At 42.5% G+C, this 109,220-nt stretch overlaps 3 protein-coding genes and 2 long non-coding RNA genes across 7 annotated transcripts; 3 read left to right on the forward strand and 2 right to left on the reverse strand.

Moving 5' to 3' along the window:
• The first annotated feature begins 5,979 nt into the window (after positions 1 to 5,979).
• On the forward strand, positions 5,980 to 24,457 carry LOC130601579 (uncharacterized). Its single transcript, XR_008972706.1, has 2 exons — positions 5,980 to 6,353; positions 23,321 to 24,457. It is a non-coding gene; the product is annotated as an uncharacterized LOC130601579 (long non-coding RNA).
• On the forward strand, positions 12,202 to 13,365 carry LOC130601580 (uncharacterized). The gene is made up of 2 exons (XR_008972707.1): positions 12,202 to 12,284; positions 13,157 to 13,365. It is a non-coding gene; the product is annotated as an uncharacterized LOC130601580 (long non-coding RNA).
• Positions 24,458 to 43,298: 18,841 nt separating the features above from the next.
• On the reverse strand, positions 43,299 to 47,677 carry KCNRG (potassium channel regulator). The gene is made up of 2 exons (XM_057413739.1): positions 45,641 to 47,677; positions 43,299 to 43,772 (listed from the first exon to the last, which is right to left on the reverse strand). The coding sequence occupies exons 1-2, from the start codon at positions 46,216 to 46,218 to the stop codon at positions 43,520 to 43,522; spliced, it is 831 nt and encodes a 276-aa protein (XP_057269722.1). The 5' UTR covers positions 46,219 to 47,677; the 3' UTR covers positions 43,299 to 43,519.
• Positions 47,678 to 47,763: 86 nt separating this feature from the next.
• On the reverse strand, positions 47,764 to 53,893 carry TRIM13 (tripartite motif containing 13). 3 transcript variants are annotated; one of them, XM_057413737.1, is made up of 2 exons: positions 53,761 to 53,893; positions 47,764 to 49,095 (listed from the first exon to the last, which is right to left on the reverse strand). In XM_057413737.1, exon 2 carries the CDS (start codon positions 49,090 to 49,092, stop codon positions 47,863 to 47,865), a length of 1,230 nt encoding a protein of 409 aa, XP_057269720.1. In that variant the 5' UTR covers positions 49,093 to 49,095; positions 53,761 to 53,893; the 3' UTR covers positions 47,764 to 47,862. The 3 variants fall into 3 exon arrangements, with proteins under 3 accessions (XP_057269720.1, XP_057269719.1, XP_057269718.1); XM_057413736.1 differs by having other exon boundaries at positions 53,572 to 53,846; XM_057413735.1 differs by lacking the exon at positions 53,761 to 53,893 and adding an exon at positions 53,394 to 53,512.
• Positions 53,894 to 62,153: 8,260 nt separating this feature from the next.
• SPRYD7 (SPRY domain containing 7) lies at positions 62,154 to 70,794 on the forward strand. Its single transcript, XM_057413740.1, has 5 exons — positions 62,154 to 62,274; positions 63,581 to 63,697; positions 66,757 to 66,923; positions 67,956 to 68,058; positions 70,611 to 70,794. Exons 1-5 carry the CDS (start codon positions 62,154 to 62,156, stop codon positions 70,706 to 70,708), a joined length of 606 nt encoding a protein of 201 aa, XP_057269723.1. The 3' UTR covers positions 70,709 to 70,794.
• Positions 70,795 to 109,220: the final 38,426 nt, after the last annotated feature.

Below are 109,220 nucleotides of genomic sequence, written 5' to 3' on the forward strand. Positions count from 1 at the left end.
TCGCACGCCTCCTCCTCCCCCCGCCCCCCCCCCCCCCGCCTCCTCCTTTCTCTCTCCCCGTGTTTTCGTAATCCGGATTAATGCTCCTTCTCTCTTTCCCTTCGGTTCCCCCCTTCCCCCCAAAATAAGAAGACAACCTTCGCTTTTTTCCTCCGTTTGTTTCCTATCCATGTTAGCAGATTAACTTCTCCGTTTAAGCGCTTTCTCCACCTCCCACTCAAGCGCTTAATTTCCCGTGTCACGATATCGGAGCCGCCTTTAGCAGAAACCTGGGTGACGGTTATGCTGCCACATGCTATCACATTTATCATCTCTGTCCCTTTGGGTATTAACGAAGGACCAAAGTGCTGTTCATCGAGGATTGCATAGGGCTATTTTTCCCCACTCTTAACGTGAAAACGCGAGTTTCCTTCCTGAACTAGAGGGGGGGAAACATAATCCGAGGCCATTTGAATCGTGCCAGCTATTTGTAGGTGTTTTTCCTATCCTCCTACACACCCCAAAAACGAGTAAATACCCTCCCCATAGATAGCCCAGCCTAATACTGTGATCAGAGCTGGCCATTCACCTCCTCTTCTCCGCCTACAAAATTCTCTGTCTCTGTCACCCGGGTCGCTATTTGTCATTGGCTTAGCTATTTTTTGGTGGCTGTTTCTATGTCATTTCTCGGTGGCCAGCAGCTCTCGGGTTTTCATTGCTGGATAAGCGCGATCGTTCTTATTGTGATAGGCGCCGAATCCACTCCCTCTTCCCCTCTCGCAGTCGATCTGGGGAGCTATTCCTTCGCCACACACACATAATATGTGACACGGTGCCTTTTCCTCCACGATGCCGTTTAACCCTCTCGGGGCCGGGGTTGACGTGGGCACTCGCGTTTCGGACTTGCATACACATACACGCGGAGAGACACATAACAAGACATATTTTTGTTGCTGCAGCTCCTCGGTGTGAGCGCGGGCAGGGATAACGCCGTGCAGCGGGGTAGGGAGCTCCGCAGCCGCTCGGGCGCTGGCAGGCCAACGTGCTCCTTCCCAGCTACAATTTCTAGCGTTACTTTTTATTCCTCTTCCTACTTCTCTCTTCGCTTTCGGCCGCCGTACCGTTTTGGGTTTTTTTTGGGGTTTTTTTTTTTTTTCGTGGTTGGTTGGTTTGGTTTTTTTTGATTGTTATTTATTTTATCCGGAGGCAGGAAGGCGTATGGATATATTTCCCGATGCCGTGCGATCGGCGGGCGCTCTAGGCTGCCGTCGAGCTGGTGGGCGCGCAGGATGCGCAGCGAACGCAGCATCGGGCCCCTTTGAAGGCGCTCTTTGAGCGGAGCCCGGACCGGTTGCTGCCCCCCCTGGTTGTCTGCGGGGTCGCGGGGCTGGGGCTAGGAGGTTGGACGGGGTCACAGCCTTTCCCCTCTCCTCTCCCCGTTCCTCCTTCACCACCACCCCCCCACCCTCCAGCCCCCATCCCTCCGCGGCGTTCAAAGCCAAAACCGGCCGCCTCAGGCTTAGCACCGTCGCCACCGAAAATAACGAGTTAAACGAAGAACGTAGGAGGGACGTAGAGAAGACTTGGGGTGCAGAAGTGCTGTACAAAAGATTTCTGTGTACATGGCTGAGAGCGTGTAGTCTTAAAGTGAAATGCAAAACTTAACGTTTCCAGCATGACAACTGGATTGTGATTCAAGGTATTTTCTGTGTGATGCAGAAATACACTAATTCAAAGAGGTTTTTCTGTCTCAAATCCTTAGTTTCCTTGGATTCTTTTAATCCAGTACACAAATTACATTTTTCAGTCCTTTTTTCCCTGGGAATAGCTGCTTCGTTTGTCTCTGCGATTTATACCTTTATGCCCTGAAAGCTAGAAAATTCAGTTTAATCTTGAAATAGTGATACTAGTGAGATCCTATTGAAATTTAGCACTTATTTCTTTAGATTTGCATCGGCACTTTCCAAGTGGTTTGAGAAACATTTTTAACAGTTAGTATGGGAATGTGCACAGAGCTGTTTCATTGTAGCTGTGTATACTTCCAAATATCAGGATTTGAAGAGATTTACACTATTCAGCCTGGAAGTGCACTCCCAGGCACGGACTTTCACTTTCAAAGAAATAACTGTCCTGACTCATAGCTAGTTTATGAAAAAACATCTGTAATTCAGTGTTGTACAGGTGCGTGTACATTTTTCCCTACTATTTGACAGTTGTGTTCAATAGCATGAATTTTATAACCTTTTTTATTTTAATTAAAATCTGTGCTTAGCACATATTTGACTATATAAACCAACTGTTCTTTTCAGGTTTTTTATTTCTCAGCTCCTCCATTCCCATATTTTACAATTACATAAAGGTGGGTGTGGCTAAAATGAAAGCAGTAAGCAATCTAATATCAATATGCGTGTCTGTTAAGTAGGTTTTCCTTTCTTATACTTGATGTACGCCTTATTTTGAGATATTTTTGGGGAAAAGAGTCATGTAGCTTAAATAGACCCTCGTAGAACTGCTTGCATTTTTCACCTTAGTTAAAATGTCAAACATTAACTGGATTACTTGGCCCTGGAAAAGTTATATTCAGAGGAAATACCAAATGAACTTAAAGATCTAAACATATATATTTATAAGCAAAAGTTCAAGTTTTATGCTTAATAGAATATTGCTTAGGTATGCTGTGTAGCATACATGGTGTGTGTATTCCCCCCCCGCCAGTCTAATCCTTTATCTTGATTTTTAGGAAAACCATCCAAATAAGCTTCAGGGTTTTTTTGGGGGGGGGGGGAGTTTTGTTTATTTATTTTTCCTTTCTTTTTTTAGCCCATAAGTTGTACCGAAAGTTTCAAAGAGATACCCTTTAATTTTCCAGATATGTATCTATTAAAGCTTGAAGTAACTGAGATTGTTATTTTTTTTTTTAATTTATTTTCAGCAATAACAGTAATTTGAAAGTGTGACTCTACAGCTATGCAACTTTTTCATGTGTTAGGGTGGTTTTACATAGCAAGCTTATTGTAGTAACGTTTTAAAGGTAGACTGTATATACAATAACAAGGTGTCATGGGGGGGTTCTGTTTTTTTGGTTGATTTTTTTTTTTTTTTAATTTTTTTTTTCTTAGCTCCTGGAATTCTGAACTTCTTACGGTTCCATCCAAAATCTAATGTCATGGAAGGAATTTTGCTGCTAAATGGTAGTCTTTATTTCCTTAATTATCCTGATGACTAATAAGTCAGATTCTGTAGTGAAGTACAAGTGGAACTGCATACACACTACCTGCCTGTGTACACCCTGCCTTTGAACTCTAGGAAAGGTGCACATCTCATCCATCTTGAATGTCAGAAGCTATCCTAACAGGTGTATCAAAGCTTTTCTGTAACACTTCTATGTATGTACAAGCACATGACCTTTCTTCACATAAAAAGTAGCCTCGTAACAGTTATCATTTCTTTTATAGGACATTACACGGTTTTGATATTTGTATTGGGAAGCAATTAACTACTGAATATATAAGGGAGGACCGAGAGGCTTGTCACTATATTCTACAAATATGCTGCAGGCATTCATTCTGTTTTGTAAATGCAGTTATCCACCCACACCCAAAGGCCCATTGCAAGTCATTTCAGTAATTTACATTCATTACTAACTGTGGAAGGTAGTGCACATCTTGGGCTAGTTCTGACTGTGGAAGAAATAGGGAATGAAACTGTAGACTTCTGTATATAAACAGAAAAATATCTTTATGATGAAGTTTTTAAAACTAAAAATAACTTTATGTAACCCAATAAGTTTTCTCCACAGATAATTTTATATCTATATATATTATTACAAATTCTAAGCATCTTAACACTGGAACCTGATTTCAAAAATTAGGATCTTTCCTACTATCAGTAGTACTTGGGCTGCCTCTTCAAACAACATTTTCCAAATTACTCTGGTACATAGTCCCCTGTGACTCTTCTCACAGCTATTTTTATTATTTTTTTTTAATAGAGCTAGTAATGAATTTTAAAGGTAAAAAAAAATGATTATATGCCCCACCAATACAAGGGGGCCATCAGACAGAGTGCAGATGTGCATTCGCAGATTTCTATTAACTTTTTTGTTACTCAGAGAAAATGTTCCTTTGCAATTTTATTTTTGTTTTGTACACTATTGGCAGGAGTTATATAGAATTTTTAGGTAAGTGATGTGTTAATACATAACAGGCTAGATAAGTTAGGTTTCAAAAGCAATAATTTTATTGAAAAATATATTCATTTTGGATAGTGGAAAATTTCAGAAAAGGTTAGAATCAGCTAGGTATAAAGTTTTTGCTCATGTTTAATAGGGTGTAAGGCAGTGTCTGTACTGATTTCTTTTTTGTTTTTAACCCTTTATTGTAAGTTTTTAAAATATTCCAATTCTAATAAAAAAACTTTGGGCTGTGTCTATTCACTAAGCTGCTCATAGTGCCACAATGGAGGAATAGTTTTGATCTTAGCTTCATATGTTATTTTGTGAGAACTCCAGCAGGCTTGCATGAATATTAGAGAAGGGTAGCAGATCTTGAGCTCTGGTGCAGCTAACACTTAAAGTTTGGCAATTTTTTACTCCAATATTTGCATCTAGTATTTTAGTGTATCATTAAAAATAGGTTCTTTTTAAAGAGAATATGAAGTTTTATCACTCTGAACACTTTTCCGTATCTCAGTAACGAAGAGTTGCTGGTGTGTAAGGATGACCTCAGACTCACAATTTATCACCAGATACAACAGTAGAAGATGTAAAATATATACATTTAGGTTTTATTAACAGTTTCCTGTGATGTCTTCTAAAACTGTAGATGATAGTGTTATATTGCTCAGAACTGAAAAATAGCAGTGACTTTTGGTGATCGTTACTAATGTCTAAAGGAAACCACTGTTAGAAATAGGACCCCCCCACCCCATGACTGTTTAGTTTGTTTTCAGACACTGTAATGAATGTATCCACAGTAAATAAATTATTAATAAAGTTTTCAACATTGAATCTAGTTGCAACGAATTATTCTATTTAGCATGAACTAAAATTCACTTGAAGATTAGGTCTGAGAAAAAGATAACTACACATCGAACAGGGCTTAAGCTTGTATTTTGAGTTTAAGTGGTTTTATGTAAGACCAAGTTTCAATATTATCTTTAAGTATGTTAAATATCAATATAAGCATGATGGGGAAGGGGTTTTCAGGAAAACTTTTGTGTTTCTGTTTAAGAACAGAAACTTTTTTAAAAGATGAAGTAGAAGATGTGTGGAATACATGAAAATAAAGACAAATTCCTTTTTCTTGTTAAAGCAGGGTGCTTGTTATAGTTCTATACCTGTGAAGGGGGGGGTTAGTATTTTCTGGAATATGCTTAAAGAGTAAAGAACAAATTTATGTAAATATTTGTAAACAGGTGACCTGATCTAGGCATCAATTACTCACTTATCCAGGCATAGGGTGTGTTTTGTCATGGTATCTAAAGTGAAAAAGTCAAAATAAAGTCAAAAGAAATTTAAGAATTTGGCTGTGTGAATACATTGTTTCCTCCAGTAGATACTGGACTATAGTTACTACCTCTATCAAGTTATACTTGTTTCTTGCCTGATCATGGCTAATTACTCTCATGGCTGCTTTCTTTTTCTTTTTACTTTTTTTCTTTTTACTTTTTTTGTTTATTTAAAAATAGTATTTTCATAGTCTTATGTGACTGTAATATTTTCATTTATGATTTATAGAAGCTAACATTTGTAGGCTGTATTTTAATAAAGGCAATAATGGTACTGCCTGGATGAGCAAAGTAAATTAAAACTCCTTGAAAACATTAGTAGTTAAATACTTAACAGTCAATAGCATGTGTTAGGAAATATGACAGTAGTAATCACACAACCCTTAAGTAGTTTAGTCTTACCTTACTTCTTTGAGAGTGGGGGGAGAGAGTGAGGGGAGGGGAAGGGAGAACAACACCCTCCCCTCCCCCCAGCTCCTGGGATTTTTTTTTTTTTTTCCTTTGCCTTACTTTCATCTAAAAATGCTGTGGGAAGAATGAAAGCAGAAACGTGCTGATTTGTTTCAGGGGGCTTCTGATAATAAAGAGGCATATCACAGGTGTTCCTAATCAAGTCAGTTTGGCTTAAAAAAAAAATAAGTATTTTTAAAATTAGGATTTCCTGTAACATAGACAATGTGAGGGTCAAGCCGATGACCTACATCTATGTTTGGGGATCAACCATGAAACTGTGGGTGTTGGAAATACGTTATAATACATGACATTTTTATTGCAGGTTTTGACCTTTCAATAGAGAGCTGATTTTGGAGAACGGCTTGCTCCTGTGATTGAAAAACTCTCTGGAAGGTTGATGGAGCATGAGAATGGTATATATTATATTAACATTTCTCTTTATCGCACATGTTCTGTATTAAAAACAAGTATACAGTAGTATAGCTTATTGAGATTATTCAAAATAGGTCAGTTCTGCTGGGTTTGTTCAAGTTTTTTATTAAAATAATTCTTCTTTACACTCCTTCTGTAAAATAATAAAAGATTAAGTAAAAGTCCTAGCACAGGCTGTGCTCAAAAGGAAATGAAGTGGCCAAAAGTATGTATAAAAAGCTGAGTTTGCAACAGCCTTGATCATTAGACTTGCATAAATTCTCCATATAGTATTGTTCTTATGTTCTTGTTTTGGGAGTTACTCCAACTGAAATGTTGCTAATCCGAACCCAAAGTATGGATGATATAGTGTTTATTTTTAAATAGCTAGTTTGTGTTTTTTTTTTGTTGGGGTGGTGTATTAAAGATTAGAATAGAGAGCTAGCTGAGTGCATTTCAATGTACTATGCAAAATTTGTTTTTAAAGGCATTAGTAAACTAGCTACCTGACAAGCAAAGAAGTAGAAAACGGGAAGAAAATGGTCTTCAGAGCCCTCTGTCTGTACCATAATAGTCAAAATTTTTATTTATTTTCTTTCTTTGCTGGGAAATGCATATTATATAGTAAACCAGTGAGCATTTAAGAATATTTTATATGGACTATACTACACTCATATTGCAAGTCCTGCTTTGCACTAGAAGTGCTAATTTGGCTGAAACTGAGAAATCCATTCAGAGTAATCATAACCTATCTACATGTATATGAATAATCTTAACTAACCATTTACATAGATGATTGAAATTAAAATAGCTAACTGCTCTTGGATTGAGTAAATTTGTTTAAATAATAAATGGAGTAGTAAAAACTGTAATATTTTATCTTCGGCAAAATATATTACAGTACAACAAATTTTATGAACATGTTGTGACTTTAGCAATTCCAGCTTTCAGCTGGAATCCAGTTTTTATCCATAATCAGATCTGTCTGTCTTCAAGAGCATTTTTTCTTATTTTTTTCTTTTTTTTGTAGGAAGTAATTGTACCATAAAATGAGAGAATTTTTAAACCCTAAAATTTTAGATTATCCCAGTAACTCTAATTTACACCAAGCAAATCCAGCGAGGTGTAAATTTCATATTTCCTTATTGTTGTAACTAATGGCTAGTTAGCTGAAGAACTGCTGGCTTTTACCAGTAATACACCTCCTGTTACAGAAGTATCCAAAGTAGATATGTTCTGAATATATTTTTCACATAATACTATGATTTCAGGATAGTTAAGACCTCCTATGGAAAATTATCAGTTGACAAACAAAGCTCTGAATACAGAAAGTATAGGAAGTGAAACATAACTTTACAAAAGATTTTCAGCTTGTGAGTAGTGCATAGGTAATTCTTAATTTTTAACCTTTCCTTCTTTCTGTGATTAAACACAGTGAAAGTATCTTGATTAATGCTCTAACAGTGTTTGGGTAACATGCTTAATATGCTTCCAAATAAATAAATATTTCACAGTGTGTCCAGAAACTGCTCTGAATGTACTGCAGTGCTGGTTTGAGGGATTTTTTTATTTTTTTTAACTTTTTTCCTTTTTTTTTTTCTTGTTATCTGAGGAATATAAGGGTTTCGCAGCACACTTATTTGAATTTCATTTTTTTTTCTGTACAAAAGCAATTACATTCATGTTAATGAAAATCAGGATTATATTGCAAGGCAAAGGTATCTAAGGCTCCCTTGTGAGATATTTAAAAGGTGAAAGCTTGATGGACTGTTCCTTGGTCTGACACAAGTTCAGAGTATTTCTCATAGATTCTTATTCAGCAGGTTTCTGGTTCACAACTGTAAATCAAAGGGGTTTTAAATTTATGGCCTAATTCTGCAAAATTTTAAATACACAGGTAGTCCTAATGACTCACAACCATGAATAAGGATTTGCAGAATTATGTTCTCATTAGAAGCAAACTTTATTTCCTTGAATGAATAAAAGATATTGGAGTATTTTGAACTTTGAGACAAGTTTAAATAATTTTTATAAAGTCAGAAGAATTTTGCAGTAATGGAGTAATTGAGTCTTACTCATTTACAGGCTCAAGTATCTTTCAAGAGTGCTGCAGTTGTTACTATCATTAGAATCCACTTTCTAGGTGTTGATTTGCTCTAGAACATTTTTATGCTGAAATTTGGTTTTGGTTTTTTTTTTTTTTAATTGAATTATTTTGTATTTGGTAGTTAGCATGGCTCTTTCATTACCCAGAGAGTAGGTGGAACTTTAAAGAGACACGTGGGGTGTATTTGCTTTATTTTCTTACTCTTAGCCTCTGCTATTGTAGTTCTTTTTTTAGCAAAATTCCCATTATTTTGTTGTAAACTGATCCTGAAATAAGGGCTGCAGTACTTGCTCCTTAAAAATAGTTGGTGGGGCTATTGCAAATTATATGCTTGACTTCATGAACTGTTTTGCAATACCTAATTGTAAGAAAGCTGAAAAGATAAAATGTACAGACTTCTTTGCTGAAGTGCTTCTCGTGTCACCTTTCATGGCCACTTTTACTATTCGTACTTTAGGTACACACTTGAGGCTCTACAGGACCTTGTTGACTGAATCATGATTTGAAAACTGAAATGCATGCTTATTGCTCATCCAAAAACTGTTGCAGATTTTGTCCACTCTTATACTTTCTTTAAGGACTTTTCTTGCTTTTCAAAGGCAACTTAAATAGTTTTCCTGAAAGAGATATGTAGCTATAAATGCAACCCATGCCTGCTTATTACAACACATGTAAAATCAGCCATTGTTTGAAACCCTATGACATCTTAGGCATGGCTGTTTAAAGTTTTGAAATCTGAAACAACTGAATTTTCTGAATTTTGTTAATTTAAACTAGATCCAGCCCTAACATTATTTTTAAATGTAGTTTTGTATACTATTAGACTTAAATAGACATTAACTTTTATTATTAGATTAGGCATTTAATGAAACATGTATATAGGAAGGATTTAAGACTGGTATATTTACGCCTCATTTTTCCTTGTCTGTTGATAAAATGGTCTTGCAAGGCAATAGGAAAAGAAAAACAAATGACATACAAATTCTTTAGGAAAAATAGTTACAACATGCTAATTGGAATATTTAAATGCTTATCCTTCTCACTCAAATGCAAATATATGAAAGTAAGGCATTGCCCCTTTCTTTACTACTCTGAATTTTATATATTTATTTATTTCAACCAAAACCTAAGTAGAAATTTATGTAAACCCGTAAATTTAAGCTGTGGGTGGGCAAGTGAGAAATGTAATTCAAGTTCTTAAATGGTAAGCTACTGTATTGATGGATTGTTAATCCACCTTGTTTTAGACTGCTGTTCACACACTAACATGAAAAAGGGCATGTATGAAGGTGCAGTTGCTGATTAAGTAGTGTGTTTGAATAAACCCCTGTTTCTAGCTTTGCTAATTTTAAATTTATTTTAAATATATGGATATTCACAGTAATTTTTTTTTTATTCTGACTATTTGGGGGCAGGTTTATTTTTTTACAGAGAACAAGCTTTTTCTGTTACATTGTTAAGAATTTTTACACCAGTATTTTGAGGAAATGGGTGCTTTGTAGCAAAATACACTACTAACATAATCTGTTCAAAGCAAGAAATCAGCAATAGGTATTTTTTTTAAAATTTGTGCAGCACTTGGAAATCTCATCAATGTGTAAATATCTCTAAAAGGTTTACACCTTTCCATTAACCCACTATATGCATAGAGCTTGCTTTTTACTTTATCTGGGTGTCCTATGGGTTTTCTTGTTCTGGGGGTTTTGTTGGTTTTTTTCAGCCTTCAGATCAAAGATTGTAATGATTTGATCCATCCGCCTCTTAGTTCATATGAAGAGTGATTTTTTTTTTTTTAATTGTTGTTTTTTGTTTTTTTTCTTTTAATTTCCCCTCTCCTCACAGAAAGAAATGGATTTAAATATTACTATGAAAGTGGACATAAACATTTTGAAAGTATTGTAATTATTAACATGATTATGGTCTTCCCAACTTTAACTGTTAATTTCTTACTTCAGAATAGATACAGCATAACATAAGTCACTTTCAGATTTAGACAGGAATTCAAGTGGTTCTGCTGAAGCAAAAGTTTGGCTTTGGAATTTCTATATTCCTATGGAGCAAAATTTTTCTCTTGGTAGAATGGGTGTATACTGTGGCCTTAAGTGTGTTATCACCTCAGTAATTCTGAAAACACTTTGCTTCTTCTTCTTACAAGTTAGTCCATATTTTAGTCAAGATCGGGAATTGGAAAAGGAAGATGCTTCATCTTCTGTGAAACCTTCTCATGGGTCTTATGAGAAGGTGTATCTCTAAATCAAAATACATTTTCAAAAGTCTGTTGCAGAACAGAGTTTTCTGTTGAAATTATCACACTTACATCAGTGTCTTGCACAGGCAAAAAAACTCCCTGTCAAAAAGAATGTATATGTACTGGTTACCCTGTCCTCAGGCTCCCCACACCAAAGGATTGTTTTTCCAGGTTCACAGGAGAAGGGAGAATGATGCTTTTAATGCCAAGCACGGGGGTTACACAAGCAGCAGTCCAGTGTGTTGGGGTTTTTTTCCATTTGTTTTATCATCTCACTAACAGTATGTTTGAGTTCTCAGGCAGACTGAGTATTAGTTAGGGATTGTAGTTCTGTATAACCAAACTGATTTTTTTAAATAGAGGGTCATATGCTCATCTAAATGGTATTTAAGATACTGGTATCTGGTAATGATATTTAAGATAATGGTATCCATAGGCTGTTTGATATGCAAGTGTTATGACTATGTTCTCTAGACTTCTTTAAGTCCTAGGTTCATGGCCTTTCTAATCAAATTCAAGAGTAGGTAAAATATGGTTTGATATAAACTCACAGGAAAACGCTTGCACTCTTCTTTTTGGAATTACCAGGTTGAAAATCTGGATCTTCATTTGCATGGTGCCTGTTTTGCATCTAGTTTTTAGAGTGTAACTAGGAGACTCTTGAATTAGCAGTGGGAGAATAATTCCTTCCAGGGTATTAGTACTGCTAGACTGTGTTCTGTTTTTACACCAGTAACTCTTCAATTTTCATTAAGGTTTTGATCCCAGCTATGTCACTGTAATTACAGTGAATTTGGCTGTGAAGACTGTTTGCTTCAGAAATAGTTTTGTGAAGTTCCATAAGAAACTAACTGAAATGTAAAATACAAGAATGTTGGTAAGTTATCTCTTAGATTTAGTCTTGATATTTTATTTTTTTTTCTGTTTAGAGATATAGATTTCTTCTTGTGTTTTCAGTGTGTAATCCTTAATTTGTCAACCTCATGGTCTTCTGACCTGAAAATGATCATTCAAATTGCTGTTCAATTTTTTTGTTTGTTTTATTTTTAGATGAATATAACTTATGTTGCTGACCCACTTTCCATTATGTAAAAACCTGAACAGAATTTGTCATTGAGGTAGGAATTCACGAAGGCTGACACTAGAGGGCAATTCAAAGCAGCAGCTTACCCCTGAACAGTTGCAAGTTGGTGTGGCCCTGTGTTGAAAAAGGCAGAGCTCACGGAGGCTTTCCAAGGGTCTTCTCCAGGCAAATCTGGTCTTTCTGATTACCCTCCTAAACAATTTATTTAAGTCGCTTTTCATGGCCTTGAGTGCTCTACTGAGTGAGGAGGAAGCTAAGCCAGTTCTTATGCATTGGTGAATTAGAAGTTAAGGAACATCTTCCACGTTGTCTTACCTCACTCACTCTTGCCACTGTCAAAAAGGTAAAACTTAGTTGGTGGGTTTTGTTTTTAATTTGCTGCCCTGTGCTACATTGACCCTTTGTCTGAAAGATACTGGGGTTTGGGAAGGAAGGTAATATTGTACTGAAATTTAAGCGCCTTTTGTTAAATATCAAGGAAAACAGAATATATGGTGAGTAAAATATATTCTTATGCATTTTTTGCAAAATACTGCAAAGTTATGCAATTAATAAGACTTATAAATAATTCATTTCATGTAAAATTAAAAAAAAAAGCAAAACCAACCAAAGGGGAGAAAAAAAACCACACACACCACAAACAGAATCACCAGAGAGATACTCTGTCCATAATTTTATCAAGGAAAATATATTACACCAAACATAAAAAAAAAAATTAGTTGAAGATGAGTAATCAGGTGCTGTATTTAATATTTTGGCTGAGAGAGATCATCTGTGTTTATTGTGCACAATTTAAACAATTTATATAACAGTGCATTACATAATAAATGACAGTTTTCACAGTTGCAATGTTCGTTATAGATTTACAGAACATCTTGAATGCTTGTAAATAATAACCTGTAATGCAAGTGGTGATGTCATGGTTCTTGAAAAGCACTCAAGAATTCTTATTTTAGGAATGCAAATTCTCTCATTATATTGAGAGCCATATAAATGCTTTTGCCACAGTACAAATTTCAACAAGCAATTCTATAAATGTGTGTGTTTAAACCTGTCTCTCTGGTTTTATATACATAGATATCATATATTACTGTACATTTTATTTTTATATAAACCCCTAAGATTAAAATGGCATGATCATTCTGAACTCTGTACCATTTTTTCAAGTAGTATTATCTTTGCATTCTCTCATGTAAGTTAGTATAAATGTCTAAAACTTGTTCTTGGTTTAACTGTTCTCAAGGATTTTTATAAGGAATACAATCAATTTTATAAGGAATACTTGCAATCACTATGGCAGTGCCACAAATCAATAGAAATACTACAATACATTGTTACAGTAAACATTTGCACCTGTTTTCTGCAGGTCTGATCAGCAACTCCATTGCAATTTGAAAATATGTAATCAGCTGGAGGCGATGTGCCCAACCTTAATCGGTGCTGGAGCCTTTGGAAGAGAGAGATTGTGTCATCACACAGTATATAGTCCAACAATGACTGACCTTGGTGAATCTGTGAAAGAAGAAAATAGTTTTCTCACTTCTTAAATTGCAAAATGCACAAAAGAAAAAGAAATAGTAGAACATGTGGAATTTAACCCATTCAAGTTTTTAGATTCTCTGGGGCTTAGGGGAGGTTTTGGGGCAGGGGCACTGTTGAAGAATAATTTGATGATCATGTGCAGTGATAAAGAGGTCTTAATCACACACATGAACTCTTGATTTTGGGAATGTGAATATTTATACCAAATCTGGCTGAATACTTAAACCGAGCATGCACGTAAGCTTTTAAGGAACTGAATACTAAGTCTTGCAGGTAAGACACTGCCGAATTAAGAATAAGCATTTTTGTGCCAACATGAGTCTTGTGTCTTTTTTTTTTCCTTTTACCAGCTTGATTTTTGGCTGTAAATCAAAGAGACCAGTTCTGTTGTTAAGCTAACATTCAGGCTGTCTTCAGAATTTTCTTTATTTCAAAAAAGCAAGAACAAATGTGTAAGTACCAGCAATGCACAGACCAGTATTGCAATATTGGTCTGTTCTATCTTTAAGCAGGTGGTTTCATGTGGCAGGCTGGAAGAGAGACTCTTTTTCTTCCCAGCTTTTGACAAAAAGATGACGCATATGACTCAGAATTAGAAGGGGAAATCTGCCAGTTTGCATCAGTTCCTTAACTTGTGGGCTGCTATTCACCACAAGGAGAATCAGTATACTCGCACCAGTGCTTCTTGAGAGATGAGGAGTAATCATTCCCTTCAGAAAGTGTAGGATGATTGGAGTAGGCCTTTCATATGTTACACTAGGCTTTTCCTGTAAGATTTCTTTGATTGTATTAGATTTTTAGAAAAAAAAAACCCATGATGATACATTTAATGTTTAAAATAAGAATCGGACATCTTATAGCTTAATGCAGTGTAAAAGCAATCTGCTTCCTTTTGAAAATATAAAATTTTTGTTTTGCTGGCACTGAGACTCAAAAACCACTGTAGATCTCCAGTCAAAAGGTAAGTTTTTAGTATTTTTTTTCACCTAATTCCATATATCTAAATCTCCATTTCCAGCTTTCAAGTAAGTTAGTAGGACTGAAAAAAAAATTAAATATAGTAACTTTGAAGGCAGAAGCCATCTGTTTTGAAGGGGAAAATAATTATTTGAAGTAAGGAAGATCTGATTTTCAAAATGTCGTCCTCTAGACCTGCTAAAAAAGATAATGTACAACTTAATGATAGTTCCAATTCCTTCATATAGGTTTGGTTTATGAAGTAGAGAGACTTCTTGCAAGACTGTTACTTGCTCAAAGAATGTACTGTCAACTAGCCTTTAAAAAAAAAACCAGGAAAAAAGTCAAATGCTGATTGTTCAGAGATTAATGTCTTCTTTTTAGTTAGTGGATATTTACTCAGTTTGACAGGACTGAGAGTACAGTTTTATTTATTCTTTTTACTATTTGTGCTCTTTAGGTATTGTAATTCTTTTTCTTAATATATTAACTTCTAGTTAATTCAGAATGGTTTTACTTTAAGCTTGCTAGTGAAATATTGAAAATCTGGCTTAATATAAAGCCATAAAAGACACACAGCATCCTTATCTTTTTCCTCCCCCCCCCCCCTTTTTTTTCTCCTCTTCCTCTCCAGTGGATAAAGTTCCTTTCATTTGGCAAAACTTATTGTTGTTGTTTTGAAAAAGCATATCCTAAGTGAAGTTCATTTTCTAGTTGGAAAAATGAACTTCACTGCTTAGCAATCGGTGTCAGCCTTAGAAAGCACCATTTTATTTGCAGTGCATACAGTTCTGTGAGTAGTGGATTTCACTGATAGGGAGCTGGGGAACCAACCCCTAAATATTTTGGAAAGGGACTATACTAATGTCTGTGTTAGATGGTATCTCTTCTATTAATATTTCACAGAGGGGTAGGGGGAAGATTGAAACAGCCTTCTGAGTTGCTGCTGCTGTATGTTTCCTCACCTACCCTTAAATTAACAAAAATCTCAGATATAATAGCTGGGAAGCTGTACTCCAAAGGTTTAAGGACACCTGAAACTTCTGCTGAAGTGACTGATTAAATAATAAAGCTGTAGAAATACAGCTAAGGATCATGAAAGTTCTAGCAATTACTAGGAGGTGTTCCTCTGCTGTTAACTAGTGGATTCCTGTAACAATTGAGTTGATTTCTTTCTAAGAGTTCAGTCTCACGTTTTGTAAGTCATACGGTTGTCTGGCATTTTATGGAAGCCATGTAGGGATGATGTCAAGAAAAAGACAAATTTACTGTCTGAGCCAGAAGGCAGGCTTACAAAAAGCAACTTCTTTTAGGACACGAAAAGCTCTTTGTTCTGTGGCCTTGGTCTTTTTGTGCTTTGACCCTTGTATTGTAGCATTGTCACTCTGACCCTAAATCTTTGGAAGCAGACATGCAGCAAATTTAGCCCTTTACAAGTGGGGTTGAATTCTGAGCTATGCGCCTGGTTTTTGTCTTTAAGCGTTATAGTCCCATGCTATACTGAGATGTACCAAAACAAAAATTTAAGATTTGTGGTTTTGTGTAGTGCAGGCAGTGTTATTTGCATATCAGTCCCTTTTCTGTATATATATTGCTATATTACTGTTGTATGATTTATTATTATTTACCAATTTCAGATAAGATAGCAACTAGGAGGTCAGTCTGGTTAACACTGACTAATGTATTTTTCCACTTTCCCAGCAGTACTTTGAAAACTGATCCTGTGCATAGACCAGGGTTTCTGCAAAATATTACTTAAGCATTAAGTATTCTGTTGAGGACAAGAAATGCTTTGCTGTACATTGTAGAGAAAGAAGATTTAAACAGCAATACTTATGTGGCTTGCTTTCATAAAAGACTGGTGCCAGCTTAGGAGAGCACACAATCTTACGCTAGGATTGTGACTGCTTCCTGGGCTAACGTGAAAGTCCTCTGAGATATTTTTTATTGTTATTATTATTAATTCTTTAAGAAAGCTAGAAATGAATGAAAAGGTCAGAAAACTACTAGCTGTTAGGTTTTGATTTTTTTTTTTTTTTAAAGAATCTGATATATTCAAGAGGAGAACCTCTTTCCCTATCTTAATAACTCTCCATTATATAGTTGGTTTGTATTGTATGGGTATTGTTATTTGGAGAGGATTGTTCCATTTTCTCTTTTGCCAGCAATGATTCTATATAGTTCAGGTTTTGTATGTACTATAATCTAGGATAATATTTTCTGAAGGTAATAGTGTAATAATCTAGGGATATGTTTCTTGGAGAGCTTGAAAAAATATATATGGATTTTTATTTTAATCTGAAAAGGTGTTATGAATTTTGCTTAAAATACTGATATAGAAACTGAACTTGTATTTTAAGACAGAGCTGGCTTTATTTTTGCCACTCGAGTATTAATATTTTTTGTGATAAAATCATGAGGGAAAGGAACATTTTCATGACCACTAAATGAAATGTAAAAGTTCACAGAACACAGAAAATGTTTCTTCAGTTTTCTTAATTTCCTATATGTCCTTTCAAGCAGAAAGAATGCTGATACAGATTGAAAGTGTTCACACAGTTTTCTTCCTGTGTGCCTGCCAAAGGTGCAGGGAAGACAGATTTTTAAAAGTTGCGTGCAATCAAGAGGGATCTGGAAAGCTTTTCTGAAATAAAACTTTTACCAACTCTGTTAGAACCCAGAGCTTGTTACACTTTACAAGTTCCCTGTAAAGTATTTCATATAGCAGTTTAGTTAATGCATCTACATCTGACAAAACACTCTTTAGAAGCTGGGAAAAGAGGTGGGAGTAGTTAGTCTTATTTGATTTTATTTTTAATCTAGAGTTGATACTGAAATATACAGATAATATTCTAAAATATACATTGATAATATTTGTGTGCTGTATCAGCTTCCCTTAGTTCTGGTTGGTTTGTTTTTTTTTTTTGTTGGGTTGGGGGGGTGGTTGATTTTTTTTTTTTTTTTAAGCTAGCAAGTTATAAAAACTGCTTGACATCCTGTACTTGTTCAAGTCAGAACTGAACACCTTTAGTTTCTTGCCTTCCAGATAAATCCTCTGTATTTTTGTTGCTATTCACTGCTCCAATGGAAGCATCAGTACTGCAGCACCAAATTACTGTCTTCACTTTGGTTTGTTTTTGTGACTGCAAGGGCAGGGGCGACTACTGCACCTCATAAAAATGAATATGAGATAAACTAGCTTAAGCAGAGGTTGGAATACTGGGATGAAGTAAAAAAGATGTAAAACTGAATTTGATGCTGATAGATAATAACTGCACTTACAAATTTCCAGGTATTTATATACTTCTGAGTTTCTTGATGGTTTTACTTCCTGGTTTTTATTTTTAGCTGGCTTTGGGTTTGTTTTTTTATGTTTATCTTATGCAGTAGTTCTCCAGCTAGTCTAAATATGTTTGTTCATGATCCTTGGAGAGATGGCTGGACACATGATATAGATGCTTCAAATTTAGTAGTAGTAGATTACAATAATCAGCATTTATCTGCTTAACTTTCATTATTAATACTTTACATTGCAAACAGTTTCTGCAGTTCCCCCAGCCATGGTCCTATGGCAAAAAGAGTTGACATGATCAGAAAATAGTTAACAGTCAGTCTTTGTCAAAATTTTTATGCTCGACCTTACCCATAATTTACAAGCAAAACTACAGATTGGTGCTAGATATCTCTGTTAAAATCTTTGTGTTCAGGAAATTATCCAAAGCATTAATTGTAATTTTTTAAGTTTGATAATAGTCTTGGAAATATTTAATTGCTTGGTTGAATGTATGGAGAGATCTATTATACATGGAGAGTGTGTATAAGCTCAGTCCTTAATGACTGCTCCTTTTTGACGTAAAGTGGGGCTAATTTATTGATGGATTACAGTCATTTAATAAAAAAAAAATTATTAAAAAACCCAACCCTATCACAGAGTTGCTAGGTTGGAGACAGATTGTATTTTAGAATTGCAGCCTTAAACATGAGTTCAAAATCTTACTATTACTTCAGGAGAATAGCAATTAAGGTGTATAGTTTATTCTCTTAATTCTTCTTCCTCTATGATCATAAAGCAGCCTAAATCAAGTTGAGCGAATTAACCAAATATCATAGGTTATACCTAAACCAAATAATAGTGTGATAGTAGCCAAAAGTACACTGATAGCTTTAAAGTAATACTTTGAAATATTTCAGTTGAATCTTTTCTCCTTTTTAAAATATGCATATCACTTTAAAGGCTGCTGACATTAAGAATTAGGGGGAAAGGAGCTTCCTTAACAAAAGCAACCAGAAGGCAGAAGTAAAAGAATATACTTCTAAATATAAGTTTTAAGAATGAGCAAGAATTATAAATTTCAGTGTGTTTGCAGTATAAATATTACAGTGTTGAGTAAGTATATGACAAAAATAAAGTGAAACTACTATTGTTTAAACGGGGGGGGGGGGGGAGAAGTAAACAGCATATTATCAAGATACAGCTACATACATTTTTAGGTCTTACAGTTTTGATGTTTGGGAATAAAAGTGTTTAGATTTCTTAATAGTGAAGTGAGATTATTTTTAATTGTCTTTTTCAGAGATGAATTTAGTATTAAAAACAATACATATTTGCAGCAAGAGTTGAACTGTCAGTGTATTTATTCATATTTAATGATGTATTCGTGGCACTGAACTGTGAGCTCTGAGAGGAGAGCTTTGCAAATTCACCAGCAGTTGTCCAAAAAGTGTATCACTGCAAAACGTCCTGTCTACCATATGAGTAAGTTATCATGGAATGCACAGAACAGGACACACTTGTCAGAGCTGCCTAACTTCATACTGTGCCATTTGAGTGCAAAGCCTGTCTCATTTCTAGTTCAAACTAAGAACCTAACCTGGGAAAGCTGAGCTATAGAGATGTACTCTGATGTCTGTGCAGTGGGAGAGAGTAGCACTGGTGGACAAATAATGTACTGTTTTAGACAGTGGGACACCAAGAGCCTTTGGGTGTCTTTCACCTTCATATTTCTAATTTTAAACTGTAATAAGGTTGGGAAAGGGTCACAATAAACAGTGAAGCAAGACTTGTTTTTATAGTGGAACTGTATTGCTTTGCATTAGTAAGTAGCAAAAGCAATGGAATATGGTTGTGTGCAAATTATGTGTACCTATCGATGAGGAAGGTGTTTTGGCCAAGAAATATCAGAAGAGTGTTTTTGTTGTATGAGCAAAAGGCACAAGGGAAGTGTTTTATCTTATGTTCTGGGGCAACTGAGACAATATACAGTACTTAATAGAAAGGCCTTGATATGTTTTACTCCAGATCACTAAATGTCAGATTGGTGGCTAGTGGTACGTTTTTTGATACAATATGTTACATAGCACTTAAAGAGCTTATTAGTAGTTACAGTAGCATTTTAGGAGCTTATTAGTAGTTATAGTAGCCAGAAATTCTGATGTAGCTGGTTTTCATGGGGTCAGAAAGGGATTGGATTGGGCTTCATGTTGTAATAAACTCCTAAACATAAACCAATAAAACTGAACGTGATATTTTTTATTAGGCCTGGTCTTTGAGAAATCAACTAATAGTGAAATCAAGGAAAGGCCCCATATTGGGAACACCCCAATATAAAAATAACACACCCTTTTTTTTTTCTTTTTTTTTTTTTTTTAACTGTACCAGCTTTTTTTTCTAATGGTATTCCTGGCTTCTGTGTATGTGTGGAGAACCTGCTTCTGTTGAATTTCAGTTCTGTGTCTTCAGTATCCTTCCTTCCACCTTCCTTATCAGACCTTTTGCTTCCAGGGACTTGGGGGGAATCTAATGGAAATGCTTGCATACATGATTTTCTGCATCGATAGAGGTCTTCTGTCTCTCACCCACAAACTCCATCTTAAGATACAATAGAGGTAGGAGAAGCACTCTTTATAGTATGACTATACTAGCTCTGTGAACAAAACATAGAGGTACAAAGCTTTGTGCAGACACTCATGGATTTCAGACTTCTGGCTTAGCTGTCAGTGCTTTTTATCTTAGTCTTCTTCCTTTCATCCTTCCTGTTCTTCAACCCCCTTCCACTCCTTCTCTCACATATAGTGTCTTAATTTTTACGTGAAAACTTGCTTATTCTCCTTACAGATAAAATATCGTTTTAATAGCAACTTAGAAAATAGATACAGTTGTGTTTGATTTTGTTTGTTTGTTGGTTTGTTTTGGAGCATTTTTGGTAGTAAAGTTTAAAGAAAAAAAAAAAGATCCAAAGCCATAAACTACTTCCACTCCACCCTCAATCCTGTAACGCATGTGAAGTTTTGTGTTCATGTTTTGGGTGGGTGGGGAGAATTACCTGTAAGTTCTCTTATCAGTGTACTTACTGTAGAAAATAGCATAATAGTCTTGCCAAGTCTTCATTTCATGATATGTCTAGTTTAATTTTAGAGGGATTTACTTATGCAACTGGAAAAAAAACCTCCATGGTGAAGCTAAAAGCTAAAAACAAATAGGCAAATGAAACAACAATATCTAGTTAAACACACATGTAGTTTACAAATGAGGAATTTGGCCTGAACATACAAATAAGAAACGTACTTCTAAAGGTATTAAGTGTTGCAGCTATTTTATTTGAGTAATTTCCTTTCAATCTTTTAAGGTAAATCTACAAGTAAGAGTGTTTTCTCTTGCTGGAGAGCATCTTTTGTATTCTATTTCCACATTTCTTACTGCTGTCTAGCATTTTTACCTGCATCTATGTTCATCTTTGACTTCCATGTTACAGATACGTATGGTGGAAATTTTTCTCAACCTCTTTCTCCATTGGATTTTCCTTAGCACAGTTTCTTCAAGGGGGGGGGGAGGCCAGCTGTCACAGCATTCCTTTACAGTTAAGTTTATTTTGACTCTGCATTCAGGTTTACTTCACCAAGGTACTTTGTAAGTTGTGCCTATAGAATCTAGTTTGCCTATTTTATAGTTGTCCAGTTTAAGATAAATGAGTAAATATAGGTAGTAAGAGGGAGGGAATGTGTAAATATAGTTGTGCATGTTTAAAATATACTGGAAATGTCTCTTATACAGTTCCTAAATGAGCATTTTTAGCCTGATAGCTGTGTAAAAACCTCATTGTTGCTGCAGCTACCTGTAAACTCTTACACTGGCAAATCTCACTTTAATGGCACATTTGTAGCAACAAACCCTTCTTGCAGAGATCAGCCTGCTGTGTAACTCTAGGAGCAAAAATAGGAAGGGAGAAAATGAAAACTAACTGAACTTTACTTCCCCTTGTGGCCTGCTGAACATTTTTGTGCTTACAGATAGTCCTGATAATTTACAGAAGCTGTTTTATCATGAACTGAGTAAAGGCTCATTACAATGGAATGGAGTGCTTAGGTCCATGCTGTGTATGTATTTTTTGTCTTAATAATTTGGTTATCTAGGGAACCAGTGAAAGGACTGTACACACTTGAAATGCTGCATAATTTAGTGTAACAAAAGGATATCTGGCTGGGATGTGAACTCCCTGTCTACCTCTACACGTAAAGTAGCATGGTCATTCTAGAAGATGAACTCCTAATCCTAATAACAGATAAGTTACTGTTCTTGCTAACAATCTTGGGGGTGGGGGGGGAGTTATTATATTTTTTTTTTTTCATCTGAAATGGTTTAAGAAGCACTTGTAAATCTGTCTGCCCCAAAATTGTGGGAAAGAGTAGCCTGCAGATGTAACAAACTGCTTGGAGACTGACACAGTACTTGACAGAAGCTTATTTTGAAATTAACTCTTATTTTCTTACACATGAAAGTTGACAGGTTTTCTTGAGTTTTGGTTTGTTTTTTGGTTGGGTTGTTTGTTTAGTTTTTGGTGGTTTGTGTTTTTTTTTTGCGTTTTTGGTTTTTTTTTTCCCCACATCAGGCTTCCAGATGACCAAAAGTTAGATTGGAAAATAACCCAAACATTTTGTTTTGTTTTGAAGTAAACATCTGCATATCCTTTAGTTCCCCTAATCAGGCACACAATTGTTCAGTTCCTGGTTTGTGTCCCATGAAGGTATTGTGCACAGTTGACAATGAAGTCTAGATCTAGAGCTTCAATATGAATAAACAGCTTGGCAATGGAAAAATGCCTAATACACATTTTATAGTTTATTAATACAGCTGATGTCGCTACATGGAAATTAATGTTCAATAAGAAAATTCTGCATTCAGCTTTCAGTATGTGTTTCTATTTCCTTGAAGTATGGTAGACACCTTGGCATAACGTAGCAGCACATAATGGTTTGTGGGTTTTGAAAAGGTGCAGGCCATATTGTGCTGCCTCAAAAAAACAAGGATTTCATCATCCTGAAGAGAAATACCACTTACGAATTAGTCAATCTTGTGATGCTGATGTCTGTCATACCTTAGCAGCACGTAAATATTGGTGTTAAGACTGTAAATATCTCCAGTATTAACTGTGCTGCTGAAGTAAGGCTAGCCACTTCTGCATGTGAGTCATGAAAAAGGGTATTTCATGTATTTCCGGATGCCTTTTTGTTGTTATAATTTGTGCTGATTGTTTACATTCTTGGCTTTTGTTTGTATTTACATCTGTTCAGGAATAATATTTAGGACTTTATAGTATCTGATGGCAAATATAAAACAGGCACATACAACTTTGAATGCTTTGGTTTACACTGAAGCTGGGTTTGTTAAAGGAGCCATCTCAAGCTATACCTGTCTAACAATGCTTTGGTAAGTGTGTTTGTATGAAAAAAATACTAAAATGGTTTTACTTTAAATATCAGTATTTCTTTATTAAAACTCTTAAAATTGTGTGTTCATCTTTACAGCATTTTCTCAATGAGTGGAACTGGGAAATGTTTTGTCATGCTTTTAGCCAAGTGAGCAAACATAGCAAATATATCTTAAGTTTTTAATGTAACTTTTTAAACATTTAATTTCTTAAATCACAAAGCCTATAGACAGGCAACAGTTTTATGGTTAGAAGTTTAAACTGTGTATCTGACTGAATTTACTAATTTTTTTTCCTCATCTTTCACTAAGATTTTTCACTTGCAGGGGAATCTCATTGAGATGATTGAAATTGCTGCAGTGAGAATGGAAATTACTTGGGCTCCTTTCCTTTTAAAAGCTGTATGCAAGAACTGTGTGGTGAGTCAAATGTAGACTAATGGTTATGTAAATGTCACTAATTTTAGATACAGTCAAGATCTTCAAGTGTGTTTCCTTTTAAGATTTTATTTTCTTCACTATCATGACTCAGTATCACTTTCTAATCTCATTTTATTAGCCTTGTTGTATTTTACCATTAAAATACATATGCCTTTTTCAAATAAGTGCTCACAACTTCAACTTTATATATTGTATAGATGTTTTAAAATGAGGAAAAAAAGCTTGTCTCCACTGGAGTTTTGTTGTGACTTAAGGCTTCACAAGCATGCTACTGGTGCAGTTGCACAGGTACAAGCATGATGTAGATGAATCTTCATTCAAGTTGTTGTGATTCATATATCTGTATTATATGACTGTATAGAATTTCAGCCTGGTGTATGTGCTGGTAAAGTTCACACCTTTCTCTGCTGCCCCTGCTATGGATTTCAACTGGTGAAAGTACTGCTGGCTAAAATTTCCGGTTCCGTTCAGACCTCAATTGTAAAACTATGCAGTATTAGATAGCCTACAGCTTTTCATAAAGTAAACATTTCTGTGTTTACATTTACCTGCTACAGGTCTCTTAAGATATGCAGCCAAAATGAGGTTGACTACTGAGGAAAAAAAAAAAAACGCTCTTTGGCTCAGACTGTAACTGTTTAACACTAAAGATCTGCACTTGCTTTTCAGCCATTTGAAAATTTAGAAATCCTTGGAAAGACCGACCTCAGTGAGTTATAAAAGAAAAAGACCTTATTCTCCCACTGTTCCTCTCACTTTAAAGGTCACTGATTATTGTTAGCACATTGCAAACTGTGATGCTTGCAGAGGACCTTCCCAGGACTCTTGTAGAATCCAGTACTTTAATGTATTTAGGCTTTTTCTCTGACTTCTAGGACTGGATGGGATTCTAAAGAGCTGTTCAGAAAGATCTGAGACCATGCAACAAGTAAGTCTATTTGCATGGCTGTGTCAAGATCCAGTAACCAGACCATTTGTTCCTGACTACTTCATTGTGCCAGTGCAGGCCTTCGTGTGAATAGTTGATGGAGAGTCTTCAACCTGTCCTGTTCAGATAGTTTTTCCTGCATCTCATCTTCAACTGGCACAAGGCTGGGGATGGCAGGCAGTGGGAAGAAGCAGAAGTGGAAAGGTTGAACTGCCTTGTTTGGTGGCCCTAGCAGCTTGTAACAATTCAGTGATATGATGAAAATACAATTTGAGCATTGTGAGAACCAGAGCTCAGCTGAGGAACCAAAGCTCCCGTCTAGATTAAGAAAATTACTTCAAGTGCTTATGAAGGCCTACTCAATTTATTTATATCCTAAACCTTTGAAAAGATCATCTTATTTTGCACAGTCCACAGTTGCCTTAAATAATATTAGCAGTTGTATTTTCCAGTTGTTTACCTGCATGGACAGAGCCATAGCCCATGGCTGAATGGAACTCCCTCCGCTTTGCAGCTCTTGAGATCCTAAGAGTTGTCTCATTTAACAAAGGAAGGCTTGCTGTTTTCAGGTCAGAGGGTTGTTTCTGCTAGGCTTAGGAACTGTATGGGAACAAAGATGCTTTCTTCATATAAAACAAAAAGAGAAGGTAGGCCTGCTTGAAAATAAACTGAGACTAGCAGCTGTATAGGAATGAAGACAACTAGTGAGAGAAGCATTAGTCTAACAATCTAATGTTGAAAGGTTGGAGCTGAGAACTGATAGTGGAAGGACAGATCTGATGAAATGGAAAATTCAACGGATTAGGACAGGTTGGGCAAAACTGGGGGGTTTTGTTTGTTGAAATTTGAACAAGCAGCAGCCTGACAAAAGGGATCTGGCCTGAGGCAAAGAAAATGAGTCAGGCTTGGGGAAAGGGGCTTTCGCATCTGGGATCATTCCTAACATTCACAGGAGCACACTGTGCTTCAGCTCCAGAAGGGAATGCAGACTGTTAAGTAGTAGGTTTTGCTGTCATCTGTGAAATCACGCAATTGCATCCCCCTCATCATATTCAACACAGAGAGGGCAACCTTTAGCGTTCTCAGCTACTTCATTAATTTTGGTCCTGAAAAGAAATTCCAAAGTAACATAGATGAGGTTGGAAAGGACCTCTGGAGATCATCTAGTCCAAGCAGGGACAGGTAGAGCAGGTTTTTTTAGGGCTTTGTCCAGTCAGGTTTGCAATATCTTCAAGGATGGAGAGTCTTCAACCTGTCCTGTTCAGATAGTTTTTCCTGCATCTCATTTTGTGCCTTTTGCCTTCTGTCCTGTCACTGGACTCAGCTGAGAGAAGCCTGGCTGTGTCTTTGCTACTCTCCCTTGTCCCCTGCATCAGGAATTGATAAATTCTGGTAAGATAACACACACACACACGCCTTTTCTTCTCCAGGTCGGAGTCCCAACTCTCTTGGCCTTCCTTCATGTCAAAGGTGCTTCAGTTCTCTCATTGTCATTATGGAAGTAAATAAAGTGTTTCAACTAATATGGGAATTGGAACTCAAAGAAGGAAATGCTTTTTCTGGGGGGAGGTGCTGGAAACAAAACACAACCTAGTAACTGTGAAAAGAACATGACGATTACAAAATGGAACACTAAGAAGTTGGGTAACTCCTGCTTTGAGATTCTGCAATCTTCATTTGCCCCCTTGTGTTAGCATGCTATGAAGCAATCTGCATGATCATACAGAATATTTAATCTAATGATAGGACTAGCCTGGTGTGGTACTGAGCTAGGGAAGATGTTTGTGGGCTGAGCATACAAGAAGCCTGATGCTGCTATAGGTAGAAAATTTCTGTAGGCAACAGAACAAAAGACTGCAAGTAGAGGAAACCATGTCCTTGTGGTTATGTCAAATGAGAATTCCTGAGAAGTGAATGTGATGTTTTTCTGCTTTTATCCTTATATGTTGCTAAACAGCTTACCAGGCTGTTGTTTTCATAGTACTTGTATTCCTCCTTTCAGAGGTGTCTGACTTAAGAGCCTAACAGGAAACACTGGCTGTTCACATTTGCAGCTGAGCTTCTTAGGAGATGTTGTTTGAATTAAAATATCATGTGATATGATGTCTGTTGAGTCTCTTCTTGAACAAGTTACCTCACATTCTTGCATGCTACTATAGTTTCAACATCTCCATGTCACACTTAAAATAGGGTACTTACCTTGAAGGGCTTTTGGTTCTTGATTTTAAAAACACAACACTTTTATTTAGCAGCTGTACTACAGTAATCCTCAAGGAATTTTCTGTGGCCTTTATTCTGATCTGAGAGGAAGAGGTGAGTATTGTGCATCTTTTAAAAACCAGGTTTGTAATCAATTTTCCTTGTTGTCAGCTGAAGATGAGAAACTGAGTTTCCACATTGTTGATTCATGGTCTATTCATCCAGTCCTGTGAACTCCAAAAAGTTGTGATTTGTGTCCAGTCTTGTCAGGGATTCATTTTGCATATATAGCTATTAATATTAAACACTTGTTTGTCCCATTTTTGTAATGTGGTTTCATGAGTAATATCTTTAATATTCTGCAGAATCTTTTACACACTAAAAGTAATGTTCATGTTTGAGCTTCAGCATATTTTACAATAAATTTACCAATAAGGATCTATGTTGCAAAAAGAATGAACTAAAATATGAACACAGTTTTTTTTCTGTACAGTGGGAAACAGTGCATCTTTAGAAATGTTGAGTGACTTACACCTATGTATTTAGGACTTTTGCAGGCCATTGTTCTTCGAATTTCAAAAGCAGTTTTCTTGGTACTGCATATAGCACACTTTATTGAGTGAAAGTTGTTCTGATCTTGATATTTGGATATAGAGACCTGAAAATGTTTCAGCTCTTCTCCTAATCATGGTATCTTGTTAAATATTGGGGGAAGTCTCTCTCAGTCCGTGATGATCAAAATTTGAAATGTTTATAGACTGCTTTTGTGTTCTTCCTCACCATGTCCTGTCATAGAAGTTTCAAGAAATGATAGAAATATATCCAAAGTGGTTAGCTGCTGGTTTACCACAGTTTAAATTGAAGCAGAGCAGCAATTCTTCATTTAAAAGAATTTGAAGGAAAACTTATATCTGTGATATATGTGAATCTCCTTTCTAAGGTGGCAGTTGCAAGTATGTATCAGAAAATATTTAACTGTAAGCAGAAATAAGAAAAAATGGTGGAGAAAAAACAATGGCATAAGTGACGTTCATCTTTCTGTGAGGGAGCTAATATTGGGATATTACCTTAGCAGCCTAAATGAAACAGTTCATTTCTGTTGTAAGTTATTTAATGACTTTGAGGAGCAAAAACTCAGGTTTTTTTTTTTCCCAGATTTGATTTGCTTATAGCTCTGCGTTTGTAAATAAAATTTATCTAATATTGCTTCCATCTCTCAGTGTAAAATTTGAATCCTGTGTTTAAAAGTTCTGAAATTAACAAATTAGTTATATCAGCATTTATCCAGTTCAAATCTCCAATCTGAAGTCTACAGTGCTAAGTAGCTAGAAACTGATTTACATAGCTTCTGTTGAGAGATGGGAATAATATATTCATAATGCTTTCTTCTGCTGTTTATAGCCATAGGAGACAGCCATGGATAGAAAGTTTCACATTTCCCTATGGTTTCTGCAGGGCAAGCATGTGGCTTTATTACCTATAAAACAACTTTCTGTCAGCAGCTTTTACACTTTTAAGTGGTTTTAAAAGTAAAACATTTTAGAATCTCTCATAAAATACTCCAAAAATCTTTAAGTATTATAAAATTTGAAATATACAAGGTATAAATTATAGAATATAAAGTCAAATGTATACATTTTTAATATTTTACTGATCTAAAGGCAAAGGAAAAGCTTCAGGGATTATATTATTGGCCCAGCTAGAACAGTCAACAATAATATATGAACATGGTTCAAGAGTCCTGCGATTCTCAAGCCAGACAAGTTTGGGACTGACAGAGTCTTCCTTTTTCCTTCAATATTAACCTGGCTCTGATACTTCCATGGTGGTTTCACTGAATGACTTTGGGTTCATTTTTTGTAAGCCCAGCCAGCTGAATGTGCTTTCTGTGTGAGCAACAGTGCTGGCACCAAGGAAAAGTTCCCTCTGCTCCCAAGGATGGCAGTCCAGTGTTAAAGTTACTTTCAATTGCTTAAGGCAATGTAAGGAATATTCAGGACCTTATTCTTCCTTTCTTGGTACTCCTGTAGACAGCCTTTGCATATTTGCCCTTTAAATAAGTATCAAAGGGGCTAACAACATCTTGGTCTGCTTCTTCTACAAAAGATTGATATCTACATATGACACTAACACAAAAATATTCACATAGATACTGCTTCTTAGCATATGGCAACAGCTGTGACTCGCCTTTCCTGTCAAGACAATGTGAAAATCTCCCTCTTCCAATAAGCAGTATCTGTTATTTTCAGACATAGCAGTAACTATATAAACTATATTATCCATAATGAAGCTTCAGACAACAAAAGACATTTCCAGTAGTATCAGACAAAGATGGAGAGCTCTGCTGTGTTGGAGGTAAGAAATCTATGAAATTACCTGTGCAACAGCCAGTTTTAGGAAGTGTGCAGGGATGGTAGGTTTTACACATAGGAAAAGGATTTCGCTGCAGATTCAATACCATCATGTAGCCAGACAGCCCCCTGTTGGTTGTATTATTACAGAGGTTCCAGAAGTGAATTGCACTTGAATTCAGCAACTTACTGCACACAGCAAGCTATTTTTTCATTCCCATATTGCAAATGGGGGGGGGGGGGGGGGGAATGTGTGTGCTTGTAAAAATTACACTTGAATCCAATTTCATCCCCATTGTGTATAAGATAAATGTTAAAACTTGGTCAAATAAGAGTGTCTGCACTCTCTTTATGTGTTTATAGAAGCTTATTTTTAAAGAGCTGCAGTGAAAATGTAGAACAGTACCTTGTCCTTGTGATCAAACCCTAAGACTAACATGCTTTAATATCATATTTAGAAGCTGGCTAATGGAAAGTGTTTAGATAAACTTATGTTGAGAATGCAGGTAATAGATTTTGAAACATAAAAGTTTGTAAGCCAGCAGTGAACTAGCCAGAGACAGGCTCCAGCATTAATTAGTGAGTTGGACTCTCTTGCAGGCATAGCTAAGAGCCTCTGCTATTTAACAAGGTACAGTTTTACCAAGAGGCTTGTTTTATTTTGGTTTTATTCAAGTTTGCTTTGCTTTAATCTGTTCTTTTCTATGTGGCTTACATTGCTACCCATGCAGCTAGCTGCTTACTTCCAGTTTGTGTTTTCTCATCTGTTAAGAAACCCAATATGTTATTCTTCAAAAGAATTAAGTGTCTAAAATACTGGAAATTGAATCATAGAATCATAGAATAGTTAGGATTGGAAAGGACCTTAAGATCATCAAGTTCCAATCCCCCTGCGGTAGGGACACCTTACCCTAAACTGTGTCAGCCAAGGCCCTCTCCAACCTGGCCTTGAACACTGCCAGGGATGGAGCACTCACAATTTCCTTGGGCAACCCATTGCAGTGCCTCACCACCCTCACAGTAAAGAACTTTTTCCTTATATCCAATCTAAACTTTCCCTGTGTAAGCTTAAGCCCACTACCCTTTGTCCTGTCACTACAGTCCATGATGAAAAGTCTCTCTGAAGCACCCTTGTAGGCCCCCTTCAGATACTGGAAGGCTGCTATGAGGTCTCCACACAGCCTTCTCTTCTCCAGGCTGAACAGCCCCAACTTTCTCAGCCCATCTTCATACGGGAGGTGCTCCAGCCCACTGATCATCCTCACGGCTTTCCCTGGGACTTGTTCCAACAGTTCCATGTCTTTTTTATGTTGAGGACACCAGAACTGCACACAGTACTCCAGGTGAGGTCTTGCGAGAGCAAAGTAGAGGGGAAGGATCACCTTTGACCTGCTGGACCTGCTTTAACCCACTGAAGGATAGGTATAAATTATTTTGGGTTTTTCAGTGCTTGTAAAGGGAAACTAAAATCTGCCTTGTGGTGGTCACTGCATATCCATGTGGTGATGGAATGCTGTAGGTACTATATAAATGTATACAAGCAGTTATTATCTAAAGTCTGGTGATGTATACATGCTTAAAAGACACTTTTGTGGTGAAATAGGTGGCTTAAGAAAGGTTTCCAGGAAGAACTTTGTCTTAGAGTCTTAAAGGCGCAGGATCTTCTGCTCCAAGATAAACAGAAAGAGGTGATCTCTTTCTGCATTCAGTATGGCCTAAGTTACAAAAGCTCAACTTTATTTGAAGAATTTAATTTGTGGCTGAAGATTCATAGCTCTAACAGTAGTAGAGAAATAGATGTGAGAATTATCTTCTACATCACAGAAGACCAACATCAGGCACCACTCCTATCAAGACAGGCTCAGATAGTTGGGCTTGGTCAGCCTGAAGAAGAGAAGGCTATGGGGAGACCTTATAGCAGCTTCCAGTGTCTAAAGGGGACCTACAAGGGGAGAGGTGCCTGAGGACTGGAGGAAAGTAAATGTCACTCCAGTCTTCAAAAAGGGCAAGAAGGAGGACCCGGGTAACTACAGACCGGTCAGCCTCACCTCCATCCCTGGGAAAGTGATGGAACACCTTATCCTTGGTGCCATCTTAAGGCATATCAAGGATAAGAAGGTTATGAGGGGCAGTCAACATGGCTTCACCAGGGGGAAATCATGTTTGACCAATCTCTTAGCCTTTTATGAGGAAATAACACGGTGGATGGATGATGGCAGAGCGGTGGATGTGGTCTACCTTGACCTCAGCAAAGCATTTGACACAGTCTCCCACAGCATCCTCGTGGCTAAAATGAGGAAGTGTGGACTGGATGATCAGGTAGTGAGGTGGACTGCGAACTGGCTGAAGGAGAGAAGCCAGAGAGTTGTAGTCTATGGGGCTGAGTCTAGTTGGAGGCCTGTAACTAGTGGAGTGCCTCAAGGGTCAGTACTGGGACCGGTATTATTTAATATATTCATCAATGATTTAGATGAGGGAATTGAGTGTACTATCAGCAAGTTTGCTGATGACACTAAGCTGGGAGGAGTGGCTGACACGCCAGAAGGCTGTGCTGCCATCCAGCGAGACCTGGACAGGCTGGAGAGTTGGGCAGGGAATAACTTGATGAAATATAACAAGGGAAAGTGTAGAGTCCTGCATCTGGGCAGGAACAACCCCAGGTTCCAGTATAGGTTGGGGAACGACCTGTTAGAGAGCAGTGTAGGGGAGAGGGACCTGGGGGTCCTAGTGGACGACAGGATGACCATGAGCCAACACTGTGCCCTTGTGGCTAAGAAGGCCAATGGCATCCTGGGGTGTATTAGAAGGGGGGTAGTTAGTAGGTCGAGAGAGGTCCTCCTTCCCCTCTACTCTGCTCTGGTGAGACCGCATCTGGAATATTGTGTCCAGTTCTGGGCCCCTCAGTTCAAGAAGGACAGGGAGCTGCTGGAGAGAGTCCAGCGCAGGGCAACAAAGATGATTAAGGGAGTGGAACATCTCCCTTATGAGGAAAGACTGAGGGAGCTGTGTCTCTATAGTTTGGAGAAGAGGAGACTGAGGGGTGACCTTATCAGTGTCTATAAATATCTAAAGGGGGAGTGTCACGAGGATGGAGCCAGGCTCTACTCAGTGGCAAACAATGATAGGACAAGGGGTAATGGGTACAAACTGGAACACAAGAGGTTCCACTTAAACTTGAGAAGAAACTTCTTCTCGGTGAGGGTGACGGAACACTGGAACAGGCTGCCCAGGGAGGTTGTGGAGTCTCCTTCCCTGGAGACATTCAAAACCCACCTGGACACATTCCTGTGTAACATTATCTAGGTGTTCCTGCTCCGGCAGGGGGATTGGACTAGATGATCTTTCGAGGTCCCTTCCAATCTCTAACATACTGTGATACTGTGATACAAGAAATCTGGCGAGGTACCTTTTACAAGGGCATGTAGTGGACATGTAGGACAAGGGGGAATAGCTTTAAATTGAAAGAGGGTAGATTTAGATTAGATACAAGGAAGAAACTCTTCACTGAGGGTGGTGAGGCCCTGGTACAGGTTGCCCGGAGAAGCTGTGTCTGCTCCATCCCTGGTGGTGCTTGAGGGCAGGTTGGGCAGGGCTTGAAGCAACCTGATCTAGTGGAAGGTGTCCCTGCCCGTGGCAGGAGGTTAGAACTGGATGAGCTTTCAGGTCCCTTCCAACCCAAGCCATTCTATAGTTCTATGAAAACTGAAGTGCCCAAGGATTCTTTTTCTTTCTCCCCTTCCCCTTCAGTACACATTAAAATACTGATTTTAATCAGATATTTTGGAACAGTTGTCAGAAATTACACAGTGTAAGGATACATGCTGTCATTGAGGAGGAGAGCTGGAAAAACAGGGACAGACCAAAGAGCTGCTTAAAAATTGTCATGACTTGCCAAAGTCCATCAGAAGACTTTAAGAAACTGGCTGAAACAGTCTCAAGGCAAGGGGATAGAAAAGCTTGGTTTCAAAAGCCTGAAGGAATACAAGTTATTCTTCCAGGAAAGTGCCCAGTGGATGTTATCCACAGATGTTCCCCATCTTTCTTGTTAAATCAAGGATATGTGCAAAAAAAAGAAGTCACAAAATGGCCTTGTTCAAAGGTTGTTGGCAGTGATAACTATTACCATTAGCAGATGAAAGCAAGCTGCAGGTAGGATTTCAAAGGGTAGCAGAATTTGCTTTTATTGGACTAACTGTGCAGTTCCTTGCAAGTTCAATATTGCTTTCCTAAGATGTTTCCTGAAGTAACAGTAAAATGAGCATACAATAAATGCAAGTACCCATTAAAGCTCACTAAAGGAACACCTTATGTTTCCAATAGATGAACACTGAGATAACTAAATATTTGTGAATTGCATCACAGACCTCTGTTATGCCAAAGTTCTGGGGTTTATTGCTAAGAGAGCACCAGTAAAGGTGGCTTTAAATTGCTTTATGTTCCTACTTTCTCTAATGCTGCTGAAGAGGGAAAGCAAGGAGCAGCAAGCAGTGTTAAAAGACTTCATGGCTGTTCACCTCTTCCCTCCTTCAGTCTACCCACAAGCTGGTTTTTTTTTTCTGTGAAAATGCTTTCTGAGGGTTTAGACTGGTGGGGGTTTTTTGACAGGAGGGTTTACAATCCCCTCAAATTAGTGGCATTGGTAAAAAGCTATTCTGGGTTGAAGAAGATTCAAATATCTTACTTTGATAAGAAAAGTGACAACATTTTTCCTCTTCTGAGGAGTGGTTACTTAGTCCATTTCCAAATCGGGATTAAACTGTTGGACTTCCTCCTGGTTCTTGGGGTGTCTTAACTTTTATTTAGTTCAAGCAATTCTAGTAGCATAGAACATATGGGTTACTTTCAGAGCTGTGATATTGTGATCCCATTATTTTATGCTTATGCAGGCATAAATTAAGTAGCCTGAGAAAGGCACTACCTTATGCTGTGAAGGTGTCTCAGTTTCCTCTGCAACTGCATCTTTTTCTCTTTAGCTATGAGCAGTTGTCCAGGCACTGGATATATTTAATGGTAATTGACCAATTATTTAAGTCTATCTTTATTTTTTCACATTTATTTTAGCGTTCTTGTAAAAGTAGCTCTTCTGAGACCTCTGGGCCTGGGGAAACTACTCTCTGTTCCCATAAAGCATGTCCTTGGGATAGGAGTTTCTTTGTCACCCTCTATATCAAAACCAAATAATTTATACTGAGCTTCTTTACCTTTGCCAGTTTCTTTCATCCTCTTCTTGGTACTATATAGACAAAACCAAAAAACATCCTGGATTTTAGTATCTTTGAGAATACTTGGAATTTTTCTCCACATCTCTGTTTGTGTGTTGGTACAGGGGTACTGCATGCAGCCGTTGGGACCTATGCATCTGACACTCATCATGGGAGAAAGCTGTTCAGCAGCAGCTGAGAAAGCAGTAACTGTGTCTGTGCAAGAGCAGTGTCAGTTCCGCCATCCCCATGTTCTTCAGACAGCTGGTGCCTACAGATAGACCTTTTCATTAGCCAGTGATATACCAGGTAGTTTTAATTATTCACTAATTTATACTTATACTTACATTAACACTTAAATAGCTGTTAAGATCAGGTTTAGTTTTAGAAATGGTATAATTTCTGTTATTTGTTCCTTGGATAAGCTACTATAACCTCAGACAAATTAATTCTCTATTAATACATACCCCATGAATGAGCATGACCTCCCCAGCATTCAGATACTTACTGTGTCATGTAGTGGTGTCATTAAAGACCATCTGCATAAGATATGTTTTATTTGGCTTGATAAGCCAAATCTTGATAAGCCAAATCTTACAAGAATGCTGAGCAAGAAAATGTCTTGCTTCAAGGTGTCCCAAGTGATACTGGCACTTGGCCTCTGGTTCTAGTTTGCCCGAGCAGAAACACTGAGAAAGACCAGAACACTTTTGCTGTTCCCACTTCTTGCCCTAGGCTGTCAGCAAGTCTCCTAACATGGCTAGACCTTGATTAGAGGGTGACAAGGAACAGAACATTTGCAAAACAGATTCTGACTTTCCCGTACATAAATTCTTCTGAAGTTAAGCATAGCTCAAACCTGGAAACACCAGGCTGTCTGATGATGCAGAATTTGAATTACTGTGGTTATTTCATGGTCTGCAGTTCTTGGATCCCTCAGCAACCATGATGCCCTCATGGGCAGTTCTTGGAGCCCTCAGCAGAAATTATCAGTAACACCAAAATTAATTGTGACAAGGTCAAATCATCTTTGGACCCTTCAGCTGCAAGCAGACAGAGCAATCCAGTACCCCACTGTCAAATCATCCTTGGAGTCACCCCTGGTAGGTCTCTATGGATGCCCAGCTTTTGGTATTGATTAAACTCTGCTGGCACTGAGAGGTCATTTTCTGTAAGTTTCTGGCATCCTGTAGGACAACTTACATGGAAAATATCCCTCTGTTCAGTCAGAACCAGAAGAGGACTGACATTTCTTCTGTAAAGCCTCTCTTTAGCTAGGTAGAGAGCTCAGGTGTGGCTCACACTAGGGTAGTTCTTGCATTTTCCAGCATCTCTAGATTCTCATTAACATTTCTTAAATGCCAAGTGTTTTCAAGGTGCCAATCTAAACCTTCAGCTTCAGCCTTCAGGGTAAAGTCATTACCTATACAACATAGTTGTTATGTCTCCAGCTATCATAGTAGCATCCATGTCCACATTTCATTCTGTTTCTTACTACAAGGCAATTCCTGACTTGCATCCAGGGAGTATAAAGCCTTCAAAGATCTATCTGGCAGGACAGTTTTACCAAATAACAAACCATTACTGAATACTGTTGGACTAGAACATTGTCTCAGGGCTGCCTTCTCTGGAAGGAAGGCTGCCTCCAATAACAGCAAAAATTGACACCTAATGCAAAAAGATGTTTTATCACTACTGCAGAAAGAGCTACACTCTTGAAATGAGGGTCCCAAATAGGATTTTAATCAATATTGCAAACACTGATTTTGAATGGCAAGATTTGCCACAGGCATCTAGGAAGAAATTTAGACGTGGTGCAGTAGGGACCATTTATGGCAACAGCAACATTTCCAGAGCCATCTTTTTGAGAACAACTTCTTTATGGGTTTTTGAATTAGAAGCAGCTTTGCAGTTTGTTTGTATAGACAAGTTTGTGCACGCTGTTCTGAGGCCCCCAGGAGAGTAAACACCAGTTCCCAAGCACTGGTATCACAGAGCACACAAGCTTGCTAGCCACGCTGACCTACATGCCCTCCAGGAAAGCAGCACAAGATTTGGAAGAGATAAAAACCCGATTTCTTTGAGTGTACCAGTTCACCTGCTTCTTTCATCAACAGGGCAGAGTGTCTTGCTGTTTGAGCTGGAACATTCAGAATGTTTAAGTTCTGCCTTTTCCTCCCAACCACTGAAGTGATTTTGTAACAGGTTAGTGCCCACAGAGATGTAAACCAGCCTGAAGGAGCTGTGTGGTCTTTGTAGCAGGAGTCATTGCCTTCAGAAGACCTGTGTCCTTGTCACCACTTATTTTAGAAGAACAGAAATCCACATATTCATATCCTGAACACTCCGGGTGCTATCTCCTAAGAACTGTTACATCCTCCATTCATGGCTGTATCTTGGTGCTGGGTGTAGACAAGAAATAAGTTTAGATCCATCCACAGAATATAGAAGATCAAAACTGTAGCAGACTAATGTTCTGCTAGCCTTGTGGGACTTCATGTGAAGTTCAGCTTTTCCATTCAAAACCTACCTCAAAAGTTCAGTGAGAGCATGGGTCAGGCTTTCAAAAGGGAAGCACAAGAGATTGCTACAGTGCAACTCTTATAAAGGGCAACCCACAGAAAACAGAGCAGTCACACAAGTGTCCCTGTGCCTGTTTTTCCAGTCATGTTCTGCAGAGAACCCCTGAAATAAAAGATGAGCCTAGAAAAAAGATAACCTTTTGCCCATCCTTTTCCTTACATATTCGTAGAGATTTCAGGACTGTGTATGAACACTAGTGAACAGTTTTCCATTTACATTCTTGGCATGGCCATAGTAATTGTTAAGCCATTAATGTGTTCCAGGGATGTACAGTTTACTGAACCATCTTCAGAAGACAATCTTTTGAACAATTGTAGGTAGCAAAGAAAAATTACATGGCTTAAGGATTGATTTCCAAATAGGGGAAAAACTGTAAACCAGTCTGCTCCAGGTAGTTTACCAGTTCATGGAAAATTAGGAACTTACAAATAGGGTTACTGCTCACCCTATTGCACCTGAAATTGAAACAAAGGCCACCAATAGGATGTACCCAGGAGGCTTATGACCCCAGTGCTATGCTTTTGTTCTGCCCTGCAGAGTTTGTCTGTCTGGCCACCAAAAGCTCAGCCTCTGTTCCTAGATGTGAGGTACCAACACGATTAACCCATCTTATGTCCAGATACTGCAATGTTTCATTTCACAGCACAGATGCAGAAATTACATCCAAGACAGAAATTCTGTTCTTCAGGTATGTAAACTATTGGCATAGGATGTTCTGCAGATCCACTTACTGATCACATTAGGGAAAAAATAACACATCCCTGTAGTCTCACGAATGTTTAAGTCTCCCATCTAGTCATTCTGTGCCTTTTCCATGTTCCTTTAGCAGCTATCTCCCACCCATTCATTCACACTCATAAGATCTGCTTTTCCTTGTCTGGTGGCGCTGAAATTTCTGACAGCTCTGTTAACTGCTCTCCCTTCAATACAATAAGTTGTGTCTCTTTGGTCCCACAAAGGCAGTGATTCTATCCAGCCACATTTTATTCCTTAACCCAATCTCTGTGATGGGCAAGAAGGGAATTTGCTGCCTTCCATGGATCTCTGCCTGCCCTTATCACATAGCCTCTTCCTCTATCCTACTAGTGACCTGGCTAAGGAGCAAGGTGAAGGCACAGTATAAAGACACAAAGATTAAAGGATAGAAGGATCAGCGTGCCTTCCATTTGTTGTTGAATACAACACTGTAAATAAAATGGTATGACAGCAATTATTTTATTACTCAGTTTAGTTATCACTGGGGAACAAAAACCATAGGCTTTTCAGAGGGCTCTCAATGAAAGCTACAAACTGCCTTTGGAATTCAGAGAAAACTGAGTTCCCATCTCCAAAGTGCTAGTAAAACACCAGACTGGATGTTTCCAATCTATCCCTTTTTTTTCCAATGGAGAATCAGGATGGAACAATGTTGCAATGTTTTATTCTTCATAGTTTCAGCCAGCGCTCAGCTGACTGGTGTAGCAGAAACTTGCTTAGAGAGCAAAGCTCCAACTACATTCTCTACAGCAGACTTGCACGCATTAGTGTTTCCAGCCTTTAGGGCTACATTCATCATTCTTCTGACCAGAAAGAAGCCACCAATTATTGAACTGTTGTGTTAGAATGGGAGTAGAACTGGAGGAAGGACTCTTGGAAAAATTTACACATCAGATCATATTTCAGGGGTTATTTCAGCAGAAGCTACATGATGGTCTAGAAAATGGACATGCCCTTTTATTTAATAGAAGTCAGATTTATTTGTATTTTATATGATGGCTAGTGATTTACATCCCACCCACCCATTTGAGAGTATTCAGGGCTCCAGGCATATCTCCAGCCAGTTCCAGACTATTCAAATCATTGTTGGTCCATCCATTTACTAGTCACAACAAGGCCTTCTGTGACTAATTATGGCCTGACTGCAGCAGGAGAGGCAGCTTCAAAGAACGGGTCTCTTCAGACGCACTAGCAGTTCTCTTGATTCCCAAATTCTTTGTTTATGTGGATTACACTGAGTTGACAGATTTAACTGGGCTGTTGAAGATATGGTCAGAGAAGCAGAGTCACTCCCTTTTATTGTTTTCCTAAGACATAACAGTCATATGCATCTGTCACTAGAGAGAGGAAGTTCTCCATCACTGGACTTCATTTTAGGATTTCATATGCTTTTTCAGAAGCATCTGGGAGTATATCAATATAATATTTGGTAAGGAGTTGTATTTCCTCATGATGCACTGTAAATCTTTTATTGTAGATCCTCCCACTGTTTATTGTTGAAAATCGATAAAAATAAACCTTGTAAAGCTAAAGCCTGGCAATGGTTCAGCACAAATCAGAGGGAAGGAGTAAGAGGCAATGAGTTTCCCTCTCCATCTTGGATAGCTCCCAGCTTGTTTCCCAATGAATATTCAATAACACTTTCCAGCAATCTAAGAACAAATTAAATAAAAAAATAAAAAAAAAAAATCAAAGCTCTGAACACTTTGTTGTAATGTCCAACAGAAATTCTGTTCCACTTTGGTGGCTTCCTGGTAGTGAATTCAGCTGCGAATCAAAACAGCCTCACCCAGATTGTGTGTTGATATACCTTCAGCTCGCCCCCTCCAAAGACAGACACAAGCACATCAGCCTTGCTCAGTTCAGACTAAAGGAGTTATTTTTGTGCACTGGAGAACTGGAAACCAACCTAAACAGGTAAAAAGTGGGAACAGCCCAATGTGGAGAAAAGTTTCTTTGAAGTCAGAACCCTTGTTTGCCAGTCTGTCCAAGCAGGACAGGATGCAGTTACTCCAGCATCATTCTTTTGCCCTGTGGCTATTAGTTCCTCATATACTGCACCTTAGGGTGGAGTCTTGTACTATTTCCATGAGGTTCAACTATGCAGGGATGTGAAAAATTGTTTGGAATTATTTAGTAAAAGGGAAACTTCCCAGTACTACGGTCAGCACTGAGATCAGTCGTTTTTAGTCTAAATGTAGTGTCAATTGCAATAGCTTTATTTAAGCATCAATTCTGAATCAATTACACAATCTTATGAGCACAGAGTGCAGACTGTATAAAGAATGCAGAGACTGCACTTCCAAGAAGAATAAAACTCCTCATGAATCAACATGGAAATCAATCCTCAAAGAACATAGAGGTATTTCATGTCAGACTCTCTCCTTCCTGGCATCAGCAGATTACTGAATAATTCAGGTGGAGAATAAATGATATGGCCCCCAAAGAGATAAGAAGAACATGGGAGAACTTCCTGGGATGTGAAGAAGCAGTCATAAAGTTACTTAAAAGCACAAAAATGTAACCAATCACTACGAAAGGAAGCAAACGGGGCAAGAACAGGGGGATGGAAAAAGTGACGTGTCTTTACCTTGTTGGGATATCCAATAGGCACCATGAGACTATTGATAAAGCCTTTGGCAGCCTTGAATATAGAAATATAGGATGAAACCCAACTATAAATGAGGGAAAAGTGATTAAAATAAAAAATATAAGACAAATGAAGTGTTGTTTTTCTGAATCACCTTCCTTTGCAAATCCAGCAAACTGTCACCTCTTTTCTGATGATGTATTTCTGCCACATAAACCTGCAGTCCACGTAGAACAGAGGGGCAGTGTTATCTTACTGTTGAGTTTGCTTTCCTCCTAGTGATCTCACTGTGCTGGCAGTCCCCTTGTGTGTTAAAAAGCAGAAGAGGGCTCACTGCTTGCTGTAAGTGAGCGGCAGGACTGACCTCCAGCACTACAGCATCTCAGGGAGCAGAACAGTTTACACATCTTTGCTGGATCCAAGGAAGAATAAAAAGGCAAACACAGCAGTAAGTCTACTGAAATGAGCAAATCTTGCACCTTCCAGGAAAAAGGAATTCTCTTGATAAAGTTGGCAATGGCTTGAATCATGTCAGAGATCCCAAATTCCAACTTCATTGGAAAAAGATGTATAAATGTTTCAAAATCCCATTGCTATTGAATATAGACCAAGATGTGAGCAATCAGAGCTCCTTGTTCTGTCACATGTAAAAGCATGGCTAAGCCACCTACAATAAACTTCCCACACTGCAGAGATCCCATTTTGAGTTACTAGAGCTATTAGTTACTCTTTCTTCTAAATAACTTCCCCAGTGCCTGCAGAATATGCTGTATAACACTCCAAAGAGGGCACAGAAAAAATTGCCATCCTGGTTCAGCAACACTCTACAGTCTTACAAGGTGGAGGGCAGCAGCTACCCAGGCCAGCTGAGGATCCTCATAGTAAATTGGTGCTATTTTCACGTTCATTTGTCTGCAAATGAACATACTTTCACCCCTTCCCTGTGATTACTGCCATTTAGTTGTAGCTTGAAGCTATGCCACCTGTAGGTCTATCAGTGCTGCTCCCACTTTCTATAAAGAAACTCAGGAATGTGCATTTTCCAGAGCCAAAATATTACATTCATAGGATGATGTTTGTGCTGAATAAAAATTAACCCATGAGGGGAACCAGGGAGTATTCAGTACTAGCCCATCACAAGCTGTTCCTGAAATGGTTATTCCAACTAATCACTTTGCTAAAGCCATGGAGCATCAGTAACGGCATAGTTTAAAACTCCAGGGCTTTTTAAAATTGAAATATTTCCTATTTTCTTTCAATTTATTTAGAAAAAGGTAATCCAAACTTTAGTCTTCAAAGTGGCTGCTGCAGTAGAAAAATAAACCCACTATTTCTGTGGTTGGTGAAGTAGCCAATTTTGTTACTACCAGGTGTTCTGATACTATTCTCAGTTAACACTGCTGCTATCAGCAATCACTGAAGGTGTGGTGTTTAAACACAGCTTCAAATCCCTTTTTTTGCCTTTCCCTCTTGAAAACTGTCATTTTTGTCTTGTGCTTCTTGCTGTTGTTGGTAAGCCTCTTCACCAGCAATATTCACAGTCGCTCACCCTTTCAATGCCTGTCATTAATGGTTTCAGTTTTATCTCAAGTTGAGGAATGGGAACTTTCCTGGAAAGTCAGTACATGGACCTCAAAATGAACTTGGAAAACTAGTGCTGTCTTTGTAGCACAGCAACCTGTCACAACAGTCACCCCATACAGCTTGTCTGCTGTGTCACCCAAATGCTGCCCTCAGCAAACTGACCTTTCGAAGGCCACCACAATAGGCTTTCTGACACAGACCTTCACAGGTCTTCACAGAACAGGCTGGGCTGGGAGGGACCTGAAATGATCATCTGTCCAGACTTTGGTGGGAAAGGGAGCCCAGGGGAGATCATTTCACATCCTCTCCAACCACATCTTGAAAATCTTCTGCAATGGGGACTCCATCACATCCCTGGGGAGGTTGTTCCAGTGAATGATGGTTCTCACAGTAAAACATGTATCAAGATGAACATATCGACATTATTGACAAAAAAAAATCCCATTTGAACTGAAAGCATCCACTCTAATGTTCCTGAACATTTATTACATTATAAAACTTGTAAGCAGTTTAAGAGCTGTAGTCCCATAATCACATTAATCTCAACCCAGAAGGCTCTGGAGAAAGAGGACCTCATTGTTGCCATTGAACTTCTGAACTTGTGTTAAGCTAAAATGCACTGCAAAAGAAAACAGCTGCCTGATAGTGGCACCACCAGCCTGGGAAAATCCCATTCATGGAAACTCCTAAGGGCAAGAAACAGACGGGTAATTTCCACTACCCACCCCATTTTTAAGTGCTGCAAATAAAGTTATAAATTCACACTTTAAAGCTAATGAAAAGGCAGGTCTCGGCTGTAACTTTGGGAAGATGGTGGTTTATCAACATCAAAATTCAGATTCAAATAATGAACCCTTGAAGTTATTGCTGTCTTTCCCTGTCTTGAAGGAAGGACAAAAGATTTTTATTTCTAAGGCCTCATTAACTTACCTCTCCTGGTACTTGAGCTAATTTTGGCATCTTTACAAAGCATTGTACAGGGCTGATATTCGCAAGGCTTTTAAAGCCACTTCTGCCAAGCCTTCCTCCTAAATATGTTTTGCACTTGACAAGTTTCTTAATCCTTTGTACTATGCTTAAAATTGTACTAATTCTCCCATCTGAGGGACTGTTTATCACATTTTCATTCTGTTCATAGTTCTAAAAATCTTGTATAGCTCTAGAAATCAGCTGACCCTTTGTTCACAAAGAACTTTATCATTTCATTCTCAGCACTACAGAGCAGTTTAATGCCTTTGGAGTGGGAGGAGAGGACAGAGGAGTATTCTGCAAGAGACAGTAGTAACATGTTATTTCATGACTCACTATTTGTGGCTTTACAGAGCCACTTTCTCATGCCTGTAGCCATCCAGCAATACAACCTGGGGTGTTTCCCTTCCGTTGCTTTCTGCTAACTGCAAGAGAGTTAAGTGTATGTGCATCTCTTGAAAGCAGAAGCAATATTCAGTCGTTGAGGTTTGCATTCCTCCTCCAGCCACTTCTCCAAACTGCTGAGATGACAGTTGTGTCGATCTGTTATTTTCTCATGTAGTATCATGTATTTAAAATCCACTTGCAGATTAGCACAGGACATAGAAATGATTTTCTAGCAGAAACAGCTGATTTTTTGTGAATCCTAATATGAATTTTAGCCAGAGAGAAAAAAAAAAACCAACCTCTGAAAATGGTGGAATCTGGTCCACAAAACCCGTATTGAATCTGTGGTTCTTTTATTTAGAGTTGAAGAGGGTGGAGTAGTAAAAAGCAGGAAAGCAATTTTTTCCTTCTGAATACTAGAAAAAAAACAACTTGTTTGTTCCTTCCCTCAATAGTTGCAGTTTGAAACAAGTCAGAAAAAGGCCACTAGCACTGACACACCCCTCTTCCACCTTCAGCAGATGAAAATAAAAGCTTTTATTTCCCTTTCTGCACTTGGCTTCTCTTTGCCTGTGCCACCCTGGAGCTCCCTGCGGTGTTCTTCAGTGTGAGGGCAAGGCCTGCTGGCCTCTTCACCCTTTCAAAACTGAAGCATTCCACTTTGTCTTCACCAGAGACTGTCCTGGTGCTTATGAGGCGAAATCCATCTCTGAGTAAAGTGTCAAGTAGCAGGCCTAGCACGTTTGTACCATTAATCAGCTTTCTATTATCTGGCTTTATGGAAACATACCTAAAATAAGGAAAAAATAATCAGTTACAACACACTTCAGTGACTTCCTGAAGAATGGAATAGATCTTTCTATAAAAACAAGCCAGCCCTCAGACAAGGCAGGTCAGCACAGTTGCACGGGTTTATGGCCACCAAGGTTCCACGTTTTTTTTTACCTCCTTTAAGGACAATTTAACTCTTCCCCTCATTATTAGAACAGTAATTCCCAGCTCATCCAGTTACATGTAGGGAAAGAAGCACTTTTCTTTCACCTCCACCCCAAAACTTACTTACTTAAGAAATAGCTGTGATTGACCTCCACCTCTTTTCACTTATGTAACACTCTACGTCATGCCACAACAGTTCTTCAGGTAAGGGTAGATGATGGAAAGGACAGTGAAGTCACATTCACCCCAAGAGCACCACTTTTCATTACACAGGATCTCTCTACAAACAGTGCCATTTATTGCAAAATTACCTTGTACAGCAGGTCTCGTGGTAAGAAGTATGAAAATCATTTTCACATTGCTCAAATTATTCTACTTGATATAAAGTAAGTTTAAGAATCTATCCAGACACTGTGAGGAACAGAAGTCAGGTAAAAATACTATTAGAAAATACATAAGTTGACAAGGGTGAAACTGTTCCATGGTTCAGAGGAAAGTACAACAAATTATCACAGAAAGCACAAAAAAGGTGAAAGAGTATGTGCCATCACAAAGGATAAGTCAATAGAAATTCAGCAGGCAACATAATCAAACTCAACTTGTTTCATTACTCAAGATTCTGCAGAGGAATACTTTTACTAAGTGTAAAGAAATAAAGTAAAGGATCAAGAATATTTTCCCCTATTTAAGTTGCCATAACCTACTCAACCAGTTGTTGGTCCATTAAAATGAGTAATGCATTATAAAGTTAAGGTCTAGCCCACAAATGTATGTTGCTTTGCAAATGCAAAGTAGTTTTTCTTCTACTTGCTTAGCTAAAGGAAGCTAGAATATAAACTTTATTATAAATCAAAAGACTGCTGTGTTGATTCACATACTCAGAATAACCCTTTTGGAAATATTTCAATAAAATCCCAGATGTTCTAGTAGCCACAGAGAACAAATTAGGTTACATTTTGTTATACAGTAAAAACGTGTCTCCATACAGTAGAGGCATCCAGCAAAAGCTTGTTTAAAAAATTTAAGTTGTCATTAGAATACAATACTGCCACCACAAAAATCACTGATATACAGTAATCTTAATAAAAACAAAACCTGGCACTTGAATTGAAAGAAAAGCCACTGTGTAGCATAGAATTAATAATCTGCCCCTTCTCCCTCCCCCTAGGAAAAGGTTCTACAAAAGCTTTCAGCCCCCAAATTGGTATCCTACTTCCACTGGTGTCTTTAGCCCTGTTCAGCTGTTCTCTTTTGCCTCTTTTCCATATGAAAGTCTTTTGGATCATGAGCTAGTAGAGATTTTAGGCTTCCCCAGTACTTCATTCCTTATTTATTTTGTTTGCTTTGCTTGATTTTACTCTTGTGCTTTTCAAGTCCTCTAGAAGGTCACTGATGCTGTGGAATTCTAAAGCCTGAGAGAGCGAATGAGGAGGAAAGGGCAGAGGGAGAGAAAGACCCAAGAGAACTCAAACCCAAACATCAAGATCAGCATTTTAGAAAGCTGAAGAACAGGCAAATCCGTGTAACAAATTAAACTTGAGTATTTCAGAACTAGAAAAAGATAAAACTAAACTAGCAGAAAGAAGGAAACTTACTTCTTTTCTCTCAGACAGCTGTCCGATAGCTACCTTAAAATGATCTTTGCTAGCATGTAGCATGTACTTTATGAGCTAGAAGTCATTAAGACATCTCCATAATGAGAAGCCACACAAGGGAGAGTACCTGGCCACAAACCGGTCACCAGCGGAGTAGTCAGTACCGCACCGAAAAACCATGTCATGGTGAGAAGGTCTTTCCAAAGGAAGTGGAACAAGTGGTTTCTGAGAAGGAAAACAGCTGTTCCAGCTCTGTCCTGACTGCTGCCCCATGAACACTGTGATCTGTTCAGCTAGTGTCTCAACAGTGGCACTGCAGGAACTAAAGATCCGGAAAAAGGCCTGCATCTCTTGGAGAGAAAAACGCACTTCCAAGATCTCCAGCCTTGGCTTCAGCAAGTGTTCCTGGCTCAGGAGGTCAGCCAGAGTGTAGAGCCCATAGAATTCTGCTTCCCTCTGCAGCCTCTGATAGTCCGAGAAATCAGCTGGTAAGGAGACCTGGAGAGTCCTCAAGAAGTCCATGATGTAAGTAAACAAAGTTCCATCTCTGTCCACAAAAAACTCTCCATTCACCAGATTAAATTCCTGGTCATCGTCATTCAACATCCGTGCCAGCCTGGACTCTGGGAACTGCTGCAAGGTAGAAGTCCTGGTTACAAATCTCACCCCTCCCACACTCAGAACCACCACCTCTCGATTACTCATTGCTATCTCAGCCACTCACAAATCGTAAGTCTCTGATCTATATGTCTGTGACTTGGTCTTTCCTGAACTGCAACGCATCTGCAGCTGCAAGAACCATTCAGTGATTTTACCAAGTGTTTGGAGCGAGGTGTGGAGCAGCGACAGTATTCCCAGGCAACAAAGCTGTAAATATCACGTACAATAGCTTTGTTTGCAGGGTTTGGTTGCTTGGAAACTTTGATTCTTGGAATTTAATGTTTCATTTTTGAAATGAACAGCATGCAAAGACTACTGGAAGACAGTGAATTGACCGTCACAACTTATTAAACCTTGAGAGAGGCTAATGAATATCCCCAAAGTATGGCACACTTCATGTTTGTTTCCCAGAAAAGTCAACTATGTGTTTTCATTCTATATATTGGTGCTCACAGGATGACTGCAAAAAGAGGTTAGATGCTCTTCAAGCAATACATCTTAGTATTGTATGCTCTTAATGAAGGGCACTTCAAAGAAGTCAAGCTTACAGTTCACTCTAGACCACTGTTAACCACGGCCAAGACAATACACTCAGAAAATTCAACTAACTCCTGAAACAAGGTACCCAAAAATACAGTAACACTAGAAGAACCTATGTATGTTCCAATGCTAAAGCATTAACAACATCCATACTCCTGTCACTTTATGCACTCTGTTCCAAGGAATCATCCCATCATTTTTCCTGGCTTTTGGAATGACGATCTGGAGTCAGAGACAAGTGGGAAACTGCTCTACCTGCCACCTTCACAGGGCTACAGTGCAAGCTGCCTTCCTGCAGCTGACCCAGGCATGCCTTTCCCTGCACTAAACACATTAAGGCCACTTTCAATAAAGTGTGGCTTCAGAGAAACATGAATTTAGTAAGACAGCTCAGTTATCCCTGCAATTTGATGCTGGAAAAGTAGACTGCAGAGTATGTACTACCTGTAGAGCACATACTACCTTGTAGCTTGCTCTTCTCTTACCAACCTCAACTGATTTCTCTTTACCCTAGAATTTATGCTTGTCCTGAAGATACATTTTTTGATAGAACATGTAAACAGCAACCTACAGTAATCTGAATGCACAGGATATTCACAACATCTGGTTATACAAAAAAATACATATGTCTGTTCTAGGAAGAAGTAACATCCTCAGACAGAAAGTGGTTCCGGAACGTGAAGGATGCACACTATATTCTGCAGTGGCAGGGCTGTCCTCAGCCAGCCTCAATACAGTGCTCTTCTCAGTCACAACTCATCTTCCTCTTTGCCAACCACCTCCCATTTAGTAAAAACCAGTGTTTTTAACTATGACCTCTGAGGAAGTGACACTTTTTATCTTATTCTACAATTAACATTAAACATACATACACAGTTTCGCCCTATATTTTGGTAAGAAGAATGATTTACAGCGAATAATATTCCCGTAATCGCCACTAAAAGGAGAATCCAAAACAATGTGTTTTTCAAAACTTCATTTCATCTTCCAGTTAATCAGCACTCAAACTATGTGAACTGTATGAATGTTTTGGAAACATTTTGAATCTCGGAATGTTTTCACTGGAAGACTTAAAAACCCAATCAATTTTAAGAAGTTCTATGTTTTGCTCACCAGATCTCTCTTACTTCTCCTATTCCTGCATGGGCTTCACAACAGTTTATACTTGCACACAAACTGTGCAACATTATCTAGTACAACCAATGTATAGTTTTTACACTTTTCTCTTAGAAGTGAAGCTCCATCTGTCATCTGTTCCCAGTAAAAGACTGCGTGATCTGCTATCTCCACCGTATCTGCCAAATAGGACAAGTTAATTGCAAAGAAGTGAGATCTCCAGCACTGGAGATTGTCAACAACTGACTCCACAAAGGACATCCTGGTGACAGCAAGAATAAGCAAGCAAATAAGAGAATTCACTATAAATCTGCGCGAAAAGACTGAGAAAATCTTGAATTTAAGAGTGTTGTTTTCCTGAGGCAAGGAAAGTTTGTCCACATCAACTAGCTTTATGCCATTCCACTGGCTGGTATCAAAGCTCTTCATTGTAGGGCTGATGTCCACACTGGAACAAGGTAAAGGAGTTTCTTTAAGCACCTTGATTTTTTCCCTGAACTCCTGCATCTGCTGCAGAAATATAATGGGTTCAGACACGTCTTTGAAGGCCTCTGCAATGTTAAAAGCCATCCGCTGCTCCTGCAGAATGGTGTTCAGTTTATTGATTTCCGGGTCATAGGCCTGCATCACTGCAAGCTTCATGGTCTCAAAGTCAGAGAGGATCTCATTGCGCTTCTGCTCCAGCGTGTGCTGCAGCTTCTCGAAGAACTCCTTCACTTTGTCCGAATCTTTGGTCAGCATCTGCAGAGCTTTCCTCTTACTGGTTTCTAAGGTATCCAGCCGTGAGAGGGCATCTCCACAACGCCACGTTTCAAAGCCCTGAAAAAGGGTTTCAAAGGCCCGCTTCTCCTGGGAGTAAGCTTCTTCAATAGAACAGAAAACATGCTTTGTATGGTCACCACGGGTGGCACAAACCCCACAGATCAGCTGCATGTCTGTCCGGCAGAAAATGTTAAGGGGTTGCCCGCTGTGCACTTTGCACACGGGCATTTTTGGAGTTACTTTGATTTTGTTGTACTTCTCCACGATACCTTTCAGGGAGTAGTTGACTTGCAAACTGTTGACGCCAGTAACAGGAGTTTCCTTCCTGCACGTGGGGCACTTGAAAGGGGACGGCCTCCAAAGAACATTCCGCACGTTTCCATCAAGAATTCCTTCCAGACACTTTCTGCAGAAATTGTGGGAACAGGGCAGGACACGAGGATCATCAAACAGGCTACAGCAAATGGGACAGGTGAGATCTTCCTCTAGGAGCTCCATCATATCCTAGGAAAGAGAAGAAAGGTAGTAACAGGAACTTAGGAAATTTATTTCTCTTCTAGGGAAACCATGAAAAAACAATCTGCATCTGAGACACAGCTCAGTGAGAAAAGAATCTGCCTTTTTCTCCAGTACCTCTAAGACAGATATACCCCTAAGACAGCTGGGGTCCGCAGCTAGCCCAGTTAGCAGTGGTATCTGGCCACCAGATGGTAGGCACAAGAACAGCTCAGTGCCCAAGCAGAACCATTTCTGGACTCCCAACTAAAATTCTGGGAAAAAAAGGCTTGCCAGACCCAGCAAGGACTCTGAATGAAAACAACTCAGGTACTCATAACAACAGTTCAAGACTTATATCTTTCCTCACTGACACAATACACAGAAACTGGATTTTCACAGAAGATACTCAGCCAACATGCCCTGCTAAGATTTGATTACACTTCACTTGCTCAACTCCTCCAGGCCTTACAGTTTCAAAGCCCATCTTCAAAATTTCTTCAGCTAAAGAGTATGTTATGTGGTTCTGTGCTCTACCTGCAAAGCCAAAGGTGAGTCACCACACACTTAAAAAGTCAGCTTTCCTCTTGCTCCTGCAATATACTTAAATAACCAAGTGAACATGGTATTGTGCAGCTATTCAGCACAAAGTTAAAATACTTCCAAGATCAGCTGATAATTCAACAGGAAACAAAGCTGTTCACCAGTTTTCCTCATCTGCAATCTCTATTTCCAATTCCACTCTTAAGGCATTCACACCTCAGTAATTTCTTTCTGTGGACAGGACCTACACGAAGAGGATTTATCATGTAATTCTTTCAACTGGAAAGTCTCTGTGAAGGGACCCAGTGCTACCCTCACAGTGCCTCTAACCAAAGCCAAGTTCTCATTTGCAGACACCTTGTAACTTCCAGCAAACTCTAAGAAAACACACAGCTAATAAAGACCAAAATGGGTGACAATTTGTATTAGCCAAAACTCTCACTTAGTTTCAAGCTATAATTACAAAGATGCTTCCCTTGCATAAATTATTTCCATATTATACAATATGCAGTCATATATAAGTAATACAGATATGTAATAAAATTCCATTTATAAATGAAAAGATGTATCACAAAGAAGGAACATCAAAGTACTGCTGTGACAGCAAGGCGCATGAATGAGCTCTTTTAAATTAGTTTTGAAGTTATTACTAAGGTTTCTGTCCCCTCAAAGAAATATGAAGTTGAAAACATGGGAGCCAAGAGGACAGCTGCAAGGGAAGATCCATGCATGTTCATGCACAGCACTTGGGAGTATTGTGTACAGTTCTGGCGTCCTCAACATAAGAAGGACATGGAACTGTTGGAACATGTCCAGAGAAGGGCCACGAGGATGATCAGGGGACTGGAGCACCTCCCGTATGAAGACAGGTTGAGAAAGTTGGGGCTGTTCAGCCTGGAGAAGAGAAGGCTGCGTGGAGACCTCATAGCAGCCTTCCAGTATCTGAAGGGGGCCTATAGGGATACTGGGGAGGGACTTTTCATGATGGACTGTAGTGACAGGACAAGGGGTAATGGGCTTAAACTTACACAGGGGAAGTTTAGATTGGCTATAGGGAAGAAGTTCTTTACTGTGAGGGTGCTAAGGCACTGGAATGGGTTGCCCAAGGAAGTTGTGAGTGCTCCATCCCTGGCAGTGTTCAAGGCCAGGTTGGAGAGAGCCTTGGGTGACATAGTCTAGGCTGAGGTGTCCTTGCCCACGGCAGAAGGGTTGGAACTTGATCATCTTAAGGTCCTTTCCAACCCTAACCATTTTATGCTGCACAGAAGAATGAAAGCAATACCATTGATCCAAGGAAAGCAAAGACCACTACAGGTAAGAAAAGCAAGGTCAGTTCTGAGTTTCTTTCACAAGAGGACCCATACAGTCACAGTGAGACTTCTCAGTAAAAGCCATTCTCGAGAAATGTGGTTCTGGGTTGCCAGCTGGGCTTAAACCATGACAGGTGTAAGCAAACCTCACATGCTTTTCCAGTGACAAGGAGAGATATTCCCTTGTTTGAACAGGGAGAGTTCGAAAAAGTTGCCAGCTTTTCTACTCAACCTCAGGACTAAGGTCATTGGGCAGAAGAAACCCAAAGAACCATTACAGCTAGGGACAAAGCCTCAGAGAAAAGCTCTAAGGACTCCACTACTACCTAAGGTTTCCTGCAAGACCACAGATCCCATCCAGTAAGTTCAGTTTCTGTGAGCGTGATTTTGAAGCACTTCTCAACACCAGAATAAGCAATGCTTCTCTTCCATCCTCTTACTACAGCTAAATAGAATGGGATGATGAGAAGATCATGATTTTGCCCTATACTCTTGAATCTTCCTCTTTATAACTAAGCCTCAGCAATAGCACAGAGATCGGTTTGGCTTGTGTGTTAAGGGAGTAATAACTACAAATGTCAGTTATTAAAAGGTCAGCTCTCCATCTCTTAGTAAACGTAAATTCACATTGCAGAAAACATTTGCTGTGCTCCACCTCCTTTAGCAGGAAGGATTTCACTTCTCAGGGAGCTGGAAAAGCAGCTCTGCATGCCTGAGAGTGAGGACTGCAAATCACTGCAGAAAATGCTTACTACAACATGTTCCATTAAAATTGCAAGACAAACACAGAAGACTTTCATGCTCCTAAAAATACAAAAAAGATACACAAAAAGGTTTCAGGATCCAAAGAAAACTGTTCTGTTTCATTCCAACCCCACTTATCCAATTAAATAATTACGCTTTATAAATATAACTGAACTTTCAAACCATTATATGACATCATTAAAACCCTTGGATTTTTAGAAAAGGAAATGGGCAAGTCTACAAGGGTTTTTTTTTTCCCCTTCTTACAACACCACTAACACCAAACCAACAATACTGAAAACCCGTATGACTGGCTGGAGCAGCTGAACTTCCGTCTTGGTTAGGACATTAATTGCAGCGAGTAAGTCATCCGTGGATTGAAATATCCCTTTGTATTAGCAACCTGGTCCTTGTGTGAGAAACTGCAGCAACATTTCAACTTCTCCACTGGGAGTTTCTCTGTGTAACTTCTGATGCAGGTTTGGATGGCCCTGGAATTCTCCACACGTAGCACGTGACCCAAAAGGCACAGTGTTTTTTTTTCTGTCATCTGAGCTACATAAGCTTTCTGGGTACAAATCCAGCAGATGTCACCCACTTCAGAAAGAGCCACTTGCACAATTTATCATTAGGAAGATGAACAGCCAAAGAAATCAAAACATAAATGCAAAAATAACCACAGTAGCTTTTCCCCACACTCCAGAGACACTCATTTAGCGTGCTTCTCAGCACAGACACTGGCTAATGCCAGAAGCAGGCTGAAAGCAAAACCCAAACTTCACCAGCCGTCAAGCGAAACAAGAAGGTAGCTCTTGAATTACAAGCTTCCTGCAATAGCGTGTAGGGGTTCCAAATAAAACCTAATCGAGTCATGTTGCATTTCCACAAGCAACTGAGCTAGTCAGAATTCTTGTCTCCCTTCCTTTGCAAGGACCCCCGTCCTTGTCAGGCCTCTTACAAGCAATTTCCTCCGCTTTCTGTCAGGCTGGTGTGTTGAATCGGCCCAGAAAGGGGTCTCGCACAAACAAGGTAGGAGGAACGGTGATGGGAGCTCCTCCCTCCAGCAGCAACGATCTTAACCACCATCAAGAGGACCCACAACCTAATGGAGGGTCAATGTAGACGCTTGAAACATGGGACTATCGAAACCTGGGTGCAGCGGGTATTCAGGCGGCCAAAAAGAGCTGAGGAAAGTGGCCATGCTTTAAACCATGGCCAAACTTTTTCCAGAAGAACCAGGTGGATCAAACACGTTCAGCCTTCAGAACGCCTGAGAGGCCCGGAGGAACAAGCAACCCTGGTTCGGCGCAGTCGCAGGCCCAGGCAAACGGTGTCCTCCCCAGAGCCCGACATGCCGACCGCGCAGCGCCAACGTCCGCTCCTGCGCTCGCTGCCCCGTCCCCAGGCAGGCTTTCTCTGCCTGCTCCGGGCTACAGCCCCGCTCCTCCGGGGCCCCCGACACGCGCCTGGAGGGCCATGTCGCGCCCGGCCCCGCTCCCGGCTTCACAGCTGCCCCACCGGCCACCGCTGCTCGGGAGGGGCCCTCTCCGCAAGGCCCAGAACGACGGAGGCGGGAGCAGCGCTGCCACCCGAACCAACGGCCGCGCCGGCCCCCCGCCGACCGCACCATGCCGGGGCCTTCACCCGCCCGGCGGGGCCTGCCTCTCCCGCCGCCCGGGCGCGGGCCGCATCGCCGCTCCCGCTACTCACCATGCCGGCCCGCGGGGAGCGGAGAGGCCGGGGCGGGCGCAGGGAGCGGGCAGCCGCGGAACCCGCACCACGCCGCGTCCAGACCGGCCCCCTCGCCGGGCCCCAGCCTGTCGGCTTCCGCTCCCGCCGACCCGCCTGGCCCGGCCCAGCGCGGCCGGGCCCGGTGCCCCCCTCTCACCCCGGCGAGCGCGGTCAGTGGCGGCGGGCGATGCCGAGGGCCGCCACCCGCTGTCCGCCCGGCCGCACGCCCCTCCTCGCCGCCGCTCGGCACAGAACGAGTGGGCAGGCCGCGGCCCCGGCCTCTGCTGAAGCTGTCGGTGGCTCAGGAGCTGCTGCCCGCAGCCCCGGCCCGGGTGCGCCCACCCACCTTGGCCAGCGGCCGCCGATCCGACCCCGGGGCAGGCGCTGCTGCAGCGGCTCTTCCTCCTCCACTCGCTGGCGGGAGGCAAAGGAAGCCCCCGAGGCTGCCCAGAGGGAGGAAGGGAAGGAAGAACGGGCGGCCTCGCTATCAGGCGGTGGATGCCTCTTTCCTCAGCCCCTGCGAGTGTCTCCGGCGAGATGCTGACGGGGTTCTGTTGTTTATTAACCCTGCCAAATTAAGCTTGAGGCTACAGCTCACCAACGAGCGCTGCGCAGCCTAAGGAGGAGCACTGCTGGGTGGCGATCCGGACGAGCATCTTCCACATCCTGAAAGCACTCATTAAACAATTAACATCATTTTAGCCAGGTATCCTTATGTGCTTCATAAAAGGATAGAGATGTATTCCTATTTGCTTTAACGCGCTAGCTGTACTATTTCCTACCAATGAATCTGTTAGAGAGTACCATGGCCTCTTATAACTATGCAGGTCTCCTGCCCTAACATAGGCTAGTCCCAGGGAGATGGAGCACGATGGATCCCACATCTGCCTGGGAGGACCCTCAGCTTACAGGTCTGTGAAACCGCAGCTGGAAGTGCTGAGACCACAGAGGATCTTTGTGCTTTATATCTTCCTTGCAGTCCTTCTGTTAGATCTCAAGTCAACAAGTCTCACATCAAAGCCAAACTGAACTTCCGAGTTAGACTTTGTGAAACACTACATCAAAAGCTGTTCCCAAACACATGTACTCTGCCTCCTGCACCCCTGTCACTCCCGTGCTCTTCACTCACCCACTGCAGTCACGTCACTCATCTGCACGGTGGAGTCTATTCACATTCAGGAGTACCCACACAAGTACTGTCACAGGCTATACCGTATTTCTCTCAGACGGAGTTCCCTCATGCAGCTGACATCTTTCTGCCAATTGTTTAGGAACCTGGAATTTTAAACCCATTCAATAACATGCCAAAGCTGTGGTTCCCCAGTTCACTGCAGCCAGAAGAGGAAGCAGTCTCCTCTTCCTCACCTTCCCTCCTGATGCCTGGCCTGGCCTCTCAGCTGGACTTAACAGGAACAGTTGGATCAAGGACAAGTGTTTTTGGAAACCCCTTCAGAGTGTTCATACACTGCCGTATTTCATCCACTGTCAACCAGAAAGCAGCCCTGGAAGGCAGAGCTGCTGCACAAAAGCAACCAAGACCTTCAGGTGCTCTTAACATCCTGCTTGTTTCTTCCTAATTGTCCATCATCTCCTTTGTCCATCTGTCCATCATCAGATCATCCCAGTTTCTGAAAAGCGATAGCTTAATCCACTCTTCCACTACCCAGACTGTGTTCAAGTGATATCCCAGTGCTTGTACTTCATGTTTTCAAAGTACCCCTGGTCTACACTTTCCCAACAGCCATTTTTATATCAAGAACTTCCTGATTCTTCTAATCTTCTCTGTGATTTTATGGTTAAAAACATCATCAACAATAGGGCATTTTAGATTCCTCACTCATTATTAAGTTCATACATTTCTCATACAGCTTTTTTCCTGAGATATTTTTAGAGTACATTTTATTCATCACTAATTCTTTGCACTGGTCCTACTCTGTCCCCTTATAAAAGAAGAGGAGCTGTATCAGCATGAGTGGACACAGAATCCCACAGAATCCAAAGAGTTGGAAGGGACTTCAAAAGATCATCCAGTCCAACCCCCCTCCAAGAGCAGGGTAACCTAGAGTACATCACACAGGAACTTGTCCAGGCGGGCCTTGAATATCTCCAATGTAGGAGACTCCACACCCCCCTGGGCAACCTGTTCCAGTGCTCTGTCACTCACCTGCCCATCTGTGATATCTCCTCTTCATTTGAAGATGTTCTTGTCCCTCTTTGCCTGGACTTCTTTCTTTCAAAAGATGAAAGCCTAAACTTGGGCAAACACAGCATGGAATTTCTGTTCTTGGTGCATGGAGACAGCGCCCAGCCAGTGCCATGCTTAAGTGTACCATGACTGTCCCGAGCACATCAAATATAATTTGGGCATTTTACTACTATCTGATCACTAGAGTTGCACACAACCACCTGTTTTGCACACACATGAGTTCATCTTTCTATACTCTTTTTAACCAGTTGTTGTTTATAGAGGTCTTTTGATAGCAGCTTGCTTATGAGCTTGCATTCCCACATCTGAGAGCACATTGTGTTCCTGAAGCAACATCAGGGACCATTTGTTGAAGCTTCTGAGAAAAGTTCTGGCTGATGCAAAAGAGCGTTAGTAGATCTGTGGCAATATTTCCCTATCTAATAAGGAAACAAACCCAAGGGAAATCTAGGCTCAAAGGAGAGGCCCACTTGGAGGGAAGCGTTAGGACAGATGTCACCCACAGGAGGGTTGAAAACAGGGAGGAGTGTGGAAGGAATTATAAACCAATGGCAACTTCAGCTTTATGAGACAAACACCATGTTTGTTGTAAGACAAAGGGATAGTGCCTAATGTCATCTGTAAACTGCATAGAGAACCCAGATTGTGACTCTTCTGCTTAAGCATTACAACAGGGATTTCTGAGCCTGAAGCTGTGTGCTGTGTTCAGTCAGAGGCCTCAGAGCCAGCTGCTGCTGCCCTCTCTGCCTGTACCAGCTCTGCAGCCTTGGCACATGTGTTACTGAGCTGATTCACCCACTAGGCCAGCAGAACGCTGCTCCTTTTTCTTTGCCAGAGTGAGCTTCCTGCTGATTCAGTGGGTTACACCAGTTCAATCAGCAGGTCTAACGTGAGAGGAGTGAGGAAAACAGGAACAAGATTCTTCCCTTTCTGTCGAAGCAAGCCGTTAAAGTGACTCAAGCTGTAACAGGTAATTTTACCCTGCGAGGTAGATTCACGGGGGTTAAGGCAAGCTGAGATGTGCTATTGGCAAAAGACATTATTCCATCCTTTTCCCTTCCCTTAGTCATGCTTTCCTGATGCCTCCTCTCTGCTGGCTCCAACATTCATGCAGCCACATGTTAAGCTAGATCAGCTAGCCAACAGAGCTGAAAGCTAATCTAGTTTAAAAACAAAGGAAAAGTTTTTAGTGGGATCAGTTTTGGCATCCAGCTGATCCCGCAGCCGAGCAACCACCAGTGCCAGGACGAGCCAGTGAGAGGGCCTGTTTTGGTGGCAGCCGGCACACACGTCAGCATAAAACACAAGTGCCCCCACAGGCCATACTTTTCACAACTCCTTCCAGCCAGCTATTGCCGGCGCTGCTGCCAAAAGTAACACAGCCTTGCCCTTAGGCCACACCAGCTGCTCATTCCGGGCCCCAGGCACCCCCTGTGCTGCGCTGGAGATGTCTAAAACAAAACTTATTGATAAATGTAGCTGAAGTTAAAAGCAGCTTTTTTGTGTTTGTTTTTTGTCCTCCTGGGTTTGTATTTCCCATCAGTAAGGCTTCTCTGAAGCCATGCTATCAAAAACCTACCTGTCAGACTGTAACTGTCTTCTAGAGTGAAAAACCAAAGAAAAGAGGTAGTTGGGGTCATTTTCCAGTCTCACCCTTGGCTGCCCTGAAGGAAGTTAAGGCTTCACCTCCTATTGCAGAATTGTCAGAGTACACTCCTGGACAGTGACTTCATAAAATCAGACTCACAGAATAGTTTGGGTTAGAAGGAACCTTTAAAAGTCATTGGCTCCAACCCCCCTGCAATGAGCAGGTACATTTTCAAGTTGATCACACTTGAATCATGCTGCTTTATTCAGCTATGCTGGTGTGAGCCTACCCTCAAATGGAGAGGGACAATCGGACATGTATGATGCAGTTGCTGTGAGGAGCTAAATACAGACATAAACCTGCAAGAGCTTTGATGCAGATAGCAGCTTGGTAAGACACTGTAAGCTAACACGAATAAACTATTCAAAACAGCTCTGTGTATCAAACACCTTACTCATGTACATGTTTCACAATTATATCATATCTGACCACATTTCTTTTCAACAGATACATCTAGACTATATTAGACACTCCAAAAGAGGAATCAGAGAATACATATTCTTGTTATTATTCCATAAAAGCTACTTTTAATATGCATTGTAGAAATACTAGGCATTAAAAATCCATGAAAGGTCATCAGCAGTGGAAATGATCAACTGCTGTTTTGAGGTCTGAATTTCAGAGACTGTTTTGATACTTGCAGGGTCCCCAGTGACCATTTTAGCAGTACTGGCAAGCCCTGTAGTTCCAGGTACAGAACTTTGACCCACACAGTTAACTAATATTCAGCACTTTGCCATGTTTTATTTGGAGGAGTGGGAGGGGGGATCAATGATGAATTCAGTTAGCTCTTTAGCGTAATCCTATTTATTTACAAAGAATGTACAGCCATGTCCCATTTCCTTGCATGCAGAGGAAGCAAATGGGAGGGAGTGCTGCGCGGCAGTCCAAGTTTGCTGCTCTAGCAAGGATTCTTGCCCAGAAGAAGCTGTCCCTTGGCTTTTTCTCAGGGCCATACACCACTGCTTCTCCCACTGTCTGCTGGCTCTCGTGTGGTGTTTCCGGCCCCGGACATGCACACAGGCAAACACAGCTGCAACCAATCTGTGCTCTTGCTGCTGCATCTGCGAGCAGTCCCTCGAGAAATGGCTCTGACTTTCCCCAAATTAGTGCTTGCTCATACGAGCCCGCTGGTCCCAGTGCTTGGCCACACACCCCTGTGCCATCGGCAGTGGTTTCCAGTCTTCAGCAGTCTTATGCCATAAAAGAATTGAATTGCTCCTTCCTGAACAAAGCACGGCCAGCGTGCCTGTCAGGTTTAATGAGGTTTGTGATTGCCTGGAGATCAAAGCTCTGCTCTGGTGGGTTTTGCTTAGATTGCATAAAGAGGAAAGGAGCAGTGACCTCCAAAGTAAATAGAACAACGAGGAACAAAATTAATTTTCATATACAATTTCTTCTATGATTTGGCAAGCATCAGATTAGCTGTATAAACCAGAAGACTTTCTACAGAACATTAATCCTCACAAGAACACATTATAATGAAGATTTCAAAAGTACAAGCACAACCTGTTTTTCATCTGAGACCTTGTCTGTATCATCTTCCAAACCACAGGCCTGACCCTAGGAGTGGGACTGCTTTCAATAAACAAACCTTGATTTTCCAGTCCTGCACCATCATTTTCTTCTGTGCAAGCTGCATGGAGATGTTCCTAAAGCCATTCCAGCATATTTAACCACTATTTTTTTTGCTGGTTTGCACAGGTGTAAGTGCCTCTGCAAAGCCTGTGGCAGCAGAGAAGCAAGTCCCAGAGGATTTTACTCACAGGACGAAGAGGAATTATTTTTCTGAGAACTGGTTCATTGTGTTGCATTACATACTGAAACAATGGGTGAGAGAGTTCCCCTCTTGCACACAAATTTGGTGGTATCAGGGAACCTCTCTGAAACATACTCGTCTGCAGGCAGTGTAGATCTACTTTGCGGGGCTAATGAGAGATGGTTGTATTTTCTGAATGAAGCTGTGAGCTAGAAAACAAAACAAGTCAATGACCACCATTTTCTTTTGGCAGGACCTCCAAATACGCCTGCATTTGTGAAATGGACAGGACCAGTCATTTTCCTGTTCTTCTAACGTGGTTCCCAGACAAAATGTCTCTGCTGCTACTGTTCAAGGAAATAAAGTTAAAACCCTGTGAGCAACAAACATGTTTAGACATGCTGAGCATAATTTTGCTTCCGGTGTGGGAGGGTTCTAAACACTTGGCCTCCCCAGTGAAAGAAATGCACATTCAAGAAAGGCAGAAGCTGAATTAACCCTTCATTACCAAGCACAGTTATACTTCTAAATACTGGAGCCCAGATCTTCATTTCCTTGGGGAAATGTGCCCTGTAAAAATGTCAGTGTTCAAATATGCTCTGAACAGGCTGACAAGCACATTTACAGATAAAATACTATCCTGCTAGAATTGCTCACCTCATCCTCCAAGACAGGCATATGGATAAGCAATGTTTCTTATCAGCTGACTTTTGCCTTACTTTCACTGGACCTATTATCTGCTTGATTTTGTCTAGCACTGGAGCCTTCACAAACATCTTTGCTGCTGTTCCTGCACAATTCATTGTATCACCAGCTGCTGACAGGGTGCTCAGCAGCCAGGCTCCAATCCTGCAGGGAGAGAGGATGGGCGCAGGGATAAGGGCTGCACTGACCTTGGTCCTCCGAGGCTTCCTGCCTGCTGAGCGCATCAGCACTGGAGTCAGTGTGCTCCGAAGAAGCACCGGCAACTTTTCCAAGCTGTGGCATGTACTTCACCCCATAAGTGCTGCAGTCTGCTCACCTGTAAAACCAGCCTCTCAAGTTAAGAAAGAAGTGGAGCAGGAAACTGGCAGGAAGGCACAGCCAGCCACTGCTCCCCAAGGCCCCATCTCCTGGAAGTCCAACTGATTCGGCAATGCTGACTTCATGTGGTGAGATGTGTTTATATTCCAGTGCTTCTTTTGGGGAAGAAAGGACTTCCTGGGTCTCAGAGGAAAAAAAATGGGATGGGGAGTCATCTGGAGTTTGAGTCCCCTTCTAAGTTTGGGGTTTGGGGTTTTTTTAACCATATTAACATTTGTCTTTCAGCATTTACTGCAGCAAACCCGCAGTGTGTGACAGACAATAAAAATCCCGCAGTGATTTAAATAGGTCTAATTACATGAACAACAAGCCACCAATAAGAATCATGATGCCCTCCATATGAAATAAACATCAGTTTCCACCTAATATGTACTTCTTAGAAGTTCAAGACTAATCCCATTTGGCGTATTTTAAGGAAGTGAGCTCTTGACCCCAAATGTTTATGGGCTGTAACAGTAAGGCCAATAAAAGAAAGGAAGCATATTTTAAAGCTGCTCTTAAAATCAGATTGGTTTTAGGCACAATTTTGAGAAAGTGTTTCACTTCATATTTCAAGTAATGGGGTAAGTGTGACTGATACACCCCATCCAGACCAGTAAGATATTTCTTGCTATGAAGATTTCTTTTAACAAGGGTTTTTGAATATTCGCTTAACCCCTTACCCTCCTAAAGACAGACAACGCTGTACCACATGGGTTACATTAGTTGCATCATATTATATACTGTAATAAAACAGTAAGGGAGTTTTGTAGGTGAAATGCCACGGAATCATGAGAAACAAGAGTTTTATCCCAAATTGGTTTGGAAAGAAACAGACCTTTAAATGTAAGTATTTAAATTATCTGCAAAACATTTTAGGACAGCAATTTATGGCACAACATGTCTTGGCTATTTGCCTGTAGATAAATATAAATGTGAAGTAGATACAGGTGGGCTTCTATAGCCATGTTATCACTATTTGTTATACTTGTTGGAGCCCAGTTTGTGGCCCCTGTTCTGGATGCTGTAGGGACAGCTCTAGGGCTTTTGCTAAAGAAACACTTGTTTAACCTGAGGCTACAAGCAAAGCTACAGCTTTTTTAATTAAGTGGCATTCTGCCTCTATGAAAGGGACGCAAAGCTGGTTCCAAAGCTTGCTTTGCAAAACAACTGCTAAGTGCAATGATAGTATGTTGGCTTTTCACTGCAGCAGTCTTTGCGGTTCAGTTTCACACTTACCAAAGCTTCTGAACGAATGAGGAGGTGCTCTAGAAGCAAACAGGACCCAGAGAAGTTAACACTCACAAGCCAAACAGGTCTGGAAGATGAGGAGAAAAGGAAACACACAAGGAGCAGACACCATCAAGGCAACCATGGTAACTGGCCTTGGCTGCACAAACCTTTGCTTCAAGGAGTCCTGTCTCTGTCGACTTTTCTGAGAAAGAATTAAAGAAGGGAAAGAATGAATAAATGAATAAATAAATAAATAAATAAATAAATAAATGGGGTTCTTATGGGGTTCCTGTTACTTGGAGACAGAAATAACTGCCCGGTACATTTCCATGCCCTTCCATGTGGCCCAGCACTGTGGAGTGTGCTGATGTGACGTGCACTACCTGCCCATCATGATCAGTTTCCTCTTTCATTCATGTAGATATATATTCTCACATTATATATATATATATATATATGTCACTTGTTCTTTAGGTGGCTGCATGCAGAGGCTTGTGTACTGACACCTCAAGCCAGCACCACGTTACCCCACAGCTGCAGAGGAGAGGATTTCTGTCCTGCACTCGCTTCCATTTGAATTTTCACTTCCTGAGGAAAGATGGAGGTTTAATGGGATTTTATTTTTCAGGCCGTGCTGGATTTCACGAGGCCCCGCGTGGACAGCTTGTCCCGGGAGCCGTTGCTCGCCGCCTCCCGCCATGCCGCACCGGAGCGGGCATACGGGCAAGAACGCCCGCCCGCCCCGCTACCTCCCGCCCGCCAGGGGGGGCTGCCCCGCCCGCCCCACTGGCCGCTGTTGCGCCTGCGCGGCGCGGCAGGGAGCGGCCAGTCATGGCCGCCTCCATGTTCTGCTGCTTCTCCTGGTGCTGCTTCTCCTGGTGCAAGGATGGCGGTGCCGGCCACATCCCGCTAAAGGAGATGCCGGCGGTGCACCTCGACACGCAGCGCATGGGTAAGCAGGGAGAGGCGGGACCTGGTCTCCCTTCGGCCCACCATGAGCAGCTTGTGACGGGCCGTGGGGAGGGAAGGAGAGCGGAGAGTGAGGGTTGGCAGCGGCGGGGAAGGCCGCAGGTCCGTGGCGCGGCGGGGCTGACCTGTGAGGCGAGCGGGAGGGTTGTACCGGGGAAGCCTGGGCGCGGCGCTGGTAGCGGTGTGGAGTTATCTTAATACCGTGTAACCATACTGGCCGGAGGGGGAATGTACCCGGCCCCAGGCGCCCTCTCTCCTCCCAGGGAAGTGTGCTGGGAAGTCGCTTTTGGGCTACTTCTTCGGAAGGATTTGGCAGTTTTCAGGAAGAAATCTCACTTTGGCTTAAATTCAGTCGAGGCTTATCAGCAGAATGAGTATGTAGGGGTGCATCTCAGTCTCAGAGGGGTTTCCTGAGGAGAGAAGGCAGCCTGATAGGGCTGAAGATTCTGGTCATTCCACAAGGGATGGTGATTCAGAGCAGGGAGTTGCAGCAGTGAAGGTGCAGAATGAGCCACGGGAGTCTGGGCCATACCACGTGTTGAGGATGAGCTGTCCACAAAGCTATGCCTGGGAGTTGTTTAGGAGAGAAGGGATCTGGGTCAGCTTCAGCAGAACAGGGGATAGAGCTAGGGGGAAGGTGGTGTGGCTGATCCCAACCACTCAATTATTAGTCTGGTTTTATTCATTTGTATCAGTGAACTTTGACTGTTTCCCATGTTTCTCACAGTGACAACAGTGCCTAAAGATGAAGTGTTCCACTGGAGAAGAAAAATTTGGCAGAGGGCTTCTTTTCTTCTCTCTGTTTTGGCAGGCATGTTTCTAATAAAAGGATTTTGTCAGAGAATAACTAAACACCTTGCAGTTCCATCCAGTGTTTCTACCCAATATGCCTTTTCTTCTCTTGGCAGACATATTTCCTCCAGTGTATAGAGAGAGGGTACAGGGTTCTGGTCTCGTAGTGAACCCTTTCTGACTAAATAGTAAGTTATTCTTCTGATGTGGCTGAGCAAAGGTTGTAATCAGCATGGTGCCGTGAAACCCAAGAGGCAAAATTAGAGCAGTGTATAGATTTTAAATAAATAAGCCCTAGTTGGAAGATGAACTACCCCATAAACAGCCTTCCTTTTCCTACTTCAAAGCATAGCCTATCATCATTGTTCTCACAAGCTAATGAAGCTCTTAGGTGGGGAGAAAGAACAAAAACAGTTCTCAGTGTTTAGGGCTTTTAAGCGCTGCTTCCAGACTTCTAAAGATGTTTTGAAGTTTTGCGGGTGTTTTTCTTCTTGCAGGAACAGATGTTGTGATTGTTAAAAACGGCAGAAGAATATGTGGCACGGGAGGCTGCTTAGCCAATGCACCTTTGCATCAGAACAAGAGCTATTTTGAGTTTAAAATCCAGTCCACAGGTTAGTCAGCAAAAATGTACAACTTTAAACCTGGAAGGTGCGTTGGTTTGACTGCGGGTGGTCGTATCTCCAGTGCCGAGTACATGAATCTTTCTGATTGCATCCTTGAACTTGTGAATGTTGGAGAGGTCTATAAGCTGACATTGTGTAACAGGAATTTTTTTTTCATTTTTATCATGGCTCTGAAATATTAAAAAACATGGTAAGTATATTCTAAAAGAGCGCACACCCTAAAAAAACACCATATTGTTTTATATGCTGTTATGTGCATGGTTTTCGGTTAGCATATGTTAGAAATGTTTTTTGGTAAATAAATGCTTATAACCCCATAAAATACTGTCGCTGTGAAGTATTTTTTTTAATAGTGCAGTTTATCCAGCAGTGTTTATAGCTATTTGTCTACCTCCATTTGCTTTTAACATGCACTGTGTTTGCCCAAGCAAGGGTAACACTCCTTGTGCTACACTTCACTCTTCAAATCAAATGTGCAGCACTTACTCCAACACCGCCTTATCAAGAGGAGCCTTTCAGCACCCTGTTTCTTCGTTTTGCACAGATACGGTGTAAGGCAGCTGAAAGTGAATGGAATTTGGAAGCATTATGTTTTTACTAATACAGTCAACTTCACTAGTACAGAGCATGCTCCAGGCTTGCCTGTTTTCTGACATTAAAAATTACCCAGTATTTTTAAAAAAGACACTGTGAAAATGAAGTGGTTCTTTCCCTAACTACATAGGGAGAGGAAAGAAGGGAAGTGTTAGTCCAGAGACAGACAGGCCTTACAGTACCAGCTGGAGCCTGAATATGGCCTTTTCTGGGTAAGGGTTATTTGTGTTCAGTTGGGTTGGAGTGCAGGCAGCATGAACACAAATCTGTCCAAAACACCTTGCAGTCAAACCAGTTGCTTGGTTTTAAACTGTATGTAAACCCCAGATCAGTCTTAGTTTGGCAATTTTAGTATCCTATATGTTTGGGCAAGAATCCACAGCAGCTGTTATTTATATATGGTCATTACTCACACAAATACATATCCATGTTCTTCTGCTTGAGAAACACAGGAAATAAACTCTCCTGGTTCTTGTGACAGGAATAGACAAGACAAGCTGTGTCTTGTCTATTTCTGTGCCTCAAGGCAGGAGGACTGTAGATCACTTAACTTAAAACTTTGATTCCCAGAAGTGTTACTATGGGGTCACCCTGACTATTGGAAAGTCATTATGGGGTCACCCTGACCATTGGAAAGGTTTTAGGAGTGTAATCTGAATCTTGTTCACACTTTTGTCCTTTTCTTCCTGGGTATGTAAGAATAAGAATAAATTGGTTTGCAATTTTGTCTTTTGAAACTGATTTTATTATATTTTTGCCTCATTTTAGTCTTCTCCAGATTAAACAGCCCCAGGCTGGTTTGTTGTTTTTTTTTTTTTTTTATTCTCCTTATAGGTGATGTTTTTACATTTTTGATTGGTTTTGTTCAAGAATATTTCTAATTGAACTAATTTGTCTTGAGATATGATGCTCAAAATGGATGCTCTACTCAAGCTGCAGCAGCAGTAGACATCCTTCATCTGTTGTACATACAGTGTGTTGGCTTTACATGTGCCATATGTCCAGAAGTTTTTCACAACAGTAGGGCACAGGCTCGTGCTCAGCATGTGGTCTGTGATAACCCCCATATTATATTCATTGAGCAGCCTGCCAAGCCACTATTGTGTTTGTGCCACTTAGTGTTCCTACTGTTCTTCATAATTCAGAAAAAGCAAATGCATTTTCCTTCAGACCTCTTACCAATTTGTCAGGATCATTTAAAACTTGAGGGGCCTCTGAAGAGGTTGCAGTCCTGTCAGGTTGGTGTTGGCAGCACATTTAACAAGCACATCATCACGTTACCCAAGTAATTGATGTGAATATGGAACAGTATCTGGCCTTGTGCATTCACTGCAAAACCTCAAACCCCACTTGAATCATCTTTTTTGATTTGATTTGACGTGATGAGTAGTCCTGGAATACAGTTTTCTAACCAGTCGTGCATTTATATTGCTGTAAAGGTCTAGACCATGTTTTCATAATCTGAAAAGGTCTAGACCATGTTTTCATAATCTGACTATTTCAATGTTGTATGAGTTTCAAAAACATTACCAAATCAAGATCTGTCATATTTACAGTTTCTTCTTTTTCCCTAAGAATAGTCTCACCAGTGGGAAAAGGAAATATTGTTCACAAATCCATGCTAGTTTGATTTATTTTTTACATTCTCCTACAGTTTCAGAGTCTCTTTTCGTATTTTTCTGGGAATAAAAATTAAGCTAAGTGATTACAATTCTCTGGATTTTTTTTGCAGGATACATGCTGGTTACTTCTATTGATTGCTTGTACTGGGTCTGTCCAGCATGGAGATAACTTCCTTCATAGCAGCTCCTGTGATGCTCTGGTTTAGATTTGTGACCAGAACAATACTGATAACAGGCTAATGTTTTAGTTATTTCTGAGCAGTGTTTACACAGCATCAAGGCCTTCTCTGTTTCTCACTCTGACCCTCCAGCAAGAGGTGGGGAGGGGACACAACCGGGCAGATAATCTGATCTAACCAAGTAGATCCTCCATGCCATGTAATGCCATGCTAAGCAACAAAAGGGAGAGGAGTGGCTTTAGGGAGGTTAGCCATCTTTTGCTTGGGAATTGGCTGGGCCTCAGTCTGCCTGTGGGAGGTGGTGAGTGATTGCCATTACATTCTTTTGGTTTGGTTTGTTTTCTTTCTTTCTTCCACTTCTCTTTTGCTTGTTAAACAATTTTTGTCTTTACCCACAAGAAAAATTTTCTTGGTTTTAGTCTTCTTTCCCTCTTCTACCATCTCTCTGTGGCCTGTGGGGGAGAAGTGAGTGTATGGCTGCTTGGTGCTTAGCTGCCTACCAGGGCTAACCTGCAATAGTTCTGCTATGTCCAAGAGATAGTAGTAGTATGGCCATGGCACTGGCATTCTGTATTCTGTCCTGATTCAGGCAGTCTTCAAAATAATGAGGTTGGTTTGTTTGTTTTCTTGCCATGTTACTGTCACATTTTAGGGATTTGGGGTATTGGAGTTGCAACTCAGAAAGCAAACTTGAATCAAATTCCACTTGGTCGAGATGTCCATAGCCTGGTGATGAGAAATGATGGAGCTCTCTACTATAACAATGAGGAGAAAAACAGACTACCAGCAAACAACCTTCCTCAGGAAGGTGATGTGGTGGTGAGTTCCTTAAGCCTTTACTTTCCAGATGTTCCTAGATTCCCCTTATTTACAGCTCTGTGGTCATACTGACCATTTCAGTACAGTTCTTCAGCTTGCATCTCCCAGTTTGGGAAGTGCTGATACAAAGTCCCATTGTGTTTGGATGGATTAGCAGCCTGGATATCAGTGGACTTCAGTGGTCTTCATTCTCATTGATGTATTTGTGAACGAGTGACAGACTTTGCCAGTGTTTGAAAAGTAGCCTCTAATGCTCTCCTGCAGTGTAGTTGCAGTATCTACCTGATGGATAACTCCCATCACAAGGATCCTACATTGAGATGGGATCTTCCATTCTGTGATTCTATGAAAAGTAGCTGATGTATTACTGCTAATTCCCCAGTTTTCATTTATTTTATTATGTCACAGAAATAGATTTCTGAAGTACTGAGGGACAACACAGATGGTCACACTCAGCCATACCAAAACAGTGACAGAAGTCATTTACCTAACAAGTAATTTATTACCTAGTTAGTGTTTGCTTTCTGCTGTGTAGTTGACATATTTATAGTGTTGTGTATGAACCCATGATCTCCTGCTGCTGGCAGAGTAAATGTGCTGAGAGAGGTTTCTGTATGGAAGCATGGACAGACCGCTCTATACTAGTTATTTCCATGAGGAGATATAAACAAGAAGCCCACAAACTGCTTAATATTGAAATAATTGAAAATTTTATATATCCTAAACATTTGATAAGGAACATGTTGAAGAATAGTTTGGAAAATTGTTTTGTAAACCCAGTGAGATATGGGATGCAGTACTGCGCTGCATCCAGACTGAGTAAGCATTAAGGAATCCTGAGTATCTGCAAATACAAATGTTACTGGTTGTTTATTAACTTCTAGTCTTTTGCAGGAATATTTCATGCAAGGTTTTCTAGGATGCTGCGGTTTGCATGATGGTGTTGCCTGTGGCTAAGAAAGCTAAATTAAGCAGCAGTCTTACATGTATAAAGTTGTTGATGGGTTTTTTGTTAATTTTCTGTGCTTTTAGGGCATTACATATGACCATGTAGAATTAAATGTATATTTAAATGGGAAGAACATGCATTGTCCAGCTTCAGGAATCCGAGGGACTGTCTATCCAGTGGTCTATGGTAAGTCAGAGATTTTCAAACTGTTTCTTGGTATGGGTCCAGAAGGTTGGGGAGTTACTGCACTCAGTCTGAAAATCGCCAGGTAAAAAAATTGTGAAGCAGATGGAAAAAAGAAAAACAACAAATTCAAACTCATGTAGACTTGTGGGCTAATCTGCTTTCTCTCTGAAGCTTGGTATTTATGCCTGTGAATTTCGCGTACTTCATAAATGCATTCAGTGTTAAATGCAAATAGATACTGAATTGCTGTTTGTATTTTCTTCTGGAAGTAATAACTTTAATGTAGCACTAGTACAGCTGCTGCTGTAGTGGTACAGCTCCTTGCTGCTGTACCAAATCGATGCCCAGTTTTGAAATCCAGCAATTGGTGAGCAAATTGTGGTAGCTGTTTTGCCAGCAACCATCAATACAGCACAGCAGTTTTGAACAAGAAACAAATATCATATCCAATTAATCCCTGCAAAGGCAGTTTAAGAAAGAATTTATGAATTATGGAACTTGGAATTTGGCCAAGGCATGTGTTAACAATTTACTTTTCCAGAACTTGGCGGTTGTTTTGTAGTTCCCCAGTAGTCAGAATTCTGTTTAACATCTCTTCTGAAAGGCATCACTTCCCCCAACTCAGTGCGTAATCAAAGCTACACTTGTGGCTTGTAACATACAGCAAATGATAACTGCTCCTTGGATTCCCTCTGTTACATCTACAGCTATCCCCAGCTGTATTATCTTTATTCCTGTAAAGTAAGTAGTAGCCTCTGCCAGGATATCATTAGCTATGTGATGTGGATAATTTTTTCCTGTCATGGTTGGTTCCTGATGAACTGTGGTCATGTTCCCATTGATACATTTGTAATATTGAATTTTATGAGCAGGAAGAAAATCCCCTAGGTGTGTTGTAGAGCCTTTGAAGTCTATAAATGTACATGACAAATTTTATCTTTCCAAGTTGCTAGAGTGGAAATTTTGTCTGTGATGCGTTCTGAAGCCCCATGATGGCGCTGCTAAAAGGCTGTTGCGGGCAGTAACTGCCCTGCAGCACTGAGGGATCTCGTGCCGAGCACTGCATGAGCAGCAGAATTGCTGTGGTAATTCATTGGTGCATCTTCCCTCTGTTTTGGAAATGGTGTAACATAGAATGAAGGGTGCAGGTGGATCTCAGAAAACATTTGGTGGCATGTTAGTCTACCATAAATAATTTTTTCTCTGACTAAAGAAGTTCCATGCCTGGAGGATGTGCAGACCTTTTATTGCCAAGCTCTTACTATCATCTTCCACAAGTGGGCATAATTTCATCATAATTATCATGTCTTCTACTTGTAGCTATAATAATTGAGGTCTGCAAATAATTTTTTGTGGTAGTTACTTAGTATAAGCTCTAACTATAGATGTTCTTAATTTAACGTGAGCTACTTCTAATCACGTGAAGGGATTTGAACATAGAAAAGAGAATTCCATAAGCATTACTCTATCCATAATTCAGACCAGAACTACAGAAACCTTTTAAAAAGAAACATCATAGGGCAGGCAAACACAGTATCAAGCCTGAGAATGTAGAACAGAAAAATGGATTTAAAGGTTGTTCTCGGCAGCAGCTGTACCTCAGGCACTTATATGGAAGTGAGATGCAAACACTGTGTAAGTACTGCAAAACTGAACAAATATACTAGTAGGAGTTTTAACTGAGCCTAGGAGGTGAAAATTCCCCTTGCCTCTGAGATATCTAAATTCTAAGCCAAAATAATGAAGGTGAAGCTTTTCTGTTTTAATATTGCTAGTGTACCAGGTTCATCTTGGAAAGAAGTTGCCTTTGAAAGAGATCTTGTTTTTCTGACTGGTTTGGTATTTCCATTTGCTAATGCAATATATGAAGGCTTTGCTGTGAAAATCCTCAGCAGTTTCTTTTCTAGAAAGTGTATCTACATTCAATGTAGAAACACTCGCGTCTCGGATTATGCAAAGGATCAAACATTGGGAGAGGTATCGTAAAAAAACCATTAACTTCTAACTTAAAGAAGCAAAGATGCTTGCTTTGCATCAGATGGTCTTTGCTAAAAAAGATGGTCTGACACCAACCATTGCAGACGTCTGAAACCTTGTAAATCTCCCGAAAAATCATTGCACTCCAGCAGAATTAGAAAGTAGACAGAAAAATATGCAGCTGAGGAGGTGACACCTGTGCCATGGGTGTCAGTAGTGTCCTTAGTCTGGAGATTTCTGGAGAAATAGAGTAGAAGATTTTGAGGAAATGGTCTAAAGCCCTGCTAATGCTTATAGTGAAATCAGAGGCAGCATTCCCATTGACTGCACCAAGGACCATTACTGACTAAAGAAAACAGCAGAAAAGAAGGATGATTTCCTCTCTGTGGGTGTGTGTGTAGGGCTTTAACATGTTTGTTGAAGGGATGTCTTTTAAATGTATTAGATATATATAATGGATGAATTGGAGAATATTCCTGGTTTGGGCATGGTGTATAACTTAGTAAGACAGTGTGGTAGAGGATCAATGTGTAAGTGTTCCTTCTCTGATTCCTTCTTTCGGTTCTCTTCTGCAGTTGATGACAGTGCCATTCTGGATTGTCAGTTCAGTGAATTTTATCACACACCTCCACCAGGGTTTGAAAAGATCCTTTTTGAGCAACAAATCTTCTGAATGTCTTCGTACTGAAAATTTGCACCCTGCACTGTTAGAAAAGCTTTGTCATCTTAAATAAAGCTTCACTTTACATTTAGGAACCATATCTGTATTTTAAGTAAGTACTTGTGACTGTGGTCTGCAGAATTAATGTGTTGACTGCAATACCAGGTAACTGTGCTGCAAATATGAGATTTCTGGCAATGGTTTGTAGTTGAAAATGAGTGTTTGGGGCAGTGTTTTTCTCCGATTTGTACTTGATGCATAAGGATACTAAGGGATATTATTGTCATCAGTATTACATTCAGTATTTTGAAAAAGCCTGGAGCTCTGTAAAGCAAATAGTTCTTATGCATACGATAGCTATGGAGATGGATAGTTCTCTTGATTTCCCCCCCCCCAACTTTTTCACCAGAAGTTCGTGCTTTGTTTAAAGGGAGCACTGTGTGTCCAGCATGTGAGTTGGAGTTGCGGTGTCCCAGTTGTGCACAGTGACTAACCATACAATGGCATAACTAGCAGATAGGTACTTTTTCTGCAAGGTATAGTTGAATCCATTCCCTCAGTCTTAGACAAGCAAATGTAACTTATTTATTTCTCCTAGCTTTTAATTTGCTTTTATTGACACAACAGTGACTAACCATACAATGGCATAACTAGCAGATAGGTACTTTTTCTGCAAGGTATAGTTGAATCCATTCCCTCAGTCTTAGACAAGCAAATGTAACTTATTTATTTCTCCTAGCTTTTAATTTGCTTTTATTGACACAAATAATAATGACACTCTCTAGTAATACTTTTTTGTTGGACCTTAAAAATGAAACCTGAACACTACCTGTGTGTTTGAGGACCACCATGCTGCATTACTGGTGTAGGAGAGCAAGTACAGATCACTCAGTTTGGTTATGTGAAGAGTCAGGTGGGAAGGCTAGGAGATGTTAGAGTGAAGCCTTACATCTTAAACTGTAAGTTAGATTATTCTCTTATGGAATAGCATATTTAATTTCTTTGTGAATCATTTATGAACGATTGATGGCTAAGATATTGTTCTAAAATGTGATGCCCTTGAATATAAATTATGAGATGCTTTTTTTTTTTTTTTTTTTTTTTTTTTGCTTTTGTCTCATTTAATATACTTCCTAAAAGAATTTTTACTGTGAAGAAAATCTTCATACTGAATGTTTGTGTTTTGCTCTTCCTGGGTTAATGCATTTTCATAAATGAATTATTTTATTTAAATATTTTTAGAAATTACCTGATTCTGGAATTTTCAAATACAAACAGCTTTATCAAAGCCTTTCACAGTATCACAGTATGCTAGAGATTGGAAGGGACCTCAAAAGATCATCTAGTCCAATCCCCCTGCCGGAGCAGAAACTCCTAGATAATGTTACACAGGAATGTGTCCAGGCGAGTTTTGAATGTCTCCAGGGAAGGAGACTCCACAACCTCCCTGGGCAGCCTGTTCCAGTGTTCCGTCACCCTCACTGAGAAGAAGTTTCTTCTCAAGTTTAAGTGGAACCTCTTGTGTTCCAGTTTGTACCCATTACCCCTTGTCCTATCATTGTTTGCCACTGAGTAGAGCCTGGCTCCATCCTTGTGACACTCCCCCTTTAGATATTTATATACACTAATAAGGTCACCCCTCAGTCTCCTCCAAACTATAGAGACCCAGCTCCCTCAGTCTTTCCTCATAAGGGAGATGCTCCACTCCCTTAATCATCTTCGTTGCCCTGCGCTGGACTCTCTCCAGCAGGTCCCTGTTCTTCTTGAACTGAGGGGCCCAGAACTGGACACAATATTCCAGATGCGGTCTCACCAGGGCAGAGTAGAGGGGAAGGAGGACCTCTCTCGACCTACTAACCACCCCCTTCTAATACACCCCAGGATGCCATTGGCCTTCTTGGCCACAAGGGCACAGTGTTGGCTCATGGTCATCCTGTCGTCCACTAGGACCCCCAGGTCCCTCTCCCCTACACTGCTCTCTAACAGGTCGTTTCCCAACCTATACTGGAACCTGGGGTTGTTCCTGCCCAGATGCAGGACTCTACACTTTCCCTTGTTATATTTCATCAAGTTATTCCCTGCCCAACTCTCCAGCCTGTCCAGGTCTCGCTGGATGGCAGCACAGCCTTCTGTCTTGTCAGCCACTCCTCCCAGCTTTGTGTCATCAGCAAACTTGCTGATAGTACACTCAATTCCCTCATCTAAATCACTGATGAATATATTAAATAATACTGATCCCAGTACTGACCCTTGAGGCACTCCACTAGTTACAGGCCTCCAACTAGACTCAGCCCCATAGACTACAACTCTCTGGCTTCTCTCCTTCAGCCAGTTCACAGTCCACCTCACTACCTGATCATCCAGACCATACTTCCTCAATTTAGCTGTGAGGATGCTGTGGGAGACTGTGTCAAATGCTTTGCTGAAGTCAAGGTAGACCACATCCACCGTGTTATTTCCTCATAAAAGGGTAAGAGATTGGTCAAGCCATGTTGACTGCCCCTCTTAACCCTCTTATCCTTGATATGCCTTAAGATGGCACCAAGGATAAGGTGTTCCATCACTTTCCCAGGGATAGAGGTGAGGCTGACCGGTCTATAGTTACCCAGGTCCTTCTTCTTGCCCTTTTTGAAGACTGGAGTGACATTTGCTTTCCTCCAGTCCTCAGGCACCTCTCCCGTTTCCCAAGACTTGGTAAAGATGATGGAGAGTGGTCTAGCAATGACTTCCGCCAGTTCCCTCAGCACCCGCGGGTGCATCCCATCTGGACCCATGGATTTATGGATGTCCAGATTGCTCAACTGGTCTCTAACCCATTCCTCATCGACTAAGGCAAACCGCTCCATTGACCTGACTTCATCTAAGGTCTCAGGGGTACAGGGCTCTTCAGGACTGCCTGCAGCAGAGTAGACAGAGACAAAGAAGGCATTCAGTAACTCTGCCATCTCTGTATCTTCTGTCACCAGGGCCCCCATCCCGTTCATCAGTGGGCCTACACTGCCTCTGGTGTTAGTTTTATCTGCCATGTATTTGAAAAAGCTCTTTCTGCTGTCCTTGACCCTTCTCGCCAGGTTTAATTCTAAGGAGGCCTTAGTCATCCTAGCTGCCTTCCTACATCCTCTAGCAGCAGCCTTATATTCCTCCCAAGTGGCCAGCCCCTCCTTCCATGACCTGTAAACTCTCCTCTTCCACTTAAGCATACCCAGCAATTCCCTATTTAGCCACGCAGGTCTCCTGGCCCTCTTCCTTGACTTCCTACGTGTCTGGGTGCTCTGATCTTGAGCTCGGAAAAAGCGATCCTTGAATGCCAACCAACTATCTTGGGCCCCTTTACCTTCAAACAGCCTTGCCCATGGGATTTCCCCTAGCAATTGCTTGAAAAGGCCAAAGTTTGCCCTGCTAAAGTCCAGGGTTGCAATTCTACTTGGTATTCTACTAGTCCTACCACACAAGATCCTGAATTCCACCATCTCATGGTCGCTGCAACCAAGGCAGCCCTCAACCCTTACTGCTTCGACCAGACCCTCCTTGTTAGTGAGGATGAGATCCAGCAGTGCTCCTCTCCTGGTTGGCTCATCCACCATTTGCAGGAGGAAGTTATCATCCGTACACTGGAGGAACCTCCTGGACTGCGGCTGGGTTGCCGAGTGGTCCTTCCAGCAAACATCAGGGAAGTTAAAATCCCCCACGACAACCACAGCTTGTGACTGTGAGGCCGCTCTCTGCTGCCTGTAGAAGGCCTCATCAACTTCCTCACCCTGATCTGGTGGTCTGTAACAGACACCTACGACAGTATCCCCCCTGCCAGCCTGCCCCTTAATTCTCACCCACAGACTCTCAACTCGCTCGTCATCTGTCCCTGGACAGAGCTTGGTGCATTGTAGTTGCTCCCGTACATAAAGAGCAACCCCACCACCCCGCCTGGCTGGCCTGTCTTTCCTGGAAAGGACATAGCCCTCCATGACTATATTCCAGACATGTGAGCTGTCCCACCATGTCTCTGTAATTGCCACCAGATCATAGTCTCCTGACTTAACACAGGTTTCCAACTCCTCCTGCTTATTTCCCATGCTGCGCACATCGGTGTACAGACATTCCAGGGAGCGAGCTGAGCACACCGATTTCAGCCTAGGATTATAGGAGGCCTCCCAGTCTTCATCAATTCTGGAGTGCTGCCCCACTGGGGCAAGCCCAGCTACAACCCCATCCCCCTTCGAATCTAGTTTAAAGCTCTCCAAATGAGCCCTGCTAATTCGTGCCCCAGCATCCTTTTGCCTCTGTGAGATAAACCTTTCTCACTTGTCATTGTCCAGACTGGTGCCCTATAAAACCAGCCGTTATCAAAGAATCCAAAGCCCTGCCTGTAGCACCAGTCTCGAAGCCAATCGTTTATGAACTGAATCTTCCCATTCCTTCCCACATCATCAGTGGAAGATGGAAGGAGTGAGGAGAAGATCACTTGAGCCCCAGACTCTTTCACCATCCGCCCCAATGCCCTGTAGTCTTTCTTCATCCCCCTCAGACTGCGGGAAGCAGCTTCCCCCTCACCTGTCTGGAAGACCAGCAGCGGGCAGTAGTCTGTCGGGTGCACCAGGTTGGGGAGCGCCCTAGTGATATCCCCGATCCGGGCTCCAGGCAGACTACACACTTCCCTATGATGAGGGTCAACTCTGCATATCGGGCCCTCTGTTCCTCTCAGAAGGGAATCCCCTACTACAATGACCCTTCTTTCTTTCTTAACAGAGGCAGTCTTGAGGTGCAAAGTCAACCCCCTTTTCCTATGTGGCCTCGTGGGCTGGCCTTGCCCCACATTCTCACCTACCTCTCCTTCAAGATCCAGGGCCTCGAAGCTATTACCTGGGGAAGCAGGGCAGGAAGGGGGGAGGGTTTCCCACGACGCCGAACTGGAACTCGCTTCCAGCCCTCTTCGTCTTTTTGGTCCCCTACCTCTGAGCAACAGCTACAGGGCAGGGGGTGGCTCGGGCTATCCCCCTCTGTCTGAGAGGGCAGGGGGTCCACCCCCTTTTGGGGGGTATCTCCCTGGAACCGTTCCGACTGGCCCGCCAGGGAGTTACTCCACCAGTCGATCTCCCTTTCACACTCCCTGATGGTCCTCAGCGTCTCAACCTCCTCCTGAAGTCTTGCCTCCAGGCTAAGCAGATCTTCTACCTGCTCACACCTCACGCAGGTGGAATGCTGTCCTCCCTCCCCCGGCAGCAGCAGGGTCTGGCACTCCCTGCATCCAGAGACCTGAACAGCCACGGTCTGGGACAGGGTCTCTGTCTGAGTTGCTGCAGTCACCTTACTGCAAGCTCTCTTTCTGGAGGCAACCATATTTGTGCGCAGTCTGGGACACCAGCAACACGACCTGCTTGTTCCTCCCTGCGCCCGGTGGGCAGTGCCGCGGCGCTGCTCTCTCAGAGGCTCTTTCAAGGCAAGCGGCAGGGGAGCGGTCACCGTCACCGTGGGAACGCCCCCGCCACGTCAGCCGCTCTGTCGCAAGGGCTGCTGGGGCTTCGGGGATCGGGAGATGTCGGGAGTCACTGTGGGAGTGCGCTGTCCCCTCTGATTTTCCTCATCTCCGTTGACGCTGGCGGTCGCTGAAGCGTGCCGGCTGTGGTTCTAGCTGGGCTAGCTCCGATCAGCTGACTGACTCTGATCACCTTACAGTTTTCTGCATCCGTCTTTTCATTTGGAGTGGTCCATGTTTTCCTTCCCTTTAGCCTTTCTATCAAATGACGGTGTTGGGTAGAACTTTTTGGCCTGAAAGGAATGATGCCCTTGTCAGCATTATGGTATAAAGCTCAGCTTTATATAAAGTGCAGTTTTATCATCTCCCCTTCAAATCTGCTCTGCTTTGCTGCGGTTGGATACATAATCTAAGTTAAATGAAAATTCCTGTGTTTTGCTTCAGTTTCCCCAGAGGACAGTTTTGAGCGATTTTCCTGGTAGATATTGCTAGGACAAAAGCTTCTGTGGTAGGCTGGACACTGGGTACCCACCAAAGCCACTCTGTTACTCCCCTCCTTGGCTGGATAGAGGAGAGAAAATACAATGAAAGGCTCATGGGTCAAGATAAAGAGAGAGAGAGTTCACCAATTACAGTGATGGGTAAAACAGATTCAACTTGGGGAATTCGGTTCAATGTATTGCCAATTAAATCAGAGTAGGATAATGAGAAATAAAGCCAGATCCTAAAATACCTTCCCCACACCCCTCCCTTCTTCCCAGGCTTAACATCTAAATTTTGTTACCTCTTCCCCCCCAGCAGCAGTGCAGGGGGATGGAGAATGGGGGTTATGGTCCGTTTGTCACACATTGTCTCTGTTGCTCCATTCTCCTGACGGGAGGACTCCTCACGCTCTCAAATGCTCCACTGTGGGTTCTGTCCCATAGGAGACATGAACTTCTCTAGCATGAGTCCTTCCCATGGCTTCTTCACCAGCTGCGTCAGCATTGGCTCTATTGGACAGAAGCTTCTGGCAGCTTCTCACAGAGGCCATCCTTAGAGGCCTGCTGCTACCCAAACCTTGCCATGCAAACCCAATACAGCTTCCAGACAGACTGAGCTCCAGATGGCTGATGCAGCCCTCCAAATCCTGGTTGGCAGGGAGTGGCTGGGACTGCTCTGTGGGGCCAGGAATGATGTCCCTCTGCTCTTCAGTAGAGGTGCTGTTCTGGAGAAGCTGTACTGCCAAATGTAGGAATTGCAGAATGCAGTGAGCAGCCTGCACTGCATCAGAGAAGATGAAATAGAGATGGGCAGGATTTTCTCTGAAACTTAACAGCTTGAAGAGCTTCAGATCCCATCTGCAGCAAGGAAGCAGGCAGTGTCTTACCTTGCACTATTAAGGTAAGCAAAACCTCTGGAGAAGGGGAAGGATGGAAGCCAGGGACTTCTGGCAGCAACAAGGTTCCTGGCCCACTTAACACAACTGCAAAATAGGCTCACTGCTCTCAGAGTTGATGAGGAGCTAGACGTGTCTTCAAGCAAAGAACACGGTCCACTTAACTCCAAACAATGCAAGACTTACCAGGAATAAACAGTGAGTCATTGTAATGAGTGACTCCCAGCTGCAGGGGACAGAGGTGCCCATCTGTCAACCCAACCAATTGTCCAGACAGGTTTGCTGCCTTCTGGGAGCCAGGATGTGGGGTGCTGTGGAGGAACTACTGAAGCTCATCCAGCCCTCTGACTATGACCTCCTACTGTTACTCCATGTGGGCGCAAATGATACTGCCAGGGGCATGGGAGCCGAGGTGCTGGTGAGGGGAGAGGGAGTGAGGAGGAGGGCACTAACAGGGCAAGCCAATAATTAGCCGCAGAACTGGTGTTGGCAACAGGGTTTTGGGTTTTATGTTTGTTTGCACATAAGCTCCTGCTTGGGAGAGATGTAGGATAAAGCTATTTTTGCCAATAGGATGGCTGATTTCATCAGGAGAGCTTTAAACCAAGAATGACAGAGGAGGGACAGAGGGATGGGGTGACAGGTTAGCTGAGCAAAGGGCATGGGTGGTGTGATGGAAAGGGATCACAAAATCAGCAAAATAGGGTTTAGGATGTTACTTTCAGCACTTGCATGTAAGCAAGAAAGTGCCTACAAGTCACCATTATGGAGAAATCCCCAAGCTGTTTCTAGGAATTCAGCAGGCTGAGATGCCTCTCTGAAGTATCTGGAGAAGGGTGATTAAAGATGGTGAAGGTATCAGAGCATCTCTCCTATGATGAAGAGGCTGGGAGAGCTGAGCCTATTTAGCCTGGAGAAGAGAAGGCTCAGGGGAGTCCGATCAATGTATATAGATACCTGAAGGGAGGGTGCAAAGAGGACAGCGCCAGGCACATTTCAGTGATTCCCAGTGACAGGACCAGAGGCAATGGGCCCAAACTGAAACACAGGAGGTTCCCTCTGAACATCAGGAAACACCGTTTTACAGTGAGGGTGACTGAGCACACTGGCACTCCAGTCCAGACTAGTTGTGGAGTCTCCATCCTTGGAGATACTCAAAAGCCATCTGGACATGGTCTTGGGCAACTGGCTTTAGGAGGCCGTGCTTGAACAGGGCAGTTGGCTCAGATGACTTTTGGAGACCCCTTCCAACTTCAGCCATTCTGTGATTATTCCTTGAGGTGATGCTGTACTAGTTGACACATACCATAATGTTTCTGTCATCAAGTTTGTCAGCTCTTCAAACTTGAACTGATTATATATGAATACAGAGATATACATACATAAAAGGAATGGGAAGGCATGTGTTCTTTTTCCTTTTGATAGCTTTCAACAATGCCTTCAACAGTGGTTCTTTGCCATGAAAGACTACTGAGATGAAAGTGCTTCTTGTGGAATGATACTTCCCATGTTTGTGGGCAAAGGAGGAAGTATCTAAAGAGATTCTTATCACTTTATCTAACTGCACCCAGAAAACAACTTGGTTTTTTCAAGTCTGCTGTGTTTAAAAGTATTTAACAGTAGAAGCTGCTACCTTGAGCTTAATGTAGACTTCCTTTAAAATTCAGAGATGACTCCTTCAAGGCTGGTGTTTGAAATGGAAAATATTTTGATAAATGTAAACCATTCAAAATAGCGGCTAAATTCACCAAAAATATGAAAAGGGCCTGCTCTTATAGCTCACAGTGGTTAATTTTTCATCTTAGACAGAGATACGCATTTGTAATACCACACAATGTAACTACCTCTCTTGTGTAAGAACAGAAAACTTCTGGTTTTATAACTGGTGACACAGGGAAACTCTATAAAATAAGGGGTATGTGTGTGAATAAAAGATTACTACCATCTATTTATCAAAACGGGAAAGAGAGCACTGCTTTCACCTGAAAGTCAGTTTTGTGGTGATAGTTCATGAGAGAAGCAAGGGTCCATTGCACAGATCAGAAGATGGGCCACAGAAATAGAATGTGAATTAACCTGTCTCTCAGCATATCATTTCAGTATCTGGCAATAAACCCAGATGTTTTCCCAGGTGTGTTCCAAGTTCCATCTTTGCCCAGAGGAATCAGCTGCAATTCCTGTTTCTAGAAGTTGCACTAGAAAGTAGCTTTCAGGTAAGATTTAGCAATATATTTACTAGTAGCAAATTCTTTTTAATACGAATGAATCATGCTTCCCAGTGAAATGGTTGAGGTATTTCCATTAATAGTTTATACCCAAGTATCTTCTTCATCTTTGAATGTTACAATTCAGACACTATTTCTTGGAGTGCAAAACTTTGTATTGAAAAATCCTGTATGTTTTCTGAGTGCTTTTGAGATTATACTGTGGCAGCAAGATACAAAGTCTTTCTTTGTGCATCCACAACAGAACTGACAGGGCACGTAATACAGGTTGCATATAGTTCAGTTGAGTTGTTATTTTTTGTAATACTGAAACAGTTTATGGTGCTTTGGGGATAGATGAAATCGGGTAGTACTATTCCAACAAGCTTAAAATCCTACTTAGATAATATAAACCTAGAAATACTGTAAAAATTGCCTGGAAAGGTACTACTTCACAAAAGAATCATGCCAGGATATGGCAACGTAGAAGACCTGCAAAGAGAAACTTTGTGATGTGCACTGGGTCCTTTAAATCCCATTGAGAACAGTTCTACTCCCAGGCCTACAGAAGGCATTCAGAGATGGCAGGATCTGCTATTCAGGTGCAAATGTTCCTGAGAATACAGACTTCCATGAGCATTCTTGCTGGTTTTCCTTTTCTTGGGAACGTACTGCCATGCATACATCTGTGTGCAAAAACAATAGAAAGAACAGGGTCCTAGTAGTTGATGTGGATTTCTTAACTTTATCTGAGTAAGTTCTTAGTTTATTTTTGTAGTACTTACTCATCTTTGTTATCATTTTGTGTTGGTGTTGCTTTGTATACTGACTGTCAAGCTCATGGCTGAGATAAGGTTTCACAAAGGTCTATGATCAGATTAGCAAAACAGATTTTTACGTCTTTCTGAATCCAGGCTTTACAGTCTAAGGATCCAGCCCCCCCAAGATACCTAATGTGTTAAGAGTCAACATGGCTTTTGGAAACAGTTAACTATTACCTCTTGCTGTAGTGAGGGACCTGGTTGCATAAATAGATCCAGAACTGTGCCACTAAGATATTTGCAGGAAGCCTGTGATAGAAGATTTGGTATACATCTAAGTACCTCTTCACTGCTCCTTTCTTTGCCTAGTTCCACAATAAAATACTTCTCAGGTTATTGACATTTTGGATATGGATTTCAAGGCAAAAGCTCAAAGGGCTAGAGATCGTTCTCAGATGCACAGTGTCTGACCTTTGTTTTTCTTGAGTCCTTCATGTAAGCTGTCTGATGTGGCAAATCTTGGTGTCTTAAATGTTGAATTTCTGCATGTTGAACATTTGCAAGAACAAATAGTAGGACCAGTTCCTTCCTGAACTGGCTTCTGTGAGAGCCCTGGTTTTCCCCCCTTTCCTCCCTCCCCCTTTAGCTTTTCCTAGCCCCTTTTCTAGCCCTGTGTTGGACCTAAGGAAACCCACCTGATCAGGCTGCCAAATGAGTCAGCAGAAGAGCTCTTTATCTCCCCATGTGGCCCCAAATGTCTGACACTTCCAGGGAAGAGGAATAGTTGCTTAGACACTGGAATTTCCTTTGCTGCAGTCAGGAGAGGTGGGCTGGGGATTGAATGAAAGAACATTCTTGTGGGGAGTCATCTGCTAAAATGCCAGAAATTCAGTGTGAAAAGAAGTGCATAAATAAAACTAAGGTCACTTTTCCCTAATACCATAACATGCCAAGAAGAAAATTATATCTTTGTGTATATGTATTTAGGTTGCATTGTGCCTGCAATCTAATTCAAGATAATGCAGGGAGAGCAAAAATAGCAGCCAAGTCACATCCATGGAAAACTCTGGCATGTTTAGCAGACAAGACAGTTCCTAGCTTCAAGAAACATGAAGACTTGAGTCATATTTCTTGGATGCGCTCATTAAATTGGCAAGCAGTACATGTTAAAATCCCCATTGTTGAGAAATCTAAATTCCCTTTTGCCTTAAAATATCTGCACTTATCAGTATAAGATGGCTTATGACCTTTCCATAAGTGAAAAAGAATTACACTGAATAATGCTTGCAGTAGTTCAGTGAGGATTTTGTGTGGAAAAAGGGCAGCTCTGGGCCAAAGTAAATTCTGGCAAAATCGAGATAAGCTGGTGGAAGCAGCTTGTTGGTAGCGTGCTCCAGACAAAGGCATCTTTTCCTGTCTGTGGATGGAAATGGTGCTTCCCACTCCGGGGGTGGGGGGGGTGTCAGGAGAACACATCTAGGGAGTGTGAGGCCATGTTCAGGCTGCTCATACCCTAATGCCTGTCACAGCTCCATCTCCATTGTCTGAGGAATCCTGTCTGAACAGTCTGAATCACTCATGACTAATTTGAATGTAGTAGTTATAACTCCTAAACTAAGCTCTCCTAGTAGGGGGTGTGAGCACACCTTCAGACATTACAGTAAAGGGAGGGCCATCTAATTATCCAAAGAGTCTGTATTTTGCTAGAGATTTCTTTAGGAAATGATTGAACTGCCTGTAACCTGTTTCCTCTCTTCTTATCTAATTCATAATCTTTTCTTCATCTGCTGTAAAAAGGCCCATTTTCCCACTGGTATTAAAACAAGTGAAGTGCCAGTGATTTATTTGTCGCAGGCTAACAATTCCCAAATTTTGGGAAACTTAGTCTCTTCTTAAAAAGTAATGGTCAACGTAATCCTGTTGGCTAAAGCCCCTGCGGGAGATGTATGTCGCACAGCAAAAGAGCTCTGCTGATGCTGCTCGAATGATTTTCTCAGAGTGAGCAGTTGTGACAGATGGCCTTTTTTTCCCTTTTTCCATGTATTGCTGGAGCTTTTCCTTGCAGAGCCATGCTAGTTGGGATAAGGAGGCAAACTGAGCTGCCTGGAGGCTTCTCAGCAGGATCAGCACAATGAAAGTTGGGGCTTCAGGGAGAGGAGCCAGAGCTGGACCAAATGGTGAGGGCAAAGCCAAAATCCTCTGCATTTGCTGAGTTTGCTGCTGTCCTGGTAAGGTGAGAAGGGAAGAGTCAGTGACTAACTGGTGGGAAAGCACACCTCTCCCACTCCAGCAGCACTCTGGTAGAGCACTCCCCTAAATATTTTATCCCAGGTCACACAAAAAGTCTGAATCAGGTGAACCAATCCAGCTCTATTGGTGAGGAGAGGGAAGGGCTGCTATCCCCAGCTAACACAGTGTGCAAGTGGGGAGGAGCTTCTGGGCTAGTGAGTGTTAAACTGTCAAAAGCATTGCTTGTGGCTGCATCACTCCTTACTGCATTCAGGAGGGTGTTGCCCTGCTTACAAAAAATATTCCAGTTTTACTGAAATAGCTCTGTCTTCGCTAGACGTGCTTCGCAGGATAGCACGCTGCTATTCCGGTACTGATAAAGCTGTCCTGTTGTGCAGATAGCCTTAACACCACTGCTATTTCTTCTCCTCTGTAGAATGGCAATCATAATATTTCTGTTCCCTCATCCTTTGTCTTCATCCCAAGAGCCAGGGATGTCAGATCCATCCCAGGGAAACGGGCAGATCCCCCAGGTTTTGCTGTCAATTCGGCTCTGCATCTGTTGCTCCACAATGAGCCTCCCACTGAGGGTGGTTGTGGGGGAAGGTAGACTGTGACCTTCTGTAGCAGTGATCTGCTTAGCTGTGCTTTATTGTTTAGTACCTTATTGTTGCTTTCAGGATTGCTCTGTAAGTAAGTAAGTTCCCCTTTAGGGCCATCTCTGTTTCTGCCCTTTGTTTCTCTTCCTTCCATATTTTCCTGTCTCTGAATGCACCGACACACAGTATTTATACCAGTGCAACCCCTGTTGCACTGATATAGAAGGATCTGCAGTTGCTGGTGTTAGCTTGACTGGTAAATTTCTTGGTGGCTTGGGCTGCTCTTAAGAGCCTGGAATCATTTTGCACCACAGTAACTTACACTGCAGCAGTTTCTGTGTGGTTCCTCTCTCAGTCTGTGTGATCTTGTCTTTGTGTGGAGTTGTGCTGGCCTGCAGCCAGGCTCCACTTGTTTGTGTCCATGCGCTCCAGAAACTATAACACATTCTCCTAGTTAGCTGGATGCCCTGCCTAGTCACAGTGCTTCCACCTGGTCCTGGTTTCCTTATCCTCTGAGGAGAGAAATAAGCACAAGTCCTGATTTCTCAGCAGAACTGCTTTGACCATACACAAAGATGCTACTATTGCAGTGGCAGAGCAGAGCTACAAGCAGGGTGGCACTTTGTGAAGAACAAACAGGAAGAGTTAAAACTGGCCTGCAAGAAGGCTGAAAAGCAAAGCCTGATCCAGGCACAGTGCATCTCCCAGCCAGTTAGCCACTTGCCTGGTGTGGGCTCCCTTTCCCTGTGCCACACACGTTCCCAGCCACAGCAGGTTAAAATAAGGGCAGCTTGCTCTAGAAATGTGGTTGTGCAAATCCCAGCATACCATGTCTGCATTACGAAGCACATGATGTATTCTGATCCCATGAAGGGTGCATTTAGACAATAGTGTAAATCACTAATTAATAAAAATTCTAGACACAGATTCTGTTCAGTATGTCTCATCAAGGCCTTTTGTTGTTGTTTTAATTGGGAGACCTTTAGCAAGGCTTTTTATTTTCAGTCTGTATGTGTTTGAAAAGGTGCCTTTTATCAGCCACCTTTATCTGTGCGCTCTCACAGTTTGTTACCAAAACCCATCCAGTAGCAATATTCAAAGTCCTGAAAGCAGTGTCTTGCACAGCACAATGTTTAGGTGCTAAAAATGAGCTTGAAAGTTGCCTAAATGCTTTTCAAACTAGCACTGGAGAGGGACTCTTCATCAGGGCCTGTAGCGATAGGACAAAGTGTAACAGGTTTAAACTTAAATGGGAAGTTCAGGTTAGGTATAAGCAAGAAATTCTTTACTGTGATGGTGGTGAGGCACTGGAATGGGTTGCCCAAGGAAGTTGTGAATGCTCCATCCCTGGCGGTGTTCAAGACCAGGTTGGACAGAACCTCGGGTGGCATGGTTTAGTGTGAGGTGTCCCTGCCCATGGCAGGGGGTTGGATCTTAAGGTCCTTTCCAACCCTAACCATTCTATGATTCTATGATTTTATGATTCTATAATTCTATGATTAATTGCTTGTTCAACCTGGATGGTGCCATTAGGCAATGGTTGGTTGATGCCAGCTAGAATCAGTAGCAAACAGCTGGCAGCAAGACTGCTTTTTCCCCTTTCCCAAGTTGGCCCATTCCCAGGGGAGTCTTTGGAAAGTTACTCAATAATAGCAGAGGGAATAACTGTTTCAATCCCAGTTCCTGGAAAACAGGCAAGGGCATATAGCACTTGTGCAGTTAGTTTCACACAAATTAACTTGAATCTTTTGTAACACTCAAGAAATATTTACATAACTGACTTCAAAGTCCACACTGGCACCAATAAGGGTGTCCATGTTCATCCTCTTCCTCATGCTGGCATTAGGCTTCCATAAAATCTCACAAGCTGTCCAGGCCAGGGAACAGACTAATTTTTGAAACACTGGGGAAAAAAGCATGAACAGCAGCTATGTCAGCTCTGAGGGGAATAAGGGAAGAAAGAAAACGTCTTTTTTTTCCTAGGCAGAAGCCTGAAGTCCAGTCTGTGCACCACTTCTCTGCTGTTCAAGAAAAAGGCTACAGGAGAGGGGTGGAATTTCCCTCAGAAACACACACAGAGGTGTAAGAGGTGTAATTCTGGGCGCCATACACAGGTACTTTCGCATAATAACACATTTCACCCTTTTTCGTGGATGCAGGTTACACTGCTAATACTTTTTGGCTGGAATATCTGCTTCCACACTCAGCAACAAGAAAAGGAGGCATGGGGATTATATAGTGGTAGAAGAAAGAAAGTAAAACTTTTGTGTTTGAACAGGGCCTGAGTGTCAGGAGCAGCACTACAATCTGGGAACAGTTTTGCAGAGCCGCATGTTTCAGACTAATTCTAGGCTGTCAGTCTGTGGCAGAGAGAGCTTTTGTTACTTTGGGTAATTCCTTTTCTCATGCAGTTTGAGGGAGCAGCGTCCTACAATTGAAAGCAGTTTGCTTTTCAGTCTATTGAGAAACTAAAAGGTTCCTAATTCCAGTTCCAAGAAGCTTAGCTCTATGGCCACATGTTTCTTCTCAAAAAGGAGCATGGACAAGCCACCTGCCTTACAGATTTTCGGAACGACTGTGGTAGGTCATGTAATGCATCCATCTGACTTGTAAGCCATGTAAAACTATCTCTTCTTAGTTGAGAAATACCTGTTTTCTTCAATGCATAAGTGCAAATAAATGCACACAAAAACCAAGGGACTCCAATGGAGGTGCAATTGCATCCTTTTAAAGATGTTAATTAGTTAAAGCTAAAAGCTTGTTAAAACTTGGAACCAAAAGTGCTTATAAATTTTTTCAGTGCAGTCTGAACACTGGGGCTGTGCAGGATAAGGGGGGCTCCAACTCTGCAGAGCACCTTCAGTCCTGTAGCTAGGAAAGAGCTGATCTTGGTGACAGGTTTCTGGACCCAACATAGAGAATGGTCCTTCTCCCGTCCTCAGGAGTCACCTGTACAATGACACTGAGCTTTCCTCCTTCTGTGCAGGCAGAGAGCCTGGGAGTTACCTGGAAGTACAAGTCCTCCTGCCAACTTCACAAGGGGATGGGGAGTGACAGCAGCATGCAGGGACTTACTCCTCCAGCACTTTGCTACTACACAAGGCTGCAGCAGCCAAGTCGTGTAAGGCCCCAGCTTCATCCATTCCCCAAGTACGGCTCCTCCAGTTTACAGCTCCCTCTGCAGCACCTCCCTGTGGGAGGCCACCAACATGCCCTACCACGCACAAAGACATTGTTCTAATTAATATCTAATAGTCATAAATGGGATTGTGTATAGGTCTGTGGTACCATTTGAATATGTTGCTGTTGAAATCTGATTTCTAATGACATCAGTGATGTTAACAAAGAAGGAAAACTGTTTCTTTTTAGTTGCAGGAAACAAACAGCAATCGTGTCTGCTTTCAGATAAGTCATAAGATCTGGAAAAATATCCACTAGCAACATTATTTGCATTTGCAAGAAACATTGCTGCTTTGTCCCAGTATATTCTAATGAATTCTTTTAGTCATGGTAATCCCTTCGTAAATATCGAGAGTGACAGATCACTGGAACAGGTTGCCCAGGGGAGTTGTGGAGTCTCCTACGTTGGAGATATTCAAGGCCCGCCTGGACAAGTTCCTGTGTGGTGTACTCTAGGTTACCCTGCTCTTGCAGGAGGGTTGGACTAGATGATCTTTTGAGGTCCCTTCCAACCCTTAGGATTCTGTGATTTCTGTGATTCTGTGATCCCACAGTGTGGTAGTGGCATTTTAATCAGCAAGCTTTGTGGAAGGTGAAATGTCCGAAGTAAGTGATAAATTTGAGTTTCAAGTGTTCTGGGAAATAGGCTGTTTTGGGAGGGGGCGACCTTCACAACCACTTTTGAGATGAGCCCCATAAAAACCTCCTAAAAAGCCTCTGGAAATGAAATGAGCTAATGTAGCAGTCCCCATGAGAGGACAGACTTGCAGTCAGATGGGAACAAAGGCCACATGAGAGGAAATACAATTTAGTGGATGTTAATTCACACCTATAAACTACTGTGTGTAAAAGCAGCTGGGATTCAACTCCCCAGTCCTTTTTCCAAGTTAAAGTCATGACAAAACATTTGCAGCAATAATGACTTAGTCACCCTTTGAGAATGGCTCCTGGGGGGAACTGAACAGGGGCAGGATTTAAGTCTGGCAGCAGCACCACAAGTCTGGCTACAGATGCCCAGAAAGGTGTTACTACTTCTGCTTCTTCTCCCACTGATACTGTAGTAGTGCAGCTGCATTGTGGAGTACACTTCTGTTTCAGCAATGAAATGGCACATAATCACTAAGGAGTCTTATCCTAACAAATTATTATTATTATTATTGTTATTATGGTTGCTCTCTGAGAAACCTATCTTAAGCATGCCAACGTCTCCAGTTTGCATGCCAATGTCTCCAGTTTGCATGCCCTGAGTATGTACTCAATGTTAATCTTAAGTGATACATTCCTGGGTGTCCTTCAAATTTTCACACTAGTTTTTTTGCTTGGGAAGGGGTGGGACACTTGAGAGGGTTGAGCTGCAGCCTGCCCCAACCTTTCACAAAGTTCGGAGAGCCTGTGGTGCTGGGGTTCTTACCTGTGACGTGCTCAGCTCACCAGCTCCTCTTCCCTCCTGAAATCTGGCTCATCTTGGGCAATAATCAGTCCTTTCCATTTTTCCTTGTGAAACTCCCTGTAATGGCTTCAGAGCTTGGATGCAAACACCTCTGTTCAAAATGCAAAACGATAGGAGCAGATGCCTTTATAGCCAGCAAAAGGCTTGAAGAAGGGCAGATTAAAGAAACAGCAAAAATTGAATATATAACATTGCCACACAGAGAGGAGCTCTCTCTTCGAAATGAAGCAATTAACATGTATGGACTCATTCTGCCGGGCTGGGAGGAAGCAAGAGGCACGTTATTTAAACGAATTTCCATGTAGCCCATGATTATCATTAGGATTCATTCAAACACAGGCATTCAGTAAAGCTCCTGCTCTGTGGCTGGCTCTGTGCTGCCTCTCTATCAGTACCTATTGTTTCATAATCTCACCATACTCGACGCTTTTTTTATCCCAACCAAGTCTGCCTTGTTTATTACCGTCCCCACTCACTAAGCCGAAGCGTGATAACAATGCACGGATTCATTCCCCTCTTTTCCTCATGTTAGCTGAAAGAGTGATGTCTTCTCCCCTAATTGCAGAGGATCTCTTCAACTTTGCGATTTCTGTATGGAAAGCTTGTTTAGGGGAAGGCGTGGGGATATACATAAACCTGAAAACTCCCTGACAGAGGAGATAATTGCTCAGAACCCTCCTAAACAGCTCTGCACAAGCAAGCTTCCACACGACAGACGGGAACCTTGCATACGCTCAGCAGCCGTGGGCTCTTTTCCTCTGTCCCAGCCAAATGGCTTCCCTCTGCTAATAGCAGTGCAGCTCATGTGGGCTCTCTGTGGCCAGATCTGGCTGTTCCTGGCTACACTCTGCCCAGCTAGATCCCATATTGGCCTGCAGTCGAATGGGATGGGGATGCACTGCCAGGGGCAGAGCTTCTGCCTGCACAAGCACCAAGGCACCAGCACAGCATGTTTCCTGCAGGCAAGGAATCATCTGGGGGCAATTCCCCTCTCCTTCACAAGACGATGGAGCTTGTCACAAATACACAATATGCAACAGGACAAGGATTAATGGTTTCAAACTAAAAGAGGAGAGATTCAGGATGGATGTGGGGAAAAAAGTTTTTACAATGAGGGTGGTGAAACACTCTCAGGTTGCCCAGAGAGGTGGTGGATGCACCATCCCTGGAGGCATTCAAGGCCAGACTGGGTGTGATTCTGGGCAACCTGACCTAGTGGAAGGTGTCGCTGCTTATTGCAGGTGGTTGGACCTTCGAGGTCCCTTCCAACCCAAACTATTCTATGATTCTGATCTCACAGTTTTTAAATTATTCTCTCCCTCTGTTCTGATTCAGAACAAAGCCAGGGTCTTTCTGTTGTTTTGGAAGCACTGACCTCACTGAGGGGGAATCTGGCTTCCCAAATGTCAGGGGAGTCCCCCTGCACTTGCAGCATCCTGTAGCAGGTGGGTTGCAGCATCAGGAATCCCATCCCTGCCCAAGCCCCAGCATGCTTACATCTCCCTTGGCACCTTCCCTTGCCCTTTGTCCTCTTCCACAAACATCTGTGTCTCCCAGCATGGGCTGAGCACATCCAGCAACCGGGCAACCCCACTGCATGGAAACACAGACCATCACTCACCTCTTTCCTGCTAGGAATATGTTGCAAAACCACCCCTCCTTCCTGCAGAAAGCTAGACCTTTGTCATCTTCCACAAAACCTCTGCATTTCTCCTATCAAAACCTTAAAACAATATTTTCAGGAGCAATTTGGAGCATCCCTCAGTGTGGATTAAGCCCACTGGAGCTGGGCTGTGTTTTACCTTTCAGCACGCTGTGCTTCAAACATGCACTCTTCACAGCGTCAAAGCCTCTCCACCCACAAGTGAAAGGAAAATGAAGCACTAGGCACATAAACCACAAAATGTAACATAAACACATACATATTTCATATATAATGTGCCTATATAAAAAAAAATTATATAGCTTATATATCTATATATACACACATGTGGAGTATTTATACATAAAACATTGATACTCTATAATACAAATCTATACTTCTATACTATGTTCATGTATTTACATTTATAAAGATATAATATGGCTATGCAGTGTATTTGGGTCATTGGTGTTTGCTCAAATAAGATGTTTTTCAGACTGACCTTTTCCCACATGTCTGAGAAGAGAAGCCTGTGCCCCAAGGTGGATGTCTGTGGTTCAGGTACCGCAAGTGGGGATGGACAGAAGGTCTTGGAAGAGCTTCGACACAGTAAACAGAGAGACCTTTAGCAAGTGCCGGCCCAGAGCTTTGCTTTAGATGTCCCTTATGTGAGGGGAGAAGGTGCTTGCTCAGTTCACCCCACTTGCCTGAAGCTGTACCTCTGCAGGTTATGGTAACCTTGTGGTATCCCAGATCTGACCAAGACAGGAGGAGGACCATGTCCAGTGGGACAAGGAGCCGCACTCAGCACAATGAAAGGTCACCATCACCCAAAGCAGTTCTCTATGGCCCAGGCTCTCCAGGGTGGGTTTGGCTGGGCTGCAGGTTTCTGGCTCTTGCTTCTTCTGCTTTATAAGTGTGAGGTGCCCTCAACTCTGAACCCTCTCCAAGCTTCAGCATCAGCGTGAGCAGGATTTTGAGGTTCACAACTTTTGATTTAGAGTTGGGAGCTGTGGACTGAGCTAACCATAGCCACTAACTCCTCCTCTGGAGCAGGACCTTGGAGTGTTGCACCACAAGAAGTACCTTCCACTGCAAGACAATCACTGGCTGCTATGTGACTCTGAAGGGACCTGGAATCATGTGTGACATGGCAGCTGGCCATGGCATCCACCTGAGGGTGCTGAGGGAGCTGGTAGCAGTTCTTACTGAGCCACTGTCAATCATTCAGCAGCAGTCCTGGCTGACTGGGGAGGTCCCAGCTGACTGGAAGTTAGCAAAAATGATGCTCATGTACAAGAAGTACCAGAAGGAGGATCCAGGGAACACCAGGCTGGGTCCCGGTGCCAGGGAAGGTTATGGAGGAGATCATCTTGATGCCGTCACACAGCATGTCCAGAACAGCCAGGTGATCAGGCTCAGTCAGCGTGGGTTTGTGAAATGCAGGTGCTGCTTGACAAACCTGATCTCCTGTGATGAGGTGACCTGTTAGCAGATGAGGGAAAAGCTGTGGTGGTTGTCTACCTAGATGCCAATAAAGCCTTTGACACTGTTTCCCATGGCATCCAGCTAGCAGCTGGTCACAAGTGGTGTTTCCCAGAGCTCAGTATAGGAGCCAGTTCTGTTTGATATCCCTATCAGTGATCTGGAAGAGGGGACTGAGTAGCGCCCTCAGTAAGTTTGAGGATGATGCCAAGTTGGCTGGGAGTTGATTTGCTGGAGGATAGGGAGGCTCTGCAGAGAGATCTGGACAGGCTGGAGGGATGGGCTGTGGCCTATTGCGGTTCAATGAGGCAAAGTGCTGGGTCCTGCATCTGGGCCACAACAACCCCCTGCAACGCTCCAGGCTTGAGGGAGAGTGGCTGGAAGGCTGCTCAGTGAAAAGGACCTGAGGTGCTGATTTGACAGAGCTGAACATGAGCCAGCTTGTGCCCAGGCAGCCAAGAAGGCTGACAGCATCCTCACCTGTACCAGCAGGTGTGGCCAGCAGGGCCAGGGCAGTGATCATCCCCCTGTACACAGCACTGATGAGGCTGCACCTCAAATCCTGTGTTCATTTCTGGGCCCCTCGCTACAAGAGAGACACTGAGGTGTTGGAGCAGGTCCACAGAAGGACAATAAAGCTGATGAAGGGCCTGAAGCACAAGTGTGATAAGGAACAGCTGAGCAAACTGGGGGAGGTTTAGTCTGGAGAAGAGAAGGCTCAGGGGGGACCTTATCACTCTTTACAACTGCCTGAAAGGAGATAGAGCAAGATGGGGGGTCTCTTTCTTCTCCCACATAACAAGTGACAGGACAAGAGGAAATGGCCTCAAACTGTGCCATGAGAAGTTTAGACTGGGTATTAGGAAGAATTTCTTCACCAAAAGGTTTGCCAGCCATGGGATAAGGCTGCCCAGGGAAGTGGTGGAATCATCATCCCTGGAGGTAATTAAAAGATGTGTAGATGTGGCTCTCAAGGACATGGTTTAGTGGTGGACTTGGGAGTGTTGGGTTAACGGCTGGACTCAAAGATCTTAAAAGTCTTTTCTGACATAAGCAAGTCTGTGATTCTATGATTCTATGTGCTCACCTGTGTTAAAACAGCAAAAATGCGGAGTCACGAGAAACAAACCCAGGTATCTAAGAAGGGTTTTTGCCTTCAGTTTGAGCCTTGAGAGCACAGCCAGATGTGCTAAACAAGCCTTCCCATCCTAAGGCTGCTAGAGTTAATATAGGCAGACAAAACCCCTAAACAGAGCAAGAGAGGAAAATGTAAGAACCAAAATAGCAGCATTTTGCAATTTCTGTTTTCTGAAGCATGCAGACATACTCACGAAGACATCTTAACTCTGTCCTCCCTCCAGCAGAGGAAAGCCACAATAAAATACTAATGGCAGTGCCTTATTGTCACTGAATGCTGATTTGCCCACCCCTCATTTTTTCATCCTTATCCCTTGTGAATTCTGAAGTTCATTTCCATATTTTCTGAAATTTCCATGCCTCATCTGGCACTGAATTTCACAGCAATTAAGTCCCCAGGACACATCAGTTGTGGAAGGGAAGCCTGGGAAATAAGCCTGTCCGTACTTCAGGACATGCCTGAAGATGGACATTGCACAGCTAATGATTAATCATATCATGCATAATAAAAAGGATGGTGACGACTGTGCAAAGATTAACATATGGAAATGACACTGTAAATATTCTTCACTCAGCCTTTTTGCTTTTTGTCTTGATACTGCATTTGCTTCTTGGAATGTTAATATTGAGAAAGAATTAAACGGATTAAATTACAAATCCATCAGCACAGACGTATTGTGTTCCTGCATTTAGGGTGTAAAAAAGATACAAATAACTTCCTAATTATTTCAAAATATTTAAAGTAAAATAGCAAACAAGCATTAAATTAGCACTCCAGTACAGATTGATTGATGCTAGCTTATCCAGACTCAGGGAGATTTTTTTCTTCCTTGGATAAAATGAGCACTGCAACGCGGTGTTGCCAAAGCATGGGCTGACTATGGATTCTTTGGCCCAGCTGATCCCACCAGAGTTCAGCTTTCAGGTTCCTAAATTACTTGTGCAATCCCAGCTCCTGTAATGGATTCACCTGCCACTCAATGTCCCAGTGTCTTGCTTGGGCCTGGCTGGCTCTTGGCATGAAATCCACAGCCCTACAAACTGCAGCGATGCTCCTCGTACCTGCACAAACCCGTCAGAGCTCACCCAACCCAGCATCTTGCAACCTGGCATGACCCAGCACATCAGCTCAGGGCATCCATGTTCTCCCTTACTCCCTTACCACTTGAGCTCTGCCCACCATCTCCTTTTGCAGCAGGCTACAGTAGCACCCTTGGGGAACAGGCACAAGGCACATTGCAGCCAACATGACACATCCCAGGCCATCATGCTGGCCTACAACTGGCCACCCCAGAGGGCTGCTCTCATCCCTGGCACATTGCAGAGGACAGACAGCACTGAGGATGGAGGTGCCCAGCTGTGGGGCAGTACTCCGTTGCATCCAAATAACTGTGACTAGGAGGGGACAAGGGGACCAGCTGTGTGAACAAGTGAGACAGCGCAGCACTGGGTGACCCCTGTAAGCACCATCCAGGCAGAAGGTGCTCCGGGCTCCCTGTGATGGCAGAGGCTAAAGAGACCTTCCTCCACCTTAAACCAGACTCACCTTCAGCACAAGGCTAACAGGGATGTAAGCAGTTAATCCCTGTGACTTTCTGAGTGCGATTTTACACAGCCCTGCCCCCTCCTCCTCCTTTCTACCCCACAACCTTAACATCATACAGTTTTCTTTCATTTCAACTTTATTTCAAAGAAAAACAATTACTCTCTAGCCAATTTAAACAACTGTCAAATAACCTGCCATGACCAGGCAGAGGGGAAAAAATACCCTGCCCTCCCCTGCCAAGTTGCTTTCCGAAGCAATATCTGCTCCTCCAGCCGATTACAGGTGTCAGGTTGCTTCAGGATCCCTTGGTGTGTTTATAGGATGATCCATCAAGGAAACACATTACATAACTCTGAGCTCATAGGTTTATCCAGGCAACTGCCAGATCTGTGCCTGCAGAAATACAGCCTGGGCCATGGGCCCCCTTCCTAACATAGGGTGACTTTGATGCAGACCTGGGTTCGGATTCTTGGTCCATGTCCTGCCTGGAGACCTATACAGCTGGAGCCTCTGCCTGGGCAGAGGTCCAAGTGCTCAAGGGGAGAAAACTTTAGAGGAGGAGGTAATACTGTTTAGGGCAGCACCCAAAGATGGATTTTAATTCACAGCAGTGTGGGAACCTGGAGAAGGTCCTTTTCTCTTGGGTAAGCCACAAGTTCTCAGCTTACTGAAGATAAAAGAGGTAGCATTATAGTTCTCAAAATATGGTAAAACTGTGATTTTGTAGAACTTCATTTCTTGTCACCCAGAAGAGGCAGTAGCTTTTCCCACTTTCTTTCCCCAACACACTGATGTTTACTGTGCACCAGAAACAGCCCTTGTGCTTCAGTGTCTTCCTTGTAAGCTCACCTAAAATCTAACACTGTCAGCAGTTTGCCATGTCCATCACCACGAGACAGTCAGTACCCTGAAACAGTCATGCTGTTGCAAAACCGCTTTGGCATATAATTCAGCAAGCACTGCTGCTCATTTAACCTTTCCATCCTGCGTTGTGCCAAGAACTGCGAATGATTTTAAGAGGGTGACTCGCATCCCTCAGCAATTTCCAAGGACACTGTCTTCTGTTTAAAATAATGAATATGTGATTCATGGTCAGTAATTTCATTGTTTATATGTGCTTTTTTGCATTTAAGAAGTCCCTGTCCACGGAGGATGTGTGTTTGTGTTGAGGCTGAAGGTGATGGGTACAGCCCATACCATCCACACTTGCTCAGGCAGGCTGAAGGAGATAATCTGATAATCTTTAATCTTCCTACCTTCTCCCCAGATTAAATAGATACCAAAAGCTCTTGGGATTTGGCTTAAATCCGCTTCTGATCTGGGTAAACTGAGTTGAGATCAGGTATTTTTACACCATAGTGTGTGGTTTCTTACATATAAACCTCCTCGTATAAGGACAGCTTGGAGAAAGGAAGGGAAGGCAAATTAACGGTCCTACAATGACAAAGCTATTCCCATATTTCCTGGGGAAAGCTGCTTGAGGGCCCCATCGGAGCTGTCCAAAAAACCCCACACCAGCCAAACTCTCTGTGAAGAAACCCATGTGCAACAAAACCAGCACCAATGCCCTTTACAGGAGTTGTGCCTGCTAAAACTAAAGACAAAAGATGATGCTTGGAAAACAAATTACTTGAGCCTTAACTGGGCTCTTTTTTGCTGCAAGCAAAATACTGTAGATGAGAATGGCAAGAAGTGGGGTCTGCCAAGGTGATAAAGAAGGGTCCCTGGTGCCACCAAGTGCAGGGAAGATCATTGACCAGAGCAGGCACCAGGCCTTTAGAGCTAAAATATAGTTAAAATTCATGAAGCAGCATTTGGAAAGGCACTCACAGGGTGTTATTTTGAAGGGTATGTAGAGAAGGAAAGGTGGTGGCCAGTCTAGATCTGAAACAGTTCAACTTGTGCCCCTGCTTCATTAGCAGCAGGCATCTGCTGTGGGTCTCTTCCCCATTTTTTGCTTCTTGCAGGTGATTCCTTGAGCCATGGACAGGGCTGGTACCTTGGAAAGTCATTGCTGTATTAGACTGGTTTGGACCTACACTTGTGACAGTTATCCATATTGCTGCTGGCATTCCACATGTCTATCACTGTGGCATCTTTCATTGCCATGACAGAGGTCTGATGATGATTTGCCAGAAATGCAACCTGGGCAGCAATTAAGGAGAGCTGAAGAAAGGCATCTGCCTTCTAATTTATTGCTTCATTTCTTGACATCCTTTTGGGGAATGAACTGAAATGTAGGTGCTAAATAATACTCACTATGAGGGATTTATTGCTATTTTAATCCTCTAAGTAACTTACAAAAACTACAGCACCAAATAACATGTGTATATTGGTCAAATATATCTAAGACGTGACATTTTAATAGCTGCATCTGTCTTCCTGAATTGCATTTCTACTGAATTTACAAAGTGTAATCGTATTTCATTCTCTCCCTACCAATATGGGTTTCTAATGATCTCCACAGAAATCTTATCATTTCTGCATTAGCTGTTAAACATAAAAGTTAAATGTAAAGTGAAGGTGAAGAGTAAGTGGCCTTCTTCCCTCCTCATAATTCACAAGGATTTCCCCCCAAGCTTCAGGACCCCATTGTATATTCCCAATGTTTGATACCACTCAAAAACGGAACTCTAATTACTAGCAAACCACCAGCAGCACCTAACGAGAGCCTGAACAAAACCCCAAACATATTAGCTATCAAACCAGGTATTTACATCTAACTGCATCTCAGTCTTTTGAGCCTCCGTAGTAAGCACAGATGTTATTTCTGGAACTTTCCCCATAGCAACCTACCAGGTTTTGGATATAACAGCCATCAGTCACTTCAGGTTGAGCACTTTTGGAGCAGAGAGACCCCCTGTATTGCTGTCATGGCTGTAAGTTTAAATTAAAAAGCACAGTTACCTATCTTTTGTAGCCTGGAGCACTGTTACCTCTTCAGATACAAGGAAGCCGTATTCCTTTTACACTGCCAGAGCAATGCCAGGGATTCACCAAGCATTCTCTATACAACATTCAAAATATAATAATTAAAATCTGTGGCACTGACATAATTATCTGAACTCTCACTTATTACCAGTAAGGACAGAAATCCGATGGGAATTTTGGCAGAGCCGGCACTGATTTTCTGCCAGGGAAGGAAATCCCCATAGCCAGGAGGGTGGCTTTCAGTTTCAATTCCACTTGCCCTCCCTCTTGTTTTAATGCCGCCATGCTGAGTGCTGACAAAGGACGTGGCAATGTGCAGAGCAGAGAGGCAAGAGGGAGTGCAGGGTCTGCCAAGGAGCTCTCTGAAGGGGACCCACCCGGGAGTCCCTCCCAATGGGGGCCCCTGTTGCTATCGTTTTTCAAAGGGGATGAAGAAGTCTTGCAGGGGGTTGCGGTTTACCATTGTTGGTTTTCCTCCCTGCTTGCATTTACCTTGGCAGCAGGGGAAACACTGAGTCATGTTGCTGCAGGGTCGCTGGAGGGCTTCTGGGAGGCCCTGGTGGTCTCTCATTTAGTCGCTGGCCAAGAGCAGGAAAACCAGCCTGGGAAAAGGGAAAACAAAACCCCAAACTCTCTCCCTATCGCTCTTTCCCCTGGATCAGTTCTCTGACCTGGTTCACCACCAGCCTGCCAACTGCCTCTACTGGCTCATGGTGGAGGGCTCTGGAGCAGAACCATCCCTTGAGGCTGGGCTGGCAGGAGAGGTACTGCCCAAAAGGCAGCACTCCTCTCCTCACCGAAAGAAATTGGTGTAAAATACCAGTTTCAGCTAAATTTTAGTAGCCACACGGGGATGGCTGACACCCAGTTCAACTCAGCCAGATTTTACATTGACTACATTGAATCACCATAAAACTATCTGCAAACAAATGCTTACAAAGAGCTCCCTCCCCTCAGAATTACTCCACACTCACTTTTCTTTTCATGTTATGTTGTCATCATCATGCTTTGGCTTACACAGAGCATTGCCAACACTCACAGTGTTTGAGGCTGCACTTGAAATCCACTGCAGCTTAAGACACGCAGTGAAGTGCTCCTTATTGGTTTCCTTCCTTCTTTCCTTCCTTCCTCCCCTCCTTCCTTCTTCCTTTCCTTCCTCCCTTCCTTCTTTCCTTTTCACTTCCTCTCCTCTTCTTTCTTCTCCCCTCTTCTCTCCTTGCCTGTTTTTCCTGCTTTTTATTGTCTCTGCCTGTTTCTTCTTTTTCCTTGCCTTGCTTTCCCTTCCTCTTTCTTGTCTTGCTCTGCCCTCTTATTTTGCCTTGCCTTCCTGCCTTGCCCTCCTTTCTTTGCCTTGCCTTTTCCTCCCTTGCATTGCCCCTTACTTGTACCTTTTCCTTGCACTGGGAAAGATAAATAAAAGCTGAAATATCCCTGCCAGGCTCACCCTGAAGACAAAGCCAGACTCAGGACTGGATTAGCTCAAGGCCCGCTGCTGGAAAGGAGCGGTTGGTGAGTCTGTTTCACCAGTGTGTCAGATGTCCCTGTCCATTGGTGGATGCCAGGACAGGAATGGCAGTCTGCTGCAGCGGTGCCTCTGGGCTGCAGCCAGGCACCCCGTGCGAAGCTCAGAGGTCACAGACCCCTATTTCCTTCAGCAGGGCCCTGGCAAGTCTGGTGAAGCAGCTGGCATTGCCCCATTCGTGGTTCCTTGGATGCCTCAGCCAAGATCCATTGGGACACATCAGGGTGCCCTTGTGCCAGTTGGCCTGTGAGAGCCAAGCAAGGAGCTGAAGGCACTTTCAATTAAGCAAGCTCCCTCACAGCTGGTGAGATGCCATTGTAGGAAGTGGTTGTTGTCACCCGCTCTGCTGGTAGTGATAATAATTGAGACAATTTAGAGCTGTACAGCTCCATTTGGGAGTGCTTCCCAGCTCCTGGCTCTGCATGTACCTCTCAGCCATGCTCTGGCTTTGCAGTGTGCCATCCAGAGCCTGAAGTGTGTGACACTAAGGGGTCCTATCTGCAGCTCTGCATCCTCCTCACTGCTCCCTGTCTCCCATCATGCCGCTGGCTTCTCTGAAGACACTGAGTGGTGGGCTTCCCTTGTGTCAACCTATGTTGGTTTTGTCTCATTCTCATGGCCCTGCACCTGTGAGCCCTGTTATGAGTCTCCTATGAGAAGTGATGGCCACCAGTGTGAGAACCACTTTCCTTTCCCACCTCTCTTCCGGTTCCTGAGCTGTTGCTCTCAGCTTACATTAGGGGACCTACCAAAATGCATGCACAAAGCTTCACAACCAACCTGTGTGACCCATCAGCATGTGCTCCCATCAGCACTAACACCTTTGTGAGCAGGAACAATGAAAAGGGAGCTTGAGGGGGTGAAAAAAGAAAGGATACATACAGTTATCACAAGAAATCTGCTTGCAGGGAGGGCACCCACGCCAGCAGAGAGGATGCCGAGGGGAGGACACTTCCCTAGGGACCTCCTGTTCCTTCTCCTCCCAGCTGGCCACGTGGGCGAGTTTTCCTTTCCCTCTGTTTCTCTCCTTTCATTTTTATATGTTTCCCAAAAGGCAGCTATTACATTGAAGTCAATGCATGCCACCAGCTACAGACCCCATGAATAAATCTTTGTGCAGGTCCATCTAACTCAACATCCTCTGGACAACAACATGGGGGAAAGCAAATGGTCCCCATCTTTCCACAGGACCCAGTGCTCCCCCAGCCCCTGGCACTCCTGCACTGGGATCACATAGAGGGCAGGCTCCATACAGAGCTGAGCAACCAAGAGATGAGGTGCATGTGATACCTGATGGCCTTCAGGAAAAGGTCCATCCGGGAGCACCCTCACAGGACCAAATCAGGGTCCATATGAAAGGCAGATAGCCTTTCATATAGCCTGTGTAGCTGATTCTTCCTTTATCACACATTATCTTCAAACACTTAAGTTAGCATCAAAGATTAAAACCAATTCCTATTCTTAACCAAAACACCTCACAAGGCTTCCCATTTTCATTAACAGCTCCAGTCCAAAGGGGAATACATGAATATACAAAATGAGGTTAGGATCTACTTTCCTGCCTCTCCTCTTTCATGGCACAGTTTCAGCCATGTTTCACTGGGAAGAGCAATGCCTAATGGGTTCCTGTGCACACGAACCACGTCAGGTATCATTAGAAAGCTATTCAGAAGCATGCATGCAGGCCTGTTTCAAAAAGTGATAATGTAAAAATAGCACTCCCTCCTTTGACGCATCTGACCAAATAGAGCAGATCTCTACATGTGCTTGGAAAATAGCTACTTTCATGACCAAAACAAAACTCTCTCCCTGCAAGCACGCACCCATATGCTCGGCCTTACGCATGTGTGGCGTCTGGTTTATTCAGTCAAAATAGCTGCACACATTGTTATATTCAAGATTTGAGAAGCTATTGCCATGGGGACTGAAGATCCAAATAGATCCTGAGATCAGATCACAGGAGGTTTTAAAATAAAATTGCCATTTCTGCCAATAATCATGTGAAACCAGCTTCAATGTGTAAGCGTGGGGACTCGCGTTTTAGGTGACTTCTTACAAACTGAAGTTACTGAAACAAGAAGAATATTATATGTTGTTCATAACAGCCTTGTACCAAATGTATAATTATTTAAATATGCAGAACATCTGCTCAAATGAGCAGGAGATATTGGCAGTAGCCAGCTGTATTGGGTCTGTGGTGGTACCAGAAGCATAACTACACTTGAACATTTTTCCATCAAGGCATACAAAGGGAGTTGTCCCTAGTTCTAGATTCACATAGCACCGCATCTGTGAGTTTCTTACCTCTGCATAAGACAAGCTATTATACATATCTATATATATGTATATAAAATTATACCAGAGTAGAAACCAAAACTTGCTTTGCAGGACAGAAGTTATTGGAATCTGCCCTTATTTCTGCATAATCTCTGCAGTGAAGTGATCTCAGACTGTGCTACCAGCTCTGTCAAATGAAGTGATGTCAGGGCAGATTAATACTTGGGTATGAGAACACGAAACAAAATCCACCTTTCTAAGGATGCTGTAATCAGAGCTGCATTAACCTGGGATGGAGACAGCCTGCTCTGGGTGGGCGGGGGGGGCAATGGTTGCACAATATGCTCACAGCATGGAAATGCATGTTGTGTTGGTGGACTGAGGTGAGCAGGGCAAACCAGAAGCCCCCCAGATGCACCTCAATAGATCTTTGCCTTGTCTGTCATAATTGTTTGTATTAAATTGTCTCTGTTTATACAAAAAAAAATTAATCTGATTTAGCAAAATCAGATCAAATACAAGTTAAGGCTTGTATGTGATAACCTTTAACAATGTGAGCACTTAAGATACTTTGGGATCACTGCAAGTCCATTTTGAGATACTTCTGCTAAAAAAACATAGGCCTATTTTCTGTAGTGCAAATGTAATCCTGCAGCTCTCAGGGACTGCATTTAGGAGAAAAAGTGTATTGCTAACAGGTGCCAAAATCTGAAACTGGTCATCATGCTTTGAGATCGTGTGGTGGGTTGAACCTGGCTGGACACCAGGTGCTCACTAAGCTGCTCTATCACTCACCTCTGCAGAACTGGGGGAGAAAAAAAACCAAAAGACTCTGACTACAGCAAAAGACTCATGGGTTGAGATACAGACAGGGAGATTACTTACCAATTACCATCATGGGCAAAACAGGCTTGACTTAGGGAAATTAGTTTAATTTATAGCAAATAAGATCAGTAGGCTAATGAGAAATAAAACCAAATTTCAGAAAACACCTTTCCCCCACCCCTCGCTTCTTCCAGGCCTCAACTTCAAACCTGATTTGCTCTGCTCTGGCACCTGGAGAACCTCCTCCCCTCCTGCACTGACCTTGGTGCCCACAGAGTTGCTGCTGTCATATATTCTCATTCCTCTCTCCAGCTGCAATTGCCCAGTTGCAGAGCAACTCTTCTCCTTTCTTGAATATGTTATCCTAGAGGGGATACCACCATCACTGATGGGATTGGCCTTGGCCAGCAGTGGATCCATCTTGGAACAACTGGCATTGGCCCTATTGGAAACATCTGGCAGCTTCTCACAGAAGCCACCCCTGTAGCTCCCCTGTAACCAAAACCTTGCCACCCAAACCCAATACACATGGTAATGTGCTGGCTATTCATATTTGTGCCAGCCAAATCCATCTGACTATAGTGGATCAAACCACCATTTCCCCATCCATCCACGGACATGTGTCAGTTAATGTGTATTACTCAATATCTGTTCAAAACAGCAGTGTCACAGCACCATGCTGTTTAGGAAGTTGGCAGAATGGCTTCACATTATGATTTGGAGGTGATGAAGGTCACTCCATCCACAGAGCTCCAAATCTGCAGTTAGGTTTCTCCAGAAGTGATCCTCCAAATGGATCCACCAAACAAGAGGCTACAAAAGAAGAGCCATCTTCTACCCTTGCACTGCTGAAATACAGAGAGCTTCTAATGCACTCTCATTGCTTGGGGCTGTCAGCACAAGGAGGTTTGTTAGCCTGCAACTTTGCAGACTGCTGGCATTCCAGAGACTTTACAAGTGTTCACTAAAATGAGGTTGTCTTGTCTGGATTGCCTTTGGAGACCAACTAGAGCCAACCAGGTCACTCACACATTTCATAGTCCAACTGTAGCCCTGAGATGGGCATACAGGCTGGTTTACAGGAGATTCAATACCTTTGGTGAGCACAGGCCATGGGTGTGTGTCCTGTCAGCTGGCAGGAGTGGGTGCTGACAGCACTGTCCACTGCTGAACCTCACCAATACCAGGCCTGGCAAACACACCCAGCTCCACATTGATCATCCCATGTACACACTGTGACCACACGAGAATGTGCAGTACCATCACCCTGCTGCAAGTGATACTGGTGAGGTACAACCATAGCAGATTGCCCCAAGCACACCCAGTCTTCAAAGAGAGTCCAGATGGTTTGTGGTAGGTGGTTCCTCCTCATGCTAGAGCTTACAGGCTGAAATATACACTGTGGCTGATGACAGTTGTCCCCATGAGCCTAGTGACCATCTCCTCATAGATGGAAAGAAACCTTCAGTCAAGCCAGGACTCTTGTAGGATGGAGTGCAGGTGGCTTTGGGTGGCTGAGGCCCAGGGCTCCAAAGGAGGCTTTTCCTCACCCGCTGTGACAATATCCACCTTGCCGCAGTCTCCATAGGTCCTTTGAGGATCCTTTTTGTCTAGAGGATGCACTGAGACAGGCCTCTCCTGGCAGCAATGCCACAGCCTGGTAATGGCATAGCTAAAGAGCCTGGTTTCTTGGCCAGAAGGAACATGTTGGAAGCCATATGTGATCATACAGCTGGCACAAGGTTATACCTGCACCATGCCCCCAAGGTTATAATACATAGGCTTGCACCATTAAGGTTGTCACCCAGGAGTTCTGACTCTCCCCTCCTCTTTACCAAAGAAGAAAATCTCTCCTGATCCAGAGGGTGAGGAATGTGACATCCCGTATCTTGTGACTTGCATGTTTAAAGGAAATCTTTATTACCTCTGCAGTTTCCCAACTAGGATGACATTATTTACCTGGTTGCATACTACTTCTGCATTCATCTCTGTCCCAGACTTGCTTCCCTCTTGCCGTCTCTACTACCATATTCTATACATCCATAATGAAAAGAAGAAAATTCCCAATTATGCCAGTTAAATTATACACTTCTGTTGTATGGACAGTCACTCCCAGGTCCTCGGGGACTTTTACTGTATACTCTGCATCTCTTTGACTTCTCCGTCAGGTGCAGCATAGTCTGCACCAGGGACTTCCTGGTCCTTTTTGGCTCTGGGAATGGGCTTCAACCCATGCACCTCCAGGCTGCTTATGCTGAAAGCTCTGGGCCATGGAGCAGACTGCCTGGAGCTGTTCCTACCACAAAAAAAAAAAAAGCAAGCCGTCAGGTTTTGCTGTTTGTGGCACAGCCCAGCCTAGCCCAGCCTCCTGAGCACCTGCAATCCAAGGCCAAAGCCTAGGAGGCTCAGCAAACAGTATCTCAGGAGCTGTGCTTGGTCTGAAGCTCTGGGCAGCAGGGCATTCTGGCTCCTGATCACCATCTGCCTTAAATGTGGGAAGGCTGTCCAGACCCTGTAAGTGTCTGTGACCCCTCTGGTTCCATGGCAGCCTGGCGCTCAGGCATCAGTACAAAGGGATGTCTTCAGCTCCAGGTGGGTGCCCGAGCCCTGAGCACATCCCCCTCCTCCTGGGGCTTGGGCTGCCTGGGCCCAGGGCCAGCTTTGACAGTGCAGCTGCCTGGCCTTGAATCAAAAAGCTGTTTGAGCACAAGCCTTGGCAGGGATTCACTCCCCTTATCTCAGGAACTGCTTTTAAGCAGGGCTCCTGCCCTTGGTTTCTGCCTGAGCTACACTGCAACTATCCCTGTAGCTGGCCATATGACTCACTGCTCTGGACCCTGACATGAGCTGGCACCTGCCTCATCACTGTGGTCTTATCTGGTGATTGGGCTTTTGACTGACCTCAGCTGCTATCACTCAACCAAGCTCTTTGTTTTTGCATACTGTGACAGCAGACCCTTGTCCATGAAGCCCCCACCCCATGACCACCTTCCCATAACTCTCAACAGCAGCCCACCTTCTTGTGTGGAGCTGCCTGACAGTGGGAACCAGCAGAAGATGAGGAACCAGTGTGTACTTACTCTGGGGTTTCTTGTGAGAATAGCAGAGGAGGAGAGTGATGCTCTGTCCCAGGAGGAGCTTCCTCTAACTCTCCTTCCAGTCAAACCATGGACAAAGATGCTGAGACAGCAACTTGGCTCAGACTGAACACAGAGGGCCTACAAATAACCAGGGGTTTTACAGTTCCTCCTTCACTAACAACATCCCCCAGATTCTGGAAGCACTAGCAGACCAGCCAGCTGCTCCCTCAATGCTTCTGTTCCTGGTCTGCAGATAATGAAGTATTTGTAAGTGCCAGCTCCGGGATCCTCACTGGCTCTTCCAAAGCCAGCCTCACACCAACTCCTTCACCAGCTCTTTGTGTCACCCACAGAAGTGACTTCTCCCAGCAGCAAGGGCAGCTCTCTGGGACTGATACTGGCATAGACATCCTGAGAAGGGTCCTCATTTCCCTGAGCTCCGTACCAGTCCACCCCCCTCCTGAGAGCCCAGGGAAGCTGCCTGGATTTGCAAAGTGCCATTGACTGTGCTGTCTATGAGTAACAGGATATGGTGTACTGCTCAGAGAGGTATTTAAGAAGACTGCCGGTTCCTTGGAGACACTGTGGGAGGACTGGTGACACCCATAACCTACTGCTTTGAAGCTGGAGGACCACGCTGTACCTTGAGAGTATTCAGGTGACAAATTCATAGTGATGTAGTTCACTGAACACTAGTTTTCTGCTGTAAGTATAAGGACTATCGCAGGTCAGACCAAAAGTCTGTCTTATTCAGTATTGTATCTCCAACACACACCAGTAAATGGATCTCTTAACGAAAACATAAGAACAGGAGAAAAAAGTGATGCTTCCCCTACCACTTTCCCAGCTTCCAACCATTTTCAGAGTAGGGGTTTCCTGACCTGGGCATATGGATCTTTGTACACAGCAACCTTCCATGGGCTTCTCTTTGGCGGACCTATCTCATCTCTCCTTGAGCGTGTGTTACCTCCTAGCATCCACAGTATTTCAGGGCAGCCTTTGACAAAGCTGGAGCCTTTACTAGGATTTACCTTGCATTCTTTATAAAGCCTTAGTTACCATGAGGTAAGAAGGTAACTATTTTCCTATGAAGACAAATTTTTACGTCAGTGATAAAGAGAACTGCAAACATGCATTAACAGTCTCACCAAAATTATACATGTATCTTAAAACGAATGTCAAAGGCATTGTTTGTAGGGAACTTTGCCTTAGTTTACATTATGAGTTACTCATCCCTTTTGTCAGAGCAACACCTGATGAGACTCTGCTTAGCAGGTTGCTGAAGAGCTATACGAGTGGTGGGACAGAGTGATCTGAACAGGGACCCCAGACATGCACGTGTCTGACCCTGCACTAGTCACTCTGCCTCTAACAGACACGAGAAAGCAAGGCATGGGAGTTAACATCTGCTGGCAGTTAGCACACAAACAGTGGCAAATTTTGCAGGAAAAAGCTTCCTCTCGCTCTGCCGTGCCAACTGTAATAACACGATTACAGCTGTCATGTCACCCAAGTCAGAGATGATCTGGGATCCCATTTTGAGATGGGCAAACAAGACACGAGACCCATGAGTGGTTAACTTAATGGGCTAAATAACAACTCTTGTACCTTTCTGTTATTACAAGTTGCATGATTTTACAGGCTATTCTTGATGGGTGGTTTGTAGCCAAGTCAGCAGCAGCAGTTTCAGATGACATTGCCAACTGCCAGTTGCCAGATGCCTTGCCAACTGCCCCACTCCTCTGCTGGGGAGGCATCCTCACCTCCTCCAACCCATAGGTCTTGGCTTCAGCTGCTCATGGCTGGGAACAGAGAGACTGAGGAGCTGACACGTTTTATTTGCCTCTCCTGCACATTCTAACACCTACTTGCAAGGTGGGACTGACAGCAGGCAGCATCTTAAAGTACTGCACCTATCTCCCCAGTCATTCTTGGAGGGACTGCCAGTAAGAGCATGACTTGGGTTCATTACATTTCATTTACTTGCTGGTTTTCTTGCAGCTCTATTGACTGGTGGACATAGACAAAATCATTGACTGAAAAAAAACAAGTGACTGACTAGCACAGTGGTAGTGCCCTCTGACTCTGAGCTGCAGGTGGGTTTCTGAGCTAGCCATGTGCACTTCCCAGAATATGGCAATATCACTTGCTGGGTTCATTTCATTTTGCTGAAGCCAGCCAGTCATCCCAGAAACAGGCATAGCTCAATTCTGTTCAGTAATGGGACACCCAAAGAGTTGTTATCACCCCACATCTTTGAATTATGAAAGATCTTTTCCTCCCCACAGCTCTTTAAGTGATAAAATTTATGTTTTTGGGACACTGAAGGTACCCAATGACCTCAGTGGCCTAACCAGTCTCTTTTTCCCCCTTTCACTCCATCACCCACGTGCCCCATTTCATTCCAGCCAGGATATCAGCCTGTGCATCTGGGCCAGGGCTGCAGTAGAGCTGGAAACCAGCACTGCTGCAGCATCACTGGAGCAGGGATCTGAAATAGAGTGCAGGGCGGCTGCTCAGGGCCAGTAAATCCTATTAATGTGTTCACAGCCCTGACATATATTTCACAGGTATTGGTGACAAAAATATGTTGATATGAAGCTCATATGGTGAGAAAGAATGGCCACCCTGAACCACACAGTTTGTTCAGTTTTAAAGTATCAAAATGTTCATTCCTTATATTTTAATACTGTCTGTTACTTAACAGTGCCGAAAAGTAGTATTTGCTTAACTATATCAAAATATTTTTTTTGAGTACATGCAAGTTTAATTATCTAGTCAAGTGCTCCACCAAGAAGCTTTATTCAGGCAGTATAACTAATCAAACTTTCATGCAGCTCTGTTTAAGAGGCATTCAATTCCTGAGTGTCTACTAAGACTAATGAAATGCACTGCAGAAACTCTGAAAGGCTTATATCATGAATAGGAGAAAATGGGAAAGAAAAGACATTGCCACAGTTGTATCTATAAATCCTATCTAGTGGAATGGGTGTAGATTTATGGATTGGTAAATTGAGTTGTCCCAGTCTGGAGACACTTCATTTTTTTATTTGCAAGTCTTCCTTTTACCTCAGAGATTATGTCGGATGGAGCTGAACAAAGCTCTTTTGTTCAAGCAATGGTGAGCACCTCCTCCAGAGGATAACTGCAAGAATCTTGCCTGGCAGGGATTGGATTGGCATTGCTCAGTTGTCCTATGAGGCCTGAGTAAGCCACAGCTGGCAGCTATGGCTACCTTCTCTGGCAGGTAAACCGAAGTTCTCAGCTACGGAATCTGCTCTAGCTGCTCTCTTGAAGACAGCTGGACAGCTGGATCCAATTCTCCTCCAGAAGAGCAAGTGCCAGAGCCTAGAAGCCATCTCTGACATTACCAATCTTGACAAACACCAGTCACATCGGTCATGCCATTTGGGCTTTTGCTGCTTCTGGTTCCTTCTCTTCTACTGCTAGCAATAACGGTGCAGCACACGCAGACAAAGCCGTTAGGTAAAGGCGTGTAGGAATGTGCACTGGAAGCTGAAACGAGAGGAATGGAAGTGCTACGTTGATCCCTCAGATAAGAACATTTGGCACACAGCTGAACGACAGTGAAGAAGAGCATTAGTCTTCCAGATTTTTATTCATCTCCATCAGGCTGCAAGCCTTGTTTTGCCAGAACTGTGAGTTACGAGTTACAGACATTTGAATGATATAAAGAGGGGCTGGGGGGAGGCAATTAAAAAGCCGAGCTGTCAATTAGAGGGAGAGACTCTGAGAGAAGTCTGTGAAAGGCTTATATATAGCTATAAGGGTCTGTTGCAGAAACTGATGTGGCATAAGATGAGCTAGATATGAACATTACATGTTTTTGTTGTTTTGTGGGTTTGGTTTTCTTGGATAATTTTCTTCCAAAGAAATAATTCTCTGCTTTGTAGAGGGTGTTAAGATCACTGCTGACCACTGTCTACAGCTACACCACCCCCACACATCCTCTTTACTAGCGGGGAAATACTTGGTGTGACTTTGACTCAGTCTGCTCTGCCCAGGCTGCTATTGATCTGAAGGTCCTGAGTCTGTTTGCAGCATATACAACTACCACCACCGCCACACTAGCAGCTTGGGGGGTTTGGATGCAGTGATTTTGACACTCTGGGGAGAATTTGTTGGACTGACAAGAGACCATTATAGCAGGTACAACACCCTAGGGAGGCACACGTCTATCGTGTGCACGCGTGGTACGGAGGGTGTGTTTGCAACGCACTGGATTTGCCTTCCACGTAGCTTGCTTGCATGGTGGGTGAGCTGAAGAAAACTCAGGGCTTCACAAAACATCTGGATTTGCTGGGTGCGCGTTGTGAAGCATTTCCCAGGCAACACACAGAGATGTCAATGCGGTCATGGGACACAGAGGGAGGTGTGTAGCAGGCGCCTGACACACTCCTGGCAGACAGAGCTGCCAAGGACAGCTTCACAGTGAGCCGCGCCAGCGAGGTCAGCAAACGGTGCATCTGGGGGGAACAAAGCTGCAGCCAACCAGGGTGCGGGGGCTCCTGGAGGCCGGGGTTGCCCTGAGCCCGCTGCAGGCCCTGTCAGGGTTGATTCCCCAAGCCCCCTCATGCGCACGAGGCCACAGAGGAGCCTTTGCGCTCCCTGCCAGGCCCTCCCCGCCGCCCTCAGAGAGCTACAACGTTCAACATTTAGCCGGATCCACTAGAGCGGAACAAGGGCCGAGGCGTGAGGCCGGCGCTGTCGCCGCCCGCTCCACGTGAGAGGCCGCCGCCGAGCCGGGACTACAGCCCCCAGGATACAGCGCGGCACCGCCGCAGTGC

The sequence above is a fragment of the Pezoporus wallicus genome, unplaced genomic scaffold, assembly GCF_028554395.1.
Source record: "Pezoporus wallicus isolate ANWC-B61680 ecotype Strahan unplaced genomic scaffold, APGP_CSIRO_Pwel_v1 contig_8825, whole genome shotgun sequence".
NCBI lineage: Eukaryota > Metazoa > Chordata > Aves > Psittaciformes > Psittacidae > Pezoporus > Pezoporus wallicus.

Coding starts and splice junctions, on each gene's coding strand:
- KCNRG (XM_057413739.1), bottom strand. CDS start 46,218: ATGAGTAATCGAGAGGTGGTGGTTCTGAGTGTGGGAGGGGTGAGATTT. Junction 43,773..45,640: donor GGTGACCGGTTTGTGGCCAG/GTACTCTCCCTT, acceptor TCCTTATTTTAG/GTATGTTTCCATAAAGCCAG.
- SPRYD7 (XM_057413740.1), top strand. CDS start 62,154: ATGGCCGCCTCCATGTTCTGCTGCTTCTCCTGGTGCTGCTTCTCCTGG. Junction 66,924..67,955: donor CTCAGGAAGGTGATGTGGTG/GTGAGTTCCTTA, acceptor CTGTGCTTTTAG/GGCATTACATATGACCATGT. Junction 68,059..70,610: donor TGTCTATCCAGTGGTCTATG/GTAAGTCAGAGA, acceptor TCTCTTCTGCAG/TTGATGACAGTGCCATTCTG.